Here is a 144,179-nt window from a genome sequence, read left to right as displayed (position 1 = left end):
ATAATCTTTGACTCTCTAATTCAATTTTCAATTAAAACTTCACTCTAACCACTCTACTAATACTCTCTCAATCACAATAGCCGATCAAATACATCAAACGGTATCAAACCCGTAACTTACCTCTATCGCTATCAGAAAACTCCCTTAAGAAAACTACAATCGCAAATACACTTACCGGCGTCTAATAATGAGGCCGGTTACCATCAATAGTTTTGTAGGTAACAAGACAATGCACTACCACAACGTTGCAGTCATTCTGCGCGTTTAGGACGCGGAGCCCAATCGGCTTGAGTGAAAACTGCCATAAACGGGCGGAATGGCCCTGCCGAGACGTAGAGTAAGCGCGCAGACAATACAGGTTTACTATTATTGAATCGTAAAAATAAAGGATTTAGATTATTGTGCAGGTGCAGTCTAGAAGACGTACTAGAACTGAGAAGGGAGACTATTAGGGAATTAATGAAATAAAACGAAATGGAATACATGGTCGTAGCTTTAGTTTGAAGATGTTAAAGTACGAGTAATGTGCTGAATACTAAAATATTTATAATTACTTACTTGTAAAGTTTGTACTTAACTCAGAAATAGTTGCGACAAAGTATAACAGATATCATTAAAATGTTATGAAATTACAGAAATTAAAAGCAACAAGCATGTCTCAGTCACAAAATATCTCAGTGCTAAATGGTTTAGAGCAATATACCAAAATGAACCAACTCTTGAGTGAAAACCGAAAGTGGGTAGACTAATGGAGTGAAACGGACGACTATGGGTTTATGCTGTTCCAAGGTCTCAATGAAGATGTAGTAGTAGTTAATGTTTATGATTAAACCATTTTGAGTCGGAATAAAAAAGAAAGACTAAAGAGAAAGGAGTATCCATTTTATTTACATCCTGTGGCAACTTTTAGAACAGACAATCTAGTCGATATTTCTTTTTATAATGACTTATTTATTTCCTTGTAAAGGTATTGTGTTGTTTGTGCAAATAAATAAACATTTGATGTGTTCCAAATTTGATCAAAATAAACAAATCAATTTCACCAGCGCGTAGGCACAAACTAAGTAGGTGTTAACCGTTCTGCGCCATAATCTTTGGCAAATAAAGGATTTCTCGGCTATCCGGAGTAGGTTAGGCAGGGTCGACGGCCCGTGAGCGCAAACAAAGTGATTGACCATAAGAATGGTGTTTGAAAAGCTTTGTTTCCGTACCATTGTTGTGGAATGGTGTACCTAGTTGTGGTAACTGGTACAGTTAGCGGCTAGTTAGTATTTGCACATTTTTTATGGATAACAAGGCAGTTATTAGTCCTGGATTTTATTAACCCGCAATTTTATTGGGCTATCAACATGAGATACAGTATTAAACTCTTTAAATTTAAATTTTTGCATTGTAAAAGCTATACATCTTTGTTGCAAATTAGCCTTTTCTACAACTAAATAGGACTCGCTGGTGACTCTACATTAGATCAATATATTGAAATAATTAAAGACCTTTTTGTAAAAACTGAAACAATACTATTTTGTCTTATTTTATGACGCGAAATCTACTTATGACACAATGGCAAAGTAATTTAATAAAAAGGCAGACTGTGGAACAGAAAAATCTGTTGAATACCAAAATTAGCCATCTCTAGCTGCAGTTAAGTGATTGTTACAAACCTAGAAACAAATATATTTATTAAGAATCATTATTAAAATGTTCAAATGTTAAAATCACTGCTAATTGTCGAGGCGAAGAAAATCGGCAAGACTTGGAGCGAGATCATGCGAAGCTCAAGACCGAACTCGATAGAGGACTGTTGTGAACGCCCTCTGCCCCATCTAGGGGACATAGGATCTTAAGTCAAGTAAGTCATTGCTAAAATGACAGGCTAAATAAAAAAACCTTACTTTTAAATATACCAAAGACCTAAGTGTTTCACCAGGCCTTTAATCTAAAGCTTTTAAGGCTAATGCGTTACAACCAACAGCCCACATCTTGTTTGCCATTCGGATGGTAATGTAACTGCGGCAAGCAAGCCGTCCACTGCTTGATGGATATCTTAATACGAGTAGAGCGCGTTTAAACAATCTTGACTTTCAATTTGGAACATCGTGATACAAGATGAAATGTTCGTACCAAAATTTCAGTTGCCACTCAAAAAGTCTAGTTTATAGCAGTTCAATAACAACGGCAAAAGCATGTCAAATTTTTGTCCAACTTGTTCAAACTGATTTTGACAAGACTTTAACTCGCAGATCGCTGACATTATTAAGTCTGGGTTGCACCATTTTACTTTAACTTTGACTTCCATTCAAAAACCACCGGTTATCGTTATAGTCACGGTCAAAGATGAAGGGTTTATTTAATAAACAAAATAACAATAAAAACGTTTCATTAATTGAGAAAAAATAAACAACACTGCACCTAAAATGTACCTACCCGTATTTTGCCGAGGTATGCTACCACTTTGTGATAACTCGAAACGGTAACATTACAATAAAATAGGCAATGTGTTAAGAAACCATAAACCACCGGTTAGCTGCCGACCATTTAGTTCGCATTATGAATTTTAATACGCTATTTATAAGCTAACTCAGTGATGGTGTAAACGATAATATTTACCGTAGTATGAATATCTAACATGCCGTTATAGCAAATAATTTTCCCTCTGCATTTAAACAGCATGATTTTTTGTTAAAAATTACTCTTAATTTAAATGCATATTACTCATTTATAACATTTATTACCGTATTCATAGTTATTGTTCACAGAAAAATTACTAGATGTAACTATTTATAAAGCCATATATTATGTCAAGGCGTATTTAATTAAATGTCATCAAGAATAGACTCAAAATAACTTAAAACTAGTAATTTATTACAAAATATTTTCCAAACAAATTATTTTAAGTAGTTACTAAACATTGAAGAATACGTTAATCAAAACCTTATAAAGATGTAGATATATTAAAATTTATCATCAATAAGGAACTGAATTTATGGCCCGGAGGCGTGGAATGTGACTGTTTGAGAAAAGTGGAGTCGTTTTAATTATAATGAGACGCGTGTTCCCAAATATATAGTAATTAAGTGGGTGCCGTGTGGGGACGGCCGGAAAGAATACAATTCCCCACCGCCAACAGGAGGCGTGTCGTAAGAGGCGACAAAATCCTGTAGCGCGAGATGGGCAGCAGCGTCTGCGTGCGAAACATATAAAAAACTGCGCTCGCCAACCCGCCTGCCAAGCGTGGTGAGTATTGGCAATTCCCCCACAATGAAATACACAAAAGCAACCAGGCCCCCAGTCTCCGGTGGCCCCGCTGTTCCTGGCTACGGTAGCGGTCAGGGTGACAGCGGGGCGGGGGGTGCTAAGAATCTCCGGAGGCGGACTGGCTACCCACACCAACGACGANATTCCCTCACAATGAAATACACAAAAGCAACCAGGCCCCCAGTCTCCGGTGGCCCCGCTGTTCCTGGCTACGGTAGCGGTCAGGGTGACAGCGGGGCGGGGGGTGCTAAGAATCTCCGGAGGCGGATTGGCTACCCACACCAACCACGACTGGCCCTGGTAACGCATAATATACGCACATTGAGGACTGACGAAAGGCTTATAGAGCTGGAAGATGAAATGAGTAGGTTGCAATGGAGCATCATGGGACTATCGGAAGTCCGACGAGAGGGCGAGGACACGATCACCCTGAAATCCGGCAACCTACTCTACTACTGGGAGGGCGAACAACTGTCCCAAGGTGGTGTCGGGTTTCTCGTCCACAAGTCCCTCACTAACAACATCGTCACCATCGGAAGTGTGTCGAGCAGGGTTGCATACCTGATACTCAGAGTATCTAAAAGATACTTGTTGAAGGTAATTCAGGTATACGCACCGACCTCTACACACCCAGATGAGGAAGTAGAGGCTATGTATGAGGACATAAGTAGGGCCATACATACTACTAAAACCTACTTCAATGTTGTTATGGGGGACTTCAACGCGAAGCTGGGCATGCGAGGTGATGATGAGCTGAGAGTGGGGCAATTTGGATGTGGGCAACGGAACCCCAGGGGACAGAGGCTGGCCGAATTTCTGGAGAAGGAGGACCTCTTTGCCATGAACTCCTTCTTTCAGAAGCCGCCTCACAGGAAGTGGACCTGGATAAGTCCCGATGGTTCCACGAAAAATGAGATTGACTTCATCATGACCACAAAGCGACGAATATTTAGCGATGTCTCCGTGATCAACAGGGTGAAAACCGGAAGTGATCACCGAATGGTCAGAGGCATACTAAATATTAACGTCAAGCTAGAAAGGTCCCGTCTGATGAAGTCTACGCTCCGACCCTTAAATTCCCATATTCACTGCCCCGAGAGCTTTCAGCTCGAGTTATCAAATCGCTTTGCATGTCTGGAAAACTGCGAGTCAGTGGACGAGATTAATAACGGGTTCGTTGAAACTGTCCAAGCAGCTGGGTCTAAATTCTTCAGACCTCGTCGCAAAAACAGGCCGCAAAAGTTGACCGACCACACCCTCAACCTCATGCAAGAACGACGCCTAATGACACTGCAGACCTCCGTTGACGCTAAGGCATATAGGCAGCTCAATAGACAGATAAGGAAGTCCTTGCGACACGATATTCGCAACTTTAATACCAACAGTATTAAAGAGGCGATAGAGCGGAACCAAGGCTCCAAAGTGTTCGCAAGAGACAACTCTATTGGGGAAAGCCAGCTGACTAAGCTAACGACGGCGGACGGTAGTGTAACGTCAACAAAAGCCGAGGTTCTGGGTGAGATCGAGAGGTTTTATGGACAGTTATATACCTCAGTCACCAAACCTGTTGATAGCTCAACCACAGATCCAAGAGCTAAACTAACTCGACACTATACCGAAGATATCCCGGACATCAGCCTATACGAGATTAGGATGGCTCTCAAACAGCTAAAGAACAACAAGGCACCGGGTGATGACGGAATAACATCGGAGCTTCTGAACGCGGGTGGAACACCGATACTGAAAGTCCTTCAGAGACTCTTTAACTCCGTCTTACTCCAGGGAACTACGCCAGAGGCATGGAACAGAAGCGTGGTGGTGCTCTTCTTCAAGAAAGGTGATAAGACCTTGCTGAAGAATTACAGACCCATCTCGCTTCTGAGTCATGTCTACAAACTGTTTTCGAGAGTCATCACGAACCGTCTCGCGCGTAGGTTCGATGACTTCCAGCCTCCCGAACAAGCCGGATTCCGAAAAGGTTATAGTACCATAGACCACATCCATACGCTGCGACAGGTTATACAGAAGACTGAGGAGTATAACTTGCCACTATGCTTGGCGTTCGTGGACTATGAGAAGGCCTTCGATTCGATTGAGACTTGGGCAGTGCTACAATCTCTCCAGCGGTGCCGTATTGACTATCGGTATATCGAGGTGCTGAAGTGCTTGTACAAAAACGCCACCATGTCGGTCCGAGTACAGGAGCAGAGCACGAAGGCGATTCCACTGCAGCGAGGCGTTAGGCAGGGAGATGTTATATCTCCGAAACTGTTCACCGCTGCATTGGAGGACGCTTTCAAGCTCCTGGAATGGAAAGGATTCGGCATAAACATTAATGGCGAGTACATCACTCACCTTCGGTTTGCCGACGATATTGTGGTCATGGCAGAATCGTTGGAAGATCTTGGCACAATGCTCGAAGACCTTAATCGAGTTTCCCAACAGGTAGGCCTGAGGATGAACATGGACAAAACGAAGCTTATGTCGAATACCCATGTTGCGCCCTACCCAGTTTCAGTTGGGAGCTCAATTCTCGAGATTGTTGACAAGTATGTATACCTCGGACAAACGATCCAGCTAGGTAGGTCCAATTTCGAGAATGAGGTCAATCGTCGAATCGAACTCGGCTGGGCAGCGTTCGGGAAACTACGTAACATCTTTTCGTCCAAAATACCCCAATGCCTGAAGACGAAAGTCTACAATCAATGTGTGTTACCAGTGATAACTTATGGCTCGGAAACGTGGCCTCTCACTATAGGCCTTATACAGAAGCTCAAAGTTGCACAGCGTGCTATGGAGAGGGCTATGCTTGGTGTTTCTTTGCGAGATCGAATCAGAAATGAGGAAATCCGTAAACGAACTAAAGTCGCTGACATAGCCCGACGGATTAGCAAGCTGAAGTGGCAATGGGCAGGGCACATAGTGCGCAGAACTGACGGCCGATGGGGCAGCAAGGTTCTGGAATGGAGGCCGCGTACCGGAAGGCGCAGCGTGGGACGTCCACCTACAAGGTGGACCGACGACATCGTAAAGGTAGCAGGGAAGCGCTGGATGCAGGCCGCTACCAATCGATCAACGTGGAAAGCATTAGGGGAGGCCTATGTTCAGCAGTGGACGTCCTATGGCTGACATGATGATGATGATGAAGTGGGACTATACCGATGATTTTAATACAGTTGATTGTGTTCGCGTTTACTACGACTACTGGTGGTTTTGGAATTCCGTAAAAACTTTTGCCAAATTATTTGGTACTCTACCTATAAGATTAAGCCTAAGCACAACTCGCATTTTTAATCTCATGTAAAGTGATTTCACACTCAAGTTCATGTGAAGTAATTTTATAAAATAACAACAGGGTAACGAACTCCGTAATTTATTCTTTCCCAATCAACTTTTGAGCTAAGTATATATATTTAGTTTAAAACCATTTTAAATTGCAATCGATTCAAATCGTATTCATGATGAATGAAGTCGGCTGTTGCAGTGCGAATAAAATACAGAAATAAAAAAACCATAATCGATAGGCGATTGCAAAAAAACAAACGTACTTATTTCTCGATAGACTTATTCATGAGAGGCGATTAATTACACTAATGCATTCCCATTTCCGTCTGCTTGGCCGGTGATGCCTAAAAAAGTACAATTTCCTATTAATTTGAACATACTGAACCATGGTGCCACGTGGGGTCAGCCCATAAATTCTCGGGACAAGCCCAATACATTAAAGAAATGATATTTTCGTAATTTAAAACACGATCGGCTCATATTCAGACATATTGGAAATAGTAAATCAAATTGGTAATGGCGAGTGGGCGCGGCCTGAAGGATGGATCGATGTTAATGAAGTTTTTATCGAATTAAAGATGGGATTCAAGTTCTCAGGTTTTTCTGGATTGCATATGAGGGGATGAGTAGCATTGTGATTACAAGATAGATGTCAAATTACTGAGGTGTAAGCCCATATTTCGTTTGTGTAGAGACAATATTTCTTGTTAAAACCTAAAAACGGTCGTTTAAAAAGGTGAATAATTACGGAAAAAATCCATCATTTGGAATACCAGACTACATTCTTAGAAGTAAGCATAATCTGAATTCAACATTTCAGTTGCCAATGCCTCTATCACCATATAAGGAAACCAACGCGACCTTACAAGGGCCCAGCAAAAATCGGCGCGGGCGCACCGAAAGAATGTCTAAGCCTCTCTCGATCCCAACATAAATTTAAGGGCCTCTAATCACAAATCACCAGCTTTTCCGTTTAGAACACGCACACTTAAAATAGGCGTCGACAACCTTTTGATACAATTTTTAAATAATATATTCTAGAGACATGATTATACTCGTAACATGTAGTTATGACTTTTGTGATTACTTGGGTAATTAGCAGTATGAGTATTTGCGATGTGGACAAAGATTTTATGGAAAAAAAACTGGAAAATATCATCATCACGTGTGGGAAATCAACAACATAATATCACTTTGTAAAACTGGTTATAAAAATCTTTAAAGTGAAGTGTTGGAACAATTTTTAAGTAGAAAAACTATTCATTTGTTTGTTTGATTGTGGTCAAATACCTGCCTTGTTATGCATAAAAAACATCATTACATCATAAACTCATAACATTATCTAAATCTCAGAAGCTAAATTAAATATAAAAAAATTAATATTAAAGGTTGCCCATCTCTGCCCCGATCAAGATGTGTGCGTTACTGCGCGCACGCACAAGTGACAGATTTATGTGAACCCGAGCGATCATGCGTCGCTCTTCTCATTATGTTCGGAGCACTTAAAAAAAATGCTGCATCAAAATCCTGCGCTTGCACATAAATCGTTGTTTGTGAAAGAATCTCTTTTGGACAATGCCAAGTGTACTTAAGTTAGTCACGGTTTCGGCAATGTCAATCAAAGGGCTTGAATGTGCAATAAATAACGAGAAGGTACAGTTTCTTTTACTAAATTACAAAAAGGTTAGGTAAGCGAATAAAAGTTATGATGCTTTTGGTGACAGTTTGAAACCATTATCAAAGATATAGGTATTATTTGTTATAATATCACAATATTTAATGATTTAACCTGTAAAATGAATTCAAATGGTCGATTTAACTTAGACATTCTTTGAAATTACAGCTATAATAATATTCTCAGTCGATATTGCAGCCAAAAGTAGCTTTGGGCCAAGATCTCCTTAACAATTATTTTGTATATTCCTTTTTTGCAAGAAGAAACTATTACCATAATAGTCGATAAATGGTTATTCATTCAAGTGTTATCATCTATGACACTGACAGTGGCAGTGGCAGTTAAAGAATGAAATGCCAATTTTAGACTGAAAAAGGTTAAAAAAGTGACCTTCGACCAACTGTTGCGCGCGCCTGCCGATCAAGATGTGTGCGTTACCGCGCTGCGCAGGCGACAGATTTATGTGGGACGGATCGCGCGTCGCCCGGCTCATTACCCGCGGCGATTGCGTGCACGATTAGATAATTAACGCGCTCATGTTCCGATGGACCGACGGACGGGGCATTGTTTTTAATTATTGATGTTGCTGTGAATGATGGTCGCCATATTCACTTCATTTCGGTGATTGGTCACGTTTATGAGTTACTGGCAAATGGCTAAATGTACTAGTGACATCTTGTATATTCTTGTTTGTTGTTGTCTATGGAACAATTTACCTATACTGACCTAAAATCTACACTATTGAGTCAACATTTTTAATTGATGAAAGGATAGCTATTAATTTTCATTCTTACAAATTATAAAAATATTGTTTGACAATAGAGTCTGTCGGATTTCCTTTCAACATAATAGGTATTTATGTACTTAGTCATGTAATGTAGAGATTGTTGTTTTGCTATGTATTTTTCATTCTTCATGTCATTAATAGTTTAACTGACTACGAAGGATTTTAGTAAAGTAAATTACACATAGGTTAAATTAATGACATAACAACGTTAAATGTTAGAGTTCCCACATCTCATATTCCCAGCGAATTTATTGTCCTATTCGAATAATAACAATATTTTTGATTAATTCGCGAAACAATCTTCAAAGCGGATCGCTTGCACAGCATGAAGAAAGAGATAAATTGAGTAGAAATACAGTCATTTCTACACGTCTGACGGCAATACGGAATAGCGGCGCGCGCGCAGACCCGCCGTATTTATAATATGATCCCTATTTATTCCTGTCACTACTCACTTAGATACCCTGAGTTATCTCGCCCGGTTTTTGCTGCGAATCTACATGCGATCAATTCGGTATTACAACCAACTATTTATTGGAAAACGTATGGGACTAAATAATGTGGTATGAGTTGGTACATGTGCTTATCGTGAGAGACACTCAGTCGGGATTTAAACCACTTATTAGATAGCGGTGAGCGAGTTAGTACAGTGATACGTACTAAGTGAGGTAGACGTGTAACTATGGTAAATTATTACGCTGGGTGTAAGTATGAGTTTAGGAATAAGGCGATATGAACTAAGTTGCCAGTTGTTCGAAATAGCGGTCGTCTGTAACGTGGCATGGCTGATGACTATTTTGATACGAATAACCATACTTTATAGACAACTTACATACTTTATAGACGCGGAAGTCAGCAAGAATAGATGGATTTTTTTCTCTACCAGAACTACTGAACGGATTTTGATGATACGATGTAGTACTCTCTGCTGGAAGAATATTCATCTTTCCTCAAATATTTAGAGAAAATGAGATGGTGCACTTTTGGTACAGACTATACGACCGAGAAACTGAAATAGGCCAATACCTCACATAACATTGACATTTATATCAATAGTAAATTGGATGTTTATACGACAGTTCAGAACAGTCATGCATATGAATACGACATTTATTCGCGTGTAAATTAGACTACGTCTTCATCGCCCAGTGGACGTGCTGCACGACTGCTGCGTCTTGTCGGTTCGACGGCTGCTTAGCATATTTATGGAATGTTGAAATATGGCGGCCATCCGTCACGGTTCGCAAACGAATCGGCGTATAAATCGTCATCGCATCACGCGCACAAATCATTCAATCGCCTCCATCGCGGATGCGCGCGCATTAATCACGCAAGCAGCAGCGCCGGCGGCCGCCATTGGTCCGCGCGCCGCAACAATTATTCAAATATCCCGCTCTGATTGGCCCGCGCCCCGTCCGTTTTTTAACGTTGACAGCGTGATGGATACGACCCTTCGACTCTTGCGCACTCCTCATTGTTATGTGCGTCGATTTAATGTATTCGGACCATCAATACCTGTCACGTCCGGACGTGTGGGTAAACCTTGACATTTCTCTTTAATGCGTTTTGCACGTTCTTGACGTGTTTTGTTTTTAGCAATTGACAGTTGTTAATTTGGCGTCATTTGTCGTCAGTGTCTTCGATTAGTGTTAGATTGCTTTTTTTAAGTGACATGATTAAGAATTGAGACACAAAAAGTAGTCTGTTTCAAAATTTACAATAATGTTATCTGTGTGCTTACCATGAGTTTACGTTAGGTGTGCTCGCTAGCGACTGCGTAAAAAATGACATTAATTGTATGACATATTGTGCAGCGCCCCTAGCGGCTACTTTCAAGAAACAAAATCTTCATAGAGATTTTTGACGTACTCGCTAGCGAGCACACCTAACGTAAACTCATGGTAGGTACACTGATCAGTAAAGCAAGCTCTTATGTTGTTTTAATTGGAAGAGCCTTTACCCTCGGATATAGAAATAAACTATCAGGTTTGCACACGACTACAGAGCAAAAAGAGAGTCGTATCAATCAATCGGTCGTCCCGACTAGGGTTGCCAGGCGTCCGGCTTTAGCCGGACATGTTTGGCTTGTCCGGCCTGTCCGGCTTTTTATTTGGTTGCCGCGCCAGGCGAAAGTCGAGCCACAGAATCATATGAAGCACGCATCAGGATGTTGGTTAGCAACCGATGATGATAGTACTCACTCATGAGCTGACACTAATTGCCCCCCCCCCCCCCCCGTCACATATCCGGCTTTTTGGGTAAAATGTCCGGCCAAATGAAGCACAAAGTCCGGCTTTTGTGATTTTNTTTTTGGGTAAAATGTCCGGCCAAATGAAGCACAAAGTCCGGCTTTTGTGATTTTGGACCTGGCAACCCTAGTCCCGACGTCAATAGTAGAAAATGGCGACCCGCGCCGCCGCGCCATTGGCCCGCCTCGCCGCGGCGTGCGCCTGCGCATCTACCCGCATGTGCTTTAAACGTACTCTTTTACGACTAGTTTTATAGTTACCCGCCCATCGCGAGCGTTGAAAATATTTAGACGCCATAACTTTTTATGGCTGGAATATACGATAATGGACTTAATGGGGGCGTATGTAACTATGACTGTTAGTTTCTTTATCAGTTTGGCGTTAACTGCTCCTTAGTTAAGCGGCGCCTTTGGGCCCAGTATTGATGGCTTCAGTTTCGTTAATGAGTTAAGTGAAGGATGCCTTTTTAAGTGGTAGCACTAATAATTATGTGACGCTCAGTCGTTAATTTCGGAAGTACGTCCTAAAAGAAAGTTATCTTTGTTTTACAGCGATCGTTAAAATTTACCTTACGTGTTTTGGGAATAATTGCATTTTAATCCAGCTCGACTTACCTGAAACGAACAAAAGGCAATTGTTAATAATTTTTAAAACAAGAAAGTAACAAAAACTTCAAGGAAGCAAAATAAGATGACCCTGTCAAACGCTAAGTACTGTCGCAAAGGGCTAAATCTTTAGTCGCCCTAAATGCTCATTCAATTTGATACAACAGTTACTTATTCAACAATATTATAAGTCTCAGTTAAAAAAGTTACCTCCTAGTTTATCTCCTCCAAAAATATGTAAATACAGTCATATTTTCTTTCATCTTAATAATATTTTGAAATACAACACCTAAAACAGCAGTACTTTTCGCGGAGCAAGTCACAAGACTTTTAAATAACATCTCAGTGTTGTCTTGTTAACGTTATTTAACGTTATTTCGCGTTAAAACGTTATTAAGTCGGCATTATGATCCGGAATCTCATTACTTCTGTGCGCCGGAGTGTGAGTGTGACGCTGTAAGAAGCAGATGAGCAAGGACGGGGCGAAGGGTAGTCTAAATAAATGCTAATGTTTTTGCTAGTTGGACCACTCGGCACTCCACTGAACCGAATTTTACTAAAGATTTAAAACAAGAGACTACTTATTTCGCAAAAAAAGTAAAATCGGGCAGAGAAAAACAGAGATACCTTTCACGTGCCTACATAAAAATAATGAAAGAATAGTAATAAAAAAAATAAAAAATTATTTCCACCATAACATTACATGTTCACTATATTGCATTACACAATAAAGTTGAGAATAGTTATGTTTCAAATAAGGTAAGCAAACACATAATATTGGAGAGGACTGGAGCCTAAACTCTCCGCCCGAAATAGAAAAATAATGAGTGGGATCGTATAGAGTATTTTTATTATCACCTACTTACTATCTATTATGTTGTCGAACAAGTACAACATCTAACTAATTAAAGAATAACATTATTATTAACTCTTAAGATAAATATAGATATTTGGTCTCTTTTCTTAAGTTGTTACTTAGCGGGAAATAAAGTCCCCCGGCTGTGAAAGGCTAAGCGCAGCCTTCAGTTGCAGCGTGACAACTTTTATTTGGATGCACTCACAACAATTCGGTCGACCGAGACAGTCTTAAAATCTGTAAATACTATATTCTTAAACTTACAATAAAATAAAACTTATCTTCGTAGCAAGATTTGTTTTCCTAAGGCGTTTCATAGCTAATTGAAACTAGAACAGCTTGAGAAAACACCGGGCTCTGTAGGTTTATTTTCCCCATGACTTTTCGGACAAGGAGTGGCGTGGGCAGGCCTCCCACTAGGTGGACCGACGATCTGGTGAAGGTCGCGGGAGGTGCCTGGATGCGAGCGGTGCAGGACCGGTCTTTGGAGAAATCCTTGGGGGAGGCCTTTGTCCAGCAGTGGAAGTCTTTCAGCTGAAACGAACGAACGAACGAAGGAGAAAGGTCATAGAAACAAGTGTAACCCTACCACTGCTTCAGGACAATAAATGGGGCAATGCTGAGAAGAAGCAGCGCAAAATCAGTCACTAAGTATTGAGCATAGTGAAATCGCTATCACACATTTTAGTGCCGTATTCACAAGTGATGCTTAAGTGAAGCAGCAAATCGAACGCACAGCGTTGAATAGAGCTTTGTGATTGGTTCGTGTGTCACCTTGTGCGTCCACGTGCACTGTGAGACCTCATAGTAATGTTTATGAATACTCGTAAGTGCTTGAAACGTTCCAGACCAGAATAATGGGTGAAAACTCCTGGCCAGCCCGCCTACAGTCCGCATAAACATTTGATGGACTCCTAAACAGCAAATTAAATAGAGAATTGATGGCGGCGTTCTAACATAACGCCGTAAAACCTACACGCGATGATAGCAACAAGATCAGCGGTCAGATTACACGGTCGACAGTAAAAAGTTAAATTGGACGTGTTAATGTCCGGTTTAAGAGGCGCTAAAATAGCTTTTATTTAAACGCAATATAAACGTTTAGACGCCAGGGCTGCCAGTTTGGATGGGCTAATTGACAGGTTAAAAGCAGTCTAATCACTGGTGACGTGATTTGCTACTGTAACCATTTATGCATATGCATAAAAAACTAGAGCAAAAAAAGTCAAAAGAAATGTCAATTAAGTTCGTTTGTGATTTCTTGAGTTGCCATAAATTATAAAAGTTTTTGGCAAACATGAGCCTTTTTCAACTTTCAATGACACTCAGTCGGCATATTCTGTTTTATTTCAGATCTAGCCGAATTTATTAAAGATCTAACTGTCCAAAACTTAAGACCTAATTGTAAATGTATGCCTAAATGTCTATGAGTTATTACAAATCCACCACCCTTAAAATAAATCTGTCAAGCATTTGGCATGGCATGGCATGACATGGCAACCCTAAAAGTTATTGGGGTTAGTCTGAAACCGCGTGGGCTAATCTACAAATAAACAAGAATAGCTTCAATAAAACGTTAATGCGCATAAACTGTCAAGAATCAAACAATTAAAATCTTCTGCCAAGCTGGAACACAGCGGAGGGTCGAGCAGTAGGCTCGTTACGACAGACAGTCACAGAGTGGGTGAAAGAAACCATTGTAAGAACACTAAGTTCAGTTCTAAACAGGCGCGTACAGTCCCATAGGAATCCATGCTTTTGTAAAAAAAACATAAGTCATTTTATTCTTGTAAGTAAGCTTTTAAAAAGCACTTTTACATTTAAAAAATACACAAAGAGCGCGCTGTTGTCCCATGAAGCGCTCCACCGTGCATATTTCCCGCCACCCATATGCCCCTTCCTCAAACGGTTTTCGAGGAATCGAGTGTTACTATTTGCAAAAATTTTGGCCCACCCTTTACAACAGTAATAGAACAACAGTGTCAAAAAGCTTTATCTACAACTGCTAATATATTTTTAACAGCAAATAATTAGCAAGTCATCTAAAGAAAAGAAAATGTGTTCTATGACGCGTTTGTTACTCGATGTTGTTGAGGCCTTGTCCAGGAGGGCGAATTCGCCGCGAATGTCTTCGCGCGAATACGAACGTATGTATGACGCGATTTACGAATTCAAAATTCCCGAGTGTCTTGTGGACGCAATGTATTGGCTGCTAGTATCTCACCTACGCGCGTAGGATTCGCGGCGAATTCGCCCTCCTGGACAAGGCTTTGAATGTCTATCTATGTAAAGACGTTCTAAGTAAACCTACTGTATTCCCCTCCACTCTATCTTTATTGTAAACTTTAATCGTCAAAGGCATTTGCATAAATCGTGATCACCGCAGATATTACATTAAAAATACACCATTAACGGCCTCGGTGAAATTTTAATGCTCAGATTGTAGTTTTAATGGCAATATTAGGTTTAAATAAGATTTCCAATTTTTTTTATTTATATAAATAATAAACTGTGGGCCGACAAACAATGATATTTTACCAAAAACCTAAGAACAGAAATTATTTATTTCCCAAAAATCTCACCGGCACAGAGGCTGCATCTTATTTAGACTTCGTTCAATGGCGATAATTTATATCTAATTAAAATTACCTTTTATTCTGAAGTTTGTTTTTAATATATTCATACTATGTATTTTTATTTATTTATTTAAGTATTTATTAATAAGTCACTGTATTTCTAAGAAAATTATTTTGAATATAGCTCACCAATAATGCAATAATCTACTTCAAGTATTAAACTCATTCGGTTAGTATCAGTACAGTCGCGCACTGCTGATTTTCCACCTTAATGCCTTATAATAGGATCAAGACTGCTAGACCTGTATTTCATCCTAGACTTAGCCAGACCAAACGTGACAGTTATTTTTGCTCTTGTCAATAAGTAATGTACGTCTGTTAGCTAGACAATGTCTACGTCTAAATCTACGGATCTAGTCGCACGTTTGCAACGTTGGAAGACGGACGAAAATACATAAGATTACTAAGTAAGTTACAGAGCAACTGTTTCAAAGTAAATTTCTTATTTGTGATAGTTTGTATTTGACTTAGCAATATTTCAAATACATAAATAAATAAATATCCTTGGACATTTTACACTGCGCCTCTAGTCCCAAACTTGCTGCAAGCTTGTGCTATGGGTACTAGATAACATATAAGTGTTATTCATCATCATCATCATTTCAGCCATAGGACGTCCACTGCTGAACATAGGCCATTGTAGAAAATGGAAATCTTTGGGGGACCAAAGATTTCCATTTTCCACAATGGCCGAATAGTGTTATTATCAAGTATTAAATCATGGATATTTTGGATGTTTTCATTTCAGTTTTCATCATTATTTAGGTAAGTTAAGTACAGGTACGTTTAAGAACTCAAACGTCGTTGTAGAGCTCTAATTATTTTTTCCATAATTTTCATATTAATCATTTTCGTCCCATTTTTTTCTAGCTAAAAAACATGACGAAAACTACACAGTCCATTTTATTTGAATAATTTGTAAATACCAAAATATTTTCTCTTTTAAAACGGAAAAATATTTATTTTAATTCATTTGACCAGCTGTAAAACGCTTTTACTGAATATTTAGTCGATTTTCATACTTTGTGTGCCGGACAGTGTTATCATATCACCGGGACACCAGTCAGACAATCACGGACAACGGCTGTCTTGCCGTGGGCGGATTGGGACAGGCGTCTATGGAGTCGCACTCGATCAAAACTTTTTTTGCTGTACTTTTTTTACGGGGAAAATTGCATAGGCGAGGGCAAGGCTATGATAGTTATGCCCGTTTCTATCAGTTCCTATTTTTTAAGTGACCCCTATGGTAACACATAACAGGAATTTTGTTTCGATAGGGGTCACTTAAAAAATAGGGATTGATGGTGAAAACGGGCATTAGACTCTTTTGACTTAGGGAGAGAGGAACAACACATATTGCAATTCACTTCGTGTCTTTGTTACCAGTTTGGTTAGTACATTGTTAGCTTTAATTCCATATTTCGGAGGGCAGGTTATACCTTCAACTCAGACTGATGATCATCATCATCATCATAATTTCAGCCACAGGACGTCCACTGCTGAACATAGGCCTCCCCCAATGACTTCCACTGCTTCCACATCGCACGGTTGCTAGCGGCCTGCATCCAGCGCCTTCCTGCTACCTTTATCAGGTCGTCGGTCTGCGTTTTCCGGTACGCGGCCTCCATTCCAGAACCTTGCTGCCCCATCGGCCGTCAGTTCTGCGTACTATGTGCAGACTGATGATATGACGAATTTAATAGGTCTGTGACCTAGCTAACAGCTCACAGATTAAAGAAGAGAGGGGTTAACAATACCACAAGACCGCGGAAACCTCTCGGAAAACATAAGAAACTTATTAAAAACCTACAGTCAGTGAAAAACGCACGTTAAAAATATCCAAAACTCGTTAAAATGATAATTAATCGAGCTTATCGATGTTCACTGCTGGTTATGCAAAACTTTAGAATATTTATAAGTTATATCAATCCATTTGTTAAAACCATCAACGTATTGTCGGCTTTCGCTCAAAGTATTATTTAAAAAGTGATAAGCATTCTGATTGTTATCATTTAAACAATGCTGCGATATTTCTTGTAATTTGAGCATCTTATTATCCGTATCTACATAATGTGATCGTTATCACGTCGTAAAACACCAAAAATTGCTATTCAAGTTGCAGTTACAAACAATTTCTAACCTTATTTTTTTATCTAATTTATAGTGAAAAAGCATAATCATCATCATCTCAGCCATAGGACGTCCACTGCTGAACATAGGCCTCCCCCAATAGGCCGCTACCAACCAGGTAGCATGGAAAGCATTGGGGGAAAAAACATAATACTAGGTAGTATTTTTTTTCTTGCGATTGTAAGTCCAGTATATGTACCCGATTTAAAAAAGTAATCATAAGTAACCAATATAAACCTGCCATTACTAAAAAGGCTGACTTTTTAACGTTTTTTTATTTAAAAGTTTTCCATTCTTGCGTCGATTCCATGCAGTCTATGTCCATAGGTCAGTCCAGTCATGACGTCACTAGTCAGTTTTTATGTCGGACGGTTTGATACGCACAAAACATTTTTTGCTTACCAATACTGTCGGATGCACTTTCAAACACAATCAGTATTGCTTTGTGGCACAAAATTTATGTATTTATTATTTTGCAGTATGTCCGGGTACCTATGTAGTGATCAAACTTTAAGGGAACAATTTTATCGATGAAAATACTTCAAATCTGGGGCTTGATATAAAATATTCGCTTATTAGTGTTAAGCGTGGGCGCTGTCACTTGTTTTTGAAGGAAGAGGTGAAAAATAAAAATTAAAAACTTAAATCCTTGTATTGCGAGAAACGGGTCAAGCCCCAGATTTGAAGTACATATTTTCATCGATAAAATTGTATATACAGGTTAGGTAAATGGGTATATGAGCCGACACTAGCCTATGTTAACATAGGCATATAGATGGTATGGTGAAGTCAGAAATTTGATATCATGATTTTAATTTTTTTAATTTTCATACAATATAAATTTTACAAAATCCGATTTGTATGAAAATTAAAATAGTTAAAATGAAGATATCAATTTTCTGACTTCACCATACCATTTATATGACCATGTTAACATGGGCTAGTGTCGGCTCATATACCCATTTACCTAACACCCTGTAGATTATAGCCCTTAAAGTTTGATCACTACATGCCCGGACACACTGTATAATAACATCACATAAGGACCCCGAAACAGAAAGCAATTAAAAAGGGAAATGTAGAGATTTTGATTGTCGATTATCTTTTTTAATATGTGCACGGATGTACCTTATTATGTATATTATATTCTATATGACATTCCTGGCTGTCTGATAGCTTATTGGAGAGGCCGATCTCCAATTAATTATGTTAAGTATTGCATACAAATGTGAGGTACATCAGTAATGACATCTGATAAGTTATTGAAAAGAACAGCCGACGATCGCACAGCCACGTGCTTTGGGATCAAGGCCTGAATTTTGTTTAAAAGGGCATTATAGTTTGGTGTATTAGTTCTAAAATGGACTACTATGCCGAGAGGTCCCGGATTCGATTCCCGGCCGGGCAGAAATTGAAATGATGAATTTTAATTTCTGTGACGGGTCTGGGTGTTTTCTATGTATAACATGTATGTATTTGCAAAAAAAAAGTATTTAAGTATGTTTATATCCGTTGTCTAGTACCCATAGTACAAGCTTTGCTTAGTACGCTAGCGGCGCAGTAAAAAAATGTCCAAGGATATTTATTTATATTTAATTATGATGCCCAAGTACCGGTGGAAAGTTGACTGACGAACTAGCGATAAACTTGTATCCAAATTAATTAAAAAGAAAGTAGAGTTCGAAAGCTTAGGATCAAGAATTAACACCTTCATAATTAAAACCTAAGATTACATTGTATTGGTATAAATTACCCACTAATTATTAATGATTCTATTTAATCACCGACTTCCACTTATATTTCAAACAGCTACTTAGCAAGTTCCTGTTGTCAACAAGAGAACGTTTCCTAGCGCTTAGACCACCTAAAATGTGTCATTTTTATGCTTGTATTCTTAACTTTTGACGACTATGTATTGAATTTCTTTTAATTCCATTAAATTTACACAATAGGGATGTCTCCTAGGTAAAAAAGCAAGAGTTTTAATTAGTCCGTCAGTTAGCTTACCAAACCCCACTCGACACGTATTTTTCACTTTTTAAAACTAATAAAAATGTAAAGAGATAAAGCGTGGCAAAGTTCTAAAGAAAAGGCTCGTGACGTCAGTGAGTGCGTAAAAGTGCAGCACTTTGTGACGTCGCGCGGAACTGCAACGCACTATAACTTTGTAATTATTTGTTTGATTGACAGTTAAAAATATATGTGTACGATATTTTTTTATATTAAAATTGACGGACTAAAAAAAAATTTTTTAGGAAACTAGCCTATTCTCCATCAAAGGACAAGCCAAAATCGCACAGCCTCAGTCGTGTACAGTCGCACCCAGCACCGTTTGATAAATATAAATAGTCGCAATTACAAGTGATTAATCCGCGGCGTCGCATCAAAGGCCGCGATTAATCGCGCGACCGAAGATAGCTGGCGTCGTGGCACCTACATCGGCAGTGTATAGTGTAGTAAACATGTTATTATGCATTTGGAGTGGTCTGTGATCTAGTTAGAGTGATCTAAAGGATTGACTTTAAATCTTTAATAAGAGATACTAACCTGTCTAGAGATAATATTGTGTTTTCAATGATTGAAATATCAATTTCAATTCACAATCATGTGTTGAAAAAGGTGTGAATTAAACTGAATCTATGAGACGGAAAACGTAATGTTCTATGAATATACGAATAGGTACTCAAATACTAGTACTATTTATCATACTCATAGGTGCCAATCGTCATTGGATTTCAAGTCATTGGAGGCTGAATAAACTGTTCCTAAATTATGACAAAATAGAAAAAAATTACCGGTAAATAAATTCATCAGAAAATTAGTGACTAATTGCTAAAATGACATGCAAATTATTATTCTACTGATTATTCCAAAACATTAGGTACGTTACCTAAACTTACTTTCACTTTTTACGAGTTCCTACTTTTTACGAGGTCCAACCACCTACTAAGTTTAAATAAGTACCTACAGATGATTTTGTTCGTGCTACAAAAATCTTCAAACAGTGAAAAAACATGTCGCACTTAATTTAAAAAACCGAGTAAGACCTCAACACTAATCACTGCCTAAACACGTCACGTCTCTGATCTCCACGCATTACGAAGTATTTATTGACTCCGACCAACGACAAGCCGCTTGATAAATACAAATAGGTGCAATTACAAGTGATTAACTCGCGGCGGTCGCGAAAGTCTGCGATTAAACGCGCGCGCGATTAATCGCGATCGATCGCGACCTTTCACTTATCTCGATGACTGTACTTGAGAGGACTCTGGAAAATGTTCTTGTTAACGTGTTTAAAATTAAGGCTTGGTTGCACCATCTTACTTTAACTTTGACAAACGTCAAACATCTGTCAAACTTCATACAAAACACCGGATAACGTCAAAATTACGGTCAAAGTTAGGTGGTGCAACTCAGCCTAAGAAATGATTTGGTAAACTGAAAAATATTTAGGTTTATAGTTGAATTTCAATCTTATAAATGTGTGCTTATGAATATACTCATTATTAATTTCGTATTTATCTTTCTTAACATTTTAACACCAAATGCACCTCATTACTATTGAGTATTAAGTGTCGATAACTGAAATACTTAATAAAACTTTCAGATATAGTAAAGTGACTGTTAACACTTGAACCAGTTATCTGTAATTTGAAAGAAGGTTAATTGTAATTAAATGTGTTTTGATCCTCCCTAACAATCATAATCGACTCAGCATTTTCGAAAGACACTAAACTTTGATATTACAAACAGTTATTCTGCATTTACAAGATAATAATAAAAATACCATAAAAAAGATGTTAAATCTGGAGCAAGCTTCATCGACGTTAAACATCTTAAAAAGTAATATGAAATTAAATTGTCGTTTTCACCAAATTGGAATCCAAGTATTAATACCGCATTCACCTTGATTGTGTAAGAAAATAATAAAAATCTACTTCGAGGGGCACATAAAGCCGTTCGTTTGAATCGCCTGTGAAATTACACACACGTTGCAATTTACATGAAAGAAGAAGAGTCTTAAAACAAATGAAAAGTGATAATAACCCTTCTTCTAAAAAAAGGTTTGTTTGTAAAAAGGTTTCTTAGGCTGAGCTGCACCACCTAACTTTAACCGTAACTGTAACGATAACCGCTATTTTTTATGTGTAGTTTGAAATAATATTTTGACGTTTGTTATTATTATGTTAGTTGTAATAAGATGGTGCAACCCAGCTTTATTTATTTACTAAAAATCACATTCCTTTTTTAAAAACACCCAATATCAAACTAAGAAACGCTTAAAAATCTTTGTGACACTGGCTAGTTACACTTTCTCAAGCAAAACAATTGAAGATTTGAATAAAAATAACGAATTTATTCGAACATATCTACAACTTTACAATCTGCCAGCGTTTATTAACCTTCCAATAACAAAGCACAGACTGTATTTTCTTTCTTTCGAAACTTTTTCGACGTTGAAAGTGAGAAAACGTCGCACAACTCCCGTCATTCCATAACGTATCTGGCTTCTCATTCCATCGCTAATAAACTATCCGAAGATACCCCGACGTTTTATAGCCCCGAGATAGGGGTGTCTGACCACAATCGAATGCGCATCGATTCAAGTATTTTATGTTTATTTTTATCGATATTCTTTTGCACTACTGTTTTCATACTTCATGCATGGACGCAGAGTATAGACATACCTACAATCTACATAATATGACAAATATTTTCGCAGACGACGGAAGATGTTGATTTTGGAGCCGTATAAAAACATTTCCAAGAAGTGAAAATATTATGTTTTGGCGTGAAAAACTATTTGACTATGTAAATTCTCTCACAGATCCTTCAGGTTCACCAATAATTTGAATGTCAGTATTCAATTTCCAATATGTATAATTTCAAATAATTATTCAATTAGTTGCCCATGGAATCGCGGGTCTACTTCCAAATGCTTTGGCTACTTCTATCGACCACCCAACATCCCTAGCCCTGACATATTTGTGATGGTCTAGAGATGGGATCCATAGATTTATAGATTCCAAGCCATTTCTTCCTACTTTGGACGCGGTCATTCTTGTGCCTTTTTGTTTTGTTGTTATGATTTATTTTACTGTTATATTCTTCGGGATGTATTTTATTGCGTCCACAATGTATTATAGCCTTTGTTGGATCCCTGTGATTTCGATTTGGAGCCGTTTTGAGTCTATTGTTGATTTGATGGCGTATATCATTGGTTGGGCAACTTAGTGGCGTTTAAAATGTACTCGTATTTTAACCGACTTCAACAAAAGGAGGTTCTCAATTCGGTTGGTCGTGACAAAGCTTGGGTTGGGTTAAGCTTATGGAATTAAAGCTGTCGGCTTAATTCAAAGAGTTTGGTTTATGACTTGGTAGGCGTAAGGCTCCCCAAATATGGTAGACAGGGAAAGCACTAAGCTACTGTTTTAGGTTCAAAAATGAGGNCCGGAGTGTGACGCTGTAAGAAGCAGATGAGCAAGGACGGGGCGAAGGGTAGTCTAAATAAATGCTAATGTTTTGCTAGTTAGACCACTCGGCACTCTACTGAACCGTATTTTACTTAAGATTCAAAATAAGAGATTAATTCGCAAAAGCAAGTTCAGGCTCAAAATAATATTATTTCAAACAGTGATCTCTCACGTTTCTACTTACACTACATAAAAAAATGAAATTGAATAGTAATTGAAAAATAGGAAAATAATGACTGGATCTTATAGGTTAGCCATTCTTACCTACTGTGTATTGTATAGGTAATAATAATAATGTTGTCGAACAAGTGACGTCGAAATTCTCATTGACAGCATATAAGAAAAGTATGTCAATTGATGGCTGTCAACTACCTAATTTAACGAATAATATTATAATAACTCTTAAGATAAATAAGGTTATTTGGTCTCTTTTCTTAAGTTGTTACTTAGCGGGAAATAAAGTCCCCCGGCTGTGAAAGGCTAAGCGCAGCCTTCAGTTGCAGCGTGACAACTTTTATTTGGATGCACTCACAACAATTCGGTCAACCGAAACAGTCTTAAAATCTGTAAATATTCTTAAACTTACAATAAAACTTATCTTCGTAGCAAGATTTGTTTTCCTAAGGCGTTTCATAGCTAATTTAAACTAGAAAAGCTTGAGAAAACACCGATAAATTTTTGTTACCAAGAGGGCTCTGTAGGTTTATTTTCTCCATGACTTTTCCTGGGGTGGACTAGGTGGACCGACGATCTGGTGAAGCCTGGATGCGAGCGGTGCAAGACAGGTCTTTGTGGAAATCCTTGGGGGGAGGCCTTTGTCCAGCAGTGGACGTTTTTCGGCTGAAACGAACGAACGAAGGACAAAGGAGAAAGGTCATAGAGGCAAGCATAACCTACCACTGCTTCAGAACAATAAATGGGGCAATGCTGAGAAGAAGCAGCGCAAGAAACTCAGTCAGTATTGAACATAGTGAAATCGCAATCACACATCTAACGCCCGTATGACACAAGTGATGCTTAAGTGAAGCAGCAAATCGAACGCACAACGTTGAATAGAGCTTTGTGATTGGTTCGTGTGTCACCCTGTGCGTCCACGCGCCCTGTGAGACCTCATAATAATGTTTGTGAATACTCGTAAGTGCTTGAAACGTTCTAGACCAGAATAATGGGTGAAAACTCCTGGCCAGCCCGCCTACAGTCCGCATAAACATTTGATGGACTCCTAAACAGCAAATTAAATAGAGAATTGATGGCGGCGTTCTAACATAACGCCGTAAAACCTACACGCGATGATAGCAACAAGATCAGCGGTCAGATTACACGGTCGACAGTAAAAACTTAAATTGGACGTGTTAATGTCCGGTTTAAGAGGCGCTAAAATAGCTTTTATTTAAACGCGATATAAACGTTTAGACGCCAGGGCTGCCAGTTTGGATGGGCTAATTGACAGGTTAAAAACAGTCTAATCATAGTGACGTGATTTGCTACTGTAACAATTTATGCATATTTAGGTGAAATAAAAAACTAGAGCAAAAAGTCAAAAGAAATGTCAATAAAGTACTTTTGTTGTTTCTTGAGTATTCATAAATTATAAAAGTTTTTGGCAAACTTAAGCTTTTTTTCAACTCTCAGCATTTTTGTTTTATTTCAGATCTAGCCGAATTTATTAGATATAATAAAATTGTCAATAACTTACGACTTAATTGTAAATCTATGCCTAATTGTTTCTAAAAAGTCATAACACCACCTTCTTCACCACCCTTAAAATAAATCCGTCAAAAATTTTACTAAAATGGCAACCCTAAAAGTTATTGGGGTTAGTCTGAAACCGCGTGGGCTAATCTACTAGTAAACAAGAATAGCTTCAATAAAACGTTAATGCGCATAAACTGTCAAGAATCAAACAATTAAAATCTTCTGCCAAGCTGGAACACAGCGGAGGGTCGAACAGTAGGTTCGTTACGACCGCATAGTGGGTGAAAGGTACACTGATCAAAGAAATCAACACTAGTTGATCCGTATTCAGTTCTGAACAGGCGTTGTACAGTGACATTGGCATTGTTGGTTTTGTAAAAAAATACACAAAGAGCACGCGATTGTCCCGTGAAGCGCTCCATCGTGCTTAAAATTTGTGTTTCGCCAACCACGCTTCCTCGAACAGTTTTTGAGAACTCAAGTGTTGCTGTTTGCAAAAAACTTTGCCTACCCTTTACAACCGTGCCGTGCCGTACCTAACCGTAGTAGCAAAAAAGCATTATCTGCAACTGTCAATAAATTTTCCGCAGAAAATAATTAATAAGTCATATAAAAGAAAATTGTCTATGATGCATTTGTTACTCGACGTTGCTTGTTGTCTCTATGTAAAGACGTTCTAAGTAAGCCTACTGGATTTCCCTCTACTCTATCTTTATTGTAAACTTTAATCGTCAAAGACATTTGCATAAATCGTGATCGCCGCAGATATTACATTAAAAATACACCATTAACGGCCTCGGTGAAATTTTAATGCTCAGATTATAGTTTTAATGGCAATATTAGGTTTAGATTAGATTTCCAATTTTCTTATTTATTCAAATAATAAACTGTCTGGTCGACAAATAATGGTATTTTACCAAAAAACTAAGGACAGAATTATTTCTTTCCCAAAAATCTCATTGCACCGGCAAAGGGGTTGCATCTAAATTTAGACTTCGTCCAACCGCCGCCATATTTTTCTATCTCATTAAAATATCTTTTTGTTCGGAAGTTTTGTTCAATAGATTCATACATTGTATTTATTATTAAGTCACACTTACTGTAATTTAAAGAAATCTATTTTGAATACAGCTCACCAATCTACTTCAAGCATTAGGCTCATTCAGTTAGTCTTATTCCAGTCAAGCACTGCTGATTTTCAACCTTAACGCCTTCTAATAGAATCAAGACAGCAAGACTTGCCTGTATTTCATCCTAGACTTAGCCAGACCAAACGTGACAGTTATTTTTGCTCTTGTCAATAAGTAATGTACGTCTGTTAGCTAGACAATGTCTACGTCTAAATCTACGGATCTAGTCGCACGTTTGCAACGTTGGAAGACGGACGAAAATACATAGGATTACTAAGTTACAGAGCAACTGTTTCAAAGTAAATTTCTTATTTGTGATAGTTTGTATTTGACTTATCAACATTCCATATACATATTAGTGTTATTAATCATCATCATTTCAGCCATAGGACGTCCACTGCTAAATATAGGCCTTCCACAATGGCAGATACGTGTTATTATCAAGTATTAAATCATGCGTGGATATCTTTACTGAGTAAAGCATGTTTTCATTTCAGTTTTCATCATTACTTAGGTAAGTTAAGAACATGTACGTTTAAGAACTCAAACGTCGTTGTAGAGCTCTAATTCTATCTTTCATAATTCTTATACATATTTATCATTTTTGTCTCATTTTTTTTTCAGCTAAAATGACATGACGAAAACTACACAATCCATTTTATTTGAATAACTTGTAAATTACCAAACTATTGTCTCTTTTAAAACGGAAAAGTATTATTTTAATTCTTTTGACCTGCTGCAAAACGCTTTGACTGAATATTTTAGTCGATTTTCATACTTTGTACCGGACAGTGTTATCATATCACCAGGACACCAGTCAGACAATCACGGACAACCGCGGTTGTCTTGCCGTGGGCAGATTGGAACAGGCGACTGTGGAGTAGCACTCGATGAAAAATTTTTTTAAGGGTAAAATTTCCTGCGCTTCTTCTCAGCACTGGCCCATTTATTGTCCTGAAGCAGTGGTAGGGTTAATACTGGGACGTGTAAAAGTGCTTTTTAAAGCCTACTTGCATAAATAAATGGGTTTTATGAGTTTTTATAGGAAAGGGGAAGGCTAAGAGAGTTTGACCTTTGTTAGCACATTGTGGGCTTTAATCCATCTAATAGTCTTAATTGAAATAAGATTCCATACTTCGGAGGGCAGTTTATGCCTTTCATTCAGAATTATGGCGGATTTATAAGGACTGTAAACGGGTTAACTGTAGTGCACAGATAAAAAACGGGATTTATAAAATCAGGAGACCGCGGAAACCTCTCGGAAAGCATAAGTCAGTGAAAAACGCACGTTAAAAATATCCGAAACTCGTTAAAATTATAATCGAGCTTATCGATTTTCACTGCTGGTTATGCAAAATTTTAGAATATTTATAAGTTATATCAATCCATTTGTTAAAACCATCAACGTATTGTCGGCTTTCGCTCAAAGTTATTATTTAAAGAAGTGATAAGCATTCTGATTGTTATCATTTAAACAATGCTGCGATATTTCTTGTAATTTGAGCATCTTATTAACCGTATCTGCATAATGTGATCGTTATCACGTCGTAAAACACGCAAAATTACTATTCAAGTTGCAGTTACCAACAATTTCCAAAATATTTTTTTTATCTAATTTATAGTGAAAAAACATAATACTAGAAGTATTTTTTTCTTGCCATGTTAAGTTTTGTAAGTCCAGTATATGTACCCGATTTAAAAAAGTAATCATAAGTAACCAATATAAACCCGCCATTACTAAAAAGGCTGACTTTTTAACGTTTTTTTATTTAAAAGTTTTCCATTCTTGCGTCGACTCCATGCAGTCTATGTCCATAGGTCAGTCCAGTCATGACGTCACTAGTCAGTTTTTATGTCGGACGGTTTGATACGCACATAACATTTTTTGTTTACCAATACTGTCGGATGCACTTTCAAACACAATCAGCGTTGCTTTGTGGCACAAAATTTATGTATTTATTATTATGCAGTGTGTCCGGGTATGTAGTGATCAAACTTTAAGGGAACAATTTTATCGATGAAAATACTTCAAATCTGGGGCTTGATATAAAAAAAATATTTGCTTAAAAAAATTAGTGTTAAGCGTGGGCGCTGTCACTTGTTTTTGAAGGAAGAGGTGAAAAATAAAAATTAAAAACTTAAATCCTTGTATTGCGAGAAACGGGTGAAGCCCTAGATTTGAAGTACATATTTTCATCGATAAAATTGTGTATAGATTACGCCCTTAAAGTTTGATCACTACATGCCCGGACACACTGTATAATAACATCACACTCCGAAACAGAAAACAATTAAAAAGGGAAATGTAGAGATTTTAATTGTCGATTATCTTTTGAATATGAGGACGGATGTACCTTATTATGTATATTATATTCTATATGACATTCCTGGCTATCTGATAACTTATTGGAGCCGATCTCCAATTAATTATGTAAAGTATTGCATACAAATGTGAGGTACATCAGTATGACATCTGATAAGTTATTGAAAAGAACAGCCGACGATCGCACAGCCACGTGCTTTGGGATTAAGGCCTGAATTTTGTTTTAAAGGGCATGAAAGATGATGATGATGAATCAAACGGGCAGAGGGACTTGACTTATGATGCCTAAGTACCGGTGCAAAGTTGACTGACGAACTAGTGATAAACTTGTATCCAAATTAATTAAAAGAAAGTAGAGTTCGAAAGCTTAGGATCAAGAAATAACACCTTAATAATTAAAACCTAAGATTACATTGTATTGGTATAAATTACCCACTATTAATGATTCTAGTTAATCACCGACTTCCACTTATATTTCAAACAGCTATTTAGCAAAAGTTTCTGTTGTCAGGAAGAGAATGCTTCCTAGCGCTAAGACCATCTAAAATGTGTCATTTTTATGCTTGTATTTTTAACTGACGACTATGACTGTATTGATTTCTTTTAATTCCATTAAATTTACAGAATAGGAATGCAAGAGTTTTAATTAGTCCGTCAGTTAGCTTATCAAAACCCACTCGACACGTATTTTTCGCGTTTTAAAACTAATAAAAATGTAAAGAGAAAATCGTGGCAAAGTTCTAAAGAAAAGGATCGTAACTCAGTGAGTGCGTAAAAGTGCAGCACTTTGTGACGTCGCGCGGAACTTCAACGCACTATAACTATGTAATTATTTGTTTTAGTTAAAAATATATGTGTCCAATATTTTTTTATATTAAAATTGACGGACTAAAAAAATTTTTTTAGGAAACTAGCCTATTCTCCATCAAAGGACAAGCCAAAATCGCACAGCCTCAGCCGTGTACAGTCGCACCCAGCACTGTTTGATAAATATAAATAGTCGCAATTACAGATGATTAATCCGCGGCGTCGCATCAAAGGCCGCGATTAATCGCGCGACCGAAGATAGTTGGCGTCGTGGCACCTACATCGGCAGTGTATAGTGTGTAAACATGTTATTATGCATTTGGAGTGGCCTGTGATCTTGTTAGACTGATCTAAAGGATTGACTTTGAATCTTTAGTAAGAGATACTAACCTGTCTAGAGATAATATTGTGTTTTTAATGATTGAAATATCAATTTCAATTCACAATCATGTGTTGAAAAAGGCGTGAATTAAACTGAATACATGAGACGGAAAACGTAATGTTCTATGAATATACGAATAGGTACTCAAATACATACTCATAGGTGCCAATCGTCATTGGATTTCAAGTCATTGGAGGCTGAATAAACTGTTCCTAAATGATAACAAATTAGAAAAAACAGGCAAATAAAATCATAAAAAAAATTGTGACTAGCTGCTAAAGTGACATGAAAATTATAGAAAAATATTTTGACTTAGGTACATTATATTATAAATAAGTAGCTAGGTACCTAAAGATTATTTCATAACTTATTTTCACTTTTTACAACGAGTTCTACAACGTTGAAGTAGGTACAAATAATTTTATTCGTGCTACAAAAAACTTTACAAAATCACTGAAAAAAATGTCGCACTTAATTTAAAAAACCGAGTAAGTCCTCAACCACTAATCACTGCCTAAACACGTCACGTCTCGGATCTCCACGCATTACGAAGTATTTATTGACTCCGACCAACGACAAGCCGCTTGATAAATACAAATAGGTGCAATTACAAGTGATTAACTCGCGGCGGTCGCGAAAGTCTGCGATTAAACGCGCGCGCGATTAATCGCGATCGATCGCGACCTTTCACTTATCTCGATGACTGTACTTGAGAGGACTCTGGAAAATGTTCTTGTTAACGTGTTGAAAATTAAGGCTGGGTTGCACCATCTTACTTTAACTTTGACAAACGTCAAACATCTGTCAAACATCTGTCAAACTTCATACAAAACACCGGATAACGTCAAAATTACGGTCAAAGTTAGGTGGTGCAACTCAGCCTAAGAAATGATTTGGTAAAGTGAAAAATATTTAGGTTTATAATGTAATTTCAATCTTATAAATAATGTCATTGATATTTTGCATGCCGATAAATGAATTAATTTAAGTATTTTAAAATACAAACTATTTAACTATTGAAAATAATAGATTGTTCCTCTCCAATCTTCCAATAAATAATCGACTATTTTACAAGTAGATATAGGTGAGACTCGAACCCACGACCTTGTGCTTATGAATATACTCTTTATTAATTTCGTATTTATCTTTCTTAACATTTTCACACCAAATGGACCTCATTATTATTGAGTATTAAGTGTCGATAACTGAAATACTTAATAAAACTTTCAGATATAGTAAAGTGACTGTTAACACTTGAACCAGTTATCTGTAATTTGAAAGAAGGTTAATTGTAATTAAATGTGTTTTGATCCTCCCCACAATCATAATCGACTCAGCATTTTCGAAAGACACTAAACTTTGATATTACAAACAGTTATTCTGCATTTACAAGATAATAATAAAAATGCCATAAAAGATGGTTGTTAAATCTGGAGCAAGCTTCATCGATGTTACTAACATCTTAAAGTAATTTGAAATTAAATTGTCGTTTTCACCAAATTGGAATTCAAGTATTAATACCACATTCACCTTGATTGTGTAAGAAAATAATAAAAATCTACTTCAAGGGGCACATAAAGCCTTTCGTTTGAATGGCCTTTGAAACTACGCTTCCATACGGTCATAATGCAATTATAATACAATTCACATGAATTAATAAGAGTTTTAGGAGACATGAAAACAAAATGCCTGGTAAGTGTTACTATAGGAGTCACTTAAAAACTAGGGATTGATGGTGAAAACGGGCATAAAATAAATGAAGAATCAGAATAACCTTTCTCATGTTTCAAAATGTAAATTGTCTGCAAAAAGGTTTCTTACTGATAAAAATAAACTACATTACTTTTTTAAATACACCCAATTTGAAACTCAAGAAAATAGGACGATGAAAAATCTATGTGACACTGGCTGGTTACACTTTCTCAAGCAAAACAATTGAAGATTTGAATAAAAATAACGAATTTATTCGAACATATCTATAACTTTACAATCTGCCAGCGTTTATTAACCTTCCAATAACAAAGCACAGATAACTAAATGTACTTTCCTTCTTTCAAAAACTTTTTCGACGTTAAAGTGAGAAAACGTCGCGCAACTCCCGTCATTCCATAACGTATCTGGCTTCTCATTCCATCGCTAATAAACTATCCGAAGATACCCCGACGTTTTATAGCCCCGAGATAGGGGTGTCTGACCACAATCGAATGAGCATCGATTCGTGTATTTTATGTTTATTTTTATCGATATTCTTTTGCACTACTGTTTTCATAATTCATGCATGGACACAGAAAATACATATCTACAGTCTACATAATAGGCATTACAAATATTTTCCCAGACGACAAATGATGTTGATTTTAGAGCCTCATAAAAACATTTCCAAGAAGTGAAAATATTATGTTTTGGCGTGAAAAACTATTTGACTATGTAAATTCTCTCACAGATCCTTTAGGTTCACCTATAATTTGAATGTACCAGTGTACCTATTAGATTTTCAATGTCTGATTTTCAATATTCATTTAGTTGCGGAATCGCGGGTCTACTTCCAAACGCTTTGGCTACTTCTATCGACCACCCAACATCCCTAGCCCTGACATATTTGTGATGGTCTAGAGATGGGATCCATAGATTTATAGATTCCAAGCCATTTCTTCCTACTTTGGACGCGGTCATTCTTGTGCCTTTTTGTTTTGTTGTTATGATTTATTTTACTGTTATATTCTTCGGGATGTATTTTATTGCGTCCACAATGTATTATAGCCTTTGTTGGATCCGTGTGATTTCGATTTGGAGCCGCTTTGAGTCTATTGTTGATTTGATGGGGTATACATTGGTTGGGAAACTTAGTGGCGTTTAAAATGTACTCGTATTTTAACCGACTTCAACAAAAGGAGGTTCTCAATTCGGTTGTTCATGATAAAGCTTGGGTTGGGTTAAGCTTATGGAATTAAAGCTTTCGGCTTAATTCAAAGAGTTTGGTTTATGACTTGGTAGGCGTAAGGCTTCCTAAATATGGTAGACAGGGAAAGCACTAAGGTAGGTGTTTAAGCCTCAAAAATTAGTTTTTTACATTTCTGAATGAATGAAATCATTTCTAATAAAGATTGAACAACATAAGGCTGACTCACCATGGAGAAAGTCACTTGAAAATCTTTTCTAACACTTCTTTTAGTTATCTTTCAGCTGTTGTTTGCTGACATATTTGAGCTTTCCCACAAAGCGTACAAAATATATTTTAAACTAATTCCAATTCATTTCCCAATCTTAAGGGCGCGTCACACGAGCCTAAACATTATCCAATTTATTGCACCTCTCTAAATACACGCCAAATGATATTACCCCCTATTCCCTCCCACATAGAGTTCAGAGATTAATCCAAACACGAAAAATTGTGTTTGCCAAGATCATTAGATACAGTCACGAAGAAAACAGGTGACGTAAAACAGTCAGATGCAGTAGACTCTCTTCAGGATTTTTCAAGGATACTGGATAATCAAAATCAAAAATATATTTATTTATTTAGACTAATTAAATCAGTTCTTACAAAACGTCAGATGCTATTAAGGAGCCTTTGCATGTCTCCTTTTTTGCCCTACCAGCGCTTTGATACAAACATTTGGCGAGTGCTGAGAAGAAGCACCGCAGCAAACTCAGTCACCACTATCTGCCGGTAAAGAGACGGGTAACATACTTGTAAGAAAGGGTTAAGACACGATTAAGTGTAACAACGAATTTTGGAATTTCGCAAATCTATCCACTTCAAAAATAGGTCCATTTTCCGACACTACCTACATAGCATTGGTTGGTTCAACCAACCTCTATGTTATAGGCAAGGGAAAACAAAAAATATTTAAATGTGAAAAGTCCATAACTATACTGAAAATAATTTACCTACCACGCATAGAAGCGGGGATAGCTCAATTCAAATATTTCGTAAATATTTTACTACTTTTTCTAAACAGAGGTTACTGAAACTATTTCTATTGCGCAGGTAGGCTCGGCCGTTTTACATAAAAAACGTTGACTTATGGCAAATGGTGGATTCGCTTGGCTGCGCTTAATTCCGCGGGCTCATATTAATATTCTTTATGTAACGCACGACTCAGTAAAATACGCTTCTTATTTGTCCCTTGAAATCCTTGTAGGCGAACGAGTCACTCGTCAGGGTGTTTTTATAGTGGGCCCGTATCTGTGGGATGGAATCGATACGAGAGTAGAGTTATAATTAGATATTTCTATATTGATTTACTCGTAAAAGCTCAATTTTAAAGCACGTCGCCCTATCACGTCTTATCGCTGTGAGGCGATTTCTCACAGACAACAAGCAGGCACATGTTAGGGATGTCAAAATTCATATTCACGAATTACATCATGAGATTCGCAAGATTTTCGGTAACCACTTTTACACCTCCCAGTGTTAACCCTACCACTGCTTTGGGATAATAAATGGGCAAATGCTGAGAAAAAGCAGCGCAAGAAGTAGTAGGTACTCATCAATTAGTAGGTACTATTTGTCAGCCTCTTTTTCAAGATTTTTATTGTTTAATTTTACTGATATCGGAGCCGCGATTAAACTTGACCTTAGAAGTGGTATTCAAAACTTTGAATAGAATAAAGTCGTACTGCAAATGTTTATTTCAACTCATCAAAGGTCAGTGCTGTGAGCAACACACTCGCTCTACATCAATTCGCCTCGAAAACGCCACTTTAAAACGTCCTCACCAAATCTAGACAAATCGCCTTAACCTATCTACGTCAACTGCTATGAAAAACGGTCGATTTGATACGTACCGACACGCCGCGACAGCTGCGACTAAAAATACGCGTTCGCGCGATTCCGCGTTTTTCACCGTCCGAGCGCGCATCAGTTACTGTCCGCGCGCGTTACGCTGTGACAGATGTTTACGCCTCTGACAACAGCACCAAACTAACATTTACCATCAACAACACCTTTATTACTGCACACATAGAGATGCTTTCCAATTTTCAGTCTACAAAACAAGTTGGTGTTTCTACGACTTGTAGTTGTCAAAGTAGTAATGACAGCTCGGAGCGCATCTGTCTTAACCCTTTGCGACTGCAGTGATTGGACGCGTGAAATAAATTCTTATTAGAAACGGTAAATAGATGTTCTTGTTCAAAGTGACGGATCAGGACGCGCTGTCTATTCTGTTTGTAGGACGGTATTTTGATATTTTAAGTTAGTATTTCTGTGCGATTGTAGACAATAATGGGCGACGTTTAAACTCATTAAACATAGAAAATAAATAAATTAATGATTACTGGTAGAGTGTTTCTTTCTGGCTTTTCTTTTTTTTTGCCCAAAAATTTACGTCACAATGCCCCAATCAAGCAATTACTAAGAATAAAATTGCGAAATAAACTAACTCGATATAATTATGTAGATTTGGTATTTTCCCAAATCCTATTTGTACACAAATATAGATGTAAGCAGTATTTATTAATCTACATACACACATTGTAATTACACCATCACGTCTAAACCAAGAGCATGTTATTGAAAATCGCGAGGATAAGTTATTTCAGCTCGACGTTTCCTTTCAGAGCGCTTCAATTAGACAGAAACAAAGGAATGATAATAAGTTCGCCGATATCTATCTCAATGACGAACTTAGGATCGGATCACACTACAAGAGAGAAATGAGAAGTAATTTTAGGTAGTTTAGGTACTATTTTGCTTATTTACTGCTCTGGTGAAGGTCGCGGGAGGTGCCTGGATGCGAGCGGCGCAGGACCGGTCTTTGTAGAGATCCTTGGGGAGGCCTTTGTCCAGCAGTGGACGTCGTTCAGCTGAAACGAACTGCTGAGAAGGCCTACTCATTTTAGATTATAAAGTATATCCATTACAATTTTGAGCTTCCAAATACATAGCTGTTGAGTGTATTTCTCTATAGTTTGTTTGTTACTCCAAACTGCCAGTGTCATTAGTTAAATGATGCAAAGGTATGCACCCACTAGAACTGAATTCGTAATAATTGTACCTGGATTACAACTGTCAGGTATCTTTCGCTGACAATCTTCGGGTGCAGTGCGTATGAAATTATGCTGTGTGCTGGAAATCATTACACAGGTGTTCTCCATGTGAGAGAGACCTAGGCCTTTAAGTTGACAAATTGTACATGTGAGTGTACTTCGACTCTTACGCCCGTATTTACAAACATTACTATGAGGTCTCACAGTGCGCGTGGACGCACAGGGTGACACACGAACCAATCACAGACCTCTAGTTAACTCTTTGTTGCGTCACTTAAGCAAGCATCGTTTATAAATACGGGCGTTACAATCATAGAAAGGGTACCTAACTAAGGCTGCGCTTAGGGGAATGTTTGCCCCAGATTTAAAGCCTCTTTGTGTGCCTCAATCCCCGACTATAGTAGTGTGATCGTAGCTTAATCGATCAGTGATTAATTTCGCGATTTATGGCTTGGAAAGCAATCGTAATTATAAAAGAGCAGTCAAGCGAAATCTCTTTAAATGAGTTTTAATAATTAAATTCCGCATAATTACTCTCATTGGGGATGACAGATGTATGGTAAAGAAAGGCGTGATTCATTTACATTTATACTAATCTATATAAATAAAAATGAATTGATGTTCCTTAGTCTGATTAAAACTCGAGAACGGCTGGGCCGATTGAACTGATTTTTTTTTAAATGTTTGTCGTAGTCCAGGGTAGGTCTAAACGGTGAGCAAATACGCGCGCGATATTTATTTTTCTGTGACAGACAAAATTCCACGCGGGCGAAGCCGCGGGCGGAAAGCTAGTATTATTATAGCAATTATTATTTAAATCTCTACATTTCTACTCTTTGAGTTATTGGCCCAATTATACATTTTACTCATGTACCTATTTTCATTTGTCAGAGGCAGTTCAAACAACCATTTTAATTGTCGAAACATTGCTAATAATAAAAATGATATTTTATGAGCATTTTTAACTGTACCTTAATGTCTGGTGACGTTATGTTCTACACATACTTTATATGACATTTATTAGGGCGGGAAAAGAGCTAATGGAAAATATTTACTTGTGCAATGAATAAATGCAGAATACACTTCTACATGTACTATATAAACATAAGTCGGGTTTTCCTCCCTGACGCTATAACTCCAGAACGCACGAACCGATTTCCACGGTTTTGCATTCGTTGGAAAGGTCTCGGGCTCCGTGAGGTTTATAGTAAAGAAAATTCAGGAAAAATTTAAAGGGGATAAAACGGGATCCACGCGTACGAAGTCGCGGGCGGCCGCTAGTTATGTATAAATGTAAGTAAAAATATCTTGAAAAACTTAGCAATTAAATAGCAATAAAATCTATTCGCGACAAATCGGTTTACCGTAACCCGCAGCGAGTACGGACTTAATGACAAAAAATAATCATAAACGTCGCCTCATTCAGCTCGTTTAGTTTCGCATAATAAAATACGTTTATTGTTCATTAAATTACAAAACAATTACCGTTATGAAATACCTCGGTATCAAACGCATCGGGTTTAATGGCGCCGGTTATATACGAGTCGCGAGGAGTGCAGTTAATCCTTAAACGGTCATAAAAAGATTATATTTAGTAACAGATACAAGCCCACGGCTGGGCAAAGGCGATGTATAAAAATGAGTTTGAGGGAAATGAAATTATCGTTCTGCTTTACTTTTTTTTTTTGCAAATAGGTACTTTTCTTTTCTGTATGGAAAACGCTAAAACGTATAGGACAATAAAAACAGGAGTTTGGAAATGAAAAATCGCCTCCTTGCCAAACTGTGAAATTTCAATTTATGAGCTCTATCTGAGAATCGAACCCACGCCGAGATCACGTGAAGTTAAACTCTGATTTTCAACAGGGCAACAATTGCATCATCTTCATCATCATCATTCCAGCCACAGGACGTCCACTGCTGAACATTCCCCAATGATTTCCACATCGCCGGTTGGTAGCGGCCTGCGTCCAGCGCCTTCCTGCTACCTTTATGATATCGTCGAATTGAATAACTATGTATGTATGTATGTATGCAATGATTAGCATAACAATTAATGATCACATCTCTTAACAGCCGATCAGCATCCAACCACAAAGGCGACTCGCCAACTATTTCATACCTCAATTGAACCCGGATTCCCGTGCCCGCTGCATCCATTAGTCACCACTCACTCGCTATATTTATTGTGACGAGAGCTAGATGGCAGACGAGCGACCGGTAATAGGCGTGTTGTCGGGCAGTTTGTCGCTGCATACGCAAGCGCAGCACAAAGCGACCGAAATAGGCGGCCGACAAAACGCATAAGTAGGGCTGCCACTTAGCACAAAAATTAGAATTGCTTTTAAGCCAATTTGTAAGCCAACTATGTGAGGCTGTGTGTCAAATAAAGTTTTGGAAACTGTGCGTTTTGTGTGGTATCTGGGTACCTACTTAAATTACTGTATTGCGACTCCTCTGTTATGAGTCGGACTGCATATTCGAGGGTTGCTAGTTCAGATCTCGTCGGCCGCTGGATTGTTGTGGAAAACCCTACAGGTGGAGTTAATGGTACAGTAATAGGTAATCTATAATAGACAAGTATTTTCTGGTTATACCTTTATTAAAGGTGCAAAGACTGAGCGAGCTAGATTTTAAAGCCTGTCGCAACAGAAGTGTACATTTCAGTGAAGTGAAAGGTTTCTAAGTCTATCTACACAAGACATATAATCATCGCCGATAACTTAGAAATCCAATATTAATCGGTTATTAAATCTAATATGGTTGGATATTATAGAAACCTAATGAAACACTTGCAATGATGTACCAAGTATTTACCTTTATTTTTATGAGTGTACTATTTTATTAGGCCTGCTACTAGATGGACTGACGATCTGGTGAAGGTCATGAGAAGCACCTGGATGCGGGCAGCGCAGGACCAGTCTTTGTGAAAATCCTTTGGGGAGGTCTTTGACAATCGGAGGACGTCATTTGGCTGAAACGAATCAACTATTTTATATTTGATTTATTAGGATTATACGACTTTCATCGAGAGAAAGTAAACTAGAGTTCTTAAAATTCAAATTCTTTATTGCTTTAGAATTTGAATTACTGATGATTACAAGATTTCTTACTAAAACTGTAATATTCTTTCTCTATTTAACAAACGTTTGCCCTGCCAAAACGTTCCCCAATTTCGCAGTCACCCCGCAAGATGGCGTCGGTTCGCGCGCTAATCGGCGCGTATTTCAGCGCGCGCGCAGCCGAGACAGCGGCATGCACGATGCTATGGATGAGATGATTTACCGCTGATCCACTGTAATCGCTGAGGTTTTAATTGGGTGCGGGTAATAGTGGATATGATTAAATGACGATTGAATGATAGCTGTGAGATTGAAAGAAGAATCGCTGACGGTACACAAAATATATTTCTTAAGCTGATGACGTTTTAAAGGATCGTCCTAGATAGAAATATTACACACTTTTTTGTTTACTGTCTGAATTAATACATACCAACTTAATCGTACTCAGTCACACATAATATAGATTAAACACCTATTTATTTGCTTTTTAACGTTAACAAGTCAATTTTCTAAAGAATGCAAATCTCTCACCACACGCCTTTAACATAAAACTTATTCATTTTTGCAAGTAGGCAAAAATGAAGAAGGACGTATTATAAAAGCACTTTTATACTTCCCAGTTGACCTTACCACTGCTTCGGGACAATAAATGGGCCAGTGTTGAAAAGAAGCAGCGCAATCAGAAGCAATTTATTAATGGTTGCTTAGAAATAATAATAATCTAATGATATCTACGTGAACGATTATTATAACACACGACCCAATTACGACTCATTCGATACGTCAACAAATCATATAATATATTAATTTATAGTTGTTGCAAAACCCTACAACAGGCCTCATTAATTTGCCTAGCACTACACTTTCTCATATAATAAATTTAATATGCAATACAACTTCTTTATGCCGTCATATTTTCAGAGGAGGCGTCATTTTCACACCTCCCAAGACACTGGTTGTGAAGCTGTCTCCAATTAATAATAATCACGCTAGAGACCGAAATAGTTCGGGATTCTGACTCAACAATCCCTGGGGACAATTTGGACGAATGTTTTATTAGGTTTGTTCTATTTTTATTCAATTGTTGTCAGCGTACACAATAAAATTACATGACAAATGCACTATTAATTATAAGCAAATTACGACTATGACGATTTTAGGTGACATAAGTATGTTATGAACCGCCCATATACATCTGACGTAGCTCAGTCGGAGAGAATAGACAGTAAACCAGATGGTTTAAAAACTAGCAGTGTTAACAAAACTAGAATAAACTCTCTATACGATTTCATACTTAGGTAATGTGTGTCTGGAATCAAACCCAAAGCTCGATATTCTGATTCTAACAAGCTTCTTATCATTGAGCCGCATTTNTGATTTAATCGTAATGGAGCTCCATTTAAGCTCGTCGCCTTATCACGTCTTATCACTGTGAGGCGATTTCTCAAAGACAGCAAGCAGGCACATGTTAGAGATGTGAATATTCATATTCACGAATTACATCATGAGATTCGCAAGATTTTCGGTAAAATTCATAAAATTTCATTTTTTTTTACAAGTAGGCTTTTAAAAAAACACTTTTACGCGTCTCATCTCTCATTAACCCTACCACTGCTTCGGGGCAATAAACGGGTCAGTGCAAAGAAGAAGCTGTGAAAGAACTCAGTCACTATGTATTGTGATATTGTCAGCCTATGTTTCACGATTTTTATTTTTATTCTTAAAAATTTACTGATATCGGAACTTGACCTTAAAAGTGGTATTTAAAACTTTGAATAGGATAAAGTCGTACTGCAAATGTTTATTTCAACTCATCAAAGGTCAGTGCAGTGAGCAACACACTCGCTCTACATCAATTCGCCTCGAAAACGCCACTTTAAAACGTCCTCACCAAATCTAGACAAATCGCCTTAACCTATCTACGTCAACTGCTATGAAAAACGGTCGATTTGATACGTACCGACACGCCGCGACAGCTGCGACTAAAAATACGCGTTCGCGCGATTCCGCGTTTTTCACCGTCCGAGCGCGCATCAGTTACTGTCCGCGCGCGTTACGCTGTGACAGATGTTTACGCCTCTGACAACAGCACTAAACTAACATTTACCATCAACAACACCTTTATTACTGCACACATAGAGATGCTTTCCAATTTTCAGTCTACAAAACAAGTTGGTGTTAATACGACTTGTAGTTGTCAAAGTAGTAATGACAGCTCGGAGCGCATCTGTCTTAACCCTTTGGGACTGCAGTGATTGGACGCGTGAAATAAATTCTTATTAGAAACGGTAAATAGATGTTCTTGTTCAAAGTGACGGATCAGGACGCGCTGTCTATTCTGTTTGTGGGACAGTATTTTGATATTTTAAGTTACTATTTCTGTGCGATTATAGGCTATCTAAATCAAAAGTGAATGACTGACTGACTGACATAGTGATCTATCAACGCACAGCCCAAACCACTGGACGGGTATGGTCGGGCCGATATTTGGTTTGCAGATAGATGTTATGACGTAGGCATTCGCTAAGAAAGGATTTTACGAAACTCCACCCCTAAGGGGGTAAAACGGGATCCACGCGTACGAAGTCGCAGGCGGCCGCTAGTTAAACATATTAAGTCTGAAATGATGATGATGATGTTAACCCAAGATAGGACGCGACTACTGTACACAAGATGTTATGTTTATCTTTTATCATTTTCGACAAGCAAGAACGATGCGTCAAACAACGTCTATAAAATTACTAACATAAAAATTATTAGAAGAAATCAGCGACATTATAATTGTTTGGTCTTTCCCTGATCCAATTCGTACACAAATATACATGTAAGCAGTATTTATTAATCTACATACGTTGTAATTATACCATCACGTCTAAACCAAGAGCATGTTATTGAAAATCGCCGAGATAAGTTATTTCAGCTCGACGTTTCCTTTCAGAGCGCTTCAATTAGACAGAAACAAAGGAATGCTAATAAGTTCGCCGATATCTATCTCAATGACGAACTTAGGTTCGGATCACACTACAAAAGAGAAATGAGAAGTAATTTTAGGTAGTTTAGGTACTATTTTGCTTATTTACTGCTCTGGTGAAGGTCGCGGGAGGTGCCTGGATGCGGGTGGCGCAGGACCGGTCTTTGTGGAAATCCTTGGGGGAGGCCTTTGTCCAACAGTGGACGTCGTTCAGTTGAAACGAACTGCTGTGAAGGCTTACTTATTTTAGTTTATAAAGTATATCCTTTACAATTTTGAGCTTCCAAATACATAGCTGTTGAGTGTATTTCTCTATAGTTTGTTTGTGACTCCAAACTGCCAGTGTCATTAGTTAAATGATGCAAAGGTATGCACCCACTAGAACTGAATTCGTAATAATTGTACCTGGATTACAACTGTCAGGTATCTTTCACTGACAATCTTCGGGTGAAGTGGCGGGATGAAATTATTATGTGTGCTGGAAATCATTACACAGGTGTTCTCCATATGGAGACCTAGGCCTTAAAGTTGTCAAATACACATGTGGATGTGAGCGTACTTCGACTCTTATGCCCGTATTCACAAACATTACTGTGAGGTCTCACAGTGCGCGTGGACGCACAGGGTGACTCACGAACCAATCACAGAGCTCTATTCAACGCTGTGCGTTCAATTTGCTGCTTCACTTAAGCAAGCATCGTTTGTAAATACGGGCGTTATACAACCATAGCAAGGGTACCTAACTAAGGCTGCGCTTAGGGGAATATTTGCCCCAGATTTAAAGCCTCTTTTTGTGTCTCAATCCCCGACTATAGTAGTGTGATCGTAGCTTAATCGATCAGTGATTAATTTCGCGATTTATGACTTGGAAAGCAATCGTAATTATAAAAGAGCAGTCAAGCGAAATCTCTTTAAATGAGTTTTAATAATTAAATTCCGCATAATTACTCTCATTGGGGATGACAGATGTATGGTAAAGAAAGGCGTGATTCATTTACATTTATACTAATCTATATACATAAAAATGAATTGATGTTCCTTAGTTTGATTAAAACTCGAGAACGGCTGGGCCGATTGAGCTGATTTTGGTTTTAAAATGTTTGTCGTAGTCCAGCCAGGGTAGGTCTAAACGGTGAGCAAATACGCGCGCGATATTTATTTTTCTGTGACAGACAAAATTACACGCGGGCGGAAAGCTAGTATTATTATAGAAATTATTATTTAAATCTCTTTTCTACTCTTTCAGACGTTATTGGCCCAATTATACATTTTACTCATGTACCTATTTTCATTTGTCAGAGCCTCAGAGGCAGTTCAAACAAACATTTTAAGTGTCGAAACATTGCTAATAATAAAAATGATATTTTATGATGAGCATTTGTAACTGTATCTTTATGTTTGGTGAAGTTATGTTCTACGCATACTTTATTTATATGACATTTATTAGGCCGGGAAAAGAGCTAATGGAAAATATTTACTTGTGCAATGAATAAATGAGGAATACACTTCTACATCTATACTAATATTATAAATGCGAAAGTAACTCTGTCTGTCTGTCTCTCTTTCACGCCAAACCACAGAACCGATTTTGATGAAATTTGGTATAGAGATAATTTGAGTCCCGAGAAAGGACATAATATGATAGTTTTTATACCGTTTTTTGAAACAGGGACGCGCGCGATAAAGTTTTTCTGAGACAGACAAAATTCCACGCGGGCGAAGCCGCGGGCGGAAAGCTAGTTATGTATAAATGTAAGTAAAAGATATCTTGAAAAACTTAGCAATTAAATAGCAATAAAATCTATTCGCGACAAATCGGTTTACCGTAACCCGCAGCGAGTACGGACTTAATGACAAAAAATAATCATAAACGTCGCCTCATTCAGCTCGTTTAGTTTCGCATAATAAAATACGTTTATTGTTCATTAAATTACAAAACAATTACCGTTATGAAATACCTCGGTATCAAACGCATCGGGTTTAATGGCGCCGGTTATATACGAGTCGCGAGGAGTGCAGTTAATCCTTAAACGGTCATAAAAAGGCTATATTTAGCAACAGATACAAGCCCACGGCTGGGCAAAGGCGATGTGTAATATAAAAAACATTTTAAGGAAAATAAATTTCATTCTGCTTTACTTATTTTTTTTTGCAAATACTTTTCTGTATGGAAAACGCCATTTAAAACGTATAGGACAAAAAAAAACAGAGTTTGGAACGCCTCTATGCCAAACTATGATATTTAAATCTATGAGCTCTGTCTGGGAATCGAACCTACGCCGAGATAAAGGCAATAATTGAATCATCATCATCATAATTTCAGCCACAGGACGTCAACTGCTGAACATAGGCCTCCCCCAATGATTTCCACATCGCCCGGTAGCGGCCTGCATCCAGCGCCTTCCTGCTACCTTTATGAGGTCATCTAATTTAATAACACTACATATTATTATGTATGTATGGAATGATTAGTATAACAATTAATGATCACATCACTTAACAGCCGATCAGCATCCAACCACAAAGGCGACTCGCCAACTATTTCATACCTCAATTGAACCCGGATTCCCGTGCCCGCTGCATCCATTAGTCACCACTCACTCGCTATATTTATTGTGACGAGAGCTAGATGGCAGACGAGCGACCGGTAATAGGCGTGTTGTCGGGCAGTTTGTCGTTGCATGCGCAAGCGCAACACAAAGCGACCGAAATAGGCGGCCGACAAAACGCATAAGTAGGGCTGCCACGTTTCACAAAATGAATATTGCTGGTCATCTAATTTGAAGATCAATATATTAGATGGATGTGAAATTCAGAAATGTTTTCATAACTGTTGTTTATTTGTCACTTTTACGCGGAGCGAATTAAACAGAATATGGCGAAAATTTCACAGTTGATTTTACATTGTTATGGCTAGAGCGTGTAACAACTCAAGGCGACAATAGCAATAGGCTTTGATGTCGAATTGCCGATTCGTGAGTCGCCCGTTCGATCGTCGTTGACCGCTGGGCCGATACCTAAAACCCTATGCTGAAGCTGCTTTTCAGGGGGGATTAAGGAGAATATTAGTAATTTCTTTAAAAATAATACGGGATCCAACTACATCTGTACCTACGCTACGAGTATTATGTGGTTTTATTCATAAACTGCAAAGACTGAGCGAGCTAGATTTTAAAGCCTGTCGCAACAGAAGTGTACATTTCAGTGAAGTGAAAGGTTTCTAAGTCTACCTACACAAGACATAATCATCGCCGATAACTTAGAAATCCAATATTAATCGTTTGATAAGTCTAATATGGTTGGATATTATAGAAACCTAATGAAACACTTGCTATGATGTACCGAGTAGTTTTAAAGTTTTACTGGTGAAGGTTGTAGGAAGCACCTGGATACTTAGTCGATACGGGCACCCCAGGACCGGTAATTGTGGAAATTTTTGGGGGAGGCCTTTATCCAGCAGTAGTCGTCATTTAGCTGAACTATTAGGTGATAGAAGACCTTCATCAAGAGAAAGTACCTATACTAGAGTTCTTAAAATTCAAATTCTTTATTGCTTTAGAATTTTAATTACTGATGAATACCAGATTTCTTACTAAAACTGTAATATTCTTTCTCTATTTAACAAACTTTTGCTCTGCCAAAGCGTTCCCCAATTTCGCAGTCACCCCGCAAGATGGCGTCGGTTCGCGCGCTAATCGGCGCGTATTTCAGCGCGCGCGCAGCCGAGACAGCGGCATGCGCGTGATATGGATGCGATGATTTACTACTGATCCACTGTAATCGCTGAGGTTTTAATTGGGTGCGGGTAATAGTGGATATGATTAAATGACGATTGAATGATAGCTGCGAGATTGAAAGAAGAATCGCTGACGGTCTGCGTACACAAAATATTACTTCTTAAGCTGACGTTTTAAAAGACCGACCAAGATAGACTGACCAAAATAGAAATATATGGTCGATCATATTTTTGTTTACTACTGTCTAAATCTGTGTATTTCTTTTCTTGCCTTTTCACCGACCAAACGCCTATACAAAAGTATTTATTTAAAACTCATATCTGGTGAAGGTCGCGGGAGGTACCTGGATGCAAGCGGCGCAGGACCGGTCTTTATGGAAATCCTTGGGGGAGGCCTTTGTCCAGCAGTGGACGTCTTTCGGCTGAAACGAACGAAAACTCATAAAACTTATTCATTTTTGCAAGTAGGCTTATATAAGCACTTTTATACGTCCTAGTATTGACGCTACCACTGCTTCGGGACAATAAATCCGCCAGTGCAGAGAAGAAGCAGCGCAATCAGAAGCAATTTATTAATAGTTGCTTAGAAATAATAAAATCTAATGATATCTACGTGAACGATTATTATAACACACGACCCAATTACGACTCATTCGATACGTCGACAAATCATATAATATATTAATTTATAGTTGTTGCAAAACCCTACAACAGGCCGCATTAATTTGCCTAGCACTACACTTTCTCATATAATAAATTTAATATGCAATACAACTTCTTTATGCCGTCATATTTTCAGAGGAGGCGTCATTTTCACACCTCCCAAGACACTGGTTGTGAAGCTGTCTCCAATTAATAATAATCACGCTAGAGACCGAAATAGTCTGGGATTGTGACTCAACAATCCCTGGGGACAATTTGGACGAATGTTTTATTAGGTTTGCTCTATTTTTATTCAATTGTTGTCAGCGTACACAATAAAATTACATGACAAATGCACTATTAATTATAAGCAAATTACGACTATGACGATTTTAGGTGACATAATATTATGTATGTTGTGAACCGCACATAGATATCTGACGTAGCTCAATCGGAGAGAATAGACAGTAAACCAGATGGTTTAAAAACTAGCAGTGTTAACAAAACTGGAATAAACTCTTAATACGATTTCATACTTAATTTGTGTCTGGAATCAAACCCAAAGCTCGATATTCTGATACTAATAAGCTTCTTATCATGGAGCCGTATTTAAGAATCGTTACAATTTCATCGTCATCATCATCATCATTTTCAGCCATAAGACGTCCACTGCTGAATAGTCTTCCCCAATGATTTCGATAATGGCCGATACGATATTTCCAAATGACCTTTACAATTTACTACAAAAATAATACAACGTACCTATATCCTCATCGTGACTGTATATCATATCAGCTCTACCAAATTTCCCATTTCGTATTCAAATAACAAAAAGTTTCATTCCAAAACGATCACATTTCAAATAAAATATGACACTTATAATAAAACTCGAAACGAAAACTTGAACTACTTAGTTTAACTTAAAACAAAGATGGCACCCACGCAGACAAATAAATTATTACAAAACCGATTATCATGTTCCGGAACACATAAAATGATAAAACGTAAGGCACGTCTCTAAAACCGGATTAATGTGTACGTTATAAATTTTTGTAAGCCGATGTGTGGCGACGGCCTACGAGTAAACTCGGACGACAAATTATTATAAGTGTAGATTTGATAGATAACAAATAAGACAATTTGATAGATAGCATAAGCAAGGGAGATAACAAAATTAGCCCTTTGAAGTTTATTTAATGTAAGTATAGTAATTGAAGCCTATTTACAAAACAACACTCACAATTCAATCCGATTCACGCATATTTACATATACAGGGTGTTAGGTAAATGGGTATATGAGCCGACACTAGCCCATGTTAACATGGGCATATAAATGGTATGGTGAAGTCAGAAATTTGATATCATCATTTTATTTTTTTAAATTTTCATACAAAATAAATTTTATAAAATCCGATTTGTATGAAAATTAAAATAAAGATATCAATTTTCTGACTTCACCNGAGTTGTATATATTGCATTTAAGAATCGTTACAATTTTATAATCATCATTAAAGCCATAAGACGTCCACTGCTGAACATAGGCCTTCCCCAATGATTTCCACAATAGCTGATACGATATTTCCAAATGATGAAAAAAAAATACAACGTATATCCTCATCGTGACTGTATATCATACCACCTCTACCAAATTCCCCATTTCGTATTCAAATAACAAAAAGTTTCATTCCAAAACGATCACATTTCAAATAAAATATGACACTTATAATAAAACTCGAAACGAAAACTTGAACTACTTAGTTTAACTTAAAACAAAGATGGCACCCACGCAGACAAATAAATTATTACAAAACCGATTATCATGTTCCGGAACACATAAAATGATAAAACGTAAGGCACGTCTCTAAAACCGGATTAATGTGTACGCTATAAATTTTTGTAAGCCGATGTGTGGCGACGGCCTACGAGTAAACTCGGACGACAAATTATTATAGGTGTAGATTTGATAGACAACGGATAAGACAATTTGATAGATAGAAGCAAGGGAGATAAGAAAATTAACCCTTTAAAGTATATTTTCATGTAAGTATAGTAATTGAAGCCTATTTACAAAACAACGGTCACAACTCAATCCAATTCAAGCATATGTTATTAACAAACAATTGGACCAATCATAGAACTTAATCCATGCATGAGCGAGTATTGTAATATTGTAATAATTCTCATCTTATAAATAAAAAAGGCAGTGGAGTGTCGCAGATCCGAATAAATGTAGAGTGTAGAATGAACAAGTGGAAAGAACATATCTGCAAAGGTAGTCTAGTACATACAGGGTGTCCCAAAAAGTAGTGTCAAGCCGAAGCCCAGAGGTAGAGCATCAGTAGGGCTACCCCAAGCACCGCGACTTTTGATAGTTTACGAGTAACCCTGGACATCCTGTATATGCCTTCTAGCTTCATGGGTCAAAAATTGATAAGTTAACAGTGAATAAAGAGAAAGAGAGTGAGAAAATTCATCTTTGTACATGTATATTTTTACAACATTCTTATTATCATTATTAGTATTCACAAATGAACATTAATTTTCGTAAACACATTAGCTTTAAGCGTCACATATAATTGAGTTGGCCAAAATGATACACAAAGATTATTATAATCAAAACAGTTTAGCATCAATTTGTCATAAAATTAATCTGTCACATTCATATGGATTTATGATGCGAATTAATATGACCCACATGAACATGACATCAGCTCTATAATATGCAAGATTGACCACAAAACATTTGTTTTACCGCAACTTCACTCTCCAAAAGGCTTACGTCCATCCTACGCACCGGCACATTGAAATAAATCCGTACGATTCATTCTATACAGCCGAGAAAACATTGAATATAACTTCACTTACGCCCATCTAAAATGTCACTTACGACTCTGTACGCCTTTTATTATCTATACATATATATAAAAGAAAGTCGTGTTAGTTACTTCGCTTATAACTCAAGAACGGCTGAACCGATTTAGCTGAAAATTGTCAGGGAGGTAGTTTAGAGCCAGGAGAAGGACATAGGATACTTTTTATCCCGTTCGAAATAAAAAAAAGTCTGCTTATTTATTGCCATTAAGGCGGAACAAAGTTCGCCGGGTCAGCTAGTTTGACATAAAGTCGTAATTTCAATCTCCGGGCCCTTTTAATGAATGCCGGGGATCTTCCCACGTGTCGTAAAACGCTTGTGTGCACAAAAAATAACAAAAACGCATCAACCGTATGTCGTATTGGCCGGTGGATAGATAAATAGCGTCAAGGCTCAACAAAAGTATCTCATTTAATTTTATGTTCCCTCGCAGACAGGCTGTCCGCGACCGTCATAGATTCCGATGTCAGGTGTATCAATTTATTGCTTAGTATATCATCCGAACTTATGTCCGCCATAATAATTTTCCAAGCTAAGTCGAATTTATTGTTTATAGGACGATACGCCCCTGACGGTCCATCCCCCCTAAATAACCACTAACGTCGCTACATATTACGGATTTTTGTGTCCAATCAACAATAATAGACATTAAAGTCGACAAGGACCGTAAATTTTTGATATTACGGCGGAGATTTGAATAAATATGTCGACGTCCGTCGCGCCTTTTGATAAACGACTTTTTTTTTTCGTTTATACGTGGTTGAAGGAGATTTGTAACTTTTAATTTTAATGCCGCATAGTGTTTTAATCATAAGAATATCGTTGAATAAAATGATTCACTTAAAAACTGTTGTTGCATGTACAAAGATACGATGACAAGTAGGTACTTACAAAATGTATTCGCGGGTATTTTAAGAGCGTGGTAGTTTCTACATCGTACGAGTATTATGTTTTACACTACGTTCCTAGGTTTTGTGTCATCAGTGCAGTTCTTAGGAACAATTTAGTGGCGTTNGTGGCGTTGTACACCAGTAGCGTCACATTCTGTTTACATTCGCTCAAGACACCACAGTTTGATATCGCGGCACCCTGCAAGCGTGACATCAGCACCGATCTCCAGAACCGCAGTCACTTTATTTCGTCGCCGTAATGAGGCGATTCGAGGAGTCCCGATTGCAGGAGAACTTGCCATATGTTTGTCTCGAAGCGCTGGTAGGGCCCAAAAGATAAGGAGACTGATGTGGTCTAAACTGAATAAATATTTTTGATTATGATTCTAAGGATAATATTAAGTCTGACATCGGGCTTGTTACAGCTTACACAACCTTACACAAGCTTGGGATACCATACACCAATCGTGGCACCCCTAGGCAAGCGTGACATCAGCACCGATCTCCAGAACCACAGTCACTTTATTTCGTAGCCGTAATGAGGCGATCCGAGGAGCCCCGATTGCAGAATATTTCTGTCATCGGGCTTGTTACAGCTCACACAACCAATCATGGGATAACATACACCAATCGTGGCACCCCTGGGCAAGCGTGACATCAGCACCGATCTCCAGAACCTCAGGCGTGGTCAGTTTATTTCGTAGCCCTAATGAGGCGATCCGAGGAGCCCCGATCGCAGAACAAAGACGGTGCCTTACGAGATCCGCGATATCATTGAGTATGACCGGCCGGCCACAAATCGACGCTAGCGGTGGGAGAACGGCAAGGTGATTCGATTTTCAAATTTCAAATAAAAAAAGAATTACTTTCTGACCTTTTAAAACAAATGAAGGTAAATAGTTTTCTTTTTCAAGCAAGACACAGAAAATACAAAACACATTCGAAACGAAAATACCTATGCATTTGAAATAGCACATTGTTTTAGCACTGTTATTTCAAAATACCAATCGATCAACGTGGAAATCATTAGGGGAGGCCTATGTTCCGCAGTGGACGTCCTATGGCTGAAATGATGATGATGATGATTTAAAAATTGTTATACTACGATTTATTGAGACGTATTTGATAGTCTTGAACATGACTTACATATTATTCAACATTTTTTTTTATCCACACAATTAAATATCCAAGGAAACTTATGCGACATAATTATTTATTATTGTCGTCACTGTCATTGTATTATTTAGTTGAGAACATTTACGATTGAGACTTTATCTTGTCTAACTTTTTACATAAGCTTTACAACTACAGTTTTTGCTAATTAAACATAATCCAACCACTGTTGCATAAGCTCAAAAATCCGCAACTGTTCAGAATGTGTTTTCTCATCTCCCCTTACTACGCTTCAGGTAGCAGGTCGCACGCATTGTTTTCCGGGAACGCTGCTGCTATCGACTCGATTGATATACGATCTGGAATGCGCCTGCACACCGTCTTAACCTCTGAATATGTAATGGGGTCCGATTTAGAATAATTTATAGGGGAGGACTGAGACAAAAACAGAACATTATGGGCCGGTCGGATTTCGCAATATTCGACTGTTTATCTGTCGGTTTGTGGAGCGGCGACAGGTTGGATACTTTACGGAGATTCAGTGGGCAAGGTTTCTGGTTAAAGCTTGTTTATGTAATTCATGTGTATTACATTTACAAAAGTCAATGCTTTTTATTATTAACATACTTTTATGGAAAATATGTTGTATGTTGAACTGATGAACTCTAAAAACACTGGAAACTAATTCACGTGGATTTTCATGTCGTTTGTTTCCTTAATAAAGAAATAAAACATACAGACCAAAGGAGTGAGGGAAAGAGTAGTACTAAAGTTACGTAATTTTTCTAGAATAAGAAGACCACAAAGTAATGTGAAAGTAAGCAAAGAAAAACCTATAAAAGTCTCGTATCAATGGAGTCAAAAATATCAATGTAAAATATTAAGTTTATTTCCTCACTGTTAAGAAAAGGTATATCCAGCTGGTAGATTGTTTCGAGTTTCACTTCCACTGCTAGGATTTCAGAGAATGCAGTTAAATTTATAAAGGTTCAATAAGCAAGAATTAGACTTTAAATAGGTGAGAATACTTTATCTAAGCCCATTATGTATGCAGGTGGAGGTGGAGTTAAGGTTAGAGATAAAGGACTAGTTATTATGATCGATAACGTAATGAATAAGGTGCCGGGTTATCGCAGGTTGAGATACGCGTTCAGATAACTGTGATCTTCTGGCTAATAAACAATTATATTTGTTGGGATATTACGATGATTGGTTGTTCTGTAAAGTATCATTGCTAAAGACACAAGATTTTCTTGGGATGATCATCACCAGGTCATTTATGCCCGTTTTCACCATCAATCCTTAATTTTTAAGTGATCCTATGGTAACACAACAGGCATTTTGTTTTCATAGGGGTTACTTAAAAATTAGGGATTGATGGTGAAAATGGGCATTAGTCTCTTCTGCAGGAGTAGGTACGACTTTTTTCAATTTGTCAGAGGCAAATGGAGGTTCTGACCTATACCTACTGTCTACTCAGGCCAGACGTTGTGGAGGCCTTCGATGTTAGCACAGTCATTACTTAGTCACATTTACGATGTCCAAGTGAAGGTAACTTTATCAACTGATTGTCTTGACTTACCAGCAGATGACTTTGAAAAGAAGGATCTTACCTGGAAACAAAAAAACTAAGTTATTAATCTAATAAGAAGGAGAGATTAGATTAATTATTTGTTCTGGCTGCGAAACTTCGGGACCGATTTCATAAATTCTTTCATCATTAAAATCCTGCATAATCTCTGAAGAACATAAGCTATTTAACATTTTCAAAAAGGGCTGTGCGAAATTCCTATTATGTACTGTGTCAATAAAAATATTTTTCATTTAAATTTTTTCAAATTCGCCGGCTCAACTAGTTTAATACGTACTTGAAGTGATTGAAGCTTACGAGAAACATTATCTACGTTAAATGCTCCAAAAACACGTTTTTCATTGAAAATAAACCTTCTGGGAATAAACTAACTATTTTCTGCAAAATCATAATAGCACGTATCGAGGGCAGCCATTAATTGCGGGAACAACAGGAGTGGACGGAGAAAGGCGACGTCGGCGATTTATCGATCGGGCGTTATTTAGATCGGCGGCCAACAGATGGCGTATCTGATGCACGTTGCGCGCGCGACGGTGCGCTATCAGTCCGGTAGCGTGTCTCTGGCAGGTTTGCATCGGGAACTGTTTAGTATTTGATGGGTTTGGGCGATAAAAAAGTAAGGACTGAAATAAAGTCGAACGGGCTGGATAATGGTAGCCAGTTAATGTGGATAGGGGCTATGTAATTGCTTACTACATTGGTACCTAACATATGGAGTTAGCAAAATTTTTTACGCATCCATGGCCTTTTTAATTCTTTGATTCAAAAGATAATTTTATTTGTGGGTTTTTATAGTATAACCGATAAATTTAAAGCGTCCAAAGTGCCATCAAATTGTTTAAAATATATTTTACAGCTGACCCTTTCAAAATTAAAGTTTTACTTGGTGTTATCTTCATTGCATTAATACGCGTACCTACATACAAAATTCACAAACATCTAACTATATTTTCCAAGTCCTAACTTCGATCAACTATTCCTCGCCAAACTTACGACATGTGTGTTACTATACATTACTCGTAGTATCGTCGAGTAAAATACATATTTGCAAAAACACATAAATATCACTAACTTAGTTGCCAGTCGGTTTACTGTCGGATCACGTGATCACATTGCGTGACGTCGCGTCACTCAATGGTAGATAGGTAAGTAGGTACTTTAGTTACAGATTTCTTGGTGAAATGTGACAGGTGAGCATTTTTATCGCTAATATTTTCACTTAATAGTTAATAACACGTGATTCTTTACGTGATGGTCGCAAAAATGTGGTACCAATCTATATTATTTATGAAATACAAAAGTAACTCTAAAATATTATGATTTTCAATAGAACTACTTAAGTATAGATTCTTGTAACCATGGACCTATAAAAAAAGTCGGACGGAGTCTCATCAACAAAATACTGTGACATTAGGATACACCAGCTTGCCTGTACGTACAGGCCGGCACGCACACATTCACACCCTGTTACACCACTTCGAGAGCAAACTTCACACAGTAGNGTGGCGTTGGACACCAATAGCATCACATTCCGTTCACATTCGCTCAAGACACCACAGTTTGACATCGCGGCACCCCTGCAAGCGTGACATCAGCACCGATCTCCAGAACCTCAGTCACTTTATGTCGTAGCCGTAATGAGGCGATCCGAGGAGCCCCGATTGCAGGATATTAAGTCTGACATCGGGCTTGTTAAAGCTCACACAACCTTAAGCTTGGGATACCATACACCAATCATGGCACCCCTGGGCAAGCGTGACATCAGCACCGATCTGCAGAACCTCAGGCGTGGTCAGTTTATTTCGTAGCCCTAATGAGGCGATCTGAGGAGCCCCGATCGCAGAACAAAGACGGTGCCTTACGAGATCCGCGATATCATTGAGTATGACCGGCCGGCCACAAATCGACGCTAGCGGTGGGAGAACGGCAAGGTGATTCGTTTACTTGATGTCGCGATGTAGGAATTTTAAAATAAGTTTAGTATGTGAGCTGCTCAGTAAATAATCTACTCTTATTCTTTTCTAAACCCATTAGTGCTAGTACCTATTTGGTATAAGTAAGGAATAGATCCAGTAAGATCATAGACAGATAGAGACACTGTATAAATGCAACCAATAAAAGCAAATATTTGAAAATGCACAATTGTTTTTCTTCCAATTATTATAATTGTGTGACATATTATTACGTTCAAATTTAAAAATTTATTTACATCAACAAACCTACCAAAAATTCTTATGCTTATAAAAAGTCGAAGACAAAAGTGTTGATTTTTATGTTTTGCAATCGTTGTTCAACTATGCCACTACCTATTAAGATGACCACCTACAAATTAGGGCGTTTATCCAATCTTTTGCTTAGTTTACAATAACAGTTTCTGCAAAATATTCTCAACAATTTCGCCTAAAAATCCGCAACTCTGTCCCAAGTGTGTTTTCTCATCTCCCCTTACTACGCTTCAGGTAGCAGGTCGCACGCATTGTTTTCCGGGAACGTTGCTATCGACTCGATTGATATACGATCTGGAATGCGCCTGCACACCGTCTTAACCTCTGAATATGTAATGGGGTCCGATTTAGAATAATTTATAGGGGAGGACTGAGACAAAAACAGAACATTATGGGCCGGTCGGATTTCGCGATATTCGACTGTTTATCTGTCGGTTTGTGGAGCGGCGACAGGTTGGATACTTCAGGGAGATACAGTGGGCAAGGTTTCTGGTTAAAGCTTGTTTATGTAATTCATGTGTATTACATTTACAAAAGTCAATGCTTTTTATTATTAACATACTTTAATGGGAAATATGTTGTATGTTGAACTGATAAACTCTTAAAACACTGGAAACTGATTCACGTGGATTTTCATGTCGTTTGTTTCCTTAATAAAGAAATAAAACATACAGATCAAAGGAGTGAGGGAAAAAGTACTAAATTTACGTAATTTTTCTAGAATAAGAAGACCACAAAGTAATGTGAAAGTAAGCAAAGAAAAACCTATAAAAGTATTGTATTATTAGAGTAAAAAAATATCAATATCAAAAAAAAAATGTGGAGTTTATTTACTCACTGTTGTGCAAAGGTATATCCAGCTAGAAGTTTGTTTCGAGTTTCACTTCCACTGCTAGGATTTCAGAGAATGCAGTTAAATTTATAAAGGTTCAATAAGCAAGAATTAGACTTTAAATAGGTGAGAATACTTTATCTAAGCCCATTATGTATGCAGGTGGAGGTGGAGTTAAGGTTAGAGATAAAGGACTAGTTATTATGATCGATAACGTAATGAATACGGTGCCGGGTTATCGCAGGTTGAGATACGCGTTCAGATAACTGCGATCTTTTGACTAATAAACGATTATATTTGTTGGGATATTAAGATGTTTTGTTGTTCAGGAAAGTACTTATCATATTAAAGACATAGAAATGACATAGGATTCGCTGAAGTCTTCTTCATCATCAGATCATTTTTAGTCTCTACTGCGAGAACATAACCCTCTTCAATTTGTTAGAGGCAAATAGAGGTTCTGACCTATACCTACTGTCTACTCAGGCCAGACGTTGTGGAGGCCTCCGATGTTAGGATAGTTATCACTTAGTCACCTTTACGATGTCCAGTTGAAGGTAACTTAATCAACTGATTGTCTTGACTTACCAGCAGATGACTTTGAAAAGAAGGAACTTACCTGAAAACAAAAAAACTAAGTTATTAATCTAATAAGGAGAGATTTAATTGTTTGTTTTGGCTGCGAACTTTGGGACCGCTTGAAAAATTATTTCATCATTAAAATCCTCCATAATCTCTGAAGAACATACTTAGGCTATTTAATATTTTCGAAAGGGTTGTGCGAAACTCCTACTATGTACTAAAGTGTCAATAAAAGTATTTTTCTTTTTATTTTTTTCAAATTCACCGGCTCAACTAGTTTAATAAGTACTTGAAGTGATTGAAGCTTAAGAGAAACATTATCCACGTTAAGTGCTCCAAAAACACGTTTTTCATTGAAAACACAAACCTTCTGGGATTAAACTAACTACATTTTCTGCAAAATCATAATAGCACGTATCGAGGGCAGCCATTAATTGCGGGAACAACAGGAGTGGACGGAGAAAGGCGACGTCGGCGATTTATCGATCAGCCGTTATTTAGATCGGCGGCCAACAGATGGCGTACCTATCTGATGCACGCTGCGCGCGCGACGGTGCGCTATCAGTCCGGTAGCGTGTCTCTGGCAGGTTTGCATCGGAAACTGTTTAGTATTTGATAGTGTCCGACCGAATATGGATTTTCAGCCGAAAACGGAAACGAAAACGAAGCTTCGGCTGCAGTCTCATTTTCGGCCGAAAACGAAAACGAAAACGAAAATGACCTTCAACTCTCAAATTTCCATCTGAAATTATGTAAAAACTTTGAAAACCGTTAATGTTTTGACCAAAAACATAGATGTTTGACAGTTGTTTTTGATAAGGATTGATTAAATAAAACCGGCATTAAAACGCAAAAAATTGAATTATGAATTCTTAGTAGAATATTATTTCCGGTGTATATTGAAATATTGGGAAGTGTAGAAGAAATAAAGGGTGTCCAGTGGGAATTTTTCAACTTCAAAAATGATTCATACAAATAAATTAATGATTTTTTATTATTTATTACTAATGCAAACTGGAGTTTAACAATGCGGATTTATTTTTTTATAGGCAATGTCTTTTAAATGATGCCCGTTTTACTATAGGCACTCTCACAGCCGGACCCTTACATTCGCAACTATGCGAGAGCAAATCGCGCTAATAATTTTCCTGCAACTTCACGGCGGATATTTTCTTACAGAACCTGAATTATTTAAGGATTGTTTTGCTGTAAACTTTTGACTTGAGATATCCCCACAAGAAAAAGTCGCATGGTGTGAGATCTGATGACCGAGGCGGCTAGAAAAAATAGTCCTCAGTGTCTCCATCGAGGTACTCTCCGTGTGTGGTGAGACACCTTCTTGCTGTGAAGCAAGACACATCGACCAGTGACTCATGGCGTATTTCAAATCCGCATTAGACTCTATTTTGAAACAATTAAACTTAATGAAAACTCTTTGGTTTTATTTGTATTCAATTTTGAACTTGGAAAATTTTCGCTGGACACCCTTTACAATGTAACCTCACTTCAAAACTTCAATAGAGTGTGACAATACCGCGTCCGGTCAAGTCTGATTGGAACCATGAGTGCATCAGATTCACTCCTGAAGATATCGGAACGATAAACTTCACCATCTTATTCACGTATTTCTGATATTCGGTTTGGCCGAAGCTTCGGCTGGTTTTTGGCCGAAAACGAAAATATGGCCGAATGTCCATTTTTTGGCCGAAAATGGCCGAAAACGAAAACGAAAACGAATATTCGGTCGGTCACTAGTATTTGATGGGTTTGGGTGATAAAAAAGTAAGGGACTGTAATAAAGTTGAGTGGACTGGATAATGGTGGCCAGTTAATGTGGATAGGGGCTATGTAAGTGCTTACTACATAGGTATCTAACATACGGAATATTTGCTTATTCATGTTTTTTTTATTCAAAAGCTAATTAATTTCATTTTTTACAATAGCCTATTTAGGCTCTTACAAAATAGTGTCCTAGGTGCTATCAATTTGTTTAAAATATATTTTACAGCTGATCCTTCACCTTTAAGAATTTTAAAAGTTTGACTTGGTGTTATCTTCATACTATTGCATTAATACGTGTACCTACATACAAAATTCACAAACATCTAACTATATTTTCCAAGTCCTAACTTCGATCAACTATTCCACGCTAAACTTACGACATGTGTGTAACCATACATTAGATATCGAGTGAAATATTTGCAAAAACACATAAACATCACTAACTTACTTGCCAGGCGGTTTACTGTCGGATCACGTGACCACATTGCGTGACGTCACGTCACTCAATGGTAGATAAGTACTTTAGTTACAGATTTCTTGGTGAAATGTGACAGGTGCCATTTTTATCACTAATATTTTCACTGAATAGTTAAGAATTACGTGATTCTTGACGATAGAGGTCGCAAAATAAAAGGTTTTCGGAATATTACCAAAACTAACTTTTTCCCGCGACTTGGTCCGCGCATATCAAGTTTAAAAGCGGCCTTGCTATAATAACCTAATCAGTTACTTACTACACTATAACATTATATAGTTTTATTAGAATCCAATAGATTTGACTAAGTAACAAACATCTATACAAAGATACTATTTAACTACTATTGTGATGCTCTCACAGGTTTCAACCACAAATGCTTCAGTAATGAATAAATGAATATAGTTTTCTTAACTTTTGCGTTTAGAATAAATTGCCGTAACAGCTTCAATATAATGTCTATAAAGCTCTCGAAAGTAACAAGCACAACATATTATTATATTAAACTATACTACAACTAGCAACAATAAAGCCAGGTCTCCGTCCAGTATGATGGATGCAGCGCGCCGCTGATGGATGGATGCAGGACGCACCTGCAGCGAATAATGCTGGGTTTTAAGCGCAATACACACTGAGCCCGCCGGGCCGCCGACAAAGCCCGGCGACATAAACTGGCGGCCTGTATGAAAACGCCCGCGCGTGGTACCCGCCGACATGTTGGCGGCTTAGGTACGCCTGCGCTCAGTTGCCCGGCGACGCTCGGCCTGTAGTGACGTGCTCGTATACCGACTGCCTAATAAACTCATCACAAGCCGCCGACATGCCGCCGACCAAATTTTCCGACTAGTAATAAGTGAAGCCAACTAGACCGCCGACAAAAGTTGCCGACATATGTCGGCGGCCCGGCGGGCTCAATGTGTATTGCGCTTTACACATCAACTGTCCGCAAACCAGATATGCGGCACAATTTAGTTTAATGATGAAACTATTTAATCAAAACTATTTGGTGCATGGGATCTTGCATAATTTGTAGGTATACATAGTTTACGAAACGTATACGTACGTAACGTAAACGTAACGTAAGCACCATCTGAGCCATCTGTCTGTAGAGGTTATCTTTGTGGATCGCTTAGTTAGTTTACAAATTATTACAATTGTATAATACAAAACTACTTATTACAGGTTTTCGTCTGTTTGTAAGTTTTCCAAATTTTTACGTTTTTGTCTCTCTTATCAGTGTTTGTAAAAGTTTTTTAACTTCCTAAAGGCAAAAGATAAGAGTAATAAATACTAAAGTAACTAGAGTCCAACCAATACAATAAAATGAAGACATCCCCACGCTTTCCATGTCCGATCCAACCAACGCGTGATTCCTACACTCACAAAAATGTGCGCGCTCTCCAAATCGGTAGCGCACCTAATTGGGAGGGGGTGTTACTAAAATACCTGGATAATTAATCAACAAGTCTGCACCTACGCTATGGCCTTAAGAGGATAGTCGGGCGACTCAGCTATATTTAATTACTGGCTTAATGAACCTTGTTACGAATAAGGGATCGCGATCCCTTGTCGGGGAAACAAGACAGGCTAGGTTTACAAGTTATATGGGTGCAAGGTTTGGTTGTCGCGCACCTATATTGATGACATGCTTCTTTATCCCACGACAAAAGAAACAAAAAAAATTGAAAATCTATACTTCTTTACTTCTAATATTACTTCTTCAATTCTAATATTACTTCTTCACTTCCAATATTACTTCTTAACTTCTAATATTATAAATGCGAAAATTACTCTGTCTGTCTGTCTTGCTTTCACGCCTAAGCCGCTGAACCGATTTCGATGAAATTTGGCATAGATGGTTTGAGTCTCGGTTTTTTAAACAGGGTCGCGCACGATAAAGTTTTTCTGTGACAGACCAAATTCCACGCAGGCGAAGACGCGGGCGGATAGCTAGTTATAAATATAACTTGAAAAAATCGAACTGCCTAAGGCAACACAATATCACCTGAATGGTGTCCATGCAATCTATTGTGAAGTAAGTTTGTCCAGAAGATGACAATTCACTCGATGCCCGAAAGCCTTTGAATTTATGTAAGTATTAGTAGTAGTTAGGTGAAGGTCGCGGGAAGTACCTGGATGCAAGCGGCGCAGGACCGGTCTTTGTGGAAATCCTTGGGGGAGGCCTTTGTCCAGCAGTGGACGTCTTTCGGCTGAAACGACGACGACGACGAAGTATTAGTAAGGAACCGAATTTGCAGGGAACTCAACTCGGCTCACCACAACGTTATTTCATTTCCTCCACATCATTGATGGATCATCGTTTAAGTTTTTAACCTTACTTTTGTTTTAACTTGATAACGTCAAGTTATTAGTTTTTTTATTAGATATATTATCATTTAGTATCAAGTCGGCTTAATGAAACGATTCTTACTCCGATAGACGAGGTAAACGAACGTTTTTTCTCCATGTTATCAGAAAAAGTTTCTAGTTCTGCAAAAGTCCGTCAATTACGTCAGCCTGGACTCCTATCACGATGGAGTCCACTGATGGGATCGGCCCTAAATCTCGGCGAGGAGAGATTACATCGAGGACTGACGCTGGATCGCTACAAATCATTGGTTAAGAGGTTGTTGCTGTGTACCGCAGTATATGCGTGCTGGTGAGATAAAACGGTTTAGGTTTTATCCAGATGTAGAAGAAGGTATTTGGTGTGTGCAAAATTTAAATGAAAGTATCTAAATATAATCAAAATTTAAAAAAAAAACCTGTAATATAATAGGCCAATAATATGTGTCGTTACAACAAGTCAATCGAAGTTAGGTTCTTAAACTAGAAGAAACTTACAGAATACATGTTAAAATAAAAGAAACTAAAGGGAATAGGTTCTATCCAGATGCTATGAATCAATTTTATGAGCATGTAATGTGATAAAAAAAGTCACTTGTGACTTTTATCCCAATGCAGCATTTAACCATCACTTGTTATCAGAAAGAAATAACTAACATTTTGTAAAAACCAAAAATACAATGATTCTGAAGAATGTCTAAGGCTGAGTTGCACTACAAACTTTAACCGTAACTATGATGATGACCAGTATTTTGTTATGGAGTTCGACGAATTTTTGACGTTTGTTAAAGTTAAATTTAGATTTCCTAATCTTAATGCAGCAATTGAAACTTGAAACAAGTATCAAAATAAGTTGCCGTACTATAGATACTTTGTACCGGTCAATATTCCTCTGACATTAACAGAAATAACGGACTGGCTGAGTATCGGGAGTCTTGTAGTGGTGTGATGCGAGATTACATTGGCAAGACTGACGGGGATCGCAACAAATCATTGCCTAAGAGGCTGTTGTAATGTCCCGCAGTATACCCCAGGTTGGCAGATAAAACAGAATAGGTTAGAATGCTAGATAAAGTCGGAATGGGTGAGATAAGATCACTGACCTTTGCTTAACTTGCATCATAATTTATATTAATTTCTGTTACTGTGACAGTAACAACGTAATAATGATAAGTGAGAATAATACTATTGCTAGCTGTAATTAAAATAAGCTAGTACTATAAACGGGGTTTAAAAGAAAATGCTAAAGCGTTGATATAAATCTTTTGAGATTAGACTAGACTGATTAAATGGATAGGTATTTTTTATTTGCCTCAAATCAAAGCCTACAGAAATTATTACTGTGTCCAATTTTCACTGAAAAAAGTAGATAGTACATAGAAAACTTTGTGAAAAATATATTATAGCAGTAACCCAGCTAAAATCCATATAAAATGTGAAAAAATACTCTGTGGGCTGAGTGTGAGTTTATATCAAACGTCCTCACTAGTGAGCGCGTTAGAAAAATGTATGAAAATTTTAGTTCTTGAACGCTTAGGGGCGCTGTACAATCCTTCATGCATTTAATGCAATTTTTTTACGCGTTTGATGTAAACTCACACTAGGCCCTCTGAAGTGAAGTGTTGGGAACCGATAGGTGGACCAACCTCTTTTTGATATTGTCTATGTTTTTATACTTTTTTTACTCTTTTTGATACCTTTTTTTTAAGTATATGTTTTTGATAGCCGTTGTGGGCATATATTGCAGATATACAACTTTATTTAAAACGAAGGTATTTTCTTATTTCTGGCTGTATATTATGGCTGTCCGCTACATGAAGCATCTGCAATCTTCCCGTGTACTGTCCGGTTCGCAGCCGACAATTTTCGCGGCAACTCGCGGGTGATTTACGGACACGTACAGCTAACTGCTGCATTAAAATATTACGGACTAGTGGAATCCGCCGGTGATGTACTGATCAACAGTCTATACTTATGGTGGAATCCTGGAAAATGCCAGTACATAGGCTGCAAAGAACCAAAAATCTAGCAAGGTCTATTAGAATAATTCTGCTGAAATCAGTCGCTTAAACATTAAAGGTTAACGGGACAATTGAGAACCAACCAAATCATAATTATGATGGGCATACAAGGCTCAGAATGAAAGCAAATCTTTATAAACCTGGGCTCTACCTGAGGATGAAACATGCTAAATGGTTGCTATTTTAGTTACAACTAAAGTCGTTAAATCAATGTTATCTAAAATAAATCAAAGAACTATACAGGTTTCAAGAACGTCACAAGAACTACACTCAAACTTACGGCACTCATTTGTTTTTCACACAGTCAAAAAGTCGACATCAAAGTCTTGTACAATCTTAACCACAGCAAAGATTAACCAACCAAAAATTCCATTTACTGAAATGCAAAACAAAATTAACTCTCCCAGTCCAGCACCAGAAAAGCGAAGCAATTGTCGCCAAAAAGCTGAGCGAGCAAAAACTGAAAACATAAACATACCCTTAAGGCGGCTGCACCGGCTTTATCTTTATTATTAGTCTGCCGAGTGAAATTATGACAACTGCAAAAGCTTCACCCTTCTCCCTCGCACTTGGGGCTTTGAGCTTGCGTCTGTCTTGCTCTACAGAGTGGTATTGCAGTGATTCGGTTTGACGACTACCCTGGGACGGCCCGCGAGTTTTATAAGACCTAAGAGATGCTAAGTTCGCGTTTAGTCTTATCGTACCTCCGAAAGGGGTCGCTTTAATTGGCCTTTTTATTTATTTCAGGGGTGGTTAATTGGATTTCAGAGTTGCTGTGTTTGGTCTGGTGTACGCTAAAGTATTTTCAGTGAAACGAGCTTGATTCGAGGTTATTATACTGTTGTAGTATTATGTAGAGTCCCGTACCTTTTTATCGCGCTAAAAGTTATCTTAATGCTCACACCAAATCCGCCATGAGTCGTCGACTTTTGACATGTCTTGAAATAAGGCCGCCGACACCAAGACTGTGTGAGTCCATTACACGATCATGAGCCTTATTTTGTTGCTAAAGTTATTCTACCAAAACAAAATGCACCAGATTTCTTATAAATTCCCGATCAGATGCACTGGAAAATGGGAGAGTGCGGTTTGAAGACAGAGTCTCAGTAAAATGACGTAAGAGCGCCCGCAGACTAGCGACTGCGATCGTCAATCGCAGATTAAAGTCTGATGGCGCGAAACTGAATAATAGGCGACTGTGTGCTGTAATGAGACGTGTGATCGAGCTAGCTGGAGACTGGGGACTATTATGAGGTCTAGCTAGACTGGGAGTCAGATCATCAATCTGGAAATATTGCGGGATCTGTAAGAGTTTAATAGGAGTATATTTTATATGCCTTCAGTAAAACGTAAATAATGTTTGCCTTAATCAAAAAAAAATGTCCTGGAAATACATAACAATCTTTGGACAATTTGACACTGTGCTATCTAGCCCCAAAGTAAGCAATTAATAATATGCTTGTGTTATGGGTGCTAGCTTAACGGATAAACTACATACATACACCCAGAAAGAGTACCTTATATACATACATACACCCAGACTCATCACAGAAATTAAACTTCATCATTTCAATTTCTTCCGGGCCGGGAATAACAATCATTTAAAAGGTTTTTTTTTTATGCTAGTCAAGGCAGGTATTTGACCGCAATCGCACCGGTTTCGTCAGAACATAGCCTTGGAACTGTTTTTCTTTAAAAAAATGTCTTAATTCCGAACTTAATCTACGAAACTTTATTTGATTGACTTATGCCCGTTTTCACCATCAATCCCAATTTTTCAAGTGACTCCTATGGTATGTGTTACCAGGAATTTTGTATTCAAAGGGGTCACTTAAAAATTAGGGATTGTTGGTGAAAACGGGCATTATAGTTTTAGACTTTATGAGTCTAGATAGCATCGAATCACCCTAAAACCTCCTAGATCCTTTATGCAGTACACAAGACAGCGACACCTCAGTCCCGGAGTCGCACAAGCAGCCGGGGCTTGACCAGAGGCGGTGATTTGTGGTCGGAGCGGCGCGCTCTGCCGGTGACGTGCCAATTGTCTCCGACTTGGCGCGTGGCCTAAGTCATGAGCTGAAGCGGAGCAAATATTATTCGTTCTTTCGTTCCAGCAAAATGGCGTCCATTTTCTAGACAAAGGCCTCCCCCAAGGATTTCCACAACGACCGCATCCAGGTATTTCCCATGATCTTCACCTGGTCGTCGGTTCACCTAGTGCGAGACTTTCCGACACTAAACAGTGCTAAAGTAATAAATTTCAAAAATAAACCAACCAACAGACGTTCTAAGTTTAGACAATGCAATGTAATAAATCGACAACAATATTAGCAGAATCGTTATCAGCTTTCACCATTGTTTTCACAAAGGGCTATCTCCATTTTCTCGGTCGCTGTTTGTTTGACTCACTCTAAAATCTAAATAAACAGCAACATTAACCATATTTTAATAATGAACGAGAACGAAGTATCCTAAAACGAAATTTCCAACAAGACCAAAATGAAAGAAGATTGTATAAAAACCTGTCATTATAAAATGTAATGTCCTGCGTATTTTTGTGCTTTTGATGAGCTCCTCTAAGAGGGGAAAAAATAAAATACCTAATAAAGTTTTGTCTTTACAGGAAAAATACTGTAAGAGTCTGTCCGCTTAAATCCCATAGTTTGTACCATACATATTTCTGTCATGACCAGTGGACTGCGTAAACGCTCCTTGATACCATAAAGCCTTGGTACGTCACACGACATGATGTTGGATATGAATTATACACATAATGATCTCTTTTGAAGATCGCGTATATCATCATCATGATCCTTTTCTTAGTAGAAAACTATGGAAACTCTTTAAGAATCTCCTGCATTTAAAAAGTTATAGTTTCTTCTACGCAAGATAGCATTGTATTTTCACAAATGAACCTTCTTTTGCATACACAGTAATACCATAGTCTCAAACATGATTTTGCATTTGAATAAATAATGATTATGCTCCTGTGTTTAACATGATATTTCTGTTTATGTTATCCAGTTATCCAGTTAAATTAAAATAGTAGGACACGGGTCTTAACGCGACGTTTATTAATGAGTTACATTATGTACTCACGGCTTGACGTTTCGGCTACGATGCTGCAGCCTATTTTAATTAAAGGTAAAGTTAATTGAGAGATTGATAAAGCATATACTATAGTTTAACCCGATCCGATATTATACATATTATAGCGTCCTCGACACATTATTATCGTACCTACTCCAATCACGAACCAATAGATGACATGACATATCCACATTAGTAGATATCTATTGCGTGTTGACAGGATAATACACATGTCAGGGGCCTCTGAGGCCGCGCAATGGATGGCTAGTAATTAGGACGCAGAAATCTCATTAGGGCACGTATAAATGGATAATTTGGAGTGGCCCTTGGGAGTTGGGAAGATTGGCGACTTGGGTGAGTGAAGGCAATAACAAAAAATACTATCTATACTTATGTTTGTTCCTTGCCACTGTCTATCGATTACAGAAGCATTTTCTCAAAATATCTTATTTTCAACAGCTATCAGAATTAATTGAAAATACATTTGATTACATATTTTTTTAAGAAGCATGTATAGCTTAATCGCCTTCAGTATTTCATGCAGATTATCGTGTGCCATACTTCATGAGGTCAATGGGAGACGTTTAATTAAGTAAGCTCTAATCACACCAAAAAGCTCTTTACAATAAGTAGTTCGTTCGTTTCAGCCGAAAGACGTCCACTGATGGACAAAGGCCTCCCAAGAATTTCCACAAAGAACGGTCCTGCGCCGCTCGCATCCAGGCACCAGACAGACATAAGTAGTTATTTAGTCACAATTATATTAGTAAACATTAAGTATATTTAAGTATATTAGTAAACATTATTTCAGTTATTGTATGCGAAAACATATAATTGGTGTAAAGCTTTATATTCAGATAGTTAATAAGTCAATTAACGCTGTTTGTTTTCCGAATAAAGTAAAATAAAATAAATAAAATAAAATATTATACCAATGTTCAGCAGTGGCAGCTATGGCTGAGATGATGATGATGATGATGATGATGATGATACCAATGTCAATCAAGTGCAGTACCTCCAGGAGGTTCAAAACTACAAGGCCGACTTTTCAGACAGGAACGTATTGACAACGACAGCTTGGAAGAGAAGCTGTACCTTGTATAAGCCCTGGTACTACTTAATATAAATATGTCCACAGAATCCCAGAACAGAGCGCAATCACAGCGACATGATGACGTCACGAGTTCACGACTGCATGTCGCTGATAAGCCGACACGCGTAGTGACGTCATAATGCGCTATTGTCCGTCAATGTGCCGGCCGATAAAGGCTTTACAGCAATGGGTTCTGTTCCGTCATCGTAACTTTTCGTTTAACTTTCATAATAATCGCGGGTATCGATGTCTCTGCATAAGTATCAATGTAGTGACAAAACGCAGTCAAACTAGGCTGCTTATGCGCTCCGTCCTTCGAGTTGGATTTTTATTGACAACTTGAGGGCAGTCACGCTTTGGAGGCCGCACCGGTCACATCTATTCTGTTCGTATCCAACGGGCCCGTCGACGCGTGTGCTAGTCATCCTCCCATGTGATCTCAACTTACCTCATCATCTACACGCCCAAATGTGCTAGAAACCGAAGGAATTCCCAACTGCTGCTGCCCATACTCGAGGTGGAACTGTCAACGATCTGCTCAAGGTACGTGAGTGCATAGTATTTTGTCATTGCGTACTGCTCGTACAGAACATCGATCCCTTTTTACCGGCAAGCCTTCTACGGTTTGATCCAGGTGTAGCAGGAAGCCACCAATCGCCTTTTAATCGTGGTGCGTTTGCTACAGGTTCAATTAAATACTTTTATAGTAAATCGCATTTTTATAATCGATTCTGCCAATAACTTAAATTAAAAATCGACTACTATTCACTTTTAAAATTAAAAGTACTTACTCAATAATAAATAAAGCAGCAGAAACAATGTAAGTTGCACGAATGTTTGATCTACTACATTTGTACCTATTATTAACGATTAATTATCAGATAATTAACGATTAATTAGACAAACATCAGACGCAATGCTTAATTGGATAGAAATATTTATAGGAAAGTTATTTACGCAGCTGTCAAACGTATTACAAACGTAATTCTTACTAGAGTTTATTAAACCACAGTTTAATATAAAACTCACGATTCCCAATCTAATAATATTGACACTTTAAAACATAATACCCAACAGAACTCCCAAATAAATACATAAATTCATATTAAACGTCGCAAATTGACATAATTTCATATTCAAAGTCGGACTTTAACATAAAAATAACATACATTATTAGTATATGTCGACAACGACCGAAAACTGTTTTAAATTCCACGGTTCGAACATTGCCCAGGAGTATATTATAATGAAACTGTCACAACAAAGTAGATATTTATTTGAAACGTTATGAACATAGTAAAAAGTAGACAATATGTTAATCAACGTGAGATATGGAGTTGATGGGAGAAAATTAATCGGTTTAAGGGGGGTGTACACTGTCAGATAGGCTACAAAGTGATCTCGTTTTAGAACATAGCTTTTGCTGCACTAATGTCACTCAATCGTGGGGAAAGCTGCCAAGTATGGGGATTATGGCAAAACCCTCCACTATAGTGGAGGAGGCTCATAGTCCAGCAGTGGACTGTAAAGGGCTGTTGATGATGATGATGATAAATGTCACCCAATCTAATAAAACTTATTATGTAGACACTGAACTTTAAAAGTTAAGTTAATAAATTATGAATTCCATAGTCCTTCAATTTTATTCAAAACTTAACTGTGTGTATTTGCCAGACAAAGAAAAAACTATTTTTGTGTTATAGCTAATAGAATTTATGTGTAGGTGATACCTAATTACGAAATCCGTAACCAATACATAAAGAAATAAGCTTATTCATACGCACAACATTTGTAGGAATCGAACACGCAACATCTAGCATTGTAGTCCGGTACGCCATCCACTAAGCTAAGCGGCCGTCATTCACTTCGCATGAAATGGAACACAATCCTAAGCGGGCTTTAACCTGACACCGCGCACAGTGTCCAGCTTCCGGTCGCGACCTGCGCCCACGCACGCGCGAATGTAGAAATCGAACCAGAGAGCTTTAGAGATCCTCGAGAAATTCTGAAATGGTTACAGATTCGAAAACGTTTCAAAGGGGTAAGATGTCAATGAAAAAATTAGTTTGATATAGGTACATTAATTTTCGAGTAGTTTATGAACTTACAATTAGTACTAATATGAATACCTACATCAGTAAATTTTTGAAGGCTTTAAAAACACAAAGTGGTGTATTTACACGAAAAAATTGCACCTTAAAATTTTTGAACGTAAAAGGAATTTTGTTTTCATAGGGGTTACTTAAAAAATAGGGATTGATGGTGAAAACGGTCATAAACTTTCTTGGATAAACTAATTTAACCAAGAAACTAAAACTAAACTATTTACGGAACAGCACTGTTTGCTTTTCCGACACCCACTTGACCATTTTTCGTTATCGCCACATTATGCGCTTGCGCCGATAAAGAACATCTTTGTCGTAGCGCAATAAAGTGTTTTGACTGACCATAAAATGGCCTTTATAGGAGTTCGGGTCTAAGTAAGACATTATGGCCGCCTAAAAGTGTTGAAGTTGTCACTTATATGACTCGAGAGACGACTAACTTGACTTAAAATGGAAAACTATAGTTTAATATAAACGTAGTTATAGCATAGAATAGTTATGCATATGAGTAGATTATATTTTTTGTGTAAATTAACCATATTTTATTAATATTTTAAGTGAGATGAGACGTAATTTATTGAACGACATTTTCTTCAGTTTCATAAATAAATTGATTTCTTTGAATCGATTCTTGACTGTATTTTAATGCTAGATTAATTGATTGAGTATTAAACAAGAAATTTAACTTTTGTTGTAATAAATTACCACTTCAATTATTAACAATTATTTTTATAAGTACGATTAATATCTGACGTCTATTATGTTACTAATAAATAATTATAGAGCCATAGACTGAAATAGATCTTGTAGAAATATATATTATCAAAATTATCTTGCGTTGGCCGTGAAAATGCCTAAAGTTGTCTTGACTTACCAAGCAGTTGACTTTTAAAAGACATCTTACCTGAAACCAAAAAACAAAATTATTAATACAACACATAAGTAACATTCATTAAAACAAATAGCAATAGAACGAACATGATTCCATGCTATGTATTTTTAATCAACTTCTAAAAGTTGAAGTACACTAAACCCTTAATCCGATTCTTAACCTAATCACAAACACAAAACAAAACCCTAGAAGCAGATCAAAGGGCGCCGCCAAAAAATCAACCCTTACTTTCAGACCCTCTTTAACTCACTGAAAAAATCCTTCCCATTCAATTGGAGACAAGCACCTTTCAGAGGTAGCGTTAAGCCTTATACTGCCTTTAATTAAAGCGCGAGGGGGGCGGGCGGAAGCGACGCTGCCGCCATTTCAGTCGTCCTGTCCACTTCCGGTAACGTATGGACTGGCTACTTCATTTCGGACAGACGATGGGGAAAAAGAAAATCCAGGTGGGGCCGTCTCCGGACAAGGAGGGCGTGGAGTCGAAGGTTTTGTTGATTTTTTTTATTACTGTGCTTGGATTTTGGGAGATTGCCTTTTGAAAAGGTGCTTCATTCTTTTTCTTTATGTACCTAGGTAGCAAAACTTTCACAAAAGGCGTTTGACTTGCTCAATCAGTGATTTACCGTACCCTCCAAAGCACCAAACCAAATACATAATTTAAAAGCAGTGATTCATTTAATAATGCATATTGTGCTTGTAAAAATGATTACATAATACATAAATTGAACTGTAATCGAACTCGGAGAATAATATTATGCTTCTTTTATAAAAACGAATGAAAATTCACATAAGTATAAATTATGGATAATACGTACAAGGCCATAAATCAATCATTTCTCTTAAGTTATTAGGGTGTAACTTTTAGAGCTAAAAATAGTGCTTTAAAAATAAGTAAAATTCAGAAAAATCCAAGTTTTTGCGACTCCATGGAACCCAGTCGTCAAACGAGCGCCAACAGTCTGTAGACGTCTAATTGCACGAATAACTTATAGGCTAATTTGGAAAGGCGACTCGATTCATAATCGAATGATCCGATTCATTATCGATACTAACTCTATTGTGCTAATTAGCGATCGATCCAGTCTAGACGATGGCGACTGCATATTGCACTCGTCTTTACTACTCTTTAAGTGTGGTGTGAGCTCTGAGTGGCCGCTTTTTATGTTTTTATGCAAGAGTGAATCAATTACAGTCAAACCTGGATAAGTGAGAACTGGATAAGTGAGAAAACTCTATAAGTGAGAGTAATAGCCAGGACCCGTCATTTTAAGCTCCCAAAACCTCTATTAGCGAGAAACAGAAACCTCTGTAAGAGAGAGTCGTTTTTCCCTCATAGACCTCCGTAAGTGAGACTGCTACTTATCTATACCTCTATAAGCGACAGTCGAGCTTTATTTACAAATTTAACATTTGCTATTTTATGACTCATTCTTAACTTTCGTGGAACTTCCTACCATTGTTTTTGTATTCTCGTCAATATTGTTCCTATTCTATTTCGTGGAACTAAATAGTATAACTTTATTGTTGTTATTTTATCGCATTCTTTTCAAATGGTCATGTGTGCCTGTGTACCGTCCTGTTTGTCAGACTTACTCAGTTTATAGTTTTCAATTGCGAAGGAAAGTTCTGTTCTGCATCATGTCAAAACGGAAAATTAAAGTACTGTCATTAAGTGATAAACTTAAAATAGTAAATGCATTTGAATCCGGAAAATCGCGAAATGAAATTCAGAGGGAGTTTAATTTACCAGAATCCACCTATTATAAAATTATTAAATCAAAAGACTATAAAGTCTGAGTGCTCTGATGGACATGGAAATATTAAGAGGACTAGAGTTTCTGAATTTCCCAATATCGAAAAGTGCCTTTTGGAATGGATAAAACAAACTCTCGATAAGAATATCCCCATAGATGGACCTTTGTTGAAAGAAAAATCAAAAGAGTTTGCTACAAAACTGGGAATCCAGAACTTTTCTGCTAGCAACGGCTGGTTAGAGGGTTTTAAAAGGCGTCATGACATAGCTTTCAAAAAAGCAGCTGGCGAAAGTAAATCTGTGGACCAAAGTGTGTGCAATCAGTGGACTGAAGATCTGCCAAATCTTTTAGAAGGGTATGAACCAGACGATATTTACAACGCGGATGAAACTGCTTTGTTTTTTAAGTGCCTTCCGGATAAAACATTTACGTTTAAAGGCGAAAAATGCCATGGAGGAAAACAAAGCAAGGAACGCCTTACACTTCTCCAGTGTGTAAACATGAGTGGTACGGACAAACTCCCACTTCTCATCATCGGGAAATCAAACTAGATGTTTTAAAGGTGTCAAGATTATGCCAATAATACAAAGGCTTGGATGACCAAGATATTATTTAAAGATTGGTTGAAAAAAGTTGACAAACAAATGAAGATAAACCGAAAAAAAAATCTGCTATTCATTGACAACTGTGCTGCCATACGGACTTACCAACACTTGCAAACGTAAAAGTAATGTTTTTACCTGCTAACACCACTAGTAAACTTCAACCATTAGATCAAGGCATCATTCACACTTTTAAACGCTTTTATCGCAGAGAAGTCGTTAAACATATTCTTACGAGTCTGGAAGAAAACAGTAGCCCTGACATTAACGTACTTCTAGCTATGAAATTTGCTAGAAAAGCATGGTACTTAGTCAGTGACGTTACTGTCAAAAACTGCTTCAAGAAAGCTGGGTTTTGGAAAAGTACAGATGAACAAGGCCTGCCAGAGGAAAATGATGCTGAAATTGGACCTAGCAACGAGGAATGGACTAAGCTTGTGTCTCACGAATCCAATATGTTAATGCCGAGCTTCGACGATTTCGTTCAAATTGACGACGACGTAACTACCGCTGGAGAACTAACCGACGACGATATCGTTAAGAATTGTGTGAACACCTGTATTGCTGGAAATGACAGTGAAGACGAGGCACAGATTCCGGAAACAGAAATAAAGATCATTCCAATGAAGCTAGCTTTGAATGCGTTGGAGACGGTGCATCAGTACTTTGAATACGCGGCGGTTGTTGATCAAGCAATATTTGACAAAATTTATGAGTTAGAGAAAAACATTCAAAATACAAAAACAGACACCCAAACGAAATTGACGGATTTTTTTGAGTGCAAATAAGTTCTAAATAAAATAAAATTACATAGTACATGAATTTTTGTTTTGTTTTCGTAAGCATTTAAAAATATATACTTATGTACATAATATATGTTGTGCATATCATGCACATAATTTTATCATAATAAATATTTACATACATGTACTACATTCGTACTTGCTGTGACTTGTTATTGCTGCGTGCCCCTATAAGAGAGAAACGCTACCCATGTACCTGCATTAGCGAGAAACTCGGGTTAGTGAGAAACCTCTATAAGCGAGAATGAGATTGTGCTCCCTTGAACTCTCGCTTATCCAGGTTTGACTGTATTAAGTTATATAATAATTACTAAAAGTAATTCATTCTCTACTTTATTATTAAATAAAAAATGATAAATAAGGCTGTGTTTCTTTCTCTACTAAGCCAACACTTAAGTTTTTTGTACAGATCCGCATCCGCATCCGCATCCGCGGATGTGAGCCTCTTAAAATCCGCATCCGCATCCGCATCCGTGGATGTGAAAAAAAGTGGATCCGCAACATCCCTACTCCCCACCACACAAAGACCGTAAATCAAACTCCCGAGTTTCAAGGACAGAAAATAAAGAAGCCACCAATCTACAAGAAAATCGCTCCTGCTTACCCCCAAACCTATCTCCTTCCCCCACCCAAACTGTACATAAAACTCCAAATGCGGTAAAAGGTGATAGAGTAGGCACATCAAATGGAAAACAATCTAAAAATTGTTCCTTTCGTAGCTAATTTAAATATTATGTTCCAAAATATGCAAAGCATTTGTAATAAAATCCATCTTTTAGATGCTCTTACTCAGGAAAATTCAAATTTGCACATCATATGTATAACTGAATCTTGGCTAAACAAAGACAAAAAAGATTTACTAAATTTAGATAACTACATTATATGCTCATCGTTCTGCCGAGAACAACATGAGTGTGGGGGCGTGTGCATATTAATAAAAAAGACATTGCATTACCATGAACGTACAGATATAACCTCTATGTCATTAGAAATGATTTTCGAGGTATGTGCTATTGAGTTACCAAAAGAGAACCTTTTGATCATTAANGGAATTAATTTGTATTGGCCGAATAGTGTGAGGGAAATCGAAGTATTTTATATGTGCCTAGAGAAACTTCTAAAGCACATCTCTACAAGAGATGGCTCTAGAAATATTATTATAGGAGGTGACTTCAACGTGGACTTTATGACAAATAATAAAAATAAAATAAGACTCAAAAATCTAATGCTAACATTTAATTTTCACCAAAAGATAAAAGAACCCACTAGAGTTACACCAAGTAGCTCTACATGCATTGACCTACTTTTTACTAATTTTAAAATTAGAGACACTAAAACATCTGTTCACGAGTTTGGCCTTTCGGACCATAGAGGAATATTGTTTTCAGCACCTCTCATGTCGCAAAACTTAAAGCAATTTTTGGTTTGTAAAAGAATATTTAATGAGAAAAGTATTAACAGTTTCAGGGCTGCACTTATGAATACCGATTGGGACAGTATAATTACACTGGATAAAGATATTAATCAAAATTATAATGCCTTCAATGATACCTTGGAGGCGGCCTTGAACAGTTGTATGCCAAAAAGACTTATTAAAATCAAAATAAATCACAGGCAGAAACACCTCACTACAGGAATAAAGACATCATGCCGAAACAAAAGATTCTTAAAACTAATAACATCAAGAACAAAAAATGATAATTTAAAACAATTCTATAAAACCTATTGTAAAATACTAAAAGCAGTTATCTATAAATCAAAAAAGATGTGTAATAGGTATAGATTTCAAAACTCACAAAATAAAACTAAATCTATGTGGCAAATTATAAACCGTGAAACTAACAAAAATACCCAAAGATACAGGAACCTAATGATTAAGGCGCCTGACAAAAATACTCAATGCGTTCCTAAATTGACAGCAAACACATTTAACAACTACTTTGCGTCCATTGGAAATTCCCAAACAAAATCGGCAAAAATTGTTGAAAAGACACCAAACAACACAGTAGAAAACACATTTTACCTTAGCCCTGTTCAACCAAAAGAAATAAGCAATATAATAAAGAACCTCAAAAATAAGACTTCCTTCGGCATCGATGAGATCCCCACCTCTTTGGTAAAAAAATGCGAAACACTGCTCACCTACCCATATACCAAGCTAATTAACCAATCCTTCTCACAGGGCACTGTACCAGATGCTCTAAAAATAGCAATAGTTAAGCCAATCCACAAAAAGGGGGATGAAACGGACATCACAAACTACCGGCCTATTGCATTACTCCCTACGTCATCGAAAATTTTTGAAACCGCTATGGTGAATCGCCTGTATGATTTTTATGAAAAATTTAGAATCCTACATGAGAATCAGATGGGGTTCAGAAAAAATCGCTCTACTAGTCTTGCCGTTTATAAATACCTAGAGAATATCGTAGACACAATTGATAAAAAAACATATGCAGTAGGTCTACTCTTAGATATGAGCAAGGCCTACGATAGAGTATGCTATAAAATCCTTCTAAATAAATTATACCAGTCAGGAATCAGAGGAGTAGCTCATGACTGGTTGAGATCTTATTTGAGCAACCGTTTTCAATACGTGGAAATAGAAAACACCAACTTTGAAACCGGAGAAATAACCCACTGTAGATCGGATGCAGTTCCTATTACTGGCTCAATACCTCAAGGCAGCGTCCTGGGATGTCTCCTGTTCTTGATCTATATAAATAATCTCCCTAGTATATTGAACGAAGGATGTGTTTTGTTTGCCGATGACATCTCAGTTCTAATTCCCTGTAGTAACACCGCAGAATTGGAAATCAAGCTAAATTCGGTGCTGGATAGGATTATGGGTTGGCTTGATTCACATAACCTACAACTTAACCTGAGCAAAACCAAACTTATACAATTTAAACCCTACCAGAAAAAAGCGCTACAGATATTATATCACTACAACAATATAAAACTAGACACTGTAAACTCTGCCAAGCTATTGGGCATACATCTTGATACGCATTTGAACTGGAATAGGCACATTCAATACTTACTGAATAAAATATCGTCATTCATTTATGCACTTTATCATTTAAAGCGGGTAACAGATTTCGGGACGGCCCTAACGGCATACTACGCCTATGCGTATTCGAGACTTTCCTATGGTATAATTGNATAAAATAGAATTACATAGTACATGAATTTTTGTTTTGTTTTCGTAAGCATTTAAAAATATATACTTATGTACATAATATATGTTGTGCATATCATGCACATAATTTTATCATAATAAATATTTACTACATTCGTACTTGCTGTGACTTGTTATTGCTGCGTACCCCTATAAGAGAGAAACGCCACCCATGTACCTGCATTAGCGAGAAACTCGGGTTAGTGAGAAACCTCTATAAGCGAGAATGAGATTGTGCTCCCTTGAACTCTCGCTTATCCAGGTTTGACTGTAATTGAGTATTTTGAGCATGAAAGTGAAATATTGAATTGAATACTATGAAACTCACTCATTTGCAAAACTTTTTCTTATAGGTATATGCATGTTAAAAACACATACTATAAAATGGCTGTAGTTTAATTTAAAAAAATATGGGACATAATTCGAAATAAACAGAAACTTCTGATCACTTCACTGTCCAGAGGGCTGAGTGTGAGTTTAAATCAAACGTCCTCACTAGTGAGCGTGTTAAAAAAAATATATGAACATTTTAGTTCTTGAAAGTTCCGCTAGGGGCGCTGTACAATCCATCATACATTTAATGTCATTTTTAAGCGCTCACTAGTGATGACGTTTAATGTAAACTCACACTAAGCTCTCAGAATTAGTGGCTCTTCATCTTTGCATACAAATCAGAGTACCTACAATATTAGCAAAACAGAGTCAAACTTGATATGCCTGAGTGATCGTCCGTCCATTGTTATGATAAAGCACGAATAATGACCTCATAATCAATAGACAAACGAGCAGACGGATCACCTGATGGTAAGTGATTACCATCAGGTGATCCGTCTGCTCGTTTGCCTCCTGTTACATTAAAAAAAAAACTAACTCTGCTATGTTATATTTTCCTTTCACACTAAGCAGTCTCTTAGAAGCGTCTTTAGTGCTTTTTCTTTACCTCACCGATGCGTTCTAAACCGATTAATCCTTGCTTCTAACAAATAAACGTCGCTGAATGCTAACGTGCGGACTGAGGGATGAGAGGAACCGCGTTATCTTTTAACGGAGGACAATTAACGAGATTCCCACCTGAACCGTACGTTGGTAGGTAGAGACAGGCGGATTTATAGTGAACTTTAATGGTAAGAATGTGTACAGAACAGCACATTAAGTTTAATACTGTAGCTACTTACTTAAGTAACTACATATAGTTAAGCTTCACTCATCAATGTATTTTATTGTTTTCTGTAGTGACTCAGTTTTTAAGTGAGATTTTTCGATCATGTGTTTTACAGTGCAAGTGGTTTACAAGTTTGTTACTACCTATTTGTAATATAATTTCAATTAGTACACGTGTAATGGGAAGAAACCCACTAAACGTGCGTACCTATTACAAACTTATGCAATTTCAATAATAGTTATTTTGAGTCAAAGTCTATGATTCAAGTCTTTATCATTGTTTTGTTTTGTGAGATTTAATTATTGTAAAAACAAAAGACCGTCTTACACCGACACAACCATAAGGCCCGGTCACCCGGGCCAGCGAACCGAGCCGTATCGCTTGCGCACGCGCCGCCATTGTTCTTTCAACGAGCCGCTGTTAATGAGTGTTTTGTAACCACTACCGGTCAAGCTAGAGCCGTGTTTGGCTCTAAATTAATAAGTTAAAAGTCCGTACTAACTATCTAGGAAAGTACAAAGTTACATCACCCAACTAACTAACCTCTGTGAGCCAAATTACAACTCTCGGAGAGTGTAGAATTTTTTTTTCCTACAGTCATTATGTATAATTTGTAAAAAAAAAAGACGACGAAAAGAAGCATGGAACTACATACTTGATACAAACTTTGAACTCTCTCGCTTTTTTAGTAAGGCATGGTGGGTTTTATTCAACACTAGCTTTCCGCCCGCGGCTTCGCCCGCGTGGAATTTTGTCTGTCACAGAAAAACAATATCGCGCGCGTATTTGCTCACCGTTTAGACCTACCCTGGACTACGACGNTATAACATAATTATAAATCTAATAATATACAATATATATACATACATGGGGTATTTATAATTTGTTACCCTATCAAATACAAAAATCTTTATTGTGAAGTATCACTAATGGAGCATACAATAATTACCTACATCAGACGAAAATACCGGGTATTTTTCAAGTCAAATCCTTTCAAAGACTTTCACAAGAATCTAGCAACAGGTTGGAAAATATTGATTAATGGATTTCCAACCTACAAATAAAAAAGACTTGATGAAACATTATTTACTTGCTAAAAATTGCGCATAATAATTACTTCAACAAAGGCAGCAATACAACTGAACATCTGATTCTGCTTCTGTTTGCTGTACGCATCCTTATTGCAACTGATTTCACCGAGCCTTCAATATGATTTGATGAGCTATGTCACAAATGGAATAATATTCCGTAAGGAATTATGAAAACCTTGAGCGATGCTGGCGGTTTCTTTGTGACACTCCATGAAAGAAATCAAAACGAATCTCTTGTTTGGGTCAGATTTATCAGACCACTCGAAATCATCTATGACTAATATAATTCAGTAATACCAGCCCAGCACGTCTACAACTCATCAGACTTTAAACGCAAGGGGGGCATTGTGAGCGAGCGGCAGCCGCTGAGCAGCGAGTGAACCCCGGCCAGCCCAGCAGCCGCCGGCTCCGCCGCCGCCGCCTGCGCCGCGGGGCCGTCTCCGGTTAACCCGAGACCCAACTATCATCAACCGAATCGGAGATGATAATTTTCTTCAGCAGATAGGCACCAAGGTGCTAGTAGCTGGTAGACTTAAATACTACTAAAATAAATGGCTTACCTAACATAACAAAATTAAATGATACTACTATTTTGTCCTGGATCCGGGTTATAAATTTCGATTTTATACTTAACCATGCCAAGTTGGAGTACCCCAATGTAGGTCACATATTACACCTGAGGGGAGTAGTAGGTATATTCGACAACTGTACAAAAGCCAAATTGTAGACATAGATTTATTCTAAATTTAAAGGAATTAAATAAATTAATTAATATTAACTATTTTAAAATACAATACTACCACTGACTTTACATTATTAATTAGATAACAATATATTTTATTATGTGAAAACCTTAGATTTGAAGGACTCCTATCTTTTATTACCAATTGCTGAAAATGGATGAATTTGGCTTCGTTTGCCATGGAACTCCAAGCACTTTAATATTCAGTTGTTTGAATTTCTTCGTGATCGATCGTTTTTGTCTTACATCCGCATGGTGCCTTTTGTCTTTATAAAATTATTAAAACCAGTTTTACACTTTTTGCAATCACTCGGCCATCTATCTGTACCAATACCTGTACCAATTTTTATGTATTGGNAAATCAAAGCGACCTAGATGTTTTAAAGGTGTCAAGACTCTACCCGTTGATTATGCCAATAATACAAAGGCTTGGATGACCAAGATATTATTTAAAGATTGGTTGAAAAAAGTTGACAAACAAATGAAGATAAACCGAAAAAAAATTCTGCTATTCATTGACAACTGTGCTGCCCNTAGAACGGAAAGACGCGACTACGACAAACATTTTAAAACCAAAATCAGCTCAATCGGCCCCGCCGTTCTCGAGTTTTAATCAGACTAACGAACATCAATTCATTTTTATTTATATAGATTATGTCAGTGCTCTACTAAAGTCCAACAGTTATTATAATCCGAATGACACTGAGATAGAAAATTCGTGAGAAAATGTAAAGATAGATTAAAGTTTTAATTAAATCTAACGTAAAGCAAATCCTAAACTATTATTAGTGGACCTCTAACAATTTTTACATTGTTGTTGTAACTTAATGACATGTAAAACTTTACAGTTTTCCGAGCAATTGAAAACAAGAGTAAGCAAGGCTTATCAGGCGATATTGCGTAGGCGGACCGTAACTAGCGTATTGGCAGAGGCTGGAAACAATTTTCAATCATAAAGTTTTTGTAGGAATAACGGAGTTTCTGGTGACTTTTGACTTACCTACGAGTATTAGTAAGTTTCATCTTTACGTATGTAATTTTTGTGAGCTGTTTTTTGTTGCATAAATATTTTTGTTCACTTCTAATTCAAGTTCAGTTCAAGTTCAGTGCAGATACCACTAAGTAGTCCGACATCTTGACAGTGACAAAATCAGTACCATAATTTTGCTCTAAATTAAAAAAAAGGCATCATTCGCTTGTCAATCTCGGCTATAGTGTAGGATTCTCAATAAAAATTAAAACGACAAAGCTTTCAAATGTAAGTAAAAAGATGTATTTTAAAGCAAAACCAAAAGACTCCGCACTCCTCCCTAGTAAAGCTGCGCTCGAGCAGGTCGCGGCGGAACAAATCCGCATAATTGGCGATAACTTGTACGTTGGCGAGCCATCAGTCTCGGTTCAGCAGGTTTTTATTGTTTTCGGCGACTGTCGGCTAATAACGATTCGTAAAAAAAACTGAATTCGTCTCTACTTCTAATAATCATTGAAACTCATTGAAAAAGAGAGAGAGAAATATCGTATAATTCCATTTGTTTTTTTTTATAAATATCCTTGGACATTTTACACTACCCTTATAGTCGTAAACTAAGCAAAGCTTGTACTATGAGTACTAGAATGGTACTAGACAACGGATATAAACATACTTAAATATATTTTTTGTAAAAAAATACATATTAAACATAGTAACACCCAGACCCACCACAGAAATTAAAATTATTCATTTCAATTTCTGCCCGGCCGAGAATCGAAGGAGGGACCTCTCGGCATAGTAGTCCGTTCCGAACCACTACACCAAACGGCCGACAAAAAACTGATGAAAGAAAGCTATTAGTAAGTGCGATGTCAGCTGATAATTTCGTTAAAAAGAAAGATAAATAATTTATATTTTATGCCAGTTTGATTGTCCTATGTTTTATATCAAGTTTTTTTTTATATCAGACGATTTTTACATTTCGCTACATGAATTTGACTTTGAATAATACCTTAACATAAACATCAGAAGTTTCATTTCAGTAAGTATGTCTAAATCTGAGTAGTTATTTTTAGAATGTGAGTGAAAAGACGAATGTGTCGCTAATTGGGCCCCGCTCCAGTTCATCCTGCCCACGCTTGGGCATGTTGCGAATCACTAAAAATGTCTCGTGATTGTCATGTCAGAAGTTTAGGGTTGCTACTTGCTAAATTATACAACGAATAAATTATGTACCTACCATTCTAGACTGCATCTCACTTAACACCAGGTGCGATTGCGGTCAAATATCTGCCTTGTTATACATAAAAAATACTGGTATCGTATATCACAATATTGTATCTATATAGGTACATAATATGTACATCTATTTTGACGCGTTATTACTTACAGATTTTATTAAGGACAATGTTATTTTCGAATACCTATGCCTATATTTTAGATACAAATATGTCTCGTAATTTTGAATGTACGTAACAAGTTTTCAGTCAAATAGAGCCATGTCAAAAGTATGATAGCAGGGCTTTGTAAAGGGTGATACGTCAGAGACTTAATTTTCTGGCAGCCCTGCATTGACAAGTTCTCTGAATGGACAGCCACACGCATTACTTGCATTGATTTGTGTATAAAAATAACTTATCCTGCCCAACTGGGAGGTGTTACTTAAACAGTGTGGGCTTTATGGGCTGCATAAAAACGCAATACAAGGCATGGCGGTCCCGGGAAAGTCAAGGACATAAACAAGGCTAAATTATGTTGATACATATCTTGGAACTTGTATAAAGTTTGTCATCACAATCACTGTCAGTATTCCTAAAATTCAAATACTTGCAGATAAATGAAAAAGGGTAGTTATTAACAAGACACACTTAATGATCTTTAATGTGCTTGAATGTTTACCTAACGCAAACAATTTTATGCCTAAATAGATAGGTAGAGAATGCCACCTAGCATTTAGTTCGCCACTGTACAATACTTAAGTGCAAAAAGCTTCAATAAATAGACGCCACCACGTATAGCTACTTTATCATCTAATTATGAAATGTCAAATTTGATTTCACGAAAATCCGCGATCGTGGGTTTATTATATTTGAACTCTTCATCAATTTTTATATCTCAAAGCGGGCTACTTTAACGTACTTCTCGTATACAATGTCAGCAACAGACACACGGCAAATCGGCGTGTAGCCTGCGCGTACGCAGTGTAGAATTACCGTTTTATTAATGCCGTCAGGACTGTGTCCAGCTTAGCAAGTTATAGCACTTGTAGATTGAGCTGGGTTTTAGGATAGAGCGGTTCGAACGAGCGAGACTATTGCAAGATAGACTTTTAAAAAATACTGCCAGAAAGACAAAAAATATCTTTCAAAATCTGCTAACTTCCTTTAACACGTCAAAGTCTACATCATTAATCGAAATAAAATGTAGGTCTACCTAGATTATTTCAGTCTGATAATTTGTGTAGTATTCAAAGTCAAAGTCAAAATTTCTTTATTTGTTACAAAGTTAAAATGTAACAGTGTATTACATCAATAAAAATATTCTAATTCTTATTTGTATAGACTATTAAATAGTTCTTACAAATCGTCAAATATGTTGCTCTTAAGGAGCCTCTACAATTACTACATGTCTCATAATCTTTTTACCCTACCAGCGCTTCGAGACCAACATTTCGCAAGTGCTGAGAAGAAGCGCCGCAACAAACTCAGTCACCACTGTCTGCCGGTTAATATAAATAAATTAATATAATTATTTTGGAATATAGATCTCAATAGGACTCTAAAACTTGTTTTAGTTGATGTTACAGAACCTCCTCTCTAAAATGTTGTTTTGCTCCATTGTTTTTCAGTAGCGCATTGCTCCCAGTGAAGCCGCGTCCCGCCTCACACATCCAGCGTGGGCGTCCGCGATTCACTCGAAAGGATTTGATTTTATAATAATATTGTGAGCTTCTAATAATAAGTTTGGACACCCATTCAGGCTGAATTCTTTACGACACGACGTACCAGGCTTAGGCGTTTCATTTGTCTTGCCAACGGAGGATCAGCATAATGTAGGCAGACGGAGTAGGTTCTTTATGATAGTAACTGAGTATGATTTTGGGTAGCTTTATCAGTAGTTTCCACGCAAAAAGCACTTCAGGCAATAGAATGAATGCAAGCAATAATCAAACAAATTGTGCAACTTTTTACAAAGGTTTCTTAGTACATAAAGTTATTTATAGAAAAGACAAGTATCCCTGCAAAAAAACTTGCCTATTTGTGAACAGTACATTACCACAGACTACTTAATTACCCATTAGCTTCTTACTACGGTGAGACTGGTGTGAGTGAGCATACTGGACTGTTATACACTGTGGTAGTGCATAGTTGCAATGACACGTCAGAAAAAGCTTTTAATGAATGTTTACGATGGTTTGTGATACTTTATTGTAAAGTTTTACAAGAGATTAGTTTCGCTCTCAAAGTGATAACCTATGTAGTGAAGGTAAACATTATTGCACGAGTGCTCAGTTTGTTTATTTTTTGTGCGATTTCATTCATTTTGACAATAAACTAGAAAAGAGCTCATAAAACCTACGATAAAGCTGTCAAGAGTTACAAATATTATTCAGTAATGACGGTAGAGTTTCTAGGTTATCCAAAATACTTGTAATGTTTCACAAATAATTGATTTCATTTTCATCCATACCAAACATGCTTAAGCAATTTACTTAAGAACAACTTAAGCGTGACTAATGACAATAATTAGACATACCCTTTATACATAATTTCAAGCCCCGTCAATCACCATTCACATAAATCAAAACGGGCACTGTTAAGTGCACATGCTACAAATTCATTGCAAGCTTCCTGTCCAACTTACGCTCGTAAAGCCGTCGTCAGCGCAAATTAAAATATACAGCGCGTCAGCTGTCGGAAAAACTGCGCGCGCGCTAGTGGGCGGCGCATAAATACACGCCGTCCCGCTCCCGTGCGCCGTCTCGCTCGCGCAATGTAAATGACGAGTTTGTTATCTATGGAGGGCTCTAAGGGGTGCAAGTTGCGAAAAGTTAGTCAACGCAATTTAAGATAATAAAATCAAATCAAAATAAAATTTTACGGGTTGCAATTACACTTCGTCCCTTATCAATGCCCTATTCGTCCGTCCGTTCGTTTCAGTCAAATGACGTACTACTGGACAAAAGCCTCCCTAAGGATTTCCACAACAACCGATCTTGCACTGCCCGTATCCAGGTGTTTCCCGCGACCTTCACCAGGTCATTGGTCCACCTAGTGAAAAGCCTGCACTGCCCACACTACGTCTTTCAGCTCATGAGCAATGCTCTATAAGTTACAGTACCTGGTAAAGTGGCAACCCTGACGCGCTGCGCGCGCGCACTGACAGACGTCGCGCTGAATGGCCGCTTTGTGGAAACGCTAGTTTATGGGATTGTCTATGGTAGAAAGCTGTTTCTCTATGCCCCCGAAGATGTGTGCGTGATATAAACTGCAGAATACGAGGCACATAATGCGAGATGAGGCTCAGGCGCTCAGTAAAGTGGAATTTGAGTACGTTTCATGTATAAAGGGGCGTAATAATTTTCTGCTGTCACTTTGACAGCTAGATATAGTTATTCGCAGTGCGTGCAATCAGTGGAAGACGTGGAAAAGGCATCGAAAGTCCGCTGTTCAAGAAAGTTTCACTTGCCGTACCTAACTAAAAGAGAAAATGTAGGTTCCAATTAATTGTTCTGAAATAAGCTATTGAAATTGAGTATTAGTAAAATATAAAACTGGTACCAATATACTACACTAACAATTCACAATCTATACGTAAAGTTGGTAAAAACAGAATATATTTTTCTGTCATAGAACTCAAATCTTTCAGGACGTGATGATGAAATGTACCTTTTAAGAGAACCATTATTACTTATAATGGTGAGCAACTGGGCAGATATCTATAGATTAAAACAGAAGTATTTTATTACTGTTCCCAATAGACCTTCTACTAAAACGATCCCATCATCACTTACTCTGATATTAAACATAATCGCATACAATTATGCGCATTACTCAGCTGCATGTCACTAGATAACCTGGCTAATTGAAAACTTGCCGGTATCGGTAATAGGCGACCGGTAAATCACCGGCAATCGGTAAAACCGGTAATCCGTAATTAAGGATAACGCACCTCTGCCGTGTCCGAGGTAATGGACAATGTCTTGTTGCTTGTAAGGAGCAGGGTACAGTGAGAGAAGAGAGCACATTCGCTTAATTGCATTGGTTATCAAATGTTGTATTATCCGCATGAATAAGGCAAGGTGGTGTGTGGTGATGTCTATGTCCAGCAATGAGCTGAAGAAGACTGATGTATTTTATTACGAAGTTTTACATAATACTGACATAAGCTAACCGAGATAATAATATAAAGATTATAAGATTTTAAAATTATAAAAATATTATCCCCGAAAAATGAATTCTCAGACAAGAAAACAGTACCTAAACATTTTATTCAATCAACAGAATATAAGCCCACCTGATGTAGGTCCATAAGCGACAAAACATTTTAGAACGTGTAGCCGTAGGTATATTGTGCTATCATGCCTTGCAATCGGTATCAAACGGGAACGATCGTAAACAGAATAGATGCCAGTACCGTCTGGCAGTACGTAACTGTTATCCTTTTCATAAACCTACATATTTACGCCAAAATATGGCGAAAATCGACCGAAGATCTGGTGAAGGTCGTGGAAATCCTTGGGAGAGGAATTTGTCCAGCAGTGAACGAAATTTGGCTAAACCAAACGAACAGTTTTTTCTGCCACAGCGTCACCTACCGTTTAACATANGTTCCACACCTTCAGCTTTATAATATTAGTATAGAAGTATAGATAACCCAGAATAACATATAGGCTATAATTTAAGACGATCTGTGACAAACTAAATTTCACGCGGGTGAAGCCGCGGGCAAAAGCTAGTTCTTTATAAAACAATTGAAATATCAAAGCGAGAGACAACGCGGAAACTTTGACAACGCAGTAAAGTATGACATGCTAACTCAAGAAACTCAACAAAAGCCTAGTAGGTACTTAATCATAGGGGCTGAGTATTCCCGAACTCCGCGTATTAACTATCCAAGTTTCAGAGGATGCGAGTAATGAGGCACTCCCAACAATCCGGGCTATACCCGCTATTTGTTTAAACAACTGCATAGAACTATTCTAACCGAACTCGGTTCAAATGTTGACTTTAACTAGTTTGGAACTTGTCCGAAATGGCAATGCCAGATTTTGTATGGAAAGTGGCGTCTTTTTTTTTTTCGCGCGGCCATCGACCAAACCTTTTTGATTACAAAATAGTGTAATAAACCAAACTTAGTATGACATGTATACCTCTAAACTCAGTCTGATCTGAGTTACGAGCATTAGAAGTTTGATGATTTTCATACTAGATTTGCTGTTTGGGCGCAAGTTTTGTAAGCATTGTAATTTTGTTGCAATTTCTTACAAAACTTGCGCGCAAAAAGCAAATCTAGTATGAAAATAATTAAACTTCTAATGCTCGTAACTCAGTTCAGACTGAGTTTAGAGGTATACATGCCATAGTAAGTTTGGTTTATTACACTATTTTGTAATCAAAAAACAAAGTTTGGTCGATGGCCGCGCGAAAAAAAAAGACGCCACCTTCCATACAAAATCTGGCATTGCCATTTGTTTAGGGCAATTTGGGCGATCAAAAATTGCATAATGCGAAAGTAAGAAACTTCCAGTTAAAATTGCTGGTCATAAAAATATGTTAAGCAGTTCACAAACAAATAGGTATTTGCTCAAGAGGAAAAACTGCTCGAGTAAAAACCAATAATGTGGAGGTAATCCACTTATGAATATAACCAAAAGTACATAAGTCTATTCAGGTATAACATATAATCCTACAAAGTACACGCCTTTCCTAAACAGAAAATGAGGCCATGACCCATCACGCCATCACATTGAAAAGTAGTTTCGAGGCTGCTCATACGGCGACAACCTGAAATTCATGTAAAAGCAGTGTACTTTTTAGGTTACACCAGTTACATTAAAAGCCCTATTAAGTTTCCCTATTTATCTTTCCGAATCTTGTAACTTTTGAACAAAGGAGTAGCACTCTTCGAGCGGAAGATCATTTCCAAATCACGCAGCGTGCGCGGAACCAACTGTCACGAGCACATTAATTGCAAATTTGAATGTTGCATCGGACAAAACTATTCCTTATTTCTGTGTTCTTAACCGCCAATGTCGTGTCTAGAATGAGTGATGTGACAACGCTGCCCAAGAGCACTCCAGTGTCGCAGTGCGGCTCGACATAAGGACGTAATCGAGTTAATCGCCGCTCCACATACATTCATGTATGTCGGAGTTAACATCGATTTGCATCTCGTATACACAATTTACATTGCATTATGCCACCGTGTAATGGGAGTGTACTAACATGTCAGAAAGATTGAGGGTTTAATAGACACTGAATTTATATTCCAAGCGCTAACCTATTTCGATTCATATAAAAATAAATATCAAAGATGATTACATCGCGAAATGAATAACTTAGCAATCTACAAAGCGATTTCTGAGAATGTTCTGGTAATAACTCTGAAAATAATTAAGCCGACCCACGCTATCTACATAGCACTGCGATAAACAGAAAAAATTTGATGATAAAAATATCTTATTTACCCTCAGTAACTCAGTATCGCCTATTATGATACCTCTGACGTGCGTCTAATAAGAAATCTCGTCTGCGATGCTATTTATATCGAAGATAATAACTATTTGGCTATACAGAACATTGTTGAAACTAAATTCCTATCTTCAAAAATACGCCATCTTTAACAATATACTGTCTAATAACGGTTCTGATCTAAATATGAATACTTGTGTTACGAGTGCGTTCACTATTGTAGAGGACATTGCTGGACATTGGTCCAGCGGCGGCGGCGGCGGTGTTTGATCCAGGGTTTCGGATCTCCAGTCGGCATGTCCGACACCTTCACCGTTGGGCTATTGTCGCCTCAAACATCATTATTTTGCTCTTATTCTAATCTCATAAATATATTATGGTCCTCACCGTAATGCGGCTCCTTGTCGTGGGGTATATTCCCGTTGGGTTCGAGCCGATCCAGGCACTCCTCGGAGTACCCGTTGTACGGCAGCTTGCCGCGGCCGCCGCCGTTCTGCTGCCGGCCGCGGCACTCGCTGACGTCACCGTCTGGATCGTCTTTTGTTGCTGCAACAATAAGAAAAGAAGGTTAGAGAAAATGGAACAGACGCATCTCGGATAAATCGCCGTCCACTAAGAGAAACCCAAAGTTACCAATTTGTTTTGAGTATTTTTTGAGCAATCTTGAAGGTTCTGACTAAGGGACTATTCGTACTCGTACCTCTCGTTCCCACCGCTACAACTGCTGTGTAGCTGTGATCTAAGGCTTGACCACCACTAAAACACAACCAGCGAAGGTCAAGTTTGTCCAAGGTGACAGTTAAACGGTCATTGGACCCGCAACGAAATTAATCAGAAGAACATAGGAGGAGTTCGAAGTGAAGCTTCAACTTCCCTCCAGTGCGAATCGGATGACAAGTGACAAAACAGAGGTTTTGACTAGAAACGATATACTAAGTAACAATACCTACTCAATTTAAAAGAAAACTAGTCACAAACATTAAACCGCGTCAGAAATATCCTCCCCACAATTATTTTCAAGACGAGCAACAAATTGAGTGCAACAACCAGCGAGTTTGTACAAGCAACAAATTGTGAACCATAAAATGTAGCAGCAGGAAGCGCGATGTTACGGGATCGGGCTTAACTTGTTTGCGCTAACAAGACATTAATGTAAGAAGTAAATTTACATTCAGCACGAAATTATACCAGTCAAAACAAAGACGTAACGGACAAAGCAACTTTTTAGTAGTTAGCTTAGCTGTTTTTCATGAGATATCCAAGTCTCACGTTAAGAGTCAAGTTAACGTTACTAATGTAACTTTAAAACTTAATCCCCTAACTCCATATTATAAAACAACGTTCAAAACTCGATTCAATCTCCATCTTAGAGACTATCCGAATCCGTGTTAGCGAATCCTATGATTGGCCTACATTTTCAAATTCCATCAATCAGAAACCTCAATCTTTGACCACAAATCAATCACACTGCCTCGACCACACTTTTAACACCATGTTGCACACGAGTAAATACAAGTGCAATGATAACATTACAACGAATGCATAAATTCAAACAAATAGCAATTAAGCGACCCTGTCGAAAACTGCCTTTGTGGTCAGACTGCATCCCGCAATTAAAATTGAAAGCCATTTTATGGGAAACCCGGCTGCAGACGACGATAATACTAGTAATAATTAATAAAACAATGGGTATGACGAATTTTAAGCTAAATTGTAGTGCTGTATTGGCATAAAGGACATGATTTAGGACTATCAGAAAATAGTTAATCTATCGAATGTAATGCAAATTATTGAACCTCTAGCTCATGATAATTTACTCATAACTAAGCAGTTATTGTGGATGATTGTCCTTAAACATCTATCTGAACAGTATTTATATTTTTACTTCTGTTACGTATCAAGAAAATCATAACAAAATCATAAGATAACATTCTACTAACGTCACTGTATCCAAAACCAATATTATGTAAGAAGTCGTTTCAAGTATTCATATGAGTCGAGTCATGACAGATAAAATCACGAATAAAATGCTGAAATAATCCAAAGTGACATTTAACTCTATTTGTATACCGAGAAAGGCCTCAGAAAGTGACAAATCGAAATCCAAGCGAGCATATGTACGAATAAGTAATTCATACCTGGATCCATTACAAAACCCTCCACTTATGAAGAACATTATTGAAACAAGAATTTCGTGTTAACATCGTATTGCCATGTCCCAAAATTTTCTACTCGTATTTCGGAGAAGACAATTAAGTTATTCGACTGCTGGTGGATGGTAAATAAATTACCAAATGTGAGAAATTGCTGGTTCCCGTACCTACACATTGTGTCGAACGAGATTCATTTACTGTTAATTTACGGTACGCCCTCGAAGGTTACAATGAGGCCGTATTGAATCATTAATAGACGTCAGAGATGAAAGAAAATGTTAATGAGCTGTTGTGTAGGGAAGTGAAGGCAACAAGAGAAATCGGAGCAAACTAATCCCAGGTTACTGAGCTGGGCGTGAAAAATTAACAGGTTCTTATCAACTACAAAAGGGAGCCTCATCAACCAATTATAGCAACAATACCCGGTTTTTACATCTTCCTCAATAAGAAAATTAGAGTTTCCATAGACAATAAATTTAATGAATTACAATATCAGAATATTCAGTGTCCATAAAGAAAGAGTTCCCGGAATTGAGTTATGCAGAACAATTGTCTTTCAAGTCTGATGTAAAAGTTGCTCGGACTTTATTCAATTTTGGCATGGAGGTTTCTCCAGGGAGCCGTAATTGAATTATCGTTTGAAAAATGAACGGAAACACAGTGGCTAAAATGTAGGATGAAGGTATAGGTATAAGTTTGGTCTGGCTCAAGCTGCTGCAAACCAACTGTGCAACACTTTGCGAAGTAATTTGCATATATCCGAGGTAAGTGCGGATTCAAGAAGCCCCCGATCTCTTAAAGGCAGGATATGAAGTGACAACTGCCGTTGGGGGACACCCCAACTTTAATTGGCCGCAACCCCTTTGTGATTCCCTCAGAGATAAAATTAATTATTTAATACCAGATTCCTAACACATGTAAATTATTGAACCAAGTTAATCAGACAAGCGAGCGTAAGCTGCGATTATTAATATTCAAGAATCTGACTTATAAGATGCAATAAATAGACAAATTGTATAATCCCTTACAAATAGTAGTAATTAATAGAGATAACCATAAGTAATGGGTAAATTAAGCGACTAGGCGCTCTGGAGACATTAATTATACATTCGCTACTGTTTCACGCGATTCCAAAAGAGCAATGGCCATCTGGCTCACGGAGAACTATATCTACTTATCTTCCTTCGCGAAATGTAAGAATTTATGAATAGTTACTTAAGCTATGAAGGTATTTTATAATTAAATAATAACACAAATACAAGACGCATTCCGGACTTTTTCACAGCTCGTAAATTGTTCCCCCGGAGGCACTCGTCTTGTAGCAAGGGTATTTCTGAAGCACTGCTGTAACCACAAAGTAACACAACACGTTCGCCACGCTCCAGGGCAGACGGGTTTAATTATCGAGACGCATTTGCGGATTCCGCGCCAACTCGAGCTTTACAATAATTAAATTCTTAAATTAAATTTATTTTGGATACTCGACATCACATACCACTCATTACATGCGCCGGTAGCGCCTCGGAAAGTTGCGTGCGGACTGAATGTGGCGAGCAACGTTGTTGAGATATTAAGTGTTATGTTCACACGGGCGATAATTCGTGCAAACATCCCATGAATGCAGTGTAAATAGCTTGGCAAAACAATGGTTATTGGTTTTTTCCGGGTCGGATTATCGTGGGATTAGAACGGAGGAGGTACGGAGCACGTGCGTCGCGCGGCTGCGATAAGGCCTTATAAATTGTGTTCTAGAGAACAATGCGTCCTCTCAGGCCGCAGTTCCGCTCATCGTCTAGATACAATTAAACGCTGATGGTTCGCTTCCGGGTTTTCGCGTTGCCGACGACGGCGGTGAAACTCTTTATCGGGGCAAATGATCAATCTCCATTTCTTGTGTCAGATTGAGTGATGCCTCCAATTTGTCAGCAGGATTGCAGTTTCGTGAGGGGCGATTTTGGCGATCGCCATTCTAAGACTGAATGGGGTCATGTTAATGGGATCCGTTTACGTAGACCGTTTACATCAGCGAAACCATCTTGACGTCTAACAATAATATGCTCACGTAACAAGATTTCTAGGTAAGTAGTATATTTCACCAACCGTTATGTCTTTATAATTACGGCGACGAACACTATTGTGTTTGGGACAGGCTTATTTTCTTGCGTAAAATCTTTAGTAGCGTTAAAACATACGGTCGGCGGTTATTATTAAGTCTTGAAGTAGAGCCGCTGACAGCGGGCGATGTGAGTCATAAAGTGTATACTGCAATCGCGAATGTAACTCGGAAACTATTCGACCTGAGGTCATAACACATAACTTAGCTGTTTTATTATCGCGCCGAACAAAGGCAAGAAGTTGATCTAACATAAAACCGGTGTTTGAGTTTTCTTACGCGAAGGGCATACCAGATCAGGTTCGCGAGAGAAGGGAAAATGTGTTTGAATAAAAATTTTCCTGAGAACGAGGAACTAGTTTAATCTGATGAATGATAAAGAAAAAGTTAAGTACAATTAGCCGAGGCACGTACGATCTACGTGCCCGTTTTTTACTGCTGTAGCACTGCAGTTTAAGATAATAAATTTTCTTACACGTAGTATGCAAAAAAGTTTTCATTGCATAATTCTGGGAATCGAGTCTATTAAAGCAACAAAGGCAAAAAACTAACACTTCAAATAAATATACATATAAGAAAACACCAAACCATGATGATAATGGTGATGATACAATGCCTACGGATCATGGGAAATTGAAATCAAGCCATTTCATTTGCAAATTTCAAGTTGTCGTAAAGTATCAAACACACCATTTCTTCAGACATACAATCTGTGAAGTTATAACTCAGCTTTCGAGTCACCAAAAATAAAAACAAATATGCAGATTGCAGATGCGAAATTGCATTATATGTACATCTTGCCGGTGTCAGATTGCGGAAACGCATCGCATGACCGACGACCTTGCGGCTGCGGCGTCATAAACAACCGCCGAAAGCGCCATATTTCATCGGAGTCTTCGATAAACTTCGTCATTTAGCTTTATGCTCCTTTATCAACGGACCTGTGGATCGGCAGAAAATATCGCCCGACTAAATACAATTTATGTCACTTCGGTTGCTGTTCTTTATTCTTTGATGAATTGGTTTTTTTACGATGCTCTCTATACCACAAAGCTGCAAGTTCCTAAAACGAAACAAATATAAACTTAACGTTAAAATAAATTAAAGAAGGGATGTTAACAATCGAATGTAAAATAAACGAAAGTCTTAATCAATGAATCACTTTAAAATATAGCAGGCAGAAGAATGTCCATTCGATTTTTATGTTTTATTGTGATCGTTAACTGCACAATGGAAATCGTAACAGAATAAAAAAGTTCTCTTTAAGTGAATTCATACTTTCCAGGGCAATTATAAAGTTTCAAAGCTCGTGAACAGGATAATTGATACAATATTGCTAGCTGGCGATACGAAGAAGTTAGGTACGTACAATATAGTTGTTAGCAGGATGAGTAGAGCTTGATTCATCGGGCAACTTTATCTACAGAACAAGTTACACATGAGTTTTTATAATGTTAAAACATCATTTAAAAGATTAATTGACTGAAGGATCGGCCTTTAGATTTAAAGTTGTACTAATTGGAAAGATACTGGCACATGAGGCTCAGAAAAAGACTGGTCTGAAACGTGAAAAAGAAAAAGTGGAATGCAGTCAATAACCCCATATCCAGTGAGGTCAAACCCGATATTCACACGGCCAGATGCGAATTGTGACGTATGAGAAGGGTAGACGCGTCACCCGTCAAGAATGAAGACACTGATTCACCCTCCCTCATTATTCGACTGACACATTCAGATTAGGTTACAAGTAATAGACATGGGGATATTGCAAAGGATTCATTTCAGATATAAATGCCTTCTCAAGTTTGTAATTTTAAGTTGTTATCAAAACCAATGACAATCGGTCAAGAAACTAATTTATATGGTTGAAAATGCAATAAGCTTACTAAACAAACATCGGTAACCAATAGTCGACTAAACCAGAACTAAACTAAGGCAAGTAAGTTCTAGATTAATCCTCGCGAAAGCATTTCAGTGTAACTAGAACTGGAATCACGGGCGTCGGAGGATTGCAGTCCCGCCGGTGTCAAAGTTGACGAGGGTCCTGCGGTCATTCCCGACCAACGCTTATCAGCTAAGTTCTGATCGGCACTGGCATTAAGTCAACCAAACGCGATCAGTTGCAATCAAACTTTGCTAAACTCACCCTTATGGCTTAGAAACCACTCAACTTCGATGGCGATCATCGCAGAACGGTTTCGATCGCATTGTAATAATAGCCCCGCAGATCGAATTACGAATTTGCGACTTACCTGTACAGCACTCAAACTTAGTCGTTACAACACGCCAGATAGATTGCTTTTGTCGGAGGATTATGAACGCTATTGGATGCGAATAGTTTTATTACTTTCGAGCGATGAAAAGCACGAAAATAGAAGAGATTTTAATGGAAAACTATTTTTAAATGGAAAAGCTTACAAGAGAATTGAGCGCGCAAAAGCAAGCTTTGCAAATGCATTCAACATTAAAATGAAATTGAAATTAGTCTGCTTATCTGAATGAACATCGAATTAGGGAAAATGTGAACGAAAACCATATTATTTTTGTAGCACTGGATTACAGCAAGCTCATTGATTGTAAAACGAGAAATGTTTAACTAGGTAAGGGAGAGTAAAATTCTTGTAAATTGTGGAAATCGGATGTATTTGAGCCCAAATGGTTGTGTCTATGTTTGTAAACAGTATTGTTAACAACATATTTTAAGATATCTTCGCAAAACCTCTGAAAGTCGACTTAACCTTTACCATTTCACAAAGCCCGCTTGATTGTCCCCTCGCGAAAAAGGTTTCCACAATTTGTATCTGCACAAACGAACACCTCCTTTGGTATATTTTCTTTTGTGGATCAGCCTTAATGGTGAGCTATCCAGTACAATTGGGCGGCAAAAAGGCTGGGGGCGGCATTTGCGACACTTTCCCTCGGAAGATGTAGGTCACGCTATCCAGGCTAGACGTGTTTGCAAGGCAGAATGCGACGGCTCATTTACCGCCTTTATGCTAGATTAAACTTTTACGACCAGAGTTACAGGTATGTTAGCTCGGTTTGGATGCAGTGTTTTGGTCTTCGAAACAGATCGTATTAGAGAAAATACGGTTTTTAATGGCATATAAAGGGTAATTGACTCGAATATTGGGAATGGAGAGACGATGATTTGTACTTGTACTTTCCACTATAAATTTTGTGTATGATTGAAAGACCTACAATTTAATGCGTAATTAAAGCAGAATATAAATAATGATCAAAACTTTCTAACGGAGAAAATTGTTACGACGCGCTGCAACTACTCGTAGTAGATCGGAATATTATTTTAATTATTATGATTTACATGAGAAACTTAGAACTATTATTACGTTCCATTATTAATTTTCCTACACGGAAAATACATCATGTTGGACAGTTTAGTAACATTTTAGTCGACATTTAATAGTCCGTTCAGGGTCGAAACTTAACACAGTTTATATGGAATCAAAAAATGGTTACTTGTAGAACCTTACCACTTTTACTTTTATTTTACAATATTTTTAAGTAAATCTGTTCCTATAAATAAAAATGGTACGGGAAAGTGAACCGGAAAAGCATATTATGTTGTCGCTTTAAATCATGCGATAGAAAGAGATAGCAATCGGCAGTTAGACAATGGGTTATAAATTCATCACACCGAGATTAATGCTGTATTTTATAGAGGTATACTAAAATATATGTTAGAAAGTGATTAAAAAACAACAATCACATGAGAGACAACAATGTCATGCAAAGTTACTATTTATGTTTTCCAAAACCTATCAACTGTGAAAAGTTTCCTGATATCAATAGAAGAAATCTGCGTTCGTATAAATTGAATGAGATTCAACAAACCTTTCACGATTTCGTACGCAAAATAGAGCGCATCAGATCTTCACTCAACAATACAAATAATACACAAAGGATGATGTTAACGTTTGTTTGCACAATACATTATCTTGAGGGAACTTTTAAGTTAAATCGTATAATCTAAACCCAAGTAGAAAAGATACTTCAACTAGTTTATATGAAACAAAGTATAAAGCTTTTGTTCTAACGAGACATTTACGTATCTCTGTGCACCGCTAACAAATAATAATGATGAAAATTTCGAACAAATGATAAGCCTTGACAGTAAACAAACATTCTATAATGAACATCACTAAATTGCAAACAAACCGTCCAAAAATTGCACATACATTATCGAAGCAAATCGCACAAATACACGCAATACGGTTAAATGTCATAAAATTACAGCTCCCAATGGTAATGCTTATTCAAATTGCGCAACCTACACACGTACGGGGACCATAACCCTAGCACGGCAGCCAGACATTGCGTAACCGACCTATTTCGGGGGATGGCAGACCGAAATCGTGGCGAAAAGGTTAAACTCCACGCAAACGTCTCCTTATTGGGTCGTAGGCAAGGGGCTGGTAGCTATTTTCTTGGAAGAATCGAGGTTCGAATTGACCTAGGTCATCGACGAAAGAAATTGACAATGACTCCCTAAGTAGTAGAGGCAAAATATATGTTTTCTGAGCTACGAAGTTCAGCTTAATTGGATACAACTCAAATATAAAGAAATCAAGGTAGGGTTTAAGGGCTTAAAATATCTCTGCTGGTTGTCAATGTGAATAATAGTTACATTTATAATCTGAACGTAAAATTGCTAGCTCTAAGTCTACAAGCCACACCGTAAGTATAGGGCTTATCTAATCGCAATGTACCTTGGGATGACACTACAAATTTACATAGGCCTGCAAGATTGCCATTATTAACTCTGACGAGGGTAAGTGTGGAAGGGTAAATTGTTACTGCACTCGATTCAACTTGCGGGGAATTTTGCTGGAGTGTGCATCGAACCCTCTAATAACGTGGAGCTATAACCCGAAGTAATAAGCAATTATTACCACAGGTGTCACGTACTGACAAGAACCTTGGAAACTATGAGAAGATAAGGGAGTAAGTTGCAGCGATGTTAATAGCCAAACGCTTTACGTTAACATACGTCAAACAATGTAACGCGTCCAAAATACTGTTGTTTTTGAATATACTCGTATTCTAAATACGACCACGCATACCGAAATGATACGAAGAATAATTTATGCCTCAAATTAACGACCGCAGCTGTGTCATAACAGCATATTTATCAAATTCGTTATCAGACTTAACCCACATACCTACAAAAATAATCTGTACATTTTTGCAGTTGATAGTGGCGCATAAATTATGAAAGTTTCCTCGTGCTGGCAGCGTTAGCGCCTAGTATTGATTCTAAGAAAGGTCAAAGTTTAGCCAAAGGGATGGATGTATCTCAACTTTGAATCTGCTAACGTAGGCATATGCGAATCAGCCACGCTTCAGTGGATCGGAAACGTCGTCTGATCACTATTAATACATCATAAGAGGAAAATGTCAATATGAATTAATCAAGTTCTAATCAAAAGACTGAAGAACTGAAGACAGTTTCAGAGAAAGATAGTTTGCAATAAGAATATTGTGGGGTACGCCCCACGGGTTACTGGAGTTGCGCCTGGGAGTTGTTGAAGGCTCGAAGAAGAAGCGCCCGATGCAGAGATGTCGCCGTCTCTCTCTCGCCGGTTCACGTAGCGGGGTAGCGGGGAGGGGGTGTAGTGAAATAACAACCCCTTGTGTCTTGAGTGGGCTTGTACTGGCTGCTGTTGGCTTCTAGGGACTTCTTGTTTCTTAGTTGTTACTTCGTAGCTATCTTCAAGTGGACTGTGTTTTTGGCTCGGACCGCCGCTATATTTGGGCCCACCATGCCACTCTCCACTAGTGACGCCTACGCATTAATCTAACGCCGTATCGCGTGCCTCCGTGCGACAAGGACGGAGCGAGTGCGAGCGAGACGCAATACGGTGTGAGCGAGGGCCGCTAGTGGGAGCGAGACAACAAATGCTTGCTTTTTCTCTCGAAAAGGCAATACCGTAAAGCGATTACGGCTCTATTTCCGATATGTCTGTCTCTGTCCTCCGTCGGAGGGTGAGTACCTATTTGCCTATCTTTTCTAACTACCTATTTTTCCTACCTATATGTCCCTTTCTAAATGAAGCCAACACCAACAACAAGTTAATTTATTTTCATATCCAAATACAATACAATTTACATGTTCAGAGTAAACAAATATCAAATCTATACAAAACAAATATCGATTAAAATATACAAAATAGACACAAACAATAAAGACACGGTATAAAGACACAAATAAAAGACAATAGAACACAGTACAAATAAAATGACTTAACACAATCTTACAAGGATGTGAAGCTCAAGAAATACAACAAAACACTATATAATTCAAATGACAGATAAAGATAACAATTGCCTACTTTCTGGCCTAGCTTATCTTTATTGCACAAACAACATACATCTCTGTGTCTATTTCTAACGCTATTTCTTTATACATTGCAGGGTCTATTACAAGCTACGAAACGAATACAAAATACACTTATTCATATTTACATCTATTACGAACGTTCTGTACAAATATTTTATTTCGAGTTGTCAATGTACAATTTTAAAAATTAAATTATTTCATTCCAAAGGTAGGCGGGATCCATTTACATAGCTATAGAAAGGAGATGACCCATTTCAATATGTAAATCTTCATTAGTATGACGATAGCGCAAGTGAATAAAAAAGTAATGGGCAAGTCATTAACTTTATTATGATTGGTCAATGCCCATGTCTGTTATCGTATGAAGGAAGCTAATTCGATGAGTCATAAAAATATAACGACGTCAACACACTATCCCCTTGGGAGGCGTGAGAGGATACGAGTCAGGGCCAGTCATTAACCCGTTAAACAATTCAGGGCAAACAATCGGCCCGATGGGGAACAGTATGAACAAACAGACACGTGTGATTCACGCGACAATGGTGCCAGTGGACATTATGGTCTGGAGGAGAGTCCATAAATCTTTTATGGACATTGATGGTAAGTGTAGCAGAGTTCGGAGTTTTTAAACAGTTAGTCATCGTTCCTGGAAATATTATTGTGTCAAGAATTTTTATTCAACAGTGAAAAAGGTCATCTGCTTATTGAAAAAATACCCCTTTAATTTATAATTATGATAGTTTTTCCTAAGATTTATAAAATATCAAAAATATTAAGCATTATTATCCCAAATATGTATGTAACTGGTACCCTTTTTCATTATGTAAGAGTGGACACGCTTCTCTAAATTCTAATAAAAGTTTAATTGTGCTACTTAATTGGAACAACATATAAACAGTAACCACTCTACCACCCAATTCTGACAACGAATAGAAATTGTATGCCGTGGTAGACTATGGGGGAAGAACAAACATTAATTACTGAGACCAGGTCAAATACACGACATTTATGTTGTTAATGAAGAAGTAATATTTGTTATTCTAATTAACACACGCCGTAAATTAAACATCAAATGGTAAACAGTCGAAGATAATATTAATATACACGATGAGTAATCTAATCAAATCTTAGCGGGGAACTATTTGCACCAACGACTAAATGTAATTTACGAAGTTGTATTAGTGATGCTAATTATAAATTTGTATCGAGACTAATTTTGAGCATAGCTTGATGATTTGCCAAGCGAATATCACAACTGGTTCAAACATAAAGGGTTCAATGATCGTATTAAATTCAGGTTGTATATCAATAGTTTCGAGCGCAAAGCTATATTTATTTGATTATCATAATTTATTGTTACAGATAAACAATGCAAACATAATTAATAGGAGAGATACGAGACTGTCTGTGACCTTTTTAAATGGAAATGTTAATGCATTGGATAGAACTGACCTATCGAGGGCAATGCGATATGACCACACATTATTTATTGACGTCAACATTTGCTGTACCCAGCATTGAAGACTACTTGATATGATGACATAGTAAAACCCACATAAACATTGCACCGAACTTGTCTAGTTTGGGTCATCAAAAAAAAACCGGCCAAGTGCGAGTCGGGCTCGCACACCGAGGGTTCCGCCGTACAAACGTAGCGGTTTACAATTTATGACGTATTAAATCAAATTACTTACTTGATTCCGTTGCGAGTAGTGGCGAATTTCAAAATATGCGGTATGATTATTTTTTATTTATTTATTTTTCCTATATTTGCATTATAGGTAGGTACCTACCTCAGCGTTTTGAATTTTTGCGTTGATTTAGAATTTCTCACAGTTTAGAGGCAATTAGATTTAAGAAGTGTTTGATATGAATTTCAACTTTAATATCTCTACGCGTTCATGTGAAAAAGGGTAGGTAGTAAGTTTATAATTATTAAAAAAATATTTTATGTCATGTAAGCAAAAATAATATTTTAAATTTTATATAACTTCAAATTTATCATTTTCGCAATTTTTCCTTTATCTGTACTATATAACGTTGCTTCGTGCCGAATTTCAAGATTCTGAGTTCACAGGAAGTACCTTGTAGGTTTTGATTCCCTAGCGTGTGACGGAAATTCGTCTAAGGTGTCGGTATAAACTGCTGTATCTTTTGATCGCGTTAACTTAGAAGTTTGATTTTTTTACTTCTTAAAGGGACAATAGATCTAGGTATTTGGTATAAATTTCAATTTGATACCTTTATTCGTTCGTGAGAAATAAGTTAGTAAGTTTCATTTTATTAAAATATTTTTATTATATTATATAACTAAAAAAATGAAATTTTCGCAATTTTTCCTATATTTGCATTATATGACAATGCTTTATGCCAAATTTCAAGATTCTGAGTTTACGGGAAGTATCCTGTAGGTTTTGATTCCTTTGCGAGTGTCGAAAATTTGTTGAAAATATCGACATAATCGGCTGTATCTTTTGATTGGCTTGGCTTAGAAGTTTGATATTTTCACAGCTTAAAGGGACAATAGACCTGAGTATTTCATGTGAATTTCAGCTTGATACGTTCACGCGTTCTTGAGATAAAGGGTCTTGACAGACGGACGGACGGACAACAAAGTGATCCTATAAGGGTTCCGTTTTTTCTTTATGAGGTACGGAACCCTAATGATGTCAGTGCAACGAACCCACAGCACATTACAAGGTGCTTACGTAATCAACCCACAGTTGAGCAACAGACAATTGAGGCATTAAAGACGAAAACATTTTCAAGTGGTCAGGAATCACTATTAATGTAACATTAGGGGCAGAGACCAAGTGCGCCGCATCAATCGTCGGGAATTGAGCGCATTGAAATGCAACATAACGTTACATGGAAATTAACAGGCTGTGTTGAAGCATCACAATTTTTTTAAAAAGGATAGTAAAAAGCAGTCGACGCGTTCACAAAAGTATTAGAATAGGTGGAAGACAATAGGACGGGTCGACAAAAGGCCGGCCAGACTTCATGGTTGCGGTGCAGGGTAACAATACAGCGTTCCTGTGCGGTCGAGTGACTCGACAATTCAGCCCGCATATTGTCGTGATATGAACCGGGTTTTACAAGACGAAAGTTGCTGCCGAGAGAGGACTAAGGACGAAGTTTTCTCCTTTAAGTGGAGACACGGCGGAGTTAACAACTTGTGTGGCATCTCGAATTACGCAAGAGACAAGTAATCTGATAGTGCGTTGAGGAAACAAAGTAGACTGTATCAAGAGTGTGTATCTACGTGGATGGTATGCTTATAGCGAACTTCGCGTAGGGCAAGTAGGGCAAATAACTATTATCTATCAACGACCCGCGCGGAAGTCTGCTATCAATCAACGGCCAGATAATAGACACGTTGAACCCCGTGACGCGTGCCGGAATATATGCGTCCGACTATATTTTAGGGGATTCATTCCAGCGACAAGATAATAAAGTGTTAAGTAACGCGTGTACGCATATTATCGCGATTGAATCATTAATCTTTCGCTGATGAATGCTTGGCTTCTGAAATTCGGTATATTTTAGGAATAAAAGATTGTCATTAAGCTACGTCACGGCATCAAATGACTTACTCGTTATTAATAATCGCTGATTACCATTACAATAAAAAAGTTGATGTCTTAAGTAGGCAATGTTTGTGATGAGGAAGTGTAGCGATAAGTCTTCATTATAGTCCGTAATCAATTTGAATATTGATGGTTAATTAAATGTTGATTGCTGATTTATCAGCAGCCGGTACCAGGCTGCGAGACATCGTGAGGAGGTCCATTTATGGTGCAGGCGAGTCTACTGTGCCTACGGTTGATTCACGCCAAGGACACTCCCACCGCTTCCGTCGTTATTACTCATTGTTTTTATTATTGACGGCTTATCACTGTTTGGTATACATTGATACGGATTCTGAGTGAACTACTACATTAAAAACAAAAGCATATCCTAATATTTGAGAATTTGTAAACTCTAGAACTGAAATATTCATGCGATTAAATACATACCTACATAGAAAGTTCAGACTTGTGGTACGAAACGCCTAAAGACTTCAAAAACATTTTAGAAATTCATTTTATTATCATATCAAAACCTATAGAAATAGTAGATTGAAAACGGCTTCTTATTATAGCGTACCTATATTGAATCTTAATTCGTATAGCGATTTAAATACAGTAAGTAGCAGAACTAATTCGGTTTCAAAGCAAGCGTTTACGTCTAACACGCTTGAGTTCGTACCAAGTGATGATTCATTGTGCCACTATTTAACTTAGTCGAGCAATCTAAAGAGATCTAAAAATAGGGAATCTATTTTGGCTCCCTAATAACATTGGGATGATATTGATTTACGTAGTTAAGACAGTTAATTGAAATAAACCAAGTTAGTGAACTAATTAACAATCTAAGTACAGTAGAGACTTCATCACTACTCGAATGTAGAAAAGGACTTTCTCTTCTCATAGCATTCCTGTAACAAGCTCATGCTAATAGAATAGCATGTCAACACCACCAATTGCTTAGCTGTCATAGTTTTTATTGTCTGCCATAAAAAAATCTTTGTCTATTTTATTGTTCTCTATAGAATTTAAGGAAGTACTCAATAATGTCTTCTTTCAATTCTACCTCTTCCTTTAGAAATAATGTGGTGGCAGTTCAAAAGTATGAAATAAAACTACCAAATGTAAAGAAACAGATAACGGAATAAACTCGATACAAAGTTGTGCTACAAATCCAAAATGGTTATAATTAACACTAACATAATGTGGTGACACGATAACATGGAAATATAATATTAATTGTGGTTCTGTTATGCAGTTGTGATCATGACACAAATGCGCCATAAGTTACGTAACAAAAACAATGCTGATTCACGCTTTGAATAATGAATAATGGCATGGTGTTCAAAACGTCCTTAGCTACAGACAAAATAACATGTTGCACATAATGTCACTTTGCAATTTGTCTTAAGCTCGACAAAACAATCGGTGATGACAACAGCATTATTTAAACGTCAAACGGTTTTAAGTTGTATTGAGTTGGTGAAACACAATACAACAACATTTAGAAATCCACAGTAATTACTGCAAAAATTTAGTGATAAAGACCCTAATACTGACACAATATGATCCAGTTGGTTTCATTAAAAATTTTATGTCACCGATAAAAAGAATGAAGACAATACGCTTAGTTTTATTTATGAATCTTTATACAATGCTTTGGCTCCATCTAGCTGTATTCATGGAACTATTAACAAGCAACAACAAAATCGGAACAACATCACAGCTGAAGTATGCACATAACTTCGCATAACAAACGACAAACTACCGTGCTCGAACAACAGAAATATGTCACGAAGGTCGTAATTGAATAAAGATCGCGGCTTCGTTGTTTAATGCAAACCAAATAAGGACTGATGTTTTCCTGATACTGTGTATACAAGAAAGCGTAAATAATAATGCTGTCTATGTTTACTGTCTTATCGAACATCTAATACAAACACATCTGGTTACAAAGATCAAATGAAATCAGGAAAATCTATTCACTGTTAAATATCATAAGGCTAAGATGAGACGCTAAGAGATGTGATTTACAACCTAAGTCGCAGAATCCTAAAAATGTCTGTAATAAAATACAAAACGAAACAAAATTACCGACGTTGAGTACAAGATAATCCGACAACACAAAACTGATAGATATTTGAATTAGTTGCTGCGAACAAATTGGCGGTACAATTTTCGCCGCAGGGGAGACAAAGGAAAACTAATCAAACTTCTGTATAAGAATCAAAATCTCCGCATTTCCTCCGGCTTAATTGTATTCTATCCGCAAACCAACCGTACATTTTGCAGGATCAAATATTTACAAACAAAACTAATACAATTTCTCGACAACTGCGAACTCGTGCGATAATTCGGAAAACGTTTTCCCAATAGCCAAAGGCTTACGGTACAATGATCGATAAAAATGTATTGCATTTCCTACTTTTATGGAATAATGTTCTTTGTGATACCATGACGATAAAAAGAAACTCGATTAAGGCGCGATTTAAAATTAGATTAGAAGAAATAAGGGGTAACTCTTAGATCTATACAAGTTAATTTATTGGACGGCGTATTGTCAATTAGCCGATTTTAACTTAACTCGTTAGATTCCCAAATCGCAAGTTGACTAAACAAATTGTGAAGTGGGCCAAAGAGATTATCGAGGGTTCGGAAAATTTCCAAACTTTTGAGGAAAACTGTATTAAAACGAGGAACGCAATGGCATAAGCCGCCGAGTGTACACTCTTCACAACTCTTAGCACCGCGTACGTTTGTGTTTGTGGCGAATTGTTTTAGCCGTAATTTGTTCGCGAGTCGATACTAAACGTTACGCGTTTTATGAGTCACAGTTATTTTACCTACCGCACTAGATTTTATTGCCAATAGAGACGTATTTGCTAGTCAAACACCCATTAGTACAGGCAAATAATAAAATCACACAACTTTTCTACACATATCTGTTTACTAGCGATTTCCATCATTATTTAGAACAGCATCAGTGGCGTGCAACAATTTTATTGGATGGGTACTACTGTTAATTGCTGAATATTATATTCTATGGAGTTTCAACTACAAATACACAGCATGAATTTTATCCTTCTACATGATATTTATAAACCACAAGTAGATAAAATTAAATGAACAGTTAACGAGTACAAGAAACTTCCCATGTCAGTAAATAAGTAACATAATTATAAACATAACGACGATCGTGTTCAAACATCCAAAGCTATCAAATTTAAGTAAATCAATAACGGTATCAGTTATTCTCATAACTTATTAAAGTCAGTAAAATGAGTGCGTTAAACTGGAGAAGGCGAAGTTTATCGTAAATATTAATATATTAAACCTAACAGTACGTAAGTTTCCTCTTGTACAATCGACAGCACATCATAATATGCATTTTTGTTGCAAAATAGCCTGTATTACAATCAGATAAGACACCACTGTGTTTAACTTATGAGCTTTTGTCTATACGTTGACATCGGTTTCAATAATAAAGGATAGTGCAACAATAATATCATTAGTAGAGATGAAACGGATATCCGGCAACTATCCGGTAGGCCGGATATCCGGCCTAAATTTACTATCCGGCCGGATACCGGATAGTAACTCACTATCCGGCCGGATACCGGATATTAAAAAACTACGACAATTTCCTGTTTATAAAATGAAATACATTAATCTTTGAGGTAAACATCAATAAAATGGCTTATAATAATGACGGCTTTTATTTAAAGTCCAAAAAGTTACAAAAAGCCATATTAAGGCCTTTATAAAAACTTATTTCTTTTTCGGGGCTATTCACTCTAATGACGAATACATAAATAGTAAATATCTGTTAAGTCGAAATATTGCCAAATAAAATAGGCGATCTTTTTTTCACTGATGCACAGTGTGTTATGAGACTGTATAATCGGCATTCTCATTTATTTGATGAACCGTATAGAGTTCAGTTATCCAAACATAATAGTAAAACTCCCGTTTGAAAATTCCACGTAGTTTTCGCGGTATAAAAATTCAAAGTTGCCTATATTTTTACTTCAAAATTATGCAAAAATATTCTTACTCGTTAACTAATAACATTTTATTCAGAAATGTTACAATACTTCATAGAGCTCTTAAAACTACACGCAATACCTTATTAAATGCTTCATAAACGCATTCAGTTAATTAGGAAAAATGATTTTAGTGATTTCTGTTTTTTTTTTTCCTCCATTATACCATGATATATGCAATCATTTTTAATTGCAAATTATAGTCTGATATGTATTCTAGTTCTAATAAAAAAATCAGCTTTAAATTCCGTGGTATATTTGAGGAAAAACATGAAACGTACTAACAAAAGTTTTACGCGTCTAGGGTCGACACTTTTGGAAGGAATAATAAAATTCATGTCTAAAAAGTTTCAAATCCCACCTGTTATGTTCATAGAGTTGAAGGTTCTAAAAAGTCACATTCGCATTGTTTTTAACCGACTTCAAAAAAAGGAGGTGGTTTTCAAGTCGAGTGTATTTTTTTAACACTCTTATATTAACTTAAGTTGTATGTAAGTAACTAACTAACAAAGTATGTAAACAAATCTAGGAAGTCGAATTTATCCTACCTTTAATAATTGTCGCATTGATTTGAAACTTATGTAAATATAGGATGTCAATACAATAATTTAGTACAATCGAGCTGATGATATTTAAACATCCAAAAGAAATATTGCTATTAAAAAGTGATAGGAAAATTATAATTCTATGTGACAGCCCTGGCGTATATTTTCAATTTGATTTTCCTCAAATATACCACGGAATTTAAAGCTGATTTTTTATACAATTAGATTAAATATCAAACTATATGTTGCAATTAAAAATGTTTGCATTTATGTTATGGTATAATGGAGAAAAAAAATAAAAACAAAAATCACTAAAATAATTTTTCATAATTAACTGAACGCGTTTATGAAGCATTTAATACGCTTATTACGTGTAGTTTTAAGAGCTCTATGAAGTATTACAACATTTCTGAATTAAATGTTATTAGTTAACGAGTGAGAATATTTTTGCATAATTTTGAAATAAAAAAATTGGTAACTTTGAATTTTTACACCGCGAAAACTACGTGGAATTTTCAAACTGGAGTTTTACCATTATGTTTGTATAACTGAGCTCTATACGGTTCATCAAATAAATGAGAATGTCCGATTATACAGTCTCATAACATACTGTGTGATGGTCTGATGTCATGATGCAGTTCAGTCAGATTACGTAGCAAGTAAACTAATTTAATTTTCGCTATTCAATCACACACTCGCGATGGCAACCGAAATCGCCCGAATTAATCTGCCCCCTAGACAAGAGGCAAAATCTGACATTCTATTCGGACTGATTCGATTTTCGAAAAGTGTGACTAGTCTAGTCTACTAATAGACCCACTGATCGCGTTCGAAGCACCTGTGCGGTGCTAAACTCGTCACGACATGCAACGAGACAATGGGCCAACTATCCGGCCGCCGGATATCCGGCTATCCGGCCTAGCAGCTGGCCGGATATCCGGTATCCGGTATCCGGCCAAACAACTATCCGTTTCATCTCTAATCATTAGATACTGATATCCTTTAAATACTCTACATTCCCTATATCTGTTTGACTATACCATTGACCAAACCTTAATTTCGAACTCCTCCTATGTTCTTCTGATTAATTTCGTTGCGGGTGGGTCCAATGACAGTTTAACTTTCCCCCGGGACAAACTTAACCTTCATTGGTTGGGTTTTTGTGGCGGTCAAGCTGTAGATCCTGGCTACACAGGAGTTGCAGTGGTGGGAACGAGAGGTGGGAATAGTCCCGTTATACCATTGACCACTCTGACTGACTCTGAACTTCTTCACTAAGCTCTATGCATTCATTAAAGCATTTAAACCACATGTTAGTATAGATAATGCCCATTCTTGTTGTTACCACTTTCTAAGAAATACAATTTTTGATATGATTTGCATAAAGTTGCTTCATCGCCTGTTATCACCAACAATAATTTACAAGATACAAACAATCCACGATCCATTTATATCTCGATCAGAGCGTTACTCTCCCGAGGCCGATAATATTACGGGTCAATAATACGGGTGCTTCGAACAAACAGATTTGTACTTGGGTTTGAATAGATCGCTTCCTGTGCACGCATAGTGTGCGATCGACCGTAGGTACACTGTTTACAGTGATAAGGGTCACCGGGCGGGGCTGGCAGGACCGAAGCTAAAGGATTGAAAACAGAATGGAAAACAGGTTGGTACCTAATGCATATTAAAATAACAGTTTTGTTAAGTCTACGTTTAAGGTATCCTTCGTCTGGGGTTAGGTATCATTAAGTATTTATTATTACGCTCTTAAAAGTAGGTATCTCATAATTTCAGCCAATGTCAGTCGACTGCTGAACCATAAGCCTCAAGGAACCTGCGGGATTACTACGAAAAATTTATCCGAAGTTTTGAACGTTGCCATCCCTCTCACGCAAAGCGAGATTCCAGCATGAGCGACGGTGACCGATAGACCCGAAACTAGTAAACAGCTTTTCGAAGTAGCCCTGCAGGCACATTTTTGATATCGCTGTCGCTCATGCTATGCATGAATAGATTCGTCACTTGGAAAAGTTTTTGCAATAGGTAGACCCGCGCCACAATGCCAAGTTCGATGAGCAATATTTTTGCTACTACATTGTTTAATTGTTTTCAGTTTGGTGACCGGATGTTTTGAACTAAAAAACTTTATCGCGTCACTAGCTGTAACAGATCGAAAACAATTGATGGTAGATAATATTTAGGACGTCACAACGACTACCTACTCCCTTATTCTTATGGAGAAGTGAAGAACACCCTGACATCAAAACTTTCGCCTTTATAATATTAGTATGATATTGATTGGTATTTCCCCTAGTCGTTTTTTAAACATTTTTACTGATAGCGGATGGTAGGAGGGTTCATTTCGTTTTCGTGCGCTTCGCGGATTCCCTAGCAAGAGCTGAAAATCAGTGTTCTGCCCTTTTCAGGGCAGTGTTTACATTGAGTTCTTTGCTTTTTGCATCGCTGCGACACACATCATGCAGGAAGTATTCTTCCACTTGTTACTGCTTTTGTTTGTTTTATGCATGCTTATACAGGGTGGAAACGATAAGTGATCTCACTCGATTATTTCTAAACTACATAAGATATCGAAAAACTGGTAACTGATCTTGAAAGTGCTTCACGAGCTCTTTCTAACGGTATCAGTAATAGGTTACAGAATTAACTGGATCTATTCGAAAATTCGATGTTTTCAGCCTCCATACTAAATGTATGCCAGTCACACAATATTAAAAGTGTTGATTTTTTTTATTAAATAATAAACACTTAAAATGAACTCGTAAATTGCATTCTTATTTAAAATTATTCATGGAAAACATTGGTTCTAGGCTTTACTTGTTATAATATTATCAAGACATGAGAGCCATGACTGTGGCAGTACTAAATGTATGGAAGTCGGAAACATTGAATTTTCAGATAGATGCAGTTTATTTTGTAACTTATTATTGGTACCGTTGAATAGAGCTCATGAAGCACTTTTAGGATCAGTAACCAGTTTTTGGATAGTTTGTATAGTTTTTAATATTAAGTGGTTTTATTAAATGTATGGAAGCTGGAAACATTGAATTTTCAGATAGATCCCGTTTATTTTGTAACCTATTATTGGTACCGTTGGATAGAGCTCGTTAAGCACTTTCAGGATCAGTAACCAGTTTTTCGATATCTTGCATAGTTTAGAAATAATCGAGTGAGATCACTTATCGTTTCCACCCTGTATAACTAGTATTCTACTGTATTCTATTCTTTTCTTATTATTGTTATGCTGCAACTTTACTCTTTATGTGTGTTAAGTGTATGCAAATAAATGATTTATCTATCTATCTATCTATTCCTCATCAAGAATTCTGACTACATAAAGGGAATGCAGTACCAAAAATCACTCAAGTCATAAATTAAATTTTACCTGAATGTTGTAGAACATCTACTGAAGCTCTTATTCCAGACATAATCTGACGGGGATTTCTCTTACGAATGCCATGTTTACTTCAGTTAAAATAACCTCAACGTATGTGTGTTGGCATAATATGATTGGGTTTTGTTTGCCCGAGATAAGCCTGTCTCTTGAATGGAGGATTAGCTATAAAAGATTACGATGTTGTACAAGTTTTTCTATTTCGGGGCGAAATATTAGTTTAGGGCTTATTTAGATTATGTGTGTATTTTGGCTTTTCAGAACGTAATTTCGTCTTACACATATTGTTTAATAGTATTCTGTGTGTGTTTTTATACGTAAACTTTGTGACACAGTGTTTAGAAAAACCCCGATTAAAGATAATCTTGTAAAGTGATCTATTTTCAGCACAAAAAAGTAAACTATAATATTTTTGCTCAGCGAGAAAAAGGTCGTAACTGGATTTGACTTAAGTCCCTTCCATCTTAAGCAGTTTAATATGTTAATAAATAATTTCCTTGAAGGATACCGATCATTTTCAAGTTATGGCCGCTTTTATCAGGATTTACACGTCCGCCCGTTACTCAAGTAAAGAGTGTCCGTAGACAGTTAGCGGTGAGCAAGCTCAATTAGAACCACTAAACGACGTCCCGTTCCATAACTGTTACAAGATGACTAACAAACTGGCGATGCATCTGTGCATACATTAGATTACTTAAGACAAAGTTAAAACAAAGTTTTACCATCCTTGTTAAAACGTACTATGTGTAGTCATACCTACCTACAATGCATCATCACCGATTCGTCAGTAATTTGACAACAAAAAGACCAACACAATAGGCATGACCAATCAAGTGACTGAATTTTTACAATCTGACAAAACATCATGACATCTTCATTTGTATTTTCTTTTAAATTAAGTACATAGTATTAATTTCAAGAGCTTGATTTTCTTAATTTTATTTTTTACTCACCTCAGGAAATCGTCAACATCTCATTCAGAATTGGACTTTCCACAAGTTCTACATGCTCTACAAAAATAAATCATACAAACATCTTGAGACTTGGGTTGAGAGTGACATGGAAACCTCTTTTGGTACATCTACATATTCTTCATCTGGAATCATTGAGCTAAGGTTTTACAATCCCATATGCCGTCACAAGCAAAACGAAAACACAATTTTCAGTAGCACTTACACGAGGCAATTCCAAAACTTCCAAATGGGAATGTATTAACCAATCATTGAGGTTACACTGCAGCGTAAGCATCGGCTCCTTTAATGGTGTTCTCAGATAGAAACGCTTAAATCTCTTAAGGGCAAATGACCCTTTAAGGAAAACGTCTTCATCGATTGGGAAGGGACGAGCCGCGGGTGAATGGAAACAATACAAAGTGACGATCATCTACATTTCAAGCGGCTGTAAATTATTTTGGCACCAGTCTACTGTAAATAATGAAGGGAAATGAAATGGAAAAGGCAAACGGATAGAAGAACAAAAAGGAATAAGTTTTTATAAAGATTTTTATCTATAAGAAACGTAATAAAACCTCCATGGGTTATAATAATGGCTTGAGAGTTGAATCCTCTCGATACAGAGATTTTTCTAGCTTCGATTCGAAGCACGGATATAAAAACACCAAAAATATATTTTTTCTCATTAAGTAACCAGAATGTCCGAATAATATTTATGCTAAACTGATAAATTTTAGGAATATCAGACGCCTAGGCGCCTATTTAATAATAACAAACAACATCACGACCGAAAACTGTATTCAATGAACATTTAAAAGATCTTACGTGTGTTGATACTGTTTATATCGTTTCGTAATACGTACAACAAGGTTCCTCCTATTGTTAGAGGCTCATAAAGTACATAACAATCGGGTATCGATTGTTCGGTACCGAGAAACGACGCCGTGGGTGTTTAGATGTTTATTCGCAAGATCTTCAAGACAGCGCAAGCGCCTACGCATCGAAGTACAGTTAGGTGCATTAAAAATATTATTTGCATATCTATTACGCTGAATTGTTGTGTAATACACGTAATATTTCATAATATTTTATGTAAATACTAAAGTGTTCAAGTTCGGTAACTTACTCATACATACTATGTAAAGTCATAAGCAAATTTTCAGTAACTGCTTTGCCGACTAGGCTTCGTTATCGTTACACACTTAAAATTAACATCGTGATTGTACAATTTATACATATTTCTGCACCCGACTATACCGCTACTAGTGTCAGGCTGAATAAAACATTGCGTGGGCCGCGGTTCCTCCCTGCCGTTGTTGATGTTCATTAAACTATAAACTATCTTTTATACTAGGATGTATCTGTACAAAACGATGAACGTTTAGATAGTACAGGTTTCCTATCTTTGGTTCTGGAATAACTTTTCAATTTCATATCTAAGATGAACATTTTAGTTGTAAATTTTCCCTTCCAGGAAGAAAATTGGAAATGCATACAGTAACTCTACACTTCTTTCCATAATCAGAACACACATCTTATAGATGGTTGCTCACAGTTAATAGGACACCATCGCATTAGATGACATAATATTGTTCGAAAATTAGCAACAAATCTTCGTGTAGCTCAAATTATGTACCACACGCGCTGATTTTGCTACGAATGTTATAATTTGCGGCCACAATATGCCATTTCGTGTGTACTAAACACACCTTACGCACCTGATCACGAATTCAAACCCACATATGAGGCCCAATTCTGCAAATCGATCTTAGTTTCTCATTCCGTCCCTCTCGCTCATGAAGATGTCTTTACATGTGATAGTGATAGCAAGAGTCGAAACTACAGACACCGTTTTTCGGAATTGAACCCTGTATTTAGGTGTAATTGGCCAAGGGCCTCATCGTAATGGGTCTCAGGGACCGTTACACGCCCATGCAACCTCCGTAATGAGAGAGCCGGTACTTAAAGTAAACACCTCTAAACTGTACAGCCCTTTGACGATCCCACTAAATGTGAGGTGCTTAATGAAACACTACACTCAGCAACCGTACCAAATATAATATAAATATGTCTGGAGATCCAGGAGTTCGGCGAAAAAGAAGACAAAGAAGATTCAAAGAATTTCTGGACAAAACAATAAGAAGAATAGAGTTTCCCAACAAACATGCCCAAGCGAGAAAATTCCACAAAAAATATTCCAGAGTAAATCTAATATTTTTATCAAAAAACATTTGTTTGCTGAAGGTGTTTTAAATGCGGTAGTTGGAAGAATCAGTGCTATTTGACAATCTTTATACGTTCACAATAGATGTTTTAGACATTATTTGCAAAGTATATCCTAACTCAGGATTTTCTCAGATCATAAGACTTGCCTGTGATTAGCACGCATACTCTAATTCGTTCGTTAACACCTTGTCATATGATGGAAATACACAGAAAACACTTATGTACACGGTGACACTGAGTGTTATTATTATGGTATGTATTTGACAATAATAAAATCATATGACTCGAGATTTCCGTCTTTTTCTTACTTAAAAATGAATACTTACATAATCTACCGAAGCTAAGGGACAGGCGCTTTCTAAGCTTTTGCATTTTGCTCATTGCGCCGCCCCTTTTTTCTCTCATTGTCACGCCTGTGAACAAAAATAAAGCAATGTTAAAATAAGTCACAAATACAAAGCTCAATTGAGGACATTTTTGAATGAAACAATTACGAAGATATAGGTACATACGTTGTTTGTCAAATTGTATGGAAAGTAACTGTGATTTAAGAAGTAGGAAAATAAAGCAAGAATTTCTTCACAATGCAGCTCAAGACTTGTAACAGTAAAAGTGGCAGCGAACATTAATCTAGAACGGCAAAAACAGCGCGGAAGAACACACGCACACTTCCACCTTGTATTTACCAGCTCAGCTAATGCTCAGCAATCATTACACTCCCATTAACATACGAAATAACAATTAACAAACTCGCATCACAACACACGGAGGAGTTGCTCCGAGTTGCTAACGCGAATGCGTTAGATCCAAAGCACACGATCCGTTGCGCCGCCGCAAAGAAAAGATTTCGCCGTATCGCGCGGCGTGTCCCCGCCACAGATATTTCTAATGTAAGACGACCTAGACGCAGCGGCACCGCTCCGGCGTCGCTCTGCCGCCGCAGCGCGTGTGCTTTGGCTCTTACAGAGTTCTTAATTAATTGCCGGGAGTTATAAGCTGCAGTCACGCTACCACCCACCCCCTTTCCGATCGAATATTACACTCAGCTTAACAGGTGATCGCGTGCTTGCGAATATTATACTTCTTTAATTTAATTAAACTTGATAAATGGCATTTAGTCTATCTACAGTGCATTTGGTGTTAGGTAGGTACGAAAATTCTTCGATGCGCGACGATTATAGGATTAGAATTTTCACAACACAAAACGACTGAAGTCATAACAACCCTCGAGTCAAGAGTGACAAGTCCGTTATGGCTTAATCAGACTGGACGCGATGAAGCTTTAGCGGGTCCCTCAAATCACGTCAATTACATTTCTCCCAGACAATCAGATTAATTCAAGCCTACAATGCAAGGAAACTGGGGAAGAGAGAAAGGTAGCGCTCGAAAATTCTATGACAAACTGAACAATTACCTTTTACATTTGACAATTTTGGCTATCTATAAGTAAAAAGAAATGAAAAGAATAAAATTACCCGTTTCAAGCAAATAACATACAAACGAATATTTATAAGTATCTCATGCTATTATTAGTACAGATGACGCAACCAAAAGCAGAAATATACGGGTAGAATTTCAGGAATGTTCGTCTCAAAACGGAGTGATAAAGATAAATCGTCGAATATTTATAGCCGAGACTCCCAACTTATTTTCTACTACAGACCACGTTGTAAACGCCACAGAAATAAAGTGTAAAATCCTTGAAGTGAAGAAGACTTGTCCGTTTGCCAAACATTTTTCAAGGGTTAGTAAGAACGACCACGAAATTTAATATGTGGTCGTTAATGGCCAAACGGTAGTAACTTCGGCCAAGCCAAGCCAAATCGCAGAATGTAAACACGGTAACGATCGAAGGAAGCATTTGGGGAATTTATCGGATGCCTGCGGAATCACGGCTTGCCAATATTCCAAAGAAACATGTGTTGTGCCAACTGCCAACTTCATCAACATAGAATGTCAAAATTTCAACAGGATTTTCACGTTCGATTAAGTAAAGCATACATTTTTAATTTTCACTTTAGCCGTAATATTTGAGGGGAGAGTTTTACAATGGAATTGACGCAAACTGAAACTATTTTTCCCTCCATTGAATTTTGACAAATCCCTAGCTACTTTACGTATGTACCATTCTACCATTATTTATTGATGAGTAGTACACAGCACAATAATCATTTGATTTATAGAAGCTACAAAGCTTCTAGGCTCATTGTGGCCATTAAAATATTTCGCCTTATCTATTTCTGCCACGAGTACCGCGGGGATCGCGGGAACTTTATACGTTCAATGCTCTGCATTCGAAGACGTTGTGACCATTACAGAGCGGAATCAAACTTAGTAGATGTCACAAATGGCCCGTAATCCGGCGCAGTTTCTGGGTTTAATAGGGTTTACATCGACGACATTTTATCTTCGATTGCGCGGATGCTCGTTGATGCGTTGCCAAACATATGAGCGGCGCCAACTGGACGAGGATGAATGAGTTCATTACACCCTTTTTGCTTGCATTCTTTCATTATTAATTACTAGCTTTCCGCCCGCGGCTTCGCCCGCGTGGAATTTTGTCTGTCACAGAAAAACTTTATCGCGCGCGTCCCTGTTTCAAAAACCGGGATAAAAACTATCCTATGTTCTTTCCCGGGACTCAAACTATCTCTATGCCAAATTTCATCAAAATCGGTTGCGAGGTTTAAGCGGGAAAGCGTAACAGACAGACAGACAGACAGACAGAGTTACTTTCGCATTTATAATATTAGTTGGGATTGTATTATGTTTATAAGCCCTTCAAATGTTTAAAACTTTTTAAGATATTTATTTTCGATGACTATAGAAGTGTAGGTACAGCGCCAAAAAACTTCAGACAATTCGCATAGACGATGTTAATATAAACTTCCCAGTAGAAACCCAGTCTGCGTAGAATTGCCTGCATTGACCTAGAAACCATTTTATGAGTTCTAGCACATTGCACTCAAATGAAATCGATGTATTTTATTGACTCGGCAAATGGAAAATTTTATAGATGAACCAGTATCTTGGCTTCATAGAAGTAAGTAATAGTTTCTGAAGCTCGCTAAGAGGATTTTAAATGTCAATTTCTTATGAAATACTCGTAATTAAATATAGTAGAAATAGTGGTACTTTCTCGTTAATAACTTCCCAGAATATTAAATTTACAAGAAACGTCTACGTTTTATTAGAGAAAACTTCCAACGGTAAATATCTAGTACATCTAAAGTAATAACATGTATCTAGAGTATCGTATTGGAAACGCGCGAGTTCACATGCACCATCGAACATTATACAAACACGCCATGTTTATACACGAGAACTAAAAACATCACCTCTTCCAAAAATTTCATATGGGTTCAATAATTGAATCTATCTTGCAGTACCTAGTCACCAGGTTGTACGGTTCAAATTCGAACGAACTCCCAAATTGGTTGGTGGAAGTTCAATCAACAGCCCTAGGCTGTTCAAACATGACCACCATGGACAAACATTCGCACTGACATCGCTATCTAATCTGGAAAGCGACAGGGACAATATGCTACGGCCTACGTCTAACGTAATATTTAGATTGATGACTAGCCTCGCTGTTACCATAGACAGTGTACACATAACTGTAGTAACAGAAATTAACACTGATAAAACCGTAATCAGCGTTCTTTACATTCGTAATGAATTACTCAATACTTTTGCAACGAGATAACAGTAAAATCTTTTGAAATCCTTCATTTTATGACTCGAGCATCACGTGTGGAAGATCCTTTTGAAGATAATTTCCATTCAGTTAACGGGAACGTTTCAGCTGCCAATTCAAGGCCATTACACATTATTAACGATGTAAAAGCTAATAATATAACGAGCGGAGTTCCTTTATGAATGGATTTACGATGCATAAATTTACCGCAGTGCAAGTACGGTTTAGTATTCCAAACATCCTGGCAATGCGGAGAGCGGGAGAGGGAGTTAAATCCTCACGTTACGAAACACGTCAAGAGCCGTCAGAGTTATTCGAACATGTCAGCCGTCGGCATACATTGGGGGATTCCGCAAAAGATGACGTGTGGGCCAAATATCACCCGCTCCGTCAGTGACGCGAAATATTGGCAATGCTGTTGCTCGCGTAACAATATCAATAGTCGACGTATTTACATAGGACGCTCGTAAAGTTCCTGTTTGGATCGTAAATAGAATTTATGCTCTCCAAAGAAATCGTACATGTCACGGACTCACGAAATCTCAAGTTATGGTATGATATTCAGACGATCTTCTGCAGTCCGATAAAATAGCTTTTGTTTTGGCCAAAAAAGACACCTTAGCAAAGCCATAAATTTTAGAAAAGCGTTACTTTTTCACACTTATTTCCAGCCATATGTCACTCCGTCTGCCGTTAGGTGTCAAATTTTCATTGGTGTAACACGCAGGAAGCTCTACCCTTTCAATCGGCGACACGAGAACCCCGCCATTACCTCTATCACCATCTCTCTAATTGTACCTATTAATGACGTCACTATTACGTACTTTCGCTCGACGCCATTAGCTATCGAGCCCATACCATTACACATTTGTAAAGGGTTCACTTAAGGGGTAAGGTAAGGTTAGACGATTAGCAGAATGAAATACCCAATGAATTGCTCATTTTCGAACCGTGATTTTGTCGGTAGGTCGAACATTTCGATTACACGTAGTATCATTAAATTCATCTTTATTAATTCACAAATTATGTTATGATTATGCTACAAGTTTCCAGATGGTAATCGCGTTATTATATGCAAAGTCAATTTCGTTTAATCCAACATCCAAACAGGATCAACGTGAACGAAACAAACAATCGTTGGAAATTGGTTTTGGTGGAACAACCTATCAAGGGATATCACACGTGATTAAAGCTAAGATAATACGGTTTGAAAATAGAGTGGAGGGAACATAAATCAAAGTGGTAAATGGCGAATATAAAGCATGTAATAAAGAACTGTCATTTCCAATGAAACGTCAGGCGGTGTGAGGAAACAGGCGGCGATTCTGGAGTGCGCGGCAGTTCCGCGTGTTTGCGATGGACTTGTTGCGCCCACGCATCTTGAGATATATTTCAACTAAGCGCTTATCATTTTTCACGACAAACATATGATAGTCGGAAATCTATTGAGCGTAAAATTTAATAGTATGAAGCCTTTTATGAAGATAGAAGATAGAAACTCTTTGTTTTACAAAAACTTGAGTTCTTCTATAACATGATAGATCTAAAAGTGCACTGAAGAAATATGTTTATATCTATTCGGATTTATGTTTGTAAACAGACGCGTTGATTTAAAACTATAGGTACCAATCGTACGACAATAATTTCGGCATGTCTACAAAGAATGCTCTTTCGGCGCCTACGCATCGTGCATGATCATTTTTCTAAGTGACGTCTGTCATCGTTTTATTTTTGGTAGATACCTAGTTATTGTTTGTTTTGCATTAAATAAAAGGAGTAAATATAGAGACAAATAGCAGAGTGGCCCGAGATCATAAAGTGTGTTTCTAAGAGCATGATGATGCACCAAGTATAGTGTACGGAAAAGCTATTTTCACAAGCCGGACACTTATCGTATGCATTTTTGATTTACAGAGGTCATACATTCCACTAGACTCTAGACAATGAGTTCATAGAACGCGTGTAGGAAGGACATTTTATAACAGAAACAGGAAGTCTGGCTCATTTTGTGTATACGCCAGAATGTTTTGACTACATCTAATCTAACACAAATACTGATGATTATCACAAACATCGAATTAATATTGCCAATTAGACACCACTCTATAAAATCAGTTTATTGACGCAACAAACGATTAACCAGTAGTTAAATTACCAATAAAACTTTGCATGAATTCAATATGAATAAAGCACAAATGTGGCAACATCCGTTATCATTTCGACATGGGCCATGGCATGACCAAAAAGGCATATGACACATCTTGACACTGTCCGAACGCCACGTGGGCGGGTGAGATAAAAACGCCTACGACAATACTTGCTGATTTGTGGTGCATTCATTCAGAGCGAGAGCTATTAATCTAACAGCCACATAGGTATAGAAGTCGAACCTTAACTTCGAACTCCTCCTATGTTCTTCTGATTAATTTCGTTGCGGGTGCAATGACAGTTTAACTTTCCTCCGGGAGAAACTTGACCTTCACTGGTTGGGTTTTTATTGGCGGTCAAGCTGTAGATCCTGGCTACACAGAGAGAACTAGAGGTGGGAATAGTCCAGTTAGGTATAGAAGATAGAACATCAAGCTGAACTTTATGTGCTATCTTCTAAACATAGTGCCATTTTGCAACAAATATGCATAGTCGGGTGTAACTGTAACTTAAAATATAAAGGAAAAGTTTGTATCGAAGGATAGCTAGTGGGTGACTCTCTGTAATAACTGATCTCATTCTGGGTAACTACACTATTCCAGAGTATTATAGGAGGGTATTATCGCGAAAATGAACCCGAGCGAGGGCTGCGCGATAGTCAATCTGTGACAAATCGAAATAGAAGCTAGAGGAGTCTAGTACCTATAGACAAGAAACTCGGGTAAAGCCTGATTCTACCTTAGATAAATATTCAGGGATTTTATACTCAAGTGGTAATTTAGATGTAGACTAATGCGACCTTTCGCCTAATTGATCGCCAAAGAGCAATACTGTTACTGTTGATGAATAGGATAGCACGAGACTTGTCAAGCAAATCTACAAACTTGTTTGCCAACTAAATGACTGGATTGTGTAAAACACCTAGAAGCTTTAGCAACAGAAGCTTCTCAATAATATTTCAAATTGAAACAATTCTAGATCGTGTTAGCTAAGTACACTCATAAATTTAAGACTTCTCAAGCACCGAATTGACATGTATATGTGTGCAATGCTATCACGATTGTTTATAAACAATAAATCAGATACCTACTGCTCAACTTGTGAAGCAAACCTGGCAGTAAATCAATCATATATCGAATTTACAATCTACAAATATTCCTGAGAAGTTTATTTGCAAACTAAATGGCAGCTGGTATCAGCTAAGACCTCTCGATAACATTTCAAATCTAAAAGCTTGTAACTTGTGTTACTACATCATTAAAATTCCTCGTAATTAGGATTAGTTCAAGAGTTCAACAGACTACGGCTCTTGCGCTCGGAAAGCACCGATTGTGACAAAACCGGGTCCCAGCGGGCTAACTGCTAAGCAATCAAGTCGTAGAGATGTGCGCGTCGATTGTTAATTCGCATTTGAATTCGCAATTATGCGATTAAATCGATTATCATCACTGTGATTTTTAAAAGCATAGGTATACCAACTCGGAGAAAGGTTTGGCGATCTGTAAGATGTAAGGGTAGCATTCTATTGTATGAGTTTAACCACAAGATATTTCAGAAAATAAGCCTTTGACATCGCTGCAGTTAGGACTGAACATAAAAGAAAAACACAGGTTAAATATTATGACGTTGACTCTACATTTTACACTAGGAGTGCCTATTGGAATTAATATTAAATGGGTTAATTATAAGGTCACTATTCGATATCTTTATTCGATTGTGATCGACTCGATCACCGCACTAATACGAACGTGCGAAAGTCGTTCGTCGACCTTGCCGCGAGCGTCGTTGCGCCCGCGCCGCCGGCCGCGTGCCATTCCGCCCACTGCGCACGATTGCACCGCGGACAAACAAAATAGTGCATTCGCGCTGCACTTGCCTAATCTGTTTAATAGGTTAAGTGCAGACACATATTTGCTGCAATTTCACTCCTATTACAACTGCACAAGATCCCAGTGTTTACTTTGACGTGTCTCGTGCGTCTGTGCAAATAATATTTTAAATATTACGTATTCATAATCGACGTATTTGGTGACAGACATCTGGCGCCCGTGATGCAAACATGGTCAATCAATTTGAATTTGCATAAGCGGTTTGGTCGCTTTGCAACAAACCACCAAATACTGCAAAAAATATTGAAATAATATGTTATTCGTGCATATTGCAAAAGATCTAAAATAAAGATAATGCATGAATATTTTAACAAATTTCTCAAGGCTGTCTTGGATAAATTATTGCAATTCTTATCATGTCATACTTAATTACTTCCCATAGCGAATAAATCACAACGAAAAGAACGTTACCGTAATAATCCGTGTTTTATCGCTGAGATCTTATTTAAGACGCTTATCGGATTAACAACAAATGAACTCGTTTATTCAATCGAAACCATGTTACGTGTTAATCCAGATTAGAAAATCGATTTTTTAAATCCATAAGTGGTCGATTCGAATTCGACACCGTTGGTATATCAACAGTTATCCAACTAAAATGTGAGGATAAATAATAAATATACTATTTTCAACGAAGCCGCACAGTAAATGTCAGATGAAATGGTGCGCTCAGTTTTAGTGAAATGTTATTAGTGATGACAAGAGTGGCGCCAGCTTTATAAATGCGAGCCAATACTTGTAGATACGTTTCTGGGGCACTATAGTCTTTTTCACCTAAGATGATCCGTATGACACTTCAAGGTTATCCATATTACGCATACTACATATGCAGAATATTTCTGAAAAAATATTTGTATTTTATTAGCAATATAATAAAAAAAAAATTAACTACTTGTCTTGAAATATAAAGTAAAATCTGAGTCTATTGATTATATTTTAATTAAATACGATGTAAAAATATTTTTTATTTAATGTACGCAATGTGTGAAACGGAATAGATTTAGTGCTGGGGTATTTTTTGTATAACAAAATCGATTATTTCCGCGGTTCATTAATCGATTGCAGTGAATACTTAGTTATTTAAAACATCTAAAAAATCAACTATATTTTTCGATTGTTGACTTTAATAAACGTATTGAAAATAAATTAATAGTTTTTAATCTAAAGAAATAGAACCAGTACTTTTTTGGAATCGTTTTTTTTAACACGAAGTCCATAGAATTTGAATATTATCAATAAAAAATTGTTACAATAATATTTGTAATTAAAAAAAAACATGTTTTTTGTTGAATAACACCTATACAAAATATTTCTCTAAAAGTAGGTTTTACTAACTCTTAGAAAAAAATCGATAGATAAATCGCTATGGTTTAGTTATGTGACATCTCTATAATTTTCAAACTCGAAACGTCATACGAATCATCTTATGTGAAAAAGACTATAGTGATGATCCGTGAGTCTTATTTTAGAAAAATCAAGCCTCATTTAATTAGTAAATAACAGACAATGCCAGAAATAGTATCTGCAAGTTAATTTTATCTGAGTCATTGCTGTAATCAAGTGACTCATCTTGAAAATATGAGTAGCTAATGATTAATATGCTAATAACTTTGATCAGTTCCCTGGATATTCGGACAACCGATAGTTAGTGTAAATAATGATTCTAGGAAGGTTATTCGTGGATCACTGGAATATTGTGCTAAACCCACTCCTGACACAAGCAAATAATTAGTCATAATTTTGGCAATAAAAAATACAAATTACTATAAGTACTTACCTACTTTTAATTAAGATGAGAATGAAGGAATGTAAATAACTAATCAATTGGGTAACAATATTTACCTCAATATTGCTGCTTTGAATATAAATTAGTGATTCACATGAATGAATTTTCCAAGAAGCATTCGTATTGAGGTGTACGTGAATCATGGCGCTATCAAATCGAAACACTATTAATTCCAATGTTTAAGCGTCAATTGGCAATTTTTCCTTTAATGAATGAGTAACGGCACTAAATAGGAAGTGAGGAAGTAAAAGGAAATGAAATCAATGTTATTAGAGCAATTCCAACTCAACATAATATCAATAAACTATAACTATTTAAGTATTGCAGTAGCAAATTGTGAAATGTCACTAGTGACAAGGCTAAAACTAGTCTCAGTCAGTAAACTAGTCAGCAATCAGTTCAAAAGCGACAACATACTGTGTTTATACGGGAGTTAGAGTCAGTGCTAGGAAGCGTGAGAGTGGGCACTCAGTCGAATAAATAAAATAGGGTTCGAGTGACAATCTCGTCGTCACTAGGCCGAGTGTTCGGCCGATTCATATGACTACGTGACTAGGTAATTGGTATGATACCTGGAACTTGGAACTATTCAGAACAAAATATGGCAACTATACAGGGTGACGTGGATGATCAAATAATTATTTTTTATAAGTTCTCTTGGAAAGTTGTTACATTTGAGCAATAGAATCAATCATTTTTGTTTAATAACCCGCTAATGGGTCACCCTGTATAAATTATAATTGCTTGTTTGTGTTTCTTAACCCGTGTAGAAACTTTACTACTGATTCTATCTATATGTATTGTGACATCATATTGTATTTGATTATCAATTTCAAATGCAAACTAAGCTTGACGATTCTTTAATAGATCTATTTACATACAATAGTGCAACTTGAGTACAGTTTAAAATATAATGCTAATACAAAACGTGACGGTAGTCGCCAAACGAATAACAATACAAGACGATTATTACTTACTATACATAAACGATGTAACAAAACTTCAATTACAAACACAGTAAGTGCAATAGGTGACGCACAAAGGGACGTTATGTATTAAAGCAGTATAAATTTGAATTTTGATGTAATATGACACCCTCTATAAATATTATGTCCTAGTTAAGTACATAATCAATTACGGATATAGATTCTTATGTCTTTGTGATTGAATAAGGAGGCTTTTACCCGAAAGAATTCCAATGCGATCTATCATAGACCAGTATAAATATAATGTAAATAATTCTACTGCATTTACTTTTATTATTAAGTGACATTATCTGTCTTGAACAAACAATGCAACAAACCGTTAAACCAATGACTACTAATTAGCAAACCTGACATAGTTATCACCAAGGTTTAGTTTGGTTTACTCTCAAACAAGGCTAGTGTGGTACAGAATGTAATTATATTTATTCACGCTATCTCTTGGCATTGAACATTTTAATTATAAATACAATAATTAATTATACAAGTTGTTATTTTTTTATAAAATAATCTGTTTGAAAATTCAACATCTAATTTAATGTTCTGTATTAAACGTCAAATATTTACACGTATTTTTAACAAGGAGATAACTTGGAGAGTTCAATATTTTAATAATAATGATAAGTCAATTAAAGAATGAATTTTCAAGAGCCGTCAAAATATTGACAATGGAAAATGTAATTAAAGTCAGACGAATAAAATCTGAAATCCATCTGGTTAAGAACGACCGCGGAATAATAATCAGCATCATTTTAATTTCTGATTACACTGCAGGTGTTTCCGCAGCTCCATTTATTACTTTTGTATAGCCAATTGCAGTGGAACATAGGATTAAAATCTCTTTGTGACTTGTAAGGAAAACCGCAAAAGCTAAAAACAAAAGCGTTCAATTTGATACAAAAGGCTTTGCATCGAGCACCGAAGTCGAATTCCCAAATTGGATCAGTTACTTTCCAAAATTAGCAAACACTTACATGTAATTGCACTTTAGAAGTTACATAATACTTTTCAATTTCATTTTAAAACCGTAGCTTTTGAAATAATGATCTCCCGATAAAAAAGACTGGCTGTATAAGGGCAGCCTACTACACAGATTAACGACCCAAAGCTGTATAAAAACAGAAAACGCTACTCTAGTAAATGCAAAGCGTTGGAACTTGGAACAAAAGCGTTCATTGAAGCAAGTGAGCCGAGTGCACACGACTCGTGACCTCGAACCTGCGACCCTGCACACAATGTGGGCAATTGTAATGTAAATGCTGACTTAACCCGCGCTGTCTAACTGTGGCGCCGTTTATTACTGCACATCACGCTACCCAGGGACTGGGGATATGCAAAGCAAAAGTGAACACATAAATACTGCCGCATAAGTAGCATTACACTAGAAAGTAACTAGAACTAGGTTATGTGATTAGTTGTTAAATTATCTCTACACTAACTGTATGTACGCTTAGATTTTTCTAACTACGCAACGGATTCTAATGCGGTTTTCATCAACTGAAAGAACTATGTGAATAAAATTATGGTTATGTGGATACAAAATGTTTGATATTCATTCAATGACATCGACTTATCTTAGCATAATATCTCTCGAAGCATTAATAAAATCATCATCATTCATCATTTCAGCCACAGGACGTCCACTGCTGAACATAGGCCTCCCCCAATGCTTTCCATGTTGATCGATTGGTAGCGGCCTGCGTCCAGCGCTTCCCTGCTACCTTTACGATGTCGTCGGTCCACCTTGTAGGTGGACGTCCCACGCTGCGTTTTCCGGTACGCGGCCTCCATTCCAGAACCTTTCTGCCCCATCGGCCGTCAGTTCTGCGTACTATGTGCCCTGCCCATTGCCACTTCAGCTTGCTAATACGTCGGACTATGTCAGCGACTTTGGTTCGTTTACGGATCTCCTCATTACTGATTCGATCTCGCAAAGAAACACCAAGCATAGCCCTCTCCATAGCACGCTGTGCAACTTTGAGCTTCTGTATAAGGCCTATAGTGAGAGGCCACGTTTCCGAGCCATAAGTTATCACTGGTAACACACATTGGTTATACACTCTAGTCTTCAGGCATTGAGGTAATTTGGACGAAAAGATGTTGCGTAGTTTCCCGAACGCTGCCCAGCCGAGTTGGATTCGACGATTGACCTCCTTCTCGAAATTGGACCTACCTAGCTGAATCGTTTGTCCGAGGTAGACATACTTGTCGACAATCTCGAGAATTGAGCTCCCAACTGAAACTGGGTAGGGCGTAACATGGACATTCGACATAAGCTTCGTTTTGTCCATGTTCATCCTCAGGCCTACCTGTTGGGAAACTCGATTAAGGTCTTCGAGCATTGTGCCAAGATCTTCCAACGATTCTGCCATGACCACAATATCGTCGGCAAACCGAAGGTGAGTGATGTACTCGCCATTAATGTTTATGCCGAATCCTTTCCATTCCAGGAGTTTGAAAGCGTCTTCCAGAATGCTTGAATAATAAAATCATATAGCTAATGAATTATAGCTAGAAATTTGAATTAGCGTGTTCAAAACTAAAATTTAAAACGTACATCTCACACAAAAGCAGAAAGCAAGACAAGTTGGCTATTCAGTGATTGTCACAAGATTGCTTTCACGCAAGCTAATTCATATTTCTAATTACGGTAATAAAGCGAAACTTTTTAGTTGCAGCTTGTTTGCGTGAGAAACTTTGACTGACAAGTTTACAAAAGTAAATAAAAAATAGCCTACACGTAATTTTATCCCTATACATGAATACACGGAACAAGCAGATGATACCATAAAATAACATCCAGAGAATACATGCAAAATTCGAGCTCAATTATACACTGCCTACTGGGTCAGTTCAACATCGGATACATACGCGGAATTTCATGACAAATTGGACTGCATATAACGTTAAATAAAAATAAAAGCCTCTTAATGGAGAACATGTCGAATCATCTGCATAAATAAGAAATGTAGAGCGTTGGAGTGTTAGCTAAAGCCATTCTCGCATTGTACGAGTATACGTCGCTAAACGCAATCTTGCATTCTAGTATTCGTGACTAGAAGAGATATAAAGTGGGAGTAGTATTAATGCAAGTGGTGCAGATGACAGGCCCATAAACACTACGGTTCTTAATAAGTTGTGATAAGTGCTATTTTGCAACAGGAATGTATGATTTGACGTGATGTGGACTGTACAATAGTTTCCATATCAAAGTGGCCCGAGGCGCATCGAGGCGTGGTCAAGCAGCGCGCCCAGCCAAGCGTTCAGTTCTCTCCCTATGGCCATGGGTTCCGGTGTGAGATTAACGAATTTAGAAATCTTATGGACATTCTATAAAATGATGCTCTACAAAAAATTATGAAGAGTCTTTTTTACTAACTATAAAGACAACAAACAATTTGTACATTTGTAATTTTGTCTGTAAGGTATCTCGGATCATACATAAAAAATATTATACAGGACAAGAATTGAAAAACTTGTCATGGCAACATTAAAACTTAACACCCTTAAAAGGCGTGAGTTAAATCGTAAAGTAACAGTACTCACACGAAGCGGACAAGTTTTTGCCGCATCTAAAATTGCTGGTAATTATTCTTAACAACTTCCTAGAGCTAGGTACAACCGCGTATCATTGACTGCGGTACACACGCCAGGGCGGCCGTTGAGATGTGGCCTTCCAAGGTCTGTCGCAATACCGCAGTAGGCAACAGAGTATAAGACTTTTGTTAGAAGCGACACTGATGAATTGCAACTATTTGTACATGCACGTTACGGCTCGCCAAACGGCCAGGCTTCACCACAATAGAAGATAATGTTGCCACTGTATGCAAATATAGATCTTATATGTATTCAATTCTAAACCATTACAGACTCATTAAAATGCATCGAGCGTCCACTCACCAATATCTAAAGCAAATATCGATATTCAACCTCCAGTTAATTTCAACGAAGAAAATTTACACAATTGTAATACCTGTGGATTGCATTACGCGGAGATTACCATCGGGGTCACGTACTTTAATGATATGGCGTAGTTTATTTTTTAGTACCACATAAACAGCGGGTAGTGCGACCAGTTGGCAACATCGATGCTATCCAATTGAAGTAGAATGCAACCGTTCAACTTCTTGTTAACGGCTTGAAATCGTTGCATGAGCAAAAACGATGGAGTGTCGAGAACCCGTCGCGAGACAGCGATAGATGGAAACGGTATGTGGGTATTTCCAGAAACAGTAAAATACAATGGAAGCATCTCGCGATCCGCCCATACTTAGCTTGTAAATGAAGAAACAGTTCATAGCAATCGAGAATCGTGCAACGATAGACATGAGTTGTCAACTTATCTTGTAAGATTGGTGTATTTACATTAGAGACGCAATGATTGTGTATTTTACACTTATTCACTAGTTTGTAAAGTACTTTAGGTATTTTTCTGTCTCGGTTCAAAAATAATCTTAACTTGTTTAAATAATACACAATCTGAATAAGCTTTCCATTTACCAACTTGAGATATTATAACATTATTTCTCCTGGTGTTTATATGAGAATCGTGTCCTTAAATCCTTAAAACGCAGATCGATTGCGAGTTAAAGGAAATAAATTGTTCGGGTGTGTGGTTCATCGAACCCGGCGCCGGCGCACCTGTTCATGCGCCGAATGTCAACTGGATCGCTGCGAATCAGGCGGATACCATCAAGGCCAAGTGCTTAGGGGTCTGAATCATTGTTCCAAACGGTTGTCGAAAACTATGGCCGTTTTTTGTACGATGCTTATGACCTGTTTCGTCTTGTGGCAACAAAAGATCGACGTTTATTCAAAGTCATCCTTAGATTCTAATTTTATATTACTGGTAGTAAGTTCTCTTGAAAAGGATATCGCTACTGATACCCGCATACAAACTTGAAACAAACAGATTATTACTAACTGGTGGTCAATCTAGAATAACTTTTTTATTTTCTTAACATAATAATTTGATTGTTTTAGCTAATAAAGTCAAAGATGAGGCACGCAAGCCACAGGCCCAAATAAACAGGTGTTTACCCAAAATCGGCTACCTGCTCCAAAATAATTTTCAATTCCAAAATGGACTTTACAACAACTTGGCTGGAGGCTCTTACATGTTATACCATATGTGAAAAGTGGACACGAAATACTCTGACAGGGGGATTCGCCGTAAAGCCGAAGTAAGAAAGCGTTTAATAACGCTACAAAACGTTTCCGAAGAGATAAGATGGTAATGAATGGTGCTGTTTGCGAAAAAAGAAAGTAAACTTTCACGGAGTATATGAATAAGCAATATCATCGCTCATCAGGTGTTACCAATAAGACAAACTTATTTGCATGTGCAAAAACCGCAATCACAAAGCAACTGTTATGAGTGGGGAAATTCTTTTATTGACTCATTCTTGAGGAATCTCAAATGCTTGACGAGATAACGCCAACAAAAATACTTACACCTCTATTACTTTCATTGAAGTTAAGTACTAAAATACCCTAACACATTGCAAACACAACAATTTGTTGATTACGTGAATTACATAAGATTGTACGGGCAGATTATATAAACAAAGAACAATCCCAGCACGCATGTGCATTCAAACAGCAGCTGACACGTAATAGAGTATACACTTAATCAGATGAAATGTGCACCGATCAGAATCACATAAAGTGCAGTGGCTGTTGTACAACATGACTCACTAGACCTGATTTGCTGTTTGCAATGATAACGGTGTTTCAATAACAAAGAATAGAAAATGTTATTGTAACATTAGCGTGCTATTATGAATAATAGCGACCAACTTGGTGTACAACCACAAAGTTCTAAATGGAAAATACGTGCCGTTTTAACGTTAAATGAATCATGAATTTCGTTGTAAGCTCTAAACCAAAATAATACCGGATTTGATAAAACATTTTATTACCTTCAGAAATCGTAGGCAGCACGTTGACGAAGTTAACAATCCCGACGCCTGTTAACTGACTCATTCACCAAAACAAATTCGCAACAATTCCAAGAAACGTCTACCTAACGGTGGATATCCGTATATTGTGACAAAATTCGAAACAATGTTATTAACACTTGACACTTATCACGTAGCCCACATAGATAAAATTGGCTAAATTAAATTCGGCACTTCAGATTTTCGTTCACATTTGGGTGGTCGGTCGCGGGCCGTTATATATGAGTGGTCACTGAGCACACTTCTGCCATGATATGAGAGATGGTGTATCACATGAGAGCGGCCTAGTTATCGTGCGTCGGGTGCGCATACGCCGTGTATTCGAGTCGGAGCGCCAGAGCGGACTGGCCGGCCAGACAGACAAGCCAGTGCCAACGCCCGTTCACCAGTTCACCTACTCTTATCTTGCGATGACGGCGTACTTGCTCGCTCGCTTATTCCGCGCTTGCTTAACTGGTTACTTTAGGGCTGTCATCGAGTTGTTCTCCCAGGACGTGTCCTGATTTTTTGGAATGGAGAGTTTTAAATAGAGCTCTGAGTTTCTTAGTGTCTTGTTTACATCGTTTAAAGAAGCGCTACTATTATCTGAAATTACTAATTACATACAGCAGGTACTCATTGTTTTGTTTTATATTTGTAATGCAATTGATTGAAGTAATTGAATTATGTAATTGAACAATAATTAAATTGCAATTAGTTTGGCTTCATTGACACTTGTTTTCAGTTTGTCCGTTAATTGTGTATTCTGGTATTGCTATCTTTAAAATGTGGTCATAAAACTTTGCATAGGCAACCCTGGGTTACTTGAACACTGCGTCGAATGCAGTGCATGTTCCATTAAATTATAATAATGCGAGATGTCGTACTGCGAACAGATTCGAATCTGCCTCAGTAAATAAGATGCCTGTTATTGCATTCTGCTATTGATATTGCTGTTGTGTAAACCGCAACGTAAGACATTTGCTTTGTTATTGCTTGATTTTAATTGCAACGCGGCAGTAACTTTCTACTTAAATTTCTCTTTTCAATTATATCATCCATGAATTTCCTTATAGCTGACATCTCTACTTAATTTGATTCAATCTTCCGAGGATTTTAAAATCAGATTAGAGGATAATTTTCCTGTAATGCCCAGAAGGTAATGATTACTGATTATAGAAAATTAACAGAAACGTTATGAATTATTAAAATGTGTGTTTCTGCTCCCGGCTTCGGACGTATCTAACGGTATATTTTTGCACTTTAATTTTAGATTTTCCAGCACCGTTAATACAACTAATTTAGCTTTAATTAAGATTCATTAACTGTTAAAATATCTGTTCATTTCATTATTGATCGTAATTAGGTGTTCAGATGTGGTTTTTTTTTCGATACTGTTTGCGGTTTGCTCCAGGTTTCGAAGAAAAGAAAACGTAACTTCAATAAATTACAGAATAGGTCGTCTTATGCTCAGACTGCGCCAATGAAGCGTCGCGTCATCTAAATAATTAAGTGACAAAAAGAAGAATGCCGCTACTAACCGGGTAACATGGAAAGCATTGAGGGAGGCCTATGTTCAGCATTGGACGTCCTATGGCTGACATGATGATGATGATGATGATGATGAAAAAGAAGATTAGACAATTAAAATTGTCCACCAACTGTTGCTAACGATGACCGCCTTTAATCTTAAGGACATTCAATATTAAATTACCTAGTAAGCTGCCGACAGTAAAGATGCGTCTCTTAGTAGTCTAGCTCTACTAAAGATATAAGCTTAATATTATACTCGTATTATGAGTTTTTAATGTTTTTGATCTATCAAACTGTTTCAACTGTATTGTTGTTAAGTAGGTAGCTTCAATTAAACTCTCTTGCAATATCATTGACGTCCAATTATTTTAGTCAGTTTTTCTTACATAGATGACATTTTACTTTCTCCTGAATCCCAAACACCAAGACCTATTTATTTTTCCATTTCACGTGGTAGCACGAGCAGAAACCTCACAGATCGATAGGCACAACCACCCACAAAGGTCGTATGCATTATTTATAGTCTTTATCATACTAATGTTTAATCGTCCGTCAGGGGTTAACGCGGCTTTATTACAGGTCAACGTGGTTAAAACTGGTAATTGTATTATAAACATGTAGTGCGTGCGTCATACTATAGTTTAATAATAACTGACTTGTTTGAAAGTAGAATTTAATCATAAAGTCTTTAACCCAAGGATTCGATATTAGAATGCAGCATAGATTTGTCACTCTTTTCACCCGATTGCCAATTTTGAATGTAGAAAAGTCTAAAGATCTTTAAACACGCAATTAGATAAACTTTCACGTTTAGTTCTATTTAATTCTTTCTAATTCTTAGTTATATTCGTTAACACGTCCAACTATTATTTAGTTACGTTACGTGGTTGTTCTCCTGATTCTTCCCGTTTTTTTCGATCCTACTGAAGACTCATCAAGCTCTATCATTAAAGAAGAACCGCACAGTATTGTCATCATATTGTTCTGCGAATCTTTAAACGAATTTCAGCAATTTTATTGAATAACAAAACACAAATAGAAATCAGTTTTCTAATTTATTTGATGTGTAACGTTTCGAATCAGCGATCGAGTCATTGAAGCATACAGTACCAGTCAAACGACGTATGATTAATTCTAGCAATAAGAAACAGGTTGGTGCACTACCAATAGCGGTGACGTTGGACCACTCCAAATAAAAACGGTTACACAAATGACGTCATTTATTATAGTTTTATAATAACTTAACGCCAAAGTAGAGAATCATTGTAAGGTTCTTCTAAAAAGAGCCAATAAAAGGCTTTATGTATGATTGCTGGGATTAGATTTAATGAGACTAAACTGTCCACTAACGAATTAAAGCAGATATAGTTTTATAAAAAAAAATCCCGAAGCTCCATACCTTGATTTAATTTTATTCAAATATTTCTTTAATTCGCCAAAAAATGCAGACTACGTATGGTAAAACATCACATCGACGAAAGGGGAGCGTGATTGCGAGTTTACGACTCTATTAAACTGATTTCTATCGTTTTTAACACGATACGATTAAACGAAATCCAAATTCTCATTCTTCAAGGGTGAATTCGATCATACTTGCGATATTATCGCTAATCGCTTACGTAATACAGGTGCGGATGACAGCAAGGTATGATGATGTATTTTAAACGTTGAACGTCACTCCCCTTACAATGGGAATGTGACAGCTGCTGTTGCTAATTTATTAATTAGTCATACAATAACTGATATACGTTCACGAATTACTGCTATTGTGTGACATACATTATCAAAGGTAGGTGGAAACTTAAATAGAGTGAGACAACTTTTCAGCAATGGACAGATAGGTAAACAAGACAGATATTAGATGGGACAGTAGGCTTTAAAATAACAATTTCCTGGACACAGTAACCGGTATAGCACAGGTAAGATAGTTATATTCAGGTCAAAACATTTCTAACACAATCACCCCTCAATAATCTAACTCAAGTTAATAACGAGGCTATGTGTGTGAAATATCACGACCGGCTTTATCGATTGTGCGGCATTCAAAGTTGTGTCATTAAATTTTCATGAGAGCTGGCTAACTCACGACAAGCCCTCACAAACCTCCTTCTGGCCAATAAATCGTGATGCACCTCCTCTCCGATTGTTTTAAAACAATATCGTTATCTAGTCCACCTTTGTTTATTAACTAGTGTCAGAAACAGGCAGGACTAATTAAATTTACCAAACAGTTCTATTCTAGTATCTACTCTTGTAGGCGAAGTGAGATCACCAATAAGGATTTTTTATCAATACCTGATAAGGATTTACGAAGAACAATGTGTATATCCGTTTTTAAAAAGTAGTAAATTGATTCATTCTGATAGCAAAGCTAACTTACAAAAACATCTAGTACCCATACGAAGAACGTTACACATACTTTCGTCAACAAAATTTCTGCTCACAGTTATATTTTCCTGTAAACATTCGAACTTTTACAAGTGTTACTTCCTAACCTACTACACATTGCAAATTAATCTATTGTAAATAATCCAAAAATAAGGAAAGTAGAGACAAAAAGTTAAATGTATTTAAAAACAATGACTCACTTCTTTTAGTCGTACCGAAGCCATCCTCGTGGCCGTTGTACATTATATCTTCATCGTACTCGTAAACCTTGAAACTTTCGAAGGAATACAGCTTGACGGCTTTGAAGTCTTGTTTATTAAAAACGAGCTATAAAATAGCTCGATCAAGTCCGATAACTCTTAATCCGGAACAGTTCAACAAGATCAAGATCCTTACGTCACTCGTTCACTTCAGGGAATTCGAGAGGGTCACTTTCAATCAGAATTGTTTACTTCACTGACATGGAAGCGAGATAACGCACATCGCTATTGTGTCCGAACAATAGGCGAATCCGAAACTTATTCGGGAAGTTCGCGAGATCGTTGAGACGTGGCGAGTAGCGTCCGTGATGGCGACCGCGTGGCGTCTGGCTGGGCTGAGCGGTGCAGCGCCGCGCCGCGCCGGCGCCTAAACTGTGTCAGGGCAGACGCGGCGAGCGCCCGGCACCGGCACCCCGATTCCATACACCTCTCTCTGCCCGACGCATCAATACACTCATTTACGTGCACGGCAAATTGTAATTGCCGACGCAGAAGTACGGGAAGCCTGCGTTTGAATGGCCGAGATTGTTAGCGGAAACATACAGCCAACTTTGCATTAATTAAATCCCTTTTGAAGTCCATCCAGTTACATTTTCCAAATGTTTGAAATACGATTCGCAAAACAAAGGATATGAAAAATGAGATAGGCGTATCTTTCAGTTATGACTTGAGAGTATCGTTATCAAAATATTACGAGCCAGTGACACCCCTCGCCCTAATGAAAACTTCCTAAAGAACAATGTAAAAGTTGTCCCGAAGGAGCCTAATCTTAATTTAAAATCTATTAGGTCCATTATGGTTTGTAATTGATTCTTGATGCCATATTTTTCTCTTTCCAATAAAGCCGACACATTTATCGGTTTAGCGCTGAGAGGGAAAACACTCCCCATTGATCGGAAGGCCCGCGTTAATGCTAAATTGGGAGCCTTTCTCGCCAGCCTCCCTCCCCCACCTTCTATTTTTAGTACGAAACCCAGAAAATAACTTTGAAAACCTAGGTCACGCCCGTATTTCACGAGAGCTCATCCGTAACTTTAGAAAGTCCCACATTAAGTTCAAGTACTTTTTTGTCAAAGCTATTGGAATAGTTTTTTGACTGAATAATTACAGAATGTTTCATGTTAAAAAAAATAATTCTTTCAATTAACAGTCATAAACGAGTTTTAACAAACAATATTTTTGAAAACAACGTTAATAGCATAGGTACCATATTTACCCCAATTTTCATTTCTTTTGCATGAGTAATGGCTATTACAATATTACTATGAAAACAATGAACACTGAATGAGTAAAATATGGGCGACTTAATGTGCTTCTGGAAAATTCTGCTGATTACTATGTTTAGAACAACCATTGTCCGGATTTAGCAAAATAACAACAAAGGATCTTATTTCTTAAGAATTACGCTTTCGAGGAACGATGGAAAATTGTCACGAATAAAGTGAACAATACCCACTGAGACGCTGGTTAATTAAGTTAATAACTAGAGCTATAGCAGCAATATGTAATGAGTCGTCTTAACTCGTATTGTTGTCTACGAAGCAGTAGTTAGACACAACGTCCAATTGTTGCAAAATAGTTTCAAAGATGTCGGGTTTAAAATTAACCAACAACGGCTCTTTTAATTAGGAACATAAATATCTGCTTTAATATTAATTTGAATTGGATCGCAGCGAGTAACGAGGCAAAGATAATTAAGTAGGTTTAATAATACATTTCACAGTGAAAGGGAAGGAAATTTCTTTCATCTGATATTTATTATCTGTAATTTACACTCGACGGCACGTCATCAAGTTCTATCAATTGCGAATTCGCTCATAGTCTGCGGTAAATATTAATAGTCTCACGGTGTGCTCTGTGTGTAAAACGCGAATTTTGGTTTTCTTGCGAAATAGTAGAGCGTTAGCAGTGTTCAATTTAAGATTATGACAACCCTGCAGAGCTCTATCGGTCCGCAACCTTCGGCATTTGCAGCTGCATGAGGCCAGCAACCTAGGAAATGTTATTTGAACTGGCACCAACGTTGACGCCGCAATACTTAGAATAAATTCATTGTTCTAGACTAACCCTGGCGTAATTTTAATTCTACCACACAATTGCATTTTAAGCTGATTTCTAGAAACGGTTAGCTCGTGAAATTAACGATTGTATTTGCGGCAAAATCAATTAGTTTAAAAGCAATTTACTCCTAAATACAAGGCATTTTGATTTTCTTTCGGCAAAACAATGCACGATATTGCGGTTGTTAAGAAGACTAACAAAAAATACAGAATTTCGCTAATTACGGATAATTAACTCTTTTAATCTTATTTTTTTCAACACAAACCGGAAAAACGCGAACCGATCAGCCAAAGGATAGTTAAAGAAGAGCCCGTCACTGCTTCGTTCATGGTCCAACCATTAATCGCAAAATTTTTAATGAAGGCGCCATCTTCAGTCAATCAGTCTGACCACGCGGCCGTTGCTACGATGATTGGATTAGCTTATTCGTGGCGTGAACTATTTGTTCTTTTGGCCTTACATCACCACCCAAATAGCACCGAGATTCGAGACAAGTGCCACAGACAGAACACCGAAAAGATAAAAGAAGCAGCAAAATATATGTTTAAGGTTAATATGTCAAAGAAAATGTTATGAATAGACTACAAGGATGATGTGATGACGCACTGAGATGTGCGAAGCAATTAATTTTTCATCCATTCATTGTATAGCTAAGCAACGAAGATCAAAGAACCTGAAATGGCAAAATAGGTAGTGCTTACATTTTAGGTAACAGACCCGTATAAAAACGTAGGTTAACAGGTTTCTACAAGCCACGCAGATGTTACCAAGCGCATCTAACTCGCTAGAACATAGAGCATGAGAGGAGACGATGATGTTCGGTGTTGTGATTTCTATTTACGAATATTCTTTTCGATCCATTCAACCGACATTCAACATTTGCGCGCGCGATTACAGAATCCTAAATGTCCTGATTCTCAAAAATCTATAAGATAGAAGTTTATGAAGATTTAGTTATTACCGCATGATCCTCCTTTTTGACGACATGACAGTCTCCGAAAGATTTGTGAAAATAATAATCCATATTTCTACATTTTATAGAATCGCGGACTGCAGTATTTCCGTAATATATTTCTGAAAAGCTATCTTTACTTGGAGAAACTCGATAAGATTATGCAAAGAAGCGGTCTCTCGGCGATTCGAACTTGTGATTCCATGAAATCCGAAACGGAAGACGGTAAATGGATCAATAAAAGGGTCTATTCCACTTTGATCACCTGGCTTTGATGACCCAGGTGATCAAAGTCCACTTTCAGCGACAATTTAGTGTCCTTTGATCACCCACGGATACGATGCCCTGGGTGAGCAAAGTGGACCCCAGTTAAATTATTATTTTAGTGTCCTTTGATCACCTACATACAAATCACACCTCCACTTATACTTAATGTACGGACAAACATTGTTCAGGTAAGTAACGCTTTAAAATATTTCATGCTGTAAAAAAATTGACTATATTAAGAAAATGTTTGTACTTACAATTGGACATGACGTGTCTAATCAGAGGAGGTGTGATTTGTATGTAGGTGATCAAAGGACACTAAAATAATAATTTAATTGGAGTCCACTTTGATCACCCAGGGCATCATATCCGTGGGTGATCAAAGGACACTAAATTTTCGCTGGAAGTGGACTTTGATCACCTGGGTCATCAAAGCCAGGTGATCAAAGTGGAATAGACCAATAAAAGTATATCGAGAGCCCCACGCGAGACACATCGATACGAGACGAGCCTTGACCCGGTTGTTGGTAATGGTTGATGGTTCTCGAGTCTATGGGTACAGTAAGTTCTCATGTCCGAATCGAACTCCGAATTTAAATTTTAAAACTGATAGAAATTCCAGTTTTTAATCCAGTACAAGGCAGGTTTTTTTTACTGCTGTCGTACTAGCCAGAAAAACAGAAATTTTTTAAGACCAAAATTTTCCTTGAATAGCTTATGGGTTCCATAAGGAAGGAAATTTGATAATACCATTCCTGAAGGTTCGGGAATGGGGAAGGTTTTTAGGGAATCCGATACTCGGGTACGGGGACGAAGTTACCGGCGGCGGATCACGTCTGTCCGTTGAAAAAGTCATTAGGTAATTTTCGTATTATTTACGTCATTACGTTTCGTAATGGAAGCGCTTTTCGTAGGTAATATTTATGTACGACAAAAATGCTCTAAGTTAAGCCATAATGTCATTGATTTTTTTTGCGGGTTTAAATCGCCGCTTACTTTGAACAGTGCTAAGCCTACTGCATAGAGTTATATTGCTTCAACCGACTTCCAGCGATTTGGTTAACAATGACATGGCTGAATGGTGAATGTCGCCTTTTATAGCTTACGCCTCTAAGGCTAGCATACTTTTATGTCACTTTTGTATTTGGCATTTTGTCTGACATTTAGTGGACCTAGGTTTATATTTTAAACTGAAAGATAGGTTAAGGCTCTGTAGGTTAGAATGGTTAGAATGAACTTAAAGCACAGGAGATTAAGTTACATTATAGATATACAATGGATGTATTAGTACAAAATATTTTCAATGCTTCAGCATTATCTATCCCTTTTAAGGCTCAGCCTCGAGTTTAGCGGGCAGCGGGGCGGGAGCGGCGGCGGCGCGGGAGCGGCGGCGGCGCGGGAGCGGCGGCGGCGCGGGAGCGGCAGGATCTTATGCGTAAAATCAAATAGACCGGTTCTCGAAAACAGCGGCGCGGCAGCGGCGCCGGAGCGGGCAACGAGCGGGCAGCGGCGAGGGAGCGGGCAACGAGCGGGCAGCGCACTCCTTCTTTTGCCCACAATAAATCGAGCGTTAGGAATAAATTTGAATCGAAATAAAATTTTCGCCGTTGTTCAGACATTTCGTTTGCGAATAAAAACAAATAATATCTCGACAACACAACCCCGAACACAACACTTCGCCGCTAAAGCGCCGCGCGAGCTGCCCGCTTGTTTCGAGAACGGGTCTGCGTTGCCCGCCCCGCTCCCGCGCCGCCGCCGCTCCCGCCCCGCTGCCCGCTAAACTCGAGGCTGAGGCCTTACTATTAGGATGAGTGGGAGGAATGAGGTGGGAGGGAGATTGTGGAATAAAGGAAATTCTTTTGGAGGCTTTACTGGTGCTACTTAAAATTGAAAATATTAATATTATAAGACTGATGCTACATTAAAAAAATCTTTTAAACTTTTTTGATGTGATATTCATTAATTCTTAATAAAAAGAAAAATGAAACGGCCACCCTATTCCTTGTTCAGTGCTTGTTACTATAGTATCTAATTAGATTGTAGTGTAATGTTATTTATAAATAAAAATACTGTGAACTGAACAGATAGATTTCATTAATAACATGCATAATAACTTCATATTAGGTGCAGTTTCATATCGGCACTGGCCCATATTTGACAATTGCCATTATCATATCACTATGATCCTAACGCAAACATTTAACCTGAATATGACAAATTTCCTACTAGTTTGCCTCCTATCCTATATACAAAATTTAAATAATTACTACAGTGTACATGTACAATTAATAATGTAAAATAACCGCAAACATAATTCAGCGCAATCTTCAGAACATTAGGCATCACTCGAGTTACGGTAATGTGCCCCACATAGCCAAAATGTAGATCTGAAATAAGTGTTCACTGAGTTTGCTGCTCTCAATTTTCAATCTAGTGCACGGCAATTAAAAAGTAAGATAAACCTGATAAAATTGACACTTGATGGAATAAGTGTACCTACATATTTCATGGATTGATAACTAACATTAATAACAAAATAACAACTAATATCAGTAGTTTAATTCTTTGGTGAATTATTCAAAATAAAACATTTTGATGTTTCTTCCAAAAAGTTGCAGATACACAAAACTTTCATGTAAAGAAATGTAGTTCTTCCTTCGTATCTAATAAAAGCCAGAAAGTATTAGTAGCCTCTTAAATTTCAGAATTTATCTAAAATGATAGCATAGCAATAGCAAGCATTTTAAAATAATTTGAAGCTAAATGACAACCACACAAACTTACCATCTTTGACATTCTTGGAAGACTGTGACGATGACACTCCGGGTATAGTTTTATTATCACTAGCACAGTACATTGTAGGATTTTTCACAAGCTGGTACTATAAAGTCACTCTCATCTAGCGAAACTATACATATTAGCATCAAATCGACTTGATAATCCAATACAATTGCACGTAACGCGATACACGGCAGCCATTCCACATTCCGGTTGTAAATATAAGGCCATAGACAACTTTTTATTCTTTCACTTTACGTGTTTTGTTTGACAGTTAGTGCGATAAAAGTCGGGGAAATGAGGAAAAATAAACCAATAGCTTCCACTCAATATAATTAAAGATTTTTATTAGGCTGGATTTATACGTTCTGTGAGTTTTTTCATAAAATAATGAAACCATAGAGCCTGTGCTGAGTGTGCTGTAAAAATTTCAGAACGTGATCAAGAAACGTCAAATTTGACAGTTATCAAATTGACGGGCGAGCTTTCCTCACGTCATTTCAAAAGATTTGCCAAAGAATTTTTATCAATAAATTGTAATTTTTGTTTCAGCATATAATCCGTTTCACAATGATGCAACATCAGTACTGGGTAACAAAAAAGACTGTTCTGAAAAAATTGGGCACCAAAGAAGACGAGTGTATTGTTTCCTCGGACGCTGAGCTTGACGCAAAGTTAGAGTTGTTTCGATCAATATCAGATAGCTGCTTACATTTACAACGAGTGTTAGATCAGTATCAGGAGAGGTTGTGTATTTTGGCTCAAGAGGAGAATTCTTTGGGAAAGTTTTTGCGGGATTCGGGTAAGGGGAACAATGCGGCAGGGAAGCATATGGTGTCGGCGGGGAAGGCGATATCGTATTCGGGTCAGCAGCGTTTATCAGTGCGGGGGCCTTTGTTGCGGCTTTACCATGAAGTGGAAACGTTTAGAGGTCGCGCTGTGAGCGATATGCGGGCGACGGTATCTGCTATGGAGAAGGCTCGCATTGAATATCGCGCAGCGTTGAGTTGGATGAAGTCTACGAGCGCTCAACTGGATCCGGATACCGGCCGCGGGTTGGACAACTTCAGGAAAGCGCAGCGACAAGTGCGCGAAAGCAAGAAACTGTTTGATAAGCTGACACTTGATGTTTTGCAGAAGGTATGTTTATTCATTTATCTGTACTAGAAAGAAATGTAAACAATAGGTACCTACTTGATTCTATTACAGCTCAACTCCATAGTAGTTAGGCACTTCACAGACACAGTTTCTGAACAATGGTGTTGATGTATCCAGCAATAATTAAGCCAGATTTTTTCATTCTATCAATGATTGTTAATGTGAATTTCAGATAGACCTGCTAGCTGCAGCAAGATGCAACATGTTCTCCCATGTACTGTCCAACTACCAGTCGTCCTTCTTGACGTTTGCCACAAAAGTGGCGCAAACACTGATAGCCACGGCTGATACAATGAATGCCACTCCTCAGTATGAGTTCTGCATTTTGAAAGAACTGTCACAGAACTTAGGGGAAGGTGAACCAAAGCCAGAAGAGGTGATTCCACAGGATAAGGATCAGATGCTATTTTTCCAGGTAAATAAATTAATTGACTTTCTATTAAAAAAATATCAATAATTTTTAGTGCTTGCTTTGTGAATGGTTTCTAGACTGAAAAGTATAAACAGTTAAGTTCCCAGCCATCACACATTTTTGTCTTTAGTTTATTGGATTTATTTAGAATGTTATTTAAAGTTATCATTAACCCAATGTGCTATTACTGAGACAACATCTGTTGTTATCAGTGAAATTAACTTTAGATACCAAATAAAACATTTCAGGAAGAGTACAAAGATGAAAATGCCGACAAAACCAAACCAAACAATGTAGTTAGTAAAGAAGCAGAAAACCAGCCTCTGTCCACTGCATCCAAAGAAGAACCTTCCACTTCGGTCAACTTGATTGACACCAGCTGTCTGGAGCCTGAGACTTCAGGAGAAAGTTCAGGCATTCTGTCAGACTTGGCTGGGTTACGACTGGATGCTGATATGCCAGCTAATTTTGGATCTTTTATGCCTTCACAGTTATTACAGGTAAAACATTTTTATATATTTACCCCTTAATAATAAAAAGTTACACCTAGGATGAACTCTGGATTAAAATGACATTATACATACTGATAACAATTTAAGCCAGAGTTCAACTAGGTTGTAACTTTTATTAATAAGGGGGATAGTTTCCCACTAGCATACAAAAGTTATTTTTTCTATATGAATACTTTACCATTTACATTCAGCTGAGTGTTCCTAGGGACTGAGTGATATTGAAGATAAAATGATCAGAATAATTTCTTAAGTGTTAAAGGCAGTTCATATCAAGAAATAGATCTGGGAACAGTTTATTAAAAATATTTTGAAGTCTGCAATTAGATACTTAATTTCAATTTAAATGTTTCAGGACTTGGCTGTTCCAAACTTTATAGATGGTCCCATGACTCCAGTAAGCACCAACAACAACAAGACACCCCAGTCACCACAGCAAGCCCCTACCAAGTCTCCGAAGGTTCCGAAGAAGGATGACAAAGCCGCCTGGTTCAAACTCTTCGCTGAACTGGATCCGTTAGCAAACCCGGATAGTTTGCCTGGTTCCAACACCAATCAGAGCCATGCTGCTTAAATATACTTATTATTATCATCAATAAGGTTCACTTTCACAAGGTATTTATTGACCTAATTTTGTTTCAATTTATCAGTATTTTCTAAAAAGTGAAATGAATCATTAATCAGTCAGGCTAATCGAAATTAGGGCTGGTGGACCTTCTGGTCTGTGTTAAAAATCCAAAAGCTCAAGAGTGCTGTATGATTGTCATTGTGGTATTTAAATACTTCGTAAACTCTTTGTTACAAGCTGTATAAGAGAACACAAAGTTCAAAGGAGTGCTGATTGTACAGCATTGATTGATTTGTACAGCAGCTAAACCATACTGTATACTGAATGTGTCGACCTGTTTACATGCGCAGCACGCCTTATTAATTAAAGCACATTAGTTTGTTAATGCAGCCCTGATTCATGAGTGGCGACCACAAACCGGAAGACGTGTCGTTGGCAGGCCTCCCACTAGGTGGACTAACGATCTCGTGAAGGTCGAGGGAGGTTCCTGGATGCGAGCGGCGCAGGACCGGTCTTTGTGGAAATCCTTGAGGGAGGCCCTTGCCCAGCAATGGACGTCTTTCGGCTGAAACAAACAAACGAACAGCCCTGATAATTTTATAGCTGTAACCTATCTGCCTAAATGATAACAATAACGCTCTTAGTTTAGCACCCACTAGTCATACGCCGCATCGAAGTGTTGCCTTGTACCAAATGAAACAGGGAATCTTGCTGCTCTGCTCATACTTTTAAATAACCCAAAATGATGGTGTGCTAGCAAAATTAAGTAAACCAGTCTTTAAAATAATCCGAAAATGTTATTTTTTTACTGTGTGAGATTCCCTATTTCCACACTTTAGAACTCTTATGGCGCCTAGCTTTACCAACATGTATATTCCCTTACCCCTTATTTATATCATATATTGATGTATGTACTTATAACGCTAGGTTTACAACCTCTGAACCATCACATAGGCTAAGTACTTAATCAAATACGAACGTAGGTACTATGCTCATTAGCTAAATATTATACATATTTAACTATAACTATAATATTGTCATTTGATTTTTACAAAAAAATATTATTTACATGTTTGTTTTTGAGTGTAAGTACCTACATTAAATTTATTAGGTAGGAACATGTATTCATCTTTATTTTATAATGCCTTACCAGTGTAATCAAATATTGTATTGTATTTTTTAATGTTATTTACTAAAATAACATTAAAAAATGTTTTAATGTTATTTTAGTTTTAAATTTTTTAATGTTATTTTAGTACAATTCTTTAATTATGCCAAAGATTTTTTTGTTTTAGATATGTACTGAAAGAGAAAACATTCCAAAGTGCAATATTGTGTCTTAAAATACTAGTCCAAACGATCTGATATAGTGTTATACACATTTTAATTATGTTATCTGTTTTATAAATAAAATATGTAATCTTATGATATAAAATATTAATTGAATAATGGTCTAGTACGCCATTACAAAACCTTATTATAATTTTATAAGAATTTGCATTCCATTACTTTGTGTATTCAATTTAAAATAAAGTTATGTAAAAATGTGTATTTTGATTTCTGAACTTTTTTCACTTTTGCCTAATCATCTGCGAGTTGTGAGACCTAAGTTGGTATAATTTATAAAAAAAATTGCACCAATATTCATGCGTTGATCGTCATCGAAGTCTCCTTCTCCCATAAAGTTGAAGATTGTTTTATTGAATGCGCGCTAATCTGAGTAACAAATGGTCCGATTTGAAAAAATCTTTTTGTAGATGGGATAGCCCATTTATCGAGGAATGCTTTATGCTATTATTATACCATCACCATACAGCCAATAGGAGCGGAGCATTAAAGAAAAATGTTGCAAAAAAGGGGAAAATTAA

The 144,179-nt window shown here is 37.4% G+C and overlaps 2 protein-coding genes across 3 annotated transcripts; one reads left to right on the top strand and one right to left on the bottom strand.

The window, feature by feature from the left end:
• Positions 1–87,942: 87,942 nt before the first annotated feature.
• On the bottom strand, positions 87,943–139,900 carry Eip63E (cyclin dependent kinase Eip63E). Of its 2 annotated transcripts, none has more exons than XM_028302067.1 (3): positions 139,671–139,900; positions 113,310–113,396; positions 87,943–88,151 (listed from the first exon to the last, which is right to left on the bottom strand). In XM_028302067.1, the coding sequence occupies exons 1-3, from the start codon at positions 139,741–139,743 to the stop codon at positions 87,958–87,960; spliced, it is 354 nt and encodes a 117-aa protein (XP_028157868.1). In that variant the 5' UTR covers positions 139,744–139,900; the 3' UTR covers positions 87,943–87,957. The 2 variants fall into 2 exon arrangements, with proteins under 2 accessions (XP_028157868.1, XP_028157869.1); XM_028302068.1 differs by lacking the exon at positions 139,671–139,900 and adding an exon at positions 129,408–129,797.
• A 227-nt stretch (positions 139,901–140,127) lies between these two features.
• Positions 140,128–143,492, top strand: ICA69 (islet cell autoantigen 1-like protein). Its single transcript, XM_028302069.1, has 4 exons — positions 140,128–140,804; positions 140,995–141,237; positions 141,483–141,734; positions 142,099–143,492. The coding sequence occupies exons 1-4, from the start codon at positions 140,235–140,237 to the stop codon at positions 142,315–142,317; spliced, it is 1,284 nt and encodes a 427-aa protein (XP_028157870.1). The 5' UTR covers positions 140,128–140,234; the 3' UTR covers positions 142,318–143,492.
• Positions 143,493–144,179: the final 687 nt, after the last annotated feature.

The sequence above is a fragment of the Ostrinia furnacalis genome, unplaced genomic scaffold (genome assembly GCF_004193835.3).
Source record: "Ostrinia furnacalis isolate ACB-3 unplaced genomic scaffold, ASM419383v2 OfSCF1067, whole genome shotgun sequence".
Lineage (NCBI taxonomy): Eukaryota > Metazoa > Arthropoda > Insecta > Lepidoptera > Crambidae > Ostrinia > Ostrinia furnacalis.
This window is presented reverse-complemented; position numbering and strand designations above follow the sequence as displayed.

Coding starts and splice junctions, on each gene's coding strand:
- Eip63E (XM_028302067.1), bottom strand. CDS start 139,743: ATGTACTGTGCTAGTGATAATAAAACTATACCCGGAGTGTCATCGTCA. Junction 113,397..139,670: donor TTCCAAGAATGTCAAAGATG/GTAAGTTTGTGT, acceptor TTTTGTTCACAG/GCGTGACAATGAGAGAAAAA. Junction 88,152..113,309: donor CCTTAGCTTCGGTAGATTAT/GTAAGTATTCAT, acceptor TTATTGTTGCAG/CAACAAAAGACGATCCAGAC.
- ICA69 (XM_028302069.1), top strand. CDS start 140,235: ATGATGCAACATCAGTACTGGGTAACAAAAAAGACTGTTCTGAAAAAA. Junction 140,805..140,994: donor CACTTGATGTTTTGCAGAAG/GTATGTTTATTC, acceptor TGTGAATTTCAG/ATAGACCTGCTAGCTGCAGC. Junction 141,238..141,482: donor ATCAGATGCTATTTTTCCAG/GTAAATAAATTA, acceptor AAAACATTTCAG/GAAGAGTACAAAGATGAAAA.